The 144,179-nt window shown below is 34.7% G+C and overlaps 7 protein-coding genes and 2 pseudogenes across 11 annotated transcripts; 5 read left to right on the top strand and 4 right to left on the bottom strand.

The window, feature by feature from the left end:
• Positions 1-48,951: 48,951 nt before the first annotated feature.
• On the top strand, positions 48,952-53,541 carry LOC116105043 (regulator of nonsense transcripts 1 homolog). Its single transcript, XM_031391465.1, has 9 exons — positions 48,952-49,068; positions 49,385-49,912; positions 50,007-50,642; positions 50,769-50,812; positions 50,976-51,171; positions 51,305-51,632; positions 52,109-52,364; positions 52,456-52,663; positions 53,014-53,541. The coding sequence occupies exons 1-9, from the start codon at positions 48,952-48,954 to the stop codon at positions 53,032-53,034; spliced, it is 2,334 nt and encodes a 777-aa protein (XP_031247325.1). The 3' UTR covers positions 53,035-53,541.
• A 12,481-nt stretch (positions 53,542-66,022) lies between these two features.
• Positions 66,023-67,559, top strand: LOC116105028 (S-norcoclaurine synthase 2-like). The gene is made up of 2 exons (XM_031391452.1): positions 66,023-66,315; positions 67,154-67,559. The coding sequence occupies exons 1-2, from the start codon at positions 66,132-66,134 to the stop codon at positions 67,444-67,446; spliced, it is 477 nt and encodes a 158-aa protein (XP_031247312.1). The 5' UTR covers positions 66,023-66,131; the 3' UTR covers positions 67,447-67,559.
• Positions 67,560-69,417: 1,858 nt separating this feature from the next.
• On the top strand, positions 69,418-75,922 carry LOC116105042 (annotated as a pseudogene).
• A 2,808-nt stretch (positions 75,923-78,730) lies between these two features.
• Positions 78,731-83,633, bottom strand: LOC116105066 (THO complex subunit 7A-like). Of its 5 annotated transcripts, none has more exons than XM_031391490.1 (5): positions 83,551-83,616; positions 82,778-82,914; positions 81,568-82,187; positions 80,173-80,316; positions 78,731-79,100 (listed from the first exon to the last, which is right to left on the bottom strand). In XM_031391490.1, the coding sequence occupies exons 3-4, from the start codon at positions 82,159-82,161 to the stop codon at positions 80,188-80,190; spliced, it is 723 nt and encodes a 240-aa protein (XP_031247350.1). In that variant the 5' UTR covers positions 82,162-82,187; positions 82,778-82,914; positions 83,551-83,616; the 3' UTR covers positions 78,731-79,100; positions 80,173-80,187. The 5 variants fall into 5 exon arrangements, with proteins under 5 accessions (XP_031247350.1, XP_031247352.1, XP_031247348.1 ...); XM_031391492.1 differs by lacking the exon at positions 82,778-82,914 and adding an exon at positions 83,409-83,449 and having other exon boundaries at positions 80,178-80,316; positions 83,551-83,615; XM_031391488.1 differs by lacking the exon at positions 82,778-82,914 and adding an exon at positions 83,409-83,449 and having other exon boundaries at positions 83,551-83,614.
• A 7,128-nt stretch (positions 83,634-90,761) lies between these two features.
• On the top strand, positions 90,762-100,236 carry LOC116105013 (annotated as a pseudogene).
• An 11,759-nt stretch (positions 100,237-111,995) lies between these two features.
• On the top strand, positions 111,996-112,958 carry LOC116105041. Its single transcript, XM_031391464.1, has one exon. It carries the CDS (start codon positions 111,996-111,998, stop codon positions 112,956-112,958), a length of 963 nt encoding a protein of 320 aa, XP_031247324.1.
• Positions 112,959-122,799: 9,841 nt separating this feature from the next.
• LOC116105040 lies at positions 122,800-126,607 on the bottom strand. Its single transcript, XM_031391463.1, has 6 exons — positions 126,513-126,607; positions 125,297-125,413; positions 125,131-125,212; positions 124,913-124,959; positions 123,695-123,776; positions 122,800-122,996 (listed from the first exon to the last, which is right to left on the bottom strand). The coding sequence occupies exons 1-6, from the start codon at positions 126,605-126,607 to the stop codon at positions 122,913-122,915; spliced, it is 507 nt and encodes a 168-aa protein (XP_031247323.1). The 3' UTR covers positions 122,800-122,912.
• A 528-nt stretch (positions 126,608-127,135) lies between these two features.
• On the bottom strand, positions 127,136-133,469 carry LOC116105027. Its single transcript, XM_031391451.1, has 12 exons — positions 133,139-133,469; positions 132,968-133,057; positions 131,989-132,046; positions 131,669-131,749; positions 131,375-131,446; positions 131,041-131,285; positions 130,847-130,918; positions 129,633-129,749; positions 129,467-129,548; positions 129,249-129,295; positions 128,031-128,112; positions 127,136-127,332 (listed from the first exon to the last, which is right to left on the bottom strand). The coding sequence occupies exons 1-12, from the start codon at positions 133,339-133,341 to the stop codon at positions 127,249-127,251; spliced, it is 1,233 nt and encodes a 410-aa protein (XP_031247311.1). The 5' UTR covers positions 133,342-133,469; the 3' UTR covers positions 127,136-127,248.
• A 1,229-nt stretch (positions 133,470-134,698) lies between these two features.
• On the bottom strand, positions 134,699-139,471 carry LOC116105039. Its single transcript, XM_031391462.1, has 2 exons — positions 139,174-139,471; positions 134,699-135,396 (listed from the first exon to the last, which is right to left on the bottom strand). Exons 1-2 carry the CDS (start codon positions 139,469-139,471, stop codon positions 134,699-134,701), a joined length of 996 nt encoding a protein of 331 aa, XP_031247322.1.
• Between the last annotated feature and the right edge of the window lie 4,708 nt (positions 139,472-144,179).

The raw sequence follows: 144,179 nt of genomic DNA, 5'->3' as shown, positions 1-144,179 counted from the left end.
CATATGGAGTCTTATCTACAAACTTTGATGGCACACGGTTCAAAACATGAGTCATAGTCTCTAGGGCATAACCCTAGAATGATGCAGGTAGATCACTAAAACTCATCATAGACCTAACCATGTCAAGTAAGGTTCTATTCCTCCTTTCAGACACTCCATTGTGTTAGGGTGTATACGGAGGGGTGAGTTGTGATACTATCCCACATTCCTTCAGGTATCCAGAAAACCCTAAGCTTAAGTATTCACCTCTTCGATCTGACCAAAGAGCTTTAATACTTTTGCCCAAAATATTTTGTACTTCATTCCTGAATTCTTTGAACTTATCAAAGGCTTCAGATTTATGTCTCATAAGGTAGACATAACAATATCTACTGAGATCATCAGTAAATATGATGAAGTATGAATATCCACCTCTGGCTTCAACTGTTAGTGGACCACATACATCACTATGGATGATGCCTAACAGTTCAGTAGCCCTTTCACCTTGTCCTGTGAAAGGAGACTTGGTCATCTTACCTAACAGGCATGACTCGCACACCTCAAATGACTGAAAGTCAAAAGGGTCTAAAACTCCATCCCTTTGAAGTTTTGCAATGCGGGTCTTATTAACATGACCCAATCTACAATGCCAAAGATATGTCTAGTTTTGATCGCTATGTTGAGCTTTCTTGGTTTCAACATTGAGAATACCTTTATTGTTTAAATCAAGAACATATAACCGATTATATAACCTTGCAATTCGAAATAGAATACCATTCAAACTAATGGATAACAATCAATTAGATATCTCAAAATGGTACCCTATATTATCCAAAGTGGATACTGAAATAATATTTCTAGAAATAGAAGGTACGTAATAACAGTTATGTAGCCCGTAGGCAAAGATAAACAATAAGTCCCTACAGCTAATGCAGCCACATGTGCTCCATTTCTAACTCATAGGTCCACCTCTCCCTTGGTGAGCACTCTACTCTACCTTAGTCCCTACACATCAGTACAAATGTGAATACCACATCTTGTGTCAATGACCCAAGATGTTATGGGAGAGAAGTTAATTTCAATCATAAATTACCTAAAGTTGTAACATCTAACTTCTTTTTGCTTGTGAGGAAAGTCTTGCCGTGTTTCCTCCAATGGCCAGGCTTGCCACAATAGAAGCAGACTACTTTGCCCTTCCCTATACCATTCTTAGGCCCAAGAGTACCCTATCCTTTGGGCTTGGGCTTGGGTTTGGCCTTGGCCTTATCCTTGTCGTTACATTTTCCTTTACTAGCAGCAACCAGTAAAATAGGCTTGGACTTCTTCAAGTCCTACTTGCAGTCCTCAGCATGTTTAAAAGCTCCGACAGGGTTTTCACCATCGTGTTCATATTAAAGTTCATTATGAACGGTGCATAAGAGTCAGGAAAAAATTGCAGAATCAAATCCATTTGTAATTCTACATCCAACTAAAATCCCAAAGTCTCAAGCCTCTCTATGTGCTCGATTATCTTGAGTACATGAGGACCAACTTGGGCTCTCTCAGTCAGACGACTTCCAAACAGTGCTTTTGACACCTTGTACCTCTCATGTCGAGCATTCCCTTCGAAAAGCTCCTTATGGTGTAAAATAATGGCACCAGTGTCTATATTCTCATGCTGCTTTTGCAGCACTAGTGTCATCGATGCTAACATCAAGCATTGAACGCCATCAACATCATCAAGGAACTTTTGATAAGTGTCCTTTACTTCCTGAGTGTCATCAGGATTAGGATCAGGCTCAACCATGTATGGCTTTTCAAGGATATACAATTTCTTTTCGGACTTGAGTATAATCTGAAGATTACAATACCAGTCTGAGAAATTGGATCCATCCAACCTATTTTCTTTCTCGATTATCAGTCGCAGGTTCATAATGCTCATTTTGATGAATCTACAATTGCAAAAAAGATAAAGTCATTATAAAGTTCATTATTATTTAATATGGTCTTTTATTAAAAAAAAAAACACTCCCACTATTTTCCTCAAGTCAATAGCCTTCACTATTAACTCGAGAAAGCCCGTCGGCTCTCCTAGTGGACTGAGATCCCATCTGATCCATTTCAAACCTTCGCTTTGGTGACCAAGCCAAAATAAGTTGATTAGGTAGGCCAACAAACTTAATCCACACCAGTTGATAGCTCCTACTATCAACCTCAAATGTGAAGAAGCCAACAAGCCAATCACATAATCCAATGGCCCTAACCATTGTCCTCAAGTGTGATTCTCAGTATCAGTAAAGTGGACACTACAAGCCACCATGTACACACAATATGTGTACTTCTCTACTATGCCTATGACGCATTTATCGACCTCTGCTTTGGCGAACAAGCAAAACCGTCATTTTAAGTCGACCTATCACCATTAAGAAAAACTCCAATGAATTTTAAGCTCCCACTAGTAGAAGTGTACCCTTCGCTTTGGCGAACAAGGTTCCGACAAATAGTGGTTTGATTAAAATCATGGTGATAGAAGGCTTACGCGACTTAATATACTTTAATTGAGTCTCACCAGATTATTATCTTCGTTAGAATGACATTGTTTGGCATGTTATTGAACATTCAACCTTAGCATGCATTCTAAACAGAATATTAAAACCAGTACATGGCCCAACTAAAACCGATTTCCTGAAGCCTAGAGGAATCGGTAGGTCACCTAGGGGTCTTATGATAAAATCTTGAGTCTTCAAGTATGATCGTCTCTTCTTTGATCCGTCTTCAAGTACATCGCAAAAACATCATTCTAAATTTACAGTGAGAATAATTATACAAAATTCTTTACATCAATAAATTTAGAAACCTCGATTTACATTCGAGGGGAATGAGATGAGAAAAGAATGTACATTGAGAAGGAGAGAAAGGCAGGACATGCATGCCCTATTTAATAAATTACAACCATACATACCCAAAAATTTAAAACATTCACCATAGGTCTAAGGCTTATGTACCAGGCACCATGCAATATACAAACAAGTACATGGCATTCATTTAAAAAACAATCAATTTTTGAATTGGGTGGGTTAATTATTAATTAGCCCCTGACAATCTGCAGATCTATATTTTGTCCAAAAGTTTTGAAACTTTTCACTTTGACCCTTGTGCACTCGAAAGTGCGTTCGGTGTAGCGATGGATTAGATCACTGCAGGGTGCACTGATTTGCGTCGTGTACTGATTTGCGTCGTGTACATGCACCACGTGCGATCGTTGTGGTGATGGGTTATATCGCCACGGCAAGCGCTGATTTTCGTCATCGTGCACCTTAGACTGCGATTGTCGCGGCGATGAGTTATATCGCCGCGACGAGCGCTGATTTTGCAATCAGCGAGTACAGTAAACAACGCACATCGTGACGATGGTTTATATCGCCGCGATGAGCGTACACTGATATGTAGCATCAAATCAGTTCAACCAACCACCAAAAATACGCCAAACGAATTTCACAATCAATCTTAACTTCTGATTTCAACAAAAATCCATAACCCAATATACCAAAACTGCATATCATCAACAAATTAAATTAATCAATTTATTTATTTCTTAAAACATGCGTTCATGGTAGATTTTGTGCAGATTCATCAAGGCAACATGTTATCAATGAAATACATGTAATCAACCATTCACAAAAACTGTAAAATCTGGTACCCAAGGCTATGATACCACTGTTAGGAAACGATCAAGTCATGGCAGCAGAAACGAAAAAATAATTACGACATGGAACGTTCCTTAGAACCAAGATCAGGGCACAAATATACAGTTTATACATTAAATAAGAATCTGCAGAAAATTCAGTCTGGAGTTAAGAAATCATACGCACGTTTGGAGGCTCCTCCAACTTGTCTCTGAACGGATTTCGCTACTGACCCAAGAGTAGGATCGAACAAATGTAGTCCACACGAAGACAACCCCAAGGAACTAAAGAGGGATTTGCTAGATCCTCTTTAGCCTTAAGAACTAAGATGAAATCAAAAGAGATTTGATTCAAGCAAAAAGGCAATCTGGTGTGGGAAAGAAAAGGGCTGAGTTTTGCTTTATGAATGAAAATGAATTCCATTTTTTCATTTCACAAAGTGTTGCACTTATATAGTGCACACTATGCCCTATTCCATCATCGAATGGGATTAGGCACCAACCCAAACAACTCCTATGTCCAAACAACCCCATTTAGATATCTTAATAATAATTATTGTTATTTCAATTAAATTCAATTAATATATATATTTCATATATTAACATTTAACAATAACAATAATTCATTTAAATATATGTGAACACATATTTAAATATAATTTCACTTATTTAATTTTATTAACAAATTAAATAAAGGCTACGAACTGAGCAAATTTAATTGCACTGTGAAATTACCAAAATACCCTTTCGCCTAAAAAGATGAAAACGCCCTTCTTATAAACTAGCTCTTAAATTATCTTTTATGTGTGTGACCCATAGGCTCCTCATCATACCGGTAGTGTGTAGTATCGCGATTAACACCAATTAATCATCTCACTACACACAGACCAAGATTGGCCCCTAGCAAGGCATCATGGCCACCCGATAGATTCGGATTTAGTGTAGCGGCTACCTGTCAATGATATAGTTACCGTACAATCCAATACTTTCATCATCCGTTATCTCAACAAGACCGAGGCATAGAAATAGTGTCAACCTCGGTTACTCTTGATATGTATGTATTCAATTATTGGATCAATGACCGGAATTATAAACTGGATGGAGCAACAACTCAATCCCACTGTGGCCACAGTTTTAGTGTCATTGTCATTTACTGAATTGCGTCGTGAGATAACTTCTCCTATACCTGAGAGTGATGAATCCTCTGTCGATCCACCATAGTCTTGATACACTCCTTGATGTAGCCAATCACTACCTTATTGATAGCTCTGAATAGAACTGCATTGGGCTAGTGTCGAACTGCACCAATCGGTGCACAAGGCCCTCCAGTGATCTCAAGTCTAAGGATCACATACACCACCATTTGTTAGAGGATTTGTTCCATAAACACTAGGGTTACCATCCATATGGAATCCTCTAGTGGGTCAGTCTAGTGAACTTGCCTACAGCAAACACCCATGTGTTACACCAGGTTGTCACCAAACAACCTTGATAAGTGAGATCTGTCACTGCCTTTCAACAGGGTTGTTCAACACTATGATAGCCTTACCGTATTATATGTGCCCTTACTTCAGAATAATACTGGGGCTACGGACGTTTCTAGAATGGCCATCATATGTGCTCATAGGGTTCTCACTATCAAGATTTGAAAAACTTGATACCCTCGTCACAGTTCTACCATTCTAAGGACATGTATCAATACATATAATGATGATTTATGCGATGTAGAATAAAATGCCTTTTTATTGATCAATGAACATTATTACAAAGAGTCAATTCCACAATAATTGATTGGCTCTAGGGCACCTACTCTAACACTTCGGTGAGCGCATAGAGTCTTGGTTTTCACTGGAAATAGGGGAAGAGACAGGTTAGATGAATAGCTGGTTTCTTCCTTGTAGGACTCCTCTGGTGTCGCAGAATCAGACTCCCGTGGCATTTTCTCTTTCCTTGCCTTTTTCTTGCTAGATTTCTTCACATCTAGAAATCCTTTCTTGAGTGATCCTCCATGGCCTTTCTTTTCGGTTTCTCAATAGCTTTCTTTCTTGAATCCATGTGAGAAAACAAAGAAAAATCAGTGAAATTTTGAGAGAAAAAATCATGAAGAATAGAGAACATAGGCTGCGCAATAAGGTTTAGATTGTGAAGACTGATGCAAAAGGTTTTAGGGCTTGCATTTATGGTAAGATGTGGTTCTGATGCCCTAAAGAGAGTTATACCAAAAATAGAACTCTATCCTAAGTCAGTGTACATAGGCAATCATGTGAACACACAACATCCCAAAAGACTCGACTTTATTGAACAAATTCTAAAAACATAAAATTAAAATGATGAAACGCTTCACATGAATTTTTAAGGGTCAAGAAAGCCAATCTGTGCAAATCATCCTAATAGATCAAATTTTCAATCTTAAAAAGGCACAAAAACTCGTACGAAAGTTGTCAACATAATGCAATCAAAACAACACTTCCTCAATCACACACAAGTGAGATAAATTCCAAGAGCTTGTCTAAGTGTGTGATGTTGTCCTCAAGGGGATTAAATTACACATTGGTCAATTCAAAATTTTGTAAGAGAAACTCCCCCTTCCCTCATGCCCTACTATAATTTTTCATTTTTCATTTTCAGCATAGAAAATAAAGATTTTTCTTTTCATTTTGATCAAAAGGCAACTATCTCTCATAAACGTAACCAAAATGTAGCTTTCACACTTGCAAGAAGGTAGTCCTCTTAATGGTAGATTTTCCAAGATATAGGTGTCTCTACAAATCAGAAAATTACTCAAAACAATTTTCACACTTCATGCAAGGTAGCTCTTTCATAATGGTGATAAGAATGGACAATCAACTTATGATGAGATAAGGTCATCTTATAGAGAGAGTCTCAGTGGACGCAACATACCAAAGTTAGCACACAGATAAGAGAAAATAAATGACAATTAGAGTGCTAGCACAGATCATGGAACTTGACAAACAAAAATAGAAGTAGCATGTTCATGCTTTATTCATCAACATCAATGAAAAACTATTCAAGTTGAAGTAGTCCAATGGACTTCCTGAAGAAAACAAAAGTATCATAGTCAAGTGCCTTTGTAAAGAAATCAGCCGATTAGGATTTTGTGTTCACATGAGAAAGTGCAATGATGTTCTCCTCAACTAACTCTCTAATGAAATGATGTCTTATGTCAATATGCTTAGTCCTAGAATGTTGGAGTAGATTCTTAGAGATGTTAATGGCACTTGTGTTATCACAAACAATTGTCACGCAATCTTGATCAACACCATAATCATTCAACATTTGTTTTAACCATAAAATTTGAGTGCAACAACTCCCTACGGCAATATACTCAGTCTTGACAATGGATAAGGAGATTAGGTTTTACTTCTTGATGCACAATGTGACAAGATTGTTTCTAAGGTAGAAACATCCACCCAAAGTAATTTTTCTATCATCCAAACTTCCTGCCCAATCCGCATCACTATATCCAACCAAGCAATGGTTAGAATCAAATGAGCACCAAAGACAAAAATCATACATACCTGAAACATATTTCATGATTCTTCTCACTGCATTCAAGTGCAACTCAGATGTGTTAGTTTGAAACCTAGTACAAACACCAACACTAAAACAAATATCAAGTCGGCTTGCAGTTAAGTAAATAAGTCTTCCTATCATGCTTCGGTACATCTTATTTTCTACCTTTTTACCATGTTCATCTTTTGACAGCTTAAGGATAGCACTCATAGGGGTTCTAGCACGCTTTGCATTCTCTAGACAAAATCTTTTCAACATGTTTCTAGCATACTTTGATTGGGAAACAAACATGCCATTATCCATTTATTTAATTTGAAGTCCAAGAGACATATTCAACTCCCTATCATACTCATCTCAAACTCATTTTTCATCACACTAATGAATTCAAGTGCATGTGAATGAGATGTAGAACCAAACACAATATCATCAACGTAAATATGTGCACATAAGATTTCATGGTTAGCACGCTTGATAAAGAAGGTTTTGTCGGCACTACCTCGTTCCTAGTTATGCTCAAGAAGGAAAGTTGTCAACCTTTCATACCAAGCTCATGGGGCTTGTTTTAAACCATAAAGTGTTTTCTTCAATTTGAATACATTATCAGGTTTGTGGGGGTCCTGAAAGCCAATCGATTGTTCAACATACACTTCTGGTCAGCATCCCATTCAAAAAGGTGCTTTTGACATCCATTTGAAACAATTTGATCTTGAGACAGCAGGTAACAGAAAGCAGCAAGCGTATTGATTCAAGTCAAGCAACAGGGGCAAAATTTTCATCAAAGTCAATTTCCTCAACTTGAGTATATCCTTGAATTACAAGCCTGGCTTTGATCCTGACAACATTACCAAACTCATCAGTTTTATTCTTAAAAATCCATTTGGTACCTATTATGTTGATTCCCTCTGGTCTTGGCACAAGCATCCATACATCATTCCTTTCAAATTGTTCTAGTTCTTCCTACATGGCCTCAACCCAATTTTCATCTTCTAACGCTTGTTTGGCATTTTTCGATTCTGTAAGAGACACATAACAAAGATGGTTAATTTCATTTTGTCTTCTCCTTTTTATAACCATTACCTTATTTGGATCTTCTATAACGGTTGAACATAGATGAGCTTTTTGAACCCATGTTGGTGGATCTTTTCTTATTTGGTTTCTCCTTCAAATGCTTTCATTAGAAAGATCAACAATTAGCTCTATCCCTTCATGTTGAAATGAGGAATCAAAAGATGAATCATTGCATGGAGCAAATCCAGTTGTTGTAGCACCAGAAGTATGTGATACCACATTTGACAAAGGTTTGGGTTCAGGAGATTCATTAGTGTTCACACCATCTTGTGTGGGCACATGAGGAGCAGACATGTCTTGAATTTCACATTCTTGAGAAAATTCTGAAAAGACTTCTACATCACTAAACACAACATTAATAGATTCTAAAACTTTTTCAAAATGCATGTTATAGATCCTGAATGCATGATTATTGGAAGAATATCCAATGAAAACTCCTTCATCACTCCTAAAGTCAAACATACTTAAATTCTTTCTATCATTCAAAATATAGCATTTGCATCCAAACACATAAAAGAAAGAGAGATTAGTTTTTTTACCTTTCCACAACTCATAGCTAAGGAGTTTGAACAATACCTTTTCTAAAGTAAACTCTGTTGGAAATATGACATGTTGTGTTGATAGCTTCGGCCCAAAGTCTTGTAGGAAGCTTTTTGGCATTAAGCATCACCCTAGCCATCTCTTGAAGCATTCTGTTTTTCCTTTCCACAACACCATTTTGTTGAGGTGTTTTTGGAGCTGAAAATTCATGGAATATGCCCTGCAATTCACAAAAATTGGCAAAATCAACATTCTCAAATTCCTTTCCATGGTCACTCCTAATTCTCACAATCTTTGTAGCTTTAGAACTCTTCTCAACAAGCAACCTTTTAGCCAATTTCTGAAATGCATTGAAGGAATCAAATTTCTCATGCAAAAAATCAACCACCCAAGCACACCTTGAAAAATCATATACACAAACAAACACATACCTCTTACCTCCCAGACTCTCGGTTTGCATAAGACCAACTAGATCCATATGGACCAATTCTAAAACACATGAGGTATTGAGATTTGATAAAGCTTTATGAGATATTTTGGTTTGCTTACATTGTTGACATGGACAACACACATTACCTTTTAGAAGTTCAAGTTTTGATAGTCCTTTAACCACTTCCTTTTTTGGGAGTCTTACAAGTCCTTGAAGTTCATGTGACCAAGTTTCTCATGCCACAAGTTTGTGGAATCTGTTTTTTAATTGCAACATGACACACGGTTAGAAAGCAAGTAACAATTGTTATTTGACCTTTTCCCCTCAAGAAGAAAAACACCTTTACCATTCAAAATTTGACATTTGTCCTTTGAGAATTGAATCACAAAATCTTTGTCACAAATTTGACTAATACTAATCAAATTAGCTTTCAAACCATCAACAAGTAAGACATCTTTCAAAATAGGAAAATCAGGAAGCACAATTGACTTTTTGCCAAGAATTTTACCTCTCTTTCCATCACCATAAGTGACATGTCCACTATCAACTGATCCAAGTTTAGTCAAAAGAAATTTATTACCTATCATATGCCTTGAACAACTACAGTCCAGATACCGAAGATCATTTTGAAATGCAAGCAAAGAAGTATGAGACACAAAACAGTTCACATCAGCCTTAGGTTTCCAAACTCTTTTAGAAGAAAAACCATTGTTAGCATTATGATTTACACTAGCAAAAAAAACTATGGTTTTTAAGAACTTTCTTCAAATAAGCAATAAACTTGAAACATTTGTGTCTGATGTGACCTTTCCTGTTACAAAAATGGCAAATGGGAATAAATTTTGATACCTTCATAACCTGTCTCACATCAATACCTTCAGCAAGAGTTTTGGTGGCCTTTACAAACGTGCTTGCACCAGCTTTTGATATGCTAGCACCAGGACTGAAGCCCAAACTATACCGATCTCTAAAGGATTTTTCTTGACCAAGCACTTCATCAAACTTATGAGAACCTACATTCAACTTATCAATGATGGCCTTAGCCTTAGTTAATTCAGTAGTAAGAACAATAATCTTTTCGGACAAGGCTTTCTTTTGTTTTAGCAAAGTAGCATTCTCAATACCAAGAGACTGCAACTTTTTCACAACCTTTAGCCATTGGTCATACATTTTATGATATGCCTCTTGTTGTTTAGCATAGATATCAATAGTGTCATCAGAAACCTCACTTTTACCATCTTCTTGGTTCACAGTGAAGGAAAGAACATTTTCATCATCACCCGAATCATCATCATCACTCTCATCATGCTTACTTTCACTCAAAGTGGCAGCCATGGCCTTACCTTTCTTCCTTTTCAGTGTGTTAGCACACTCAGATTACATGGGCCCAAAGCCCTCACATTCAAAACACTTGATACCTCTATTTTTCTTTTTTGAAAATTTCTATTTAAAGGTACTAAGGGTTTGATGGTCATAAGACTTTTTCACAAAAGGTTTTCACCCATAACCGCTATTATGAGGCTTGTTCATATTTTTCTTAAGAAACTTTGCAAAATTCTTTATAAGTAAAGCACAAGTTTCATCATCTAATGAACTTAAATAATAATCTTCAAAAGGATCATGATCAACCTCATGTTTGAGAGCCAAACCTTTGCTTGGTTTCTGTTTATCCCAATGTTTCAAATTTAGTTCATATGTTTGGAGAGAGCTAATGAGTTCATCAATGTCAATAGCATCCACATCCTAACATTCTTTAATGATGGTGACCTTTAACATAAACCTCTGAGGCAAAGAGTAGAACACTTTCCTAACAAGTTCAGCATTAGTATATGTTCCCCAAGGAAAAACATTCATTAGAAATATCACAAACTCTACCATAAAAATTAGTTATAGTCTCATTCTCTTCCATGTTCAGATTTTCAAAATCAGTGGCCAGTCTTCTAAGCCTATTTCTTTTAACAGCACTAGTTCCCTCCTTCTTAACTTTAAGCCTATCCCAAGCATCTTTAGCAAGCCCACAATTAGCTATGAGTTTTATTTGGTTCACATTAACAGCATTAAAAAGGGTATGAATGGCTTTAGAGTTACAGTTTGCAAGTGTTAACTCATCAGCAGTCCAACTAGCAACTGGTTTTTGTCTAGACACTTCATTTTCAACAACAACCAGGGTTGTCCAACCACTCACAACCGTTGACTAGACTCTTTCATCTATAGACTTAAGAAAAGCATGCATCTTAGGTCTCCATGTATAATAGTTAGGTCCTTCTAACAAAGGTGGTCTATGAGCAGATCCTTCTTTAGTAAAGAAACTCATGATGCAAAAACAATTAGACAGATGTTAACATAGTAAATGACAGTCACACACAGACACACAGCATATCTAAATTGAAAACGCAACACATATAAGATTTCATCCAACAACCAGACCTCTCAGATGCATACAAAATAACCAAAATGGGTAAGGATCAATTGAAACAACTTATCAAGACATGCTCTGATACCACTTGTTAGGGAAAGAGTTGTAGATTTAACTCACTTTAGTGTATGGTTACCCATTTTAAGTGCGGTGGAATTATTACCAAGTAGATTGAGACATTTCCAATTAAACCCCATCAAACATAAGTGCGGAAAATAAAGAACACAGCCATATACATGGTTTGGCTAAATCTACTTTTAGCCTACATCCATGGGACCTTGTCCAAATCGAAGCAATCTACTAAGTTAAAAACACATTACAAGATATAGGTCAAAGTTGATCTAAGATATAGTAAAAAGAACTCCCTATTCAACTTTACACTTAGCACCACATTCTGAATCCTTAACATGTAGCAACTCTTTGGATCTTCTTCACATGGGGAATACACTCGAGAATAGCTTGTGAACCACCAAGCTTCAAGCATTAATGCCACGTACCAGCATCAGCAAAGGAACCACGTTCCAAGAGCCATCAAGTTTATGAGGTTTTGGCACACAATGGAAATGAACCTATGAACCTTAAGAGAAAGAATACTCTAAGAAATTTTAGAGTACAATGAAATAAAAGATGAAAAGGTTAGATTCATACATGCAAGAAATGGTATTATACAATGTAAGGCTTCTTGCTCAACACTATAGTGCCATGTCAGCCAACAAGGGGATGACCCATGTTTGTCCAAATAAGGAAAGTATTCCTTCTTTTGGTTTGGACTACAAAACAAATCAGGAAAAGAAACTTTATTCCTTAGGACCACTTAAGGATACTATGACACATGTAAAAAGGTCCTAAAAGGTAAGAGACAAAGATAAACAGTATCTTTTTCACTTTATGAGACATGGAACTGGTGCTGGGTTGCAAATGTCTGAAGCGAGAGTGTAAGCACAAACTGTTGTGCACAGATACTTTAAACGAAACAGGCCAAGACATAAGTCTGCAACTAGTGTGCACGCAGAACTAATGTGCACACACACAATAAAGGAAACAAGCAAAATCATTAGATTGGCAACAAGTTTGCACACATAACTGTTGTGCACACATAACTCATAATTTTGACAAATATGAGTTTTCCATAGGACTTCCTCATTGAAATTATCAAGAGGTATGGTTTTCCTCCTAAAATTGTTCTTTGGATTAAGGCTTGTATTAAATCTCTTATGTTCTCTATATCTATTAATGACGAGTTGGGCAGTTTCTTTAGGAGCTCTAAAAGGTTGAGACAAGGGGACCCTATTTCCTTAAACCTTTTTGTGATGGCCATGAAAGTGCTTTCTCAGATTCCTGGGAAAATGGCTAAAGACCGTAGGTTCAAATTCCATCCGAGGTTTAGGTTGGTAAACATCACTCACCTTTGTTTTGTAGATTATTTAATGATATTTAGTAATACGGATGTGGCTCAATTGGGTTCATTGAACAAGCTTTATGTACCTTCAAGAATTGGTCGGGGTTGAAGGCTAATCCTAGTAAAAGTAACTTCTTTTATTCTAGTATATCCAAGGAGGAAAAGGATGAAATTTTTTGGATTATCAAATTTAGAGAGGGAGAGTCTGGTTTGGTATTTGGGTGTCCCGTATATAACAAGTTAAAGTATGTTGATTATATTTCTCTTATTGATAACATCCTTGTTAGGGTCAAGTCATAGAGAAGTAAATTTTTGTCATATGCGAGTAGAGTTATCTTTATCAAAGTCATCTTGTGGAGCATCCAAGTCTATTGATCTTTTTTATTTATTCTTCCCTCGAAAGTGCACAATGAGATTGAGGCTTCCTTAAGGGCTTTCCTTTGGTCTGGGTTGGGAATGAAGAAGACTAAAGCTAAGGTTGCATTGGATGGTATGTGTGTTCTAAAAGATGAAGGGGTACTTGGCATTATGAGAACTAAGGAGTGGAACAAGGTGGCTATGATACGGCATCATGAGAACTAAGGAGTGGAACAAGGGGGTTGGACTTATTAGGTTAGATCGTATCTTCTTAAGAATAGAAACGTTTGGGAAATCCAAATCCCCCATGATTGCTCTTGGCCTTGGAGGAATATTCTTAAGCTTAGAGAAGAGGCTAGAATGAGAATCAAGTTTGAGGTTGGGAATGGGAGATACATTAGGTTTTGGCATGATTATTGGCATAATAGAGCCCTTATATCATTTATAACTCCAACTTACCCAATGATGCCAAGGTTAGTGAGATTTGTAATCTTGGTGAGTGGAAATGGCTGACAGCGAACTCTTGTGCCATATTGGAGATGAAAGGGTTTGTTAATTTCAACCCCACTATGGGGGAGGATAGAGTGGTTTGGGTCCCTTCTGAAGCTAAAGGGTTCTCGATTAACTCAGCTTGGAATGAAATTAGGGTGAGGAAGACTAAGGTTGATTTGTACCATCTTGTGTGGTTTGCAAAATCTATCCCTAGACATGTTTGATCCTTTGGATGACCATCAAGGGGAAGAAGCTCAACACCAAGGACAAACTGGGGAGGTATGGTATCTCTCAAAACTATTGGTGTTGTTTTTACAATTCGGCATGTGAATCAGTGGACCATCATTTCTTCTCATGTAACTTTACTAAGTCCATTTGGTGCCGAGTTCTTGATATAAACTCTATAGCAATAAGGGAGGGTCTTGGATTGACTTCATCAATGGCTTGTCCCTTAATAGGAAGAGGAATAACTTGAAGTATGCCTTAGGGAAGTTGTGTTTGGGTGCTTCTATCTATTGGATTTGGAAGGAAAGAAACAATAGAGTGTTTGGTGGGGAGTACAAGGATGCAACTTCAGTCATTGTTATGATTAAGTTAATTGTGAGGGATAGAGCTATGGATCTTAGGAAGATGAAGAGAACCATTAGTAATAGGAATCTTGCTCATGATTGAGGGTTACCAATGTGCATTTTTAAAGGGTGATTTTTTGTTGGTTGGCTTTGTTTTGGTGATGGCTATCTTGTGTATGTTTTGGAGATGGTCTTGTTTAGGCTTTTGTTTTTGTCTTAACCCTAGGCTTATCTTGTGGTACGATGTGCATTAGGAGATAGTGTTTTAAGTAACTCTTTTGTCTTGGTTAAACTTATGTTTTTGATCCTATCCTGGGGGTTTTTCTTGTGGTAGGCTAGCTGCCTTTTATAGGCCTCTTTGTACATTCTTTTTCTCTTTCTATTTAAATCTTAATTACCCAATATATATATATATATTTGAAAGACACTAACCTTGAATATTTGCTTTACTTGTTTATTGCACAAATCTTCTTTATTGAATGATCTTGTAATATGTATGCAATAGATAAAGACAGAGTAAGACAATTCAAGAATTCTACAATTCCTTTGTCATTGAAGCCTAGGAACAAAAATTGATAGAATACTTCGAGTAATGAAATAATTTATTTAAATAGAAAAAATTTATGCATACAACTATTAAGAAACAAAGTCATAACTAAACAAAATCTGAATATTTTACTTACCATATATTCATATTTTACATATAAATTTAAAGTTTGATATGATTCTAAATGAAAAACTTGATATGTTCATATATATATAAAATTGTAAACAAAATCTAGGAAAGTCAAAATATGCGCTTCTTTTAAAAATATAATAAACAATATCATAAGGCCTTAATGTGTTAGAACTAAAGCCCAAAGGAGAACTCAACCCAAAAGACCAGTCTGATAGGTCACCTTAATCTAGCCTATGGGTAGCCTTTTCTGCAATCCAACTCTCAATGAAAGTACCAATGTTAGAACTCAAGCCCAATACCCAAAAGACCGGCTTGATAGGTAGGAGAGCCCCTAGGCTTAAGTACCACATTTGGTGGGTGTGAGATCCCAATGTGGGATTCTAACGTCATGACGTCTGTCATTGATTATATTAATTACTTTGGTATATAAAATATAAACTTTATAATATCAATAGGATCATTATTTATATAACCTCTTAATTAGTTTATTAACATATTTAAGATTTTGAGTTGTTTAAATCAATAGATAATTGTGCATAAGAAATTGAGTACAAATTTGATTCTTGACCTATTAAACTTATTATAACTTGTGCAATTAGAAAGAATTACAATATTTGAGATCGTTTAACATAGATTTAAAGAGTATAAATAGTCAACAATGCATTTGAAACTTGTAACACATAAACATTAAAATTGAAATTCGAGGGATTTGATACCGTAGACGGTAAAATCTACCCGAAAGTCCTTTGGATTTAATCGTGTGAGAAATGAGCCACTAATAATCTCATAGACCTACAGAGACAAAGAAGAGTCAATACAAAGCACTTTGGGACACTGGTGTGGTGTCGGTTGTAGGTACTCCGATGCTCAAGTTAGCGTAGTTGTGGGATATTTAGTAAGGCTGAGAGTGGGAAAGAGTTTACCGGGAGTGTGAAGCTAAGGCACTACTTATCGGCATAAAGTGGTCAAAACTCAACTCTATGGCGATTACCGACATAGAGTGGTTAGAACTCGACTCTATGGCAGGGAAAGGTTATGGTTCTCGGTAGCAAGAACTTAGTGAGCTAGAGAGAGGGGTTATGATTGAATTAAAAATGAGAGGGCTAGCCTTTGTCTATATAGTAAGCCAAGGAAGCTTGACTCCTTATAGAACTAGGTGTTTTCAAATAGGAGTTTGAGTAAATAGGAAACTTGTAGTGCTAATCCATGAAGGAGCAGGGTTACTAGTTCATGTAAGACTAGGAGTCTTTGATAAATTAGGATATGTATGGAACTTAGTCCTATTGTGGGAGGACTGTAGACTGATGGGTTGGAGCCTAAGATAACTTATCCTATAGAAATGCCCAACTAGAAGAATGGCCAAAAATGTAGGTTGCCCAATTCATAGGGTGGCTTTGATTGTAGCGTGATCCAACTCGTAAAGTAGCCTAACTCGTGGAATAGGTTGACTTGTGATGTGGACCAGCTTGTAGAATAGGTCGACCCATAAAGTTATCTTCCTTATAGAATGGGTCATCTTGCTAGATAGTCCTCTTACAAGATGAGTTTTGATATGGGCCCAACTAGAGTCGGGATGTGGCACTGAGCCTTAAGCTTTCTGTAATACTCACCTTCAGAAATATGGTAGGAATTATTTTATAGTCATAGTAAATATATTTAACTAGTTTTATAGAGGAATTCCATAAAAGTTTCAATAGGGGCAAAATGGTCATTTTGCATAGAATCACGTGTTCAAGTGAAAAGTGAGTATGGTAAATATAATCTATTAATTGTGCTAGCCATGAGAATAGAGTGGTAGAAAGGTTATGGAAAATACACGTGATGTGATGCCAAGATAAATACGTGTTTGTAAAGTAATAGGAAGAAATTAAAGAATAAGGGTAAAATGGTCATTTCACTCATAATTAGAGTTTATGATACGAAGTGAAAATGACCAAGAACATGTATTAAATCCATTGAAAGTGAGGGTATATCGATAAATGCACGTATGGCATAATTGAAATTATTATAAAAGTGCAAGGGCAAAATGGGTACATACATACATACATACATATATATATATATATATATATATATATATATAAGACTTCAATTGACCAAACCCTAATCATTTGTGTAACGCCCACTTGAGGTACGTAGCTAATGTTTCTTCTTTTGCTTTTATTTGAGTCGGTTTATTAGTATTATTGTTTGGTTGGCCTTTGATTGAGTGGTATGTTGAATACTTGCCTTGAATTGGTTCAAAATAGAAGAAGTTTAGTGTTCCAGGCTTCGCTGGGGCGAAGAAGAATCTTCGCCGCGGCGAAGAGGTGTTGAAGCCCACAGGGAAGCTGCTGGACAGTTTCGCCGCGGCGACGTGCCGACCAAAATGTTTGTTAAGTTTTAGATATTTTCTTCCCTAGTGGCTATTTGTCCATCCTACCCCTAATTAGCAGGAAAAGTGGGGAGTAAATTGTAAGGAAATTTCATGGAGAATATGTTAGTATGGGGGGTATGATTGTAAGGAATCAAAGGATATGGATGAAATTTTCAAAAAAGAGTAAAGACACTATGGGAATCCTTGTGTATAAGTTGAGCTAAAAAGCGGTTAAGTGTAGAGAACCCTTCATTTCATCCATTTCCACCGCCTCTTCCATTCTTATTTTCTCTCAAATTTCTTTCAATCTTCCAAGGATTTCAAAGGACTTTTTTGGGTAGTTTTTAGTAGAGTTTTAATCTAAAGCATCTTAAGGTAAGGATTCTTGCTTTAGATGAGAGTTTTATTATGTTTTGGTTAAAGTCTTATGTTGTGGTTGTTATTTGAAGTTGTAGAGAGAAATCAAGCTCCCAAAGGAAAAGAGAAGTGTTAAAGAAACTATTTCCCCACAAGGTAAGTAAATTCAACCAAGTTGAGATTTGAATAAGTTTTTGAGTAGAAATTGAGTAGAGATATATGCATGTATGAGTATGTATTATGCTTGTTGAAAAACTTGAGTTGAGATGAGATTCTATTTTGTGGTGGTTGGATATACTTCATGTATGAGGAGTGTTTGAATGTGTATTGAGAATTGGAAATTGAGTTGAAGTTTGGGAGATGTTGTGTAAACCTATTTGGAAGTGTTTTCCTTGACAGGGTTTATGGTTGTTTGAGGGAGTTTTCTCCCAATTTGGATGGCTAGAGAATGTAGTAGAGTAGTAATTATAGTAGAGATTTTGTATGCACATGAATTGTTTGATGAAATGCCTAAGAGAAATGTGAGCATGAATTGTGAACCTTAATTCTTGTAACATTGCATATTGGCATTTCCTAAGTGCATCAATGAGCATAAACCACCCATGTGCATTAGTTGTGCATTGAGTAATAGCTTGAGAGAGAGTAGAGATTTTTGAGTATAAATTACACTATGAGTGTTAGTTTGAGAAAGAGTAGAGAATGTTGAGAATAAGCTTCTCTATTAGTAAAGAGAAAGAGAAATTTAGCACTAGAGAACAAAGAGAAAGTAGTGCTAATCAAGAGAATAGAGTAGGTTGTGCGATGGGGAACCTGTGAGTAAGGGTAGAGTATTCCCGCATGTACGCCGCATTGAGAGAGCGACATGAGTATAAGAGAGAGAAGTGGTATAGCCCGTGAGAGTGCATGCGGATAAGGGCTATACCCGAGAGTACCCGAGAGAGAGTTTATACACTCACATGGCCAAAGGTTCTGAATCCATGCATAACCAAGGCCGATCGTCTAGAATGAGTACAAGTCACGTAGAGTGGGAGTGAGTCCCAGCCGTGCCTCTAGTCAGATGGGGTCGTGACTTACTAAAGAGAGTTAGTAGAAAAGAGTTACGAGAAAGAGAAAACAGAGAGAGTAAATGATATCTGTAAGGAAAGAATTAGAAAGAGTTACGGGGATTTATGAGTAGAGGATTTACTTACTGAGCATTGTTTTGTGCTCACCCATTGTTCCCTATGTTTTTGCAAGATCTAGGTGAGGACACAGTCGGATGGACGTCATCAAGCGAAGAGAATTGGCTACACTGTACACCCTGTTTGATGTTTTTGTACATGATACTACTTTTTGTACAAAGATTATATATGTTTAATAAAAGAAAAATTTGGGCCCAACTTTTATGCTATTTTACATGTATTTTTACTATGCATTTTGTAAAAGAATATGAGTAGAATGGAGTTATTACATTTTTGGTATCAGAGCAGAGATTTTGGGATTTGACAGTATACCATTCTCGCCGCTACGATGTTCGAGAGCCGACTGTGTAAGTTAATTCTTTTCTTATGTTAAGTGTTCTCTTAAATTGATCAAGTGTGGTCGTTTTGTAGATGAGACGTAGTAACCGAAAGAAGGGTAAGAGTGTGATGAATGAGGGAGAACCCTCTAACCCACCAGAATCAACTCCCCTAACCTTTGATGTGACAATGATCCGAAATATTATTCAGCAGGTGTCAGTAGAGAGTCAGGGGAGAGTTGTATCGGAAAGAACTGAGACTCCTAGTAGAGGACAGCCCGCAAGACAAGAGCGGGAAGGGTCGGTACCTCAAACAGTCCAGGGTCAAGTTGATCTGATTCAGGGTGATCAGATATGCCAGTTTCCTATTTCGGGGAGATGACCGAATTTGGTGGGAACTAATGGAATAGACTCATGAATTGGCCCCGATGACTTGGGAAGAATTTAAGAGACTGTTTGAGGCCGAGTATCGAACTGAAAGATCGAGTGCATGAGAAAAGTCAAGAGTTTATTAATTTGAAACAGGGGACTGATACGGTGAAGGAATATTCAGTAAGGTTCAACTCCCTTGCTCGCTTTGCACTCGAAACTGTGTATACTCCGGTGTTAAGGAGAGATAAGTTTGTACAAGGGTTGAGATCAGATATTGCCCGAGATGTGATGACAGGAGCCGAGCCTCCTCATACCTACAGTGAGGCTTTGACAAGGGCTTTACAGGCAGAGATTTATGTAAATAAGCACATTGCTGAAGGGCTACCTTCACAGGTACCCAGTGAGCTATCTACTACCTCACAGAAAGAAAGAGGAGAGGTTACAAGGAACAGAGAAGCAAGGGCCAAGAAGAAGTTTCAACCTAAGAGGGACAGGAGAGACTAGCAAAGTAAACGGCCTAGGACAAAAAGGTTTCCCCCTTGTGCTAAATGCGGGGGGAACCATTCAGGAGAGTGTTTGAGAGATAGAAATGCGTGTTACAGGTGCCGACAGCCAGGGCATCTGAAGAGGGATTGTAAAGCTCCTCTTCCACCTACAACTCAGAGTTCAAGAGGTACCAATGCCAGAGTGTTCACAGTGGCGCAGGGTGAAGCTGAGGCCAGTCCATTAGCCGCAACTGGTCAGTTGTTATTCCATGCTGTTTTTTTATATGCTTTAATTGATTCTGGGGCTACCTATTCTTTTATATCACATGGGATGATAGAGAGGTTAGGTTTGAAACCTACTAAGGTAAGTCAACCCATCAAGATAGAGTTACCTGATGGGGTGAGTGTGCTGTCCCAGGAGATGTTGTTAGGAGAGTTCGTAGTGATCCATGGTCAAGAGTTAATAGTTGATCTAATAGTCTTTGATATGCCTGATTTTGATGTGATTTTGGGCATGGATTTCCTAGGGAGGTATGGAGTAAAAATCGATTGTCGGAAGAAGAAAGCGAGATTTAATCTCGATAGTGGAGATAAATTTAGTTTTGGAAAGGGTCATCAGTTGAATACATTGATTGGTAGTGTGAAGGCTAGAAAGATGTTGAGAAATGGGTGTTCTGGATATATTGTCCATGTAGTGCAGAGTGGTGATGTTACACAACCAGAGATTCAGAGGGTGCCGATAGTTCGAGAGTTCTTATATATATTTTCGAAAGATTTACCAGGTTTGCCACCAGAAAGAGAGGTTGAGTTTAGTATCGAACTAGCACTAGGAATAGCACCAATATCTAAAGCCCCTTATCGAATGGCCCTAGTAGAGCTTCAGGAATTGAAGAAGCAACTCTAAGAGCTTTTAGAGATAAAGGTTTTATCCAACCGAGTCATTCTCCCTGGGGAGCTCTAATTCTGTTTGTAAAGAAGAAGCATGGGTCACTACGGATGTGCATTGATTACAGAGAGTTAAATAAGGTGACAGTGAAGAATAAGTACCCACTACCTCGAATAGATGATTTGTTGATCAGTTGAAGAGAGCAGCAGTATTCTCCAAGATTGATTTGAGGTCAAGGTGCCATCAGGTAAGAGTGGTTGAGCAGGATATAGCTAAGACTGCCTTCCGTACCAGGTATGGGCATTACAAGTTTGTAGTGATGCCATTTGGCTTAACTAATGCCCCAGCAATTTTTATGGATTTGATGAACTCGGTATTCCATGAGTATTTGGATCAGTTTATAGTGGTTTTTATAGACGACGTCCTGGTTTATTCGTAGTCAAGAGAAAAGCATGAGGAACACTTGAGAATTGTGTTACAACGGTTGAGAGAAAGACAGTTGTATGCTAAGTTTTCCAAGTGTGAGTTTTGGCTCGATCAAGTAATATTTTTGGGTCATACGGTGTCTAAGGAAGGGATTTCCGTAGATCCGAGTAAAGTGCAGGCAATCCTTGAGTGGTAGAGGCCAAGGACAGTAAAAGAGGTCAGAAGCTTCTTAGGCCTGGCAGGTTACTACAGACGATTTGTTGAAGGGTTTGCCCAATTGGGTAAACTATTAACAGCTCTTACTAAACAGAAGACTCCTTTTGTATGGTCAGAAACCTGTGAGGAATGTTTCCAAGAATTAAAGAAGAGGTTAACGATAGCTCCTGTGTTAGTGTTACCTCAGGAGGGGGTAGATTTTGATATTTATACAGATGCCTCTTTACAAGGACTTGGTGCTATGCTAATGCAATTAGGTAGGGTGATAGCATATGCCTCTCGGAAATTAAAAGAGTATGAGACGAGGTACCCTACGCATGACTTAGAGTTGGCGGCTGTGGTCTTTGCATTAAAGATTTGGAGGCATTACCTTTATGGTGCAAAGAGTAACATTTACACTGACCATAAGAGTTTAAAGTATTTCTTTACACAGAAAGAGCTGAATATGAGACAGAGAAGATGGTTAGAGCTGGTTAAGGATTATGAATGTGAGATCAAGTACCAAACGGGAAAGGCCAATGTAGTAGCTGATGCCTTGAGTAGAAAAGCCTATTTAACCCGGCTCACTAAGCAGAAAGAACTAATAGAAGAGTTGTGTAGAGAGCAGATCGAAGTGATTCCGGGAAGGATTGCCAGGTTAGAGATTCAGTCTACGTTACTGCAGGAAGTGAAAGAAAAGCAAGTGGCCGATGAGTGGTGTCTGTAACGCCCCGCTTGAGGTACGTACTTAAGATTTGTTGTATTACTTAAAAGTTCATTGATTCAGTTTCAATTGAGTTTGTATGTTGTCATGGTTGGTTGGTGAGTCTTTAATTGAAATGGTATGTTGGGTTGGTTGAATGATTGCCTTGAGATTGGTTGAGTTTTGGTGAAGTTTAGAAATCCAATCTTCGCCGGGGCGAAGAAGAAGCTTCACCGCGGTGAGGAGGAGCTGCACCCATGGGTAGGTTCTACCNTAGTAATTATAGTAGAGATTTTGTATGCACATGAATTGTTTGATGAAATGCCTAAGAGAAATGTGAGCATGAATTGTGAGCCTTAATTTTGTAACATTGCATATTGGCATTTCCTAAGTGCATCAATGAGCATAAACCACCCATGTGCCTTAGTTGTGCATTGAGTAATAGCTTGAGAGAGAGTAGAGATTTTTGAGTATAAATTACACTATGAGTGTTAGTTTGAGAAAGAGTAGAGAATGTTGAGAATAAGCTTCTCTATTAGTAAAGAGAAAGAGAAATTGAGTACTAGAGAACAAAGAGAAAGTAGTGTTAATCAAGAGAATAGAGTAGGTTGTGCGATAGGGAACATGTGAGTAAGGGTAGAGTATTCCCGCATGTACACCGCATTGAGAGAGAGAAGTGGTGTAGCCCGTGAGAGTGCATGTGGATGAGGGCTATACCCGAGAGTACCCAAGAGAGAGTTTATACACTCACATGGCCAAAGGTTCCGAATCCATGCATAACCGAGGCCGATCGGCTAGAATGAGTACAAGTCACGTAGAGTGGGAGTAAGTCCCAGCCGTGCCTCCGATCAGATGGGGTCATGACTTACTAAAGAGAGTTAGTAGAAAAGAGTTACGAGAAAGAGAAAACAGAAAGAGTGAATGAGATTTGTAGGGAAAGAATTAGAAAGAGTTACAAGGATTTATGAGTAGAGGATTTACTTACTGAGCATTGTTTTGTGCTCACCCCATTGTTCCCTATGTTTTTGCAGGATCTAAGTGAGAACACAGTCGGATGGACGTCATCAAGTGAAGAGAACTGGCTACACTGTCTACCCTGTTTGATGTTTTTGTACATGATACTACTTTTTGTACAAAGAGTATATGTTTAATAAAAGAAAAATTTGGGCCCAACTTTTATGCTATTTTACATGTATTTTTACTATGCATTTTGTAAAAGAATATGAGTAGAATGGAGTCATTACAATTTGCACACCAAAAAGGCCAGCCACCTTCTTCCTCCATTTCTTCAAAGTCTTCCAAGAGAATTCCTTGAGAATTCATGCTTAAGTGAATATATGTTCATTTGATGGCTTTCTAAGGTAAGAATTTTAGCAAAAGTTTGTGATTTGTGTTTTATAAGTATGAGTTCTAATGAATTTATTTATTTTAGCATGAATCAATGGAGAAAGTGAGCAAAGGAAGCAAAGAAAAGGATTCTTGCAAGAAAAAGGTAAGTGAATCAAACTTAAGCCTAGTTTTGAGCCATAATTGTAATTTTTTATTATTTTATGGTTGTATATGATGTATGGCGAGAGTTGTTGGCCATTTAAATGTTTGAATGATGTGTAAAACTTCAGCCATGAAGAGTAGTTCATTTGTATGTGATGATTTGGCAAATTATAGATGAGATATGGATGAAGTATTGATGGAATGTTGGAATGATGATTTTGGCCAGATTAGGAGTTGAGTTTTTGGTGAGTTTTGTTCCAATTTTGAGGTATTTGGAGAGATGTGGAAGTGGGGCCAACCAAGTACTTGTATGTGCATTTAAATTGTTTGATGAAAATTCAAAAAGAAATGCATGCATAAATTTGTTGAATATTGTTGAAGATTTGTTTGAGAAAAGAAAGAATTGATGTTAAAAGGTTGTATTAGACTTGACCAAGTATAAGTTTAAGTGTTTAAGAGTGCATTTTTTATGCCAAAATTTAGAATAACACTTGGTTATGTTAGTTTAATGAAATGAGTGGCCTTTAGTGCATGGTTCAAGTTGCTTGAACTTTTATCATTAGTTTGAATGGCATATTGTATGTAGTCATTGAATTATGAGTTTTGAAACCTATGACTTTAGAAAAGCGATGGCAAGAATTGCATATTAAATGGTTGCAATAGTGTAGTATTGATGATAGTAAAAGATGGATGATTATATTATAATATTACAATATGCCACAATAAGTATGTCAAGCTTGTATGCTTAAAATTAGAAAGATCGTCCAAATAATGGCTTGGCCAAATGAGTATATTGTTGTTTCTTGTTTTGAGATTAGTTNCTTTAGATGTGAGTTTGCTTATAGTTATAGTGAAGTCTTATTTGGTTGTTATTGTTCTTGTTGTTGTTTTGAGTTGTAGAGAGGAGACAAGACAACAAAGGAAAGGAAAAGTGCTAGAGAAGTCACTTTTTCACAAGTTAAGTAAATCCAACCAAGTTGAGTTTTGAATAAGCTTTTGAGTAGAGATTTATTTTAACTATGTATGTATATGTTATACCTACTGAAAAATTGAGATGAGATGTGTGCTTAGTCCTAGTTGTTGGATATGATTAAATTATGAGAAGTGTTTTTAATGTGTGATGAGAGAGTGAAATTGAGTTGAAGTTGGAGGAGTTGTGTATGAATATTTTTGGGAGTTTTTTCTTTGGCAGGAATTATGATTGTATGAGTGAGTTTTCTTCCCATTTTGGATGATTAAAGAGATGAGTAGAGTTATAGATAAGTAGAGCTTTGGTATGCACATGAGTTGTTTGAGGAAATGCCTAGGTGAAATCTGCCCTGTCACAGCCGTGACTTTCTAAGTGAATTTTGGGCATCTTACGGATTGAACTGGGCTGAGACCAAAACATCAAAGTTGTAGCCCTGTTTTTAAGCTTTAAAACGAGACCCAAATCGTAGTAATCTGATGTATATAACGCAAGTTATGCCTTTTTTAGTGCAACCTGTGCAGAATGACTGTTTTGATGCAATATTGCATTTGGCATTTCATAAGTGCATTAGTGAGCATGAGTTGTCCATACACATTTTTCTTATGCACTTAAGAAGTAGCTTGAGACATAGCAAAGAATGTAAGTATAAGCTACTTTAAGAGTAAAGAGAGAGAAAGAGAGAATGAGCACTAGAGAAGGAAGAGAAAAAGAAATAGAGTAGGTTATGCGATGGGGAACCCGTGAGTAATGGGTAGAGTTTCCCGCATGTACGCCGCATTGAGAGAGCGGCATGAGTATGAGAGAGAGAAAAGTGGTGTAGCCCGTGAGAGTGCATGCGGATGAGGGCTATACCCGAGAGTACCCGAGAGAGAGATTATATACTCACATGGCCAAGGGTTCCGAATCCATGCATAACCGAGTCCGATCAGCTAGAATGAGTAGAAGTCACGTAGAGTGGGAGCGAGTCCCGGCCATGCCTCCGGTAAGATGAGGTCGTGACTACTAGAGAGAGAGTTAGAAAAAAAGAGTTATGAGAAAGAGAAAGTAGTGAGAAGTATAAAGAGAGAGTAAATAAGAATTGTAAGGAAAGAATTAGAGAGAGAGAGGTACAGGGATAGATGAGTAGAGGATTTACTTACTGAGCATTAGTTGTGCTCACCCCGTTGTTTTTCATGTTTTGTAGGATCTAGGTGAGAACACAGTCGGATGGGCGTCGGCAAGCGAAGGGAAATGGCTACATTGTCCACCTTGTTTTGATGTTTTGTACATGATACAACTTTTTGTATTTAAAGAATGTATATATTCAATAAAAGAAAAATTTGGGCCCAACCTTTTATACTACTTTATGTGTATTTTATTATGTACATGTTTTATGAGTATTTGAGTAGAAAGTGGCTATTACATTTTTGGTATCAGAGCCGAGATTTTGGGATTTGACAGTGTACCATTCTCGTCGCTACGATGTCTGAGAGTCGACTGTGTAAGTTAATTCTTTCCTTACGTTAAGTGTTTCTTTAAGTTGATCAAGTGTGGTTGTTTTGTAGATGAGGCGTAGTAACAGGAGAAAGGGTAAGAGTGTGTTGAACGAGGGAGAATCCTCTAACCCACCCGAACCAACTCCCCCTACCCTTGACGAGACGATGATTCGAACAATTGTACAGCAGGTATTAGCGGAGAGTCAAGGAGGAGTTGGTCAGGAGAGAACCGAGACCCTTGGTAGAGTACCGCCCACAAGACCAGAGCGAGAAGGGCCGATACCTCAGACAGTACAGACTCAGGTTGATCCGATTCAGGGGCTTGCAAACCAGCATCAGCCGCCAGCGTTTAGGGGTACTAGGGATCCGTTAGAAGCAAAAGAGTGGTTTAAGTCCGTAGAGCGGACGGCGGCACTGTTTCCCATGAATGATAAAGAGAGGATCAGATATGCCAGGTTTATATTTAAGGGAGATGCCCGAATTTGGTGGGAACTAATGGAGGAGACTCATGATATGGCCTCAATGACCTGGGAAGAATTTAGAAGATTGTTTGAGGCCGAGTACCGAACATGATACACTTTTTGTATTTAAAGAATGTATATATTTAATAAAAGAAAATTTGGGCCCAACCTTTTATAATACTTTATGGTATTTTATTATGTACATGTTTATAAGTATTTGAAGAAAGTGGCTATTACAGTGTCAGAGAACAGTTCAGCAAGTGCTCGAGGGCAAGACATCAGAGTTCTGTTATGAGGGATGGTGTCCTCTATTTTAGGAATCGATTGTGTATTCCTCCGAATGATGAGTTAAGACAGAGAATTCTTATGGGGCTCATGACACACAGTACACGGTTCATCCTAGAGCAACTAAATGTATCAAGATGTAAGAAAAGGCTACTGGTGGTCAGGTATGAAGAGAGATATTGCAGAGTTTATAGCTAAATGTCTGACTTGTCATCAGGGAAAGCAAAACACCAGCGGCCATCAGGGTTGCTTCAGCCACTGAGTATTCCAGAATGAAAATGGGAGAGCATTTCGATGGATTTCATCACAGGTCTCCCTAGGTTCAGAGAGGGATAATGCTATATGGGTGATTGTGGATAGGTTAACCAAATCAGCATATTTCCTTCCAGTAAGGAAAGCACCACTACAGATCAGTTGGCTCAGATCTACATTAAGGAGATAGTCAAGTTGCATGGTGTGCCCAAGACAATAGTGTCGTAGATAGAGACTCCATATTTGTTTCAGCTTTCTGGACGAGTTTGCTGAGGAATTTGGGTACTCGATTGGCATTCAGCACTGCCTATCATCGTTAGACGGATGGCCAAACAGAGAGAACGAATCAAGTGCTGGAAGATATGTTGAGAGTTTGTTGTATGGATATACTGATCCTGGCATGAAATGTTACCCTTGGTGGAGTTTGCCTACAATAATAGTTATCATCTACAATTAGAATGGCGTCTTACAGGCTTTGTAGGTAGACGTGTAGGTCTCCACTACATTGGGATGAGGTAGGTGAAAAAGATGAGTTGAGTACCGCTCTTGGGCCAGACGTGACTCAGAAACTGATAGAAGATGTAAGATTGATCAGAAACAGAATGAAGCAAGCCCGAGATCGACAGAAGAGTTATGCTGATTTGAAAAGAAAAGAAGTGGAATTTCAAGTGGGTGATAAAGTTTTTCTAAGAGTTTCCCCCTTCAAGCGAGTGTTGCGTTTTGGGAACAAGGGAAGTTAGCACCGAGATTCATAGGTCCATTGAGATTCTGCAACGAGTGGAAAGGTTGCCTACCGATTGGCACTACCGCCTAAATGGACAAGGTGCATGATGTTTTCCATGTCTCGATGCTACGTAAATATGTAAGTGACCCCTCCCATATCCTTAGTGTTGAGGACGTTGAGTTAACAGAGAACCTAGTATATGAGGAACATCCAGTATAGTTCTAGATCGAAGGATGAAAGAACTTCGGACAACGTATCCCGTAGTGAAGGTCTTTGAGGAATCACAAGGTAGAAGAGGCCACATGGGAAGTAGAACAAGACATGCAGAATCGCTTCCCAGAGTTGTTCGTGTTAATTTCGGGGACGAAATTCTATTAAGGGGGGAGAATTGTATGCCCCACTTGAGGTACGTAGCTAATATTTCTTCTCTTGCCCTTTTTGAGTCGGTTTATTAGTATTATTGTTTGGTTGGCCTTTGATTGAGTGGTATGTTGATACTTGCCTTGAAGGTTGAAAATAGAAGAAGTTTAGTGTTCCAAGCTTCGCCGGGCAAAGAAGAATCTTCGTCGCTGCGAAGAGGTGTTGAAGCCCACGAGGAGTGCTGGACAGTTTCGCCGTGGTGACAAAGCTTCTTCGCACGGTGACGTGCCGACCAAAATGTTTGTTAAGTTTTAGATATTTTTCCCTGGGGCTATTTGACCATCATACCCCTAATTAGCAGGAAAAGTAGGGAGTAAATTGTAAGGAAATTTCATGGAGATATGTTAGTATGGGGTGTTGATTGTAAGGAATCAAAGGATATGGGAGAAATTTTCAAGAAAGAGTAAAGACACTATGGGAATCGTTGTGTATAAGTTGAGCTAAAAAGGGGTTAAGTGTAGAGAACCCTTCATTTCATCCATTTCCACCGCCTCTTCCATTCTCTATTTTCTCTCAATTTCTTTCAATCTTCCAAGGATTCAAAGGACTTTTTTGGGTAGTTTTAGTAGAGTTTAATTCTAAGCATCATAAGGTAGGATTCTTGCTTTAGATGAGAGTTTTATTATGTTTTGGTTAAAGTCTTATGTTGTGGTTGTTATTTGAAGTTGTAGAGGAAATCAAGCTCTCAAGGAAACGAGAAGTGTTAAAGAAGCTATTTCCCTACAAGTAAGTAAATTCAACCAAGTGAGATTTGAATAAGTTTTTGAGTAGAAATTGAGTAGAGATATATGCATGTATGAGTATGTATTATGCTTGTTGAAAAATAGAGTTGAGATGAGATTCTATTTTGTGGTGGTTGGATATACTTCATGTATGAGAAGTGTTGAATGTGCATTGAGAAGTGGAAATTGAGTTGAAGTTTGGGAGATGTTGTGTAAACCTATTTGGAAGTGTTTTCCTTGACAGGGTTTATGGTGTTTGAGGAGTTTCTCCCAATTTGATGGCTAGAGAATGGAGATAGTAATTATAGTAGAGATTTGTATGCACATGAATTGTTTGATGAAATGCCTAAGAGAAATGTGAGCATGATTGTGAGCCTTAATTTTGTAACATTGCATATTGGCATTTCCTAAGTGCATCAATGAGCATAAACCACCCATGTGCCTTAGTTGTGCATTGAGTAATAGCTTGAGAGAGAGTAGAGGTTTTTGAGTATAAATTACACTATGAGTGTTAGTTTGAGAAAGAGTAGAGAATGTTGAGAATAAGCTTCTCTATTAGTAAGAGAAAGAGAAATTGAGTACTAGAGAACAAGAGAAAGTAGTGTTAATCAAGAGAATAGAGTAGGTGTGCGATAGGGAACATGTGAGTAAGGGTAGAGTATTCCCGCATGTACACCGCATTGAGAGAGAGAAGTGGTGTAGCCCGTGAGAGTGCATGTGGTGAGGGCTATACCGAGAGTACCCAAGAGAGAGTTTATACACTCACTGGCCAAGGTTCCGAATCCATGCATAACCGAGGCCGATCGGCTAGAATGAGTACAAGTCACGTAGAGTGGGAGTAAGTCCAGCCGTGCCTCCGATCAGATGGGGTCATGACTTACTAAAGGAGTTAGTAGAAAAGAGTTACGAGAAAGGAAACGAAAGAGTGAATGAGATTTGTGGGAAAGAATTAGAAGAGTTACAAGGATTTATGAGTAGAGGATTTACTTACTGAGCATGTTTTGTGCTCACCCATTGTTCCCTATGTTTTTGCAGGATCTAGTGAGAACACAGTCGGATGACGTCATCAAGTGAGAGAACTGGCTACACTGTCTACCCTGTTTGATGTTTTTGTACATGATACTACTTTTTGTACAAAGAGTATATGTTTAATAAAAGAAAAATTTGGGCCAACTTTATGCTATTACATGTATTTTTACTATGCATTTTGTAAAAGAATAGTGTAAATGGAGTCATTACAATTTGCACACCAAAAAGGCCAGCCACCTTCTTCCTCCATTTCTTCAAGTCTTCCAAGAGAATTCCTTGAGAATTCATGCTTAAGGAATATATGTTCATTTGATGGCTTTCTAAGGTAAGAATTTTAGCAAAAGTTTGTGATTTGTGTTTTATAAGTATGAGTTTCTCATGAATTTATTTGTTTTAGCATGAATCAATGGGAGAAAGTGGCAAAGGAAGCAAAGAAAGGATTCTTGCAAGAAAAAGGTAAGTGAATCAAACTTAAGCCTAGTTTTGAGCATAATTGTAATTTTTTATTATTTTATGGTTGTATATGATGTATGGCGAGAGTTGTTGGCCATTTAAATGTTTGAATGATGTGTAAAACTTCAGCCATGAAGAGTAGTTCATTTGTATGTGATGATTTGGCAAATTATAGATGAGATAGGATGAAGTATTGATGGAATGTTGGAATGATGATTTTGGCCAGATTAGGAGTTGAGTTTTTGGTGAGTTTTGTTCCAATTTTGAGGTATTTGGAGAGATGTGGAAGTGGGGCCAACCAAGTACTTGTATGTGCATTTAAATTGTTTGATGAAATTCAAAAAGAAATGCAGCATAAATTTGTTGAATATTGTTGAAGATTTGTTTGAGAAAGAAAGAATTGATGTTAAAGGTTGTATTAGACTTGACCAAGTAAAGTTTAAGTGTTTAGAGTGCATTTTTTATGCCAAAATTTAGAATAACACGGTATGTTAGTTTAATGAAATGAGTGGCCTTTAGTGCATGGTTCAAGTTGCTTGAACTTTTATCATTAGTTTGAATGGCATATTGTATGTAGTCATTGAATTATGAGTTTTGAAACCTATGATTTAGAAAAGCGATGGCAAGAATTGCATTTAAATGGTTGCAATAGTGTAGTATTGATGATAGTAAAAGATGGATGTTATATTATATATACAATATGCCACATAAGTATGTCAAGCTTGTATGCTTAAAATTAGAAAGATCGTCCAATAATGGCTTGGCCAAATGAGTATATGTTGTTTCTTGTTTTGAGATTAGTTACAACAACATAGTAATAAGTGATTTTATTGTATAAAGAATAGAAAAGCTTTCCCAAGTATAGATATCAAAAGAAACATCAAAGAAATAGAAGTTTGGTTTATGTATTAAATACATGACCATTTTAGAAATTTATTGGCATGAGTATAGTTTTCATGCCTTATTATATATTACAAGCTATAGAATTGTGCTAGAAGATCTTGAGAATATTTTGTATTGGCCAAAAGTTTAGTAAGAATGTTAGAAAGAAATTACAATTTAGCTAAAGTATATGTTGTGCCATATGTTAGATTGTATCTACAATAATTAATATGACAATATAGATTAATGTACAGAATGTAGCCAAAAGAAGAAAGAAGGGCATGTATAACAATGTTGATGGTCATGTTAAGAGAATGCAAATTTATGGCATTAAAATTTTTATTTAGAAAGTTGTACAAGGCATGTTTGTAATATTAGAAAATTAGAGAGTTTTAATGACATGGTTATGTGTATAACATAACATACATATATATATAATATATATATATATATATATAATATATATATATATATATATATATATTATATATAATATTATATATTATATAGCATAATTGGGCAAGTTAGTGGACTTAATACCTAAGTTGTGGCATAGATATTATAGAAGAAATTAGATTGCCCAAAATGTAGAATCATTCCCTCGTTGAATTGGTGCCGTTTTAATATCTCATTAATAGAATTATAGAAGAGTAGAATTTTTAGAGATAATGTAATTGTGTACATGTACATTGACATAGCATGATAGAATTGAAGAATTACAGAATTATGTAGAAATTATAGAATCGCGTACATACACACGATGCATAGAATTCTGAAATGAAGAATAAAATAGAAAATGTTTAAGTTAAGCATGTTATTAGATAGAATTTGGGCATTCAAGAAAAATATAGAAATAAAAGCCTTAGAATTAATAGAATACATGCCAGAGTCAAACACGTATTTGGGATCATGCATAGACAACATATAATATGTGACATAGCATAGCATGTATTTCAGAAATTTTAAATTATTGGAAAATGTCTAGCTATGTTATTTTTCATATTTACAAAGCATGTTTTCAGAGGACTGTTGCAATGGGAACTTGTGAGCATTTGCTGTATTAGCTTGTGGTGATAGAGATGCAAAAGCTTCCCACATGCACGCCACCATTAGCGAGCGGCCTTAGAATAGAAAACTGAATTATATAGTCCGCTAGAAGTGCATGTGGGTGAGGACTGTACCCAAAAAAATTTCAGAATTCGCTCACACAGCCAGGGTTCCAAATCCATGCCTCAACCTAGTCCAATCGGCAAACTAGAACATAATACAGAATGAAAATAGAATAAGAAATAAAAACAAAAATATTTCAGAAAGAAAGTAAAGAATTTCATAAAGAATTAGAAAAAATTTTAAGAAAGAATACAAACATGATCATTTGCATATGCATTAGACATTTTATGTGCATTGCATTTTATGCATTTATGCATAGGTTAAAGAGTTTATTTTATCATTGCATGTCTAACTAGCCAAGAAAAGAAAATAGAAGCCTATGAGAATGGAGAAGAAAAGAAAATAGAAGCCTATGAGAATAGAAAAGAAATTAGAGATATACGAGAAAGGAACAGAAATAAGAAACATGACAAATAGCAAGGAAACTTAGCGATTCATTGAGTAGAGAAGGAAATAGAAAGATGTAATCTAATAGAGAAGAGAAATAAAATGATAAAGAATGACACAACACTCGAAAGATTTAGAAAAATTTGAGAAAAAATAGAAGATTGCTAAGTTGTACACCTGAGAATAAAGAGAGAAAGCAAGCAAAAATTTAGAACTAGTACAGTGAAAACGGGGACAGTGGAGTAAGAGCACAATTATGTTTGACTTACTTACTGAGTATTTATAGTTCACCCCGTTGTTTTCTTTATTTTTGCAGGTATTAGCTTGTAGCAGTCGAGAGACGTCAAGCTGGAGAGAGGGTTGCACACACTATCTCAGTGAAGGAATCAATGTGGATTTATGTATGTATTTTTGGTACTAATAATATTTAGAAAACATCTTCACGCTTTCTGGTTCATTAGAAAATAATTCTTATTATTTTTATATATGTGAGAAATAGTCATTGTGTAATAATATTTTATAACTAGATTAAGGATAAAAATTTTGGATGAACACCCTTTTTAAGCTAGCAATTCTCTAGATTCTCTCTATAGGATACTCAGTGAATACTTGCATGGTGAGAGATTACACTTTCGGGCCAATTGGAGTTGGTGTGAGCCCACCAAAGTTAGGTTGTGGCATGAAGCCATTTGCTATTGCGCCAACCAGAGTCAAGGGTCCAATACAGATTTTTGCATCTATAGTTTGTCCCCCACTCTCTAAGTTAAGAGGCTTTTTAACTTTAAAGAGTTGTTGGAGTCGGGTGTAGGTGTTGAGCCAAGTGAAGCAGTACCTCTAAGAGGGTAAGTCATCTTGCCTCTTTCATGCTTTGTATGAAGAGGATGTCCATTTGATGCTAAGTCAGGTTTGAGTCGACTAAATATGGAGTAGTCAATTGAGAATGGAGTTATTGGCTCGACATGCTTTGTCGAGTGGAGTACATGACCCTTTTGAGTGAGGGATGTAGGCGCTCCATCTCAATGAATGTCATGTTGAATTAAATGCTGGAGTTACACTCAACATGTTTTGTTGAGTGGAGAATGAGGAGTTGTGATCTTGGCTCTGAAGCTTGTAGACCTCGTCTCGACACATCGTTTGTGTTAGGGTAGGTGCCCTAGAGCCAATCTAATGTAGTAATTGACTACTCGTAAAAACATGTTGATATTAATAAAAGGCAATTTTACTATATTATGTCTAACTATATTATGTAAATCGTATTTCAGATATGTTATAATACATGTCCTTAAAATGGTAGAATCATGACGAAGATATTGAGTGCTTTAAATCTTGATTGTAAAAACCCTATGATCACTTTAGATGGCCATTCTAGAAATCTTTGGCAGCCTTAGTATTATCTTGAAGTAAGGGCACATATAATACGGTAAGACTATCATAGCGTTGAACGACCCTATCGAAAGATAATGACAAATCTTGCATGTTAAAGTTGTTTGGTGACAACTTAGTGCAATGCATGAGTGCTTACAGTTGGCAAGTCCACTAAACATGACCAACTAGAGGATTCCATATAGATGGTAACCCCAATGTCTATGGAATATATCTTCTAACGGATGGTGATGTATGTGATTCTTAGACTTGAGATCAATAGAGTGTTGTGTGTAAATATCAGTGTAGTTTTATGCTGGCCTAACGTAGTTCTATTTAGGGTTATCATTATAGGAGTGATTGGCTACATTGAGAAGTACACTATGGATATATATTGTGGATCGACACAAGATTCATTACTCTTGGTTACAGGAGAATTTATCTCATTAAGTAATTCGGTAAATGACAACGACCGCAAAACTGTGTCCACAATGGAATTGAGTTGGTGCTTAAGTTCGATTAAGTCATTAGTTTGAATTATCTAATAAAAACATATCAAGGTTGCATATTTGAAGTTGACATTATTTTTGTACTTCAAACCTTGATGAGATAATAGATGATGACATGATTTGATTACACAGTAACCATACCATTGATAGGTAGTTGATACGCTGAATCTGAATCTGAATCTAACAGGTGGCCCTGATGCTTGGCTAGAGGCCAATTAGGGTTAGTGTGTAATGAGACAATTGATTGAGTGTCAATTGCGATATTACCCACTACCGATATGATAAGGAGCCTACGGGTCACACACTTAAAAGAGAAATCAAAGAAGATTTGGCATAAGGGCATTTTCATCATTTTAGGGTGAAAGGGTATTTTGGTAATTCTTATGGTGCAATTAAATTTGCTGAATGTTGTGCTTGGATGCTTGTTGTCTATGTCTGATTTTATTATTGGATTTTAATTTGTAAGATTGCATATTTATTCAAATATATATATCGGTGTATATATATTAAAAAAAAATAATAATTATTATTTAAATTAATATATTGGTGTATATGCATATTTTAAATAGTGAATTATTATTGTATGATTAAATCAATAATAATAAAATACCAAAACGACATTTTCTTAGGCACTAAGTAAAGTCTAATTATTTATTTATAAATAATGGATATTAGCAGGAATATTCTTTAGAATATGTCAAGGGAATATTAGGGTTAGGGTTTGCCTATTAAAAGGGACCTTAACCCTTATTTCCCAATTAGTTAATTCTTGCCTCCCAAGCTAAAAGTTCTAGAGAGAAAATTTCCTAGCAAATTTTCTTCCCTTTTTCTTCTTTGAATCTTCACTCTCAAACTGGCAAATTGATTGTATGGGTATTCTTGTCTTTGTGTGGATCACCGTTAATTCAGTTCTCCTCTTGAAGTGTAAGCATTTTTCTTCAATCAAAAATTGGTGGAGCCTCCAATCAAAGGTTTGATTATAAGATTCTTTAATCTTAATATATTTATATTATATATATATATATATATAATATATATATATATATATATATAATATATATATATATTATATATATATATATATATTGTTTTGAATGGGTTATTAACATCAATATATGATCTAGATAATGGGTTTCGAATAAATTTTTTGTTTATTATTCCGAACTTTATTCGATTAAATCCCTACAATTTGAAGGCCTTGACCTCACTCAAAATTGATTCAAGTGGAGTTGTTTTGCACCTAAGATGTAGCAGTTAAGTGTAGTCGTTTGATGTAGTGATGTCTGAGTTTGTCATACCAAGTAAAATATAGAGGTGTTTTGGCTTGCCATTGCATTGATCCGTGTGTTGTGGGCCGTTGTTGGGTCGAGTGGTATTTGAGGAGAAGGGTTTCTATTCTGTGTGCTGACTAAACATAAGGTCGAGTGGAGAGAAAAAAGAGTGTGTTTTAAGCCTTGGCTCATCATTAGGCCGAGTGTGGAGAGATTGAGTTTGTTGGCTCTGCATTAGGTCGAGCAAGAGGCACTTTCAAAAATCTCACTGACTTCACATTAAGTTATTCTTAGTCGAGCCGAATAATGTGGGGTCATCATCTAGACTTCGAAGATGAATTGACTCGTGTCACGTGGAGAGAATTAGACTCTTAAGGGGAGTGGTATAAAGGACGCTGGGGTTATTGTGGCATTGCCAGTAGACTATGTCAAGTGGAGCGTCGATGGGGCTACCGAAGAGGTCGAGTTGATTGACTTAGACCTTGATGAAGCTCAAGAGTTGAGGAGCTCGAGAGAGATGATAAGGCCCTCGATGTCACGAGCCATGTGTTGCTTCTTGGTCTTCATTCCAAAGGCTACTACCCAGGGGTAGAGCCGTACATTTAATAAAGAACCGGTCTTTGATGTCACGTCGACTAGAATAGAGGATGGGCAAGTATGTACCAACTCTAGCTTGTCCCTACAGAGTTGATGCCTAGTCGATCTTTGATAATTCTAGTACAATGTTACTCGATTTGGAGTAAAGCGAGCTGGAACTACATAAGCTGAGTCGACTAGAGCTGAGAGAACAAAGTCGACTTGAACAACGAAGGCTAAGTCGATTGGAGCGGAGATAGCAGAGTTTACTAGAGTTGAGAGAGCGGAGTAGATTGGAACTACGAAGGCTGAGTCAACTGGAGCTAAGAGAGCAAACTCTTCTAGAACTACAAAGGTGGAATTGACCATGACTGTGAGACTAGGGTCGACTGGAGTTGTGGAGATGAGCTAAGGGGGCTTTTAGTTTTCCAGTCATGACTCGAGGCATCTATACAGAGTAGGTTGTTGCTAACTGGGTGATTGTCAAAGCCCCACGATGGAGGCCAAATGTAGGCGATAAAATCTATGGTTGAATCAAGTGAGGTTGATCTTGTAAGGACCACTGACAATTGTGTAGACCTACAGAGACAAAGAAAGTGAACATTGAAGCTCGATAGACACCGATGTGGTGTCTTCCATAGGCACTCAGATGCTCAAGTCAATACAGTTGAAGACAATCTAGTAAAGGCTAAGAGTGGGAAAGAGTTTACCGAGAGTGTTTGGCTAGGGCAAGACTATCGTAAAGTGGCTGGAGCATGGCTTTACAGTGGCTACTGGGAGTAATGTTAGTCAGAACTAAGCTTTACAATAGGGAAAAATGGTGATTCTTGATGTTGATATTTTTGTCAAACTTATGTTGTGGTGGACAATGAATTTTTGAGCAAAGTTTTCTTTTGTGCAAGCATCTACTATTTGACACATTTTTCCATATAGCGTTTTCTCTTTGTTGTCTTGCCCATCAAGCTTATTTTGATTCATGATATTCTTGTGTGAGCTAATTTTACAGGTGTCACAATTTCCTTATGTGGTCCTTAAAGGTTGTAAGAATTTGTTTGTGGTCCTGCAAGAAAGAGAAAAATTATGTTTTATGGTCCTACAAAAAATTAGAATTCTTTTTGTCCTCCACATGTTCAGCTATGTCAAGCTTATGCCTTTTGCTTTTTCATTTCATGTGTGTGCACACTTTTCTATTTTGCTAACATCGCATGTCTGACTCACTTTGCACAAGTTACGTTTTTATCTTTATCAGTTGAGATATTTTTGTCTATCTATTGTGTTGTCATAAGGACCACCTACAGGTGTCCCAATATTCTCTTGTGGTCTAAGGAAATAAGTTTTTTCCCTTTTTAGTTGTGGTCCCAAAATATAGATGGAATCTTTTCCATTTTTGGACCAACATATGTCAACCCTTGTTTGTTGACTTGGCATAAATTGTTAAGCATGAAATTGGTCTATATCATCTTCATTCTTGCTCATTTGTAAAGCTAACCTTTGATATTTTATTTGCTTGTGCTATGAAACTTTCAGAGAGTTTTTCCTCAAAGGTTCAACTTATGTTTATGTGCTAAACCTTCACCATCTCTTATACTTGATAAATTGGTTGCTAGAACTTGGTTCCATTGTTGATGCTAGAGCATGGCTTTGGCGTGTGAAGCTTGGGTGGAGCTCAAGTGTTCTTCGGGTGTGTTCCCGACGTGAAGAGGTCCTTGGAGCAAAAAGGCGTTAGAGATTCAAAGGGTGGTGTTTAGTGTAACTAGAACAGGGAGTTTTCTTTGCTATAGCTAAAACCAACTTTGAACTATATCTTGTAATATTTGTTGTTTGGTGGATTTGCTTCCATCTGGACGAGGTCCTATGGATGTAGGCTAAAAGTGGTTTTAGTCGAACCATGTATATGCTGATGTGCTTTACTTTTATTGCTTATGTATGTTGATTCATGCTTGAGTTGATAACCATTAATTAACTTGGTAAAAACTTATGCTGCACTTTAAAAAATGGGTACCTAAATGCTATCTAGTGTTATGAAACTCCTAACACTTGAGAGCAAGGATTTAGGAGCTAAAGAAAGGATTTGTATGTGAATGAATCATGAAAGGCTTAACCATTATTTATATAGTGAGCCTAGGAGGCTTGAATCTTAGTAGAAGTAGAAACACTAGTTCATGTGAGATTATAAATCTTGGATGAACTAGGAAGTAACTAGGACTTCGATTCCTAATTTGGAATGAATATGGGCTAATGGGCTGGAGTCCAATCTAGCTTAACTTATAGAACTACCTAACTTATGGAGTGGCCCAAAGCATAAGTTGGCTCAATTCGTAGGGTGGCCATGATCGTAGAGTGATCCAACTCGTAAAGTAGCCCAACTCATGGAGAGGGCTGACTCGTGGTGTAATCCAGCTCGTAGAATGGGCCAACCCATAAATGAATCTTCTTACAAGATGGGCTATCCCATTGGATAGTCTTTTCCACAAGGTGGCTTAGAGCGTGGGCCCAACCGAAATTGGGCTAAGGCACTGGGCCGTATAATGTTTATTTCGCTAATGGGCTTGATAAGGTCCAGTACGATTTTTGGCTCATACAGATACAAATGATGCTATGTTTGAAATTGATAAGATTATACTTGAAACTTTTGTGTGAAATTGAAAATTAGGATAGTATATGTGAAATCTATAATCTAAAATATGAAACCAATGATATACTATATATAACTTGAAATTAATCTAAAGGACTTGAATCAAAAATATTTCTTTTCAAACTTATAACATTACACTTGAAACTCTTAACGTTAATTTAATACCTATAAATAGTACTTGAATTTCAAAATAATATACATGAAATTCATACTATAGAACTTGGTACTTAGATTATTGAGTTTGATGCTTACAATAACACAATTAAACCCTATAATTAGCATTTGAAACTTAAAATAGTATAATAGAACTTTGATGATAATAACATTACACTGGAAATTTTTAATATTAAGATTGAAATTAATAAAACTTTGATACTTTTGACATTTGAGTTGCATCTAATCAAATTTTTTTACTTTTATTTTCTGATCACTGATTATAATAATATAATTATTAATTTGAAAAGTCATATTTAATTTGACTGCCACATCGATCGCAACTCAAAATCTGAGATGTTTAGCCTTAGACAAAATTTGATTTTGCGTTAAAAAAGAAGATAAAATTAGAGTACTATAAATAGATGATGTATTGGGTCCTTTGTAAGTACTTTATAAGAGGTTGTGAGTAATTCCTAGGTAGAGAAAGTGAGAAATCAAGGATATTGTATTTGTCTCTTGTTCTAGTGAAGTAGATATTTGTTTACTCTCAAGAGAGATCCTTGATATTAATAACAGAGCAAATCCCTTATTTGCTGCTTTAGTTGTAACTAAGTTTTGAATCTTTTTGAATATTTCTTTATCTAACTTTGTATAAGTTGTTTTTGTTGTTACTTACAATCTAGGAGCTAGTTTTCTGATTTAGTTTATACGTTTAAACACTTTTGTATTTTATAAATACTCACTTACATCAATAGAACAAATATACCATTATTCCTCCCAATCTCCTTCTCTTATTATGGTGTCAGAGCTTAAGATTTTTTTTTTTTTTCCTTCTCTTTTAACCTGCTGCTATGACAACCAAGACTACCAACAACTCCTCTGCTACAACAATTTCCAAAACCAATGATCCACATAATACTCTGATCAGCATTAACATTGTAGCTCAAGCCCCTCTCAAACTCACCACTAAGAACTATATCTCCTAGAAATTACAATTTCAGACACTCTTCATCGGATATGACCTCCTTAGGTATGTTGACAGATCAAAAGCATGCCCGATTGCAACTATCACTCAGAATGAAGCTGTAATACCAAATCCAGCCCACATAATATGGATTTGGTAGGATCAACTCATACTCAATGCAATAGTTGGTTCCCTTTCTCCTACTCTTATTCCCTTTATTGCTCGAGCCAAAACTTCATGGCAAGCTTGGACTATATTAGCCAATACTTATGCCCAGCCTTCTCGTGGACGAATCAAGCAGGTTAAAAGTCAACTCAAAAATCTCACAAAGGGCTCACAAACTATAACTGAATTTCTACAGATAGTTAAAACCTGAGCTGATGAACTCGCAATCCTTGGAGCACCACTTGATGATGAAGATCTAACTGAGACAATACTTGATAAACTTGGTGATGATTACAAAGAACTTTTTTGTGCAATTCAAGCTACAGATAATCTGATTGGATTCGATGAACTACATGAAAAGCTACTGCATTTCGAAGCATCTCTACAAGGTACTAAATATGAACCATCTTATTTTCCTACCTCTACTAACCCAACAAGTCGAACCTATACTAGTTCTCTCTCACTAGGCAACAATGGCTAGAAACCACCACCAAACAATGGTATCAACAACACCACCTGGCACCCATCGCCCACCTATGGTGCTCACCCTCCCACTCCAAACACCATTGGAACCAATCCTGGTGCTTGCCCTCTTCCACGACCTTACCTTGGCTATTGTCAAATTTGCAGAATCCAAGGACACACTGCTAAGCGATGTCCTTCATTCTACTTAGTCATAGTTGAACGACTCAATAAAACAAATACAGTAGCAGTACCACCTTCACAATGGCAGTCAATAGCTTATTTTGCTTCCAACACTCCAGCATGGCTTCTGGACAATGGTGCTTCTCACCATGTCACTTCCGACTTGAGCAATCTTTCCCTTCGCTCTCCTTACACAAGTTCTGATGACATAATGATTGGAGATGGCACCGGTCTTCCTATTACTCATACTGATTTCACCTCTCTCAAAACTCCTACTGTTAAATTTTCCTTAAATAATGTTTTTTGTGTGTACCTAGCATGAAAAAAAACTTAATATCTATCTCCCAATTTTGCACTTCCAATAATTTTTCCATCGAATTCTTACCCACTTCTTTTTTGGTGAAGGAACTTCATAGGGAACAACACTTTTGAAAGGTCCAACTAAAGATGGTGTGCATGAGTGGCCGATCTCCTCCCCATTATTTGCATTTTCTAGTGTCAAGACCACTTCGTCCGAGTGGCATCACAGATTAGGACATCCAGCATTTCATTTTGAAGCAAATAAGTTCCGAATATCAATTGGATTTATCATCTTCTATTTCTTCTCATTTTTCATGTAATTCCGGCCATTGGAATAAATGTCATGAACTTTCTTTTTCTAACTCAACTCTTGTCTCTACTCAACCTCTTCAAATAATATTTTTTGATGTGTGGACTTCACCAATTCTTTCTCATGATGGCTTCAAATATTATGTGATTTTTGTTGATCATTTTACCAAATATATTTGCTTTTATCCACTCAAACAAAACTCTAAAGTAAAAGAGGTGTTTATTCAATTTAAATCCATTGTGGAAAAACATTTTAATCTAACCATTAAAACACTCTATTCCGATAATGGTGGTGAACATATAGCTCTTGATAGTTTTCTTGCTACTCATGGTATCTCTCATTTAACTACTCTCCCTTACACACCTGAGCATAATGGCTTTTCCAAGAGACGACATCTTCATATAGTTGAGACAGGACTTACCTTACTTTCTCTTGCATCCATTCCTTTAAGTTATTGGTCTCATGCTTTTGCTGCTGCAATATATTTCATTAATCGCATGCCAACTTTGACATTAAATTTTTCTTCTCCTTATGAAAAGATTTTTGGTGCCTCTCCAAATTATTTGAAACTCAAAGTATTTGGTTGTGTATGCTGTCCTTGGCTTAGACCATATACTTCTCATAAACTTAATTCACATTCTAAACCATGTGTATTTCTTGGGTATTCTCTAACTCAAAGTGCTTACTTTTGTTATGATCCTACAACTAGGGTTGTGCAAAAAAAATCGGTAACCGAACCGAACCGAACCTGATTTTGGGTAATTTTTATAAGATACCCGAATTTTTGGTTCGGGTATCGGTTATTTAATTTTAGAAAACCAGGTACCCGGTTTTATTAAATTAAAAAAAAAAAACGCAGACTTTCAATTTTCAAAGGCAAAACGCAAAACCGCAAAAGCCAAAAGCCCCAAATCTGAAATCCCTTATGCCCTAAAACTAAAACCCGTCACTACGTCAACTTCAAGTACTCAACTCAAGTCCTGCAGGACCTGCACATAGGCGCAAAGTCGCACTCAAACCCATCTCTCTCACTCCCAAATTCAGATTCTCGCCTTCTCTAGTCTATTATTATCTCTCTTCCATTATGTGTGTTGTTTGAAATAGAAATAGAAATAGAAATAGAAATAGGGTTGGTTAATGTGACCCATGCAATATGTCAGCTGATTTCACATTCTCCATTGCAGAGAGAAGCACACGCAAGTTATGTGAAACTTCACATGCTTTTGGAGAAGGTGATAGTGGAGGTTTCCCATGCTTTTTCTTTAAATTTTTCTACCAACTGCTGCTTTGCTTTTCTATTCAAATGCCTTCAATCAATTCATTCAATAACAGTGAAAGCATGAAAGAAAGAAAAAATCAAATTCTTGAATGAATGAATAGTATGAGTAAACAAAACTGCTTTTTTTCACAAATGAATTTCAAAGCTGGTGCAGTCTGCTGTGTAATTTTAAATTTTTAATCAAATTCGGGTCACAAATCGGATACCCAGTTTGTGACCCAAATTTTCAGGTACCCGTAAAACCGGGTATTCTAAAACCGGGTCGGTTAATGGGTACCTTTTTAGAGGTACCCGAATATTTGGGTACCCGGTTTTCGGTTAAAACCGGAGCGGGTACTCAGTTTTGCATAGCCTTACCTACAACATCAAAAATTTATGTTTCTAGACATGTAAAATTCATTGAGTCTATTTTTCCTTTTGCATCTTTATCCATTTCGTCTCCACGTCCAAAGTCCAATACCATCTCTACATGGGTTCCACCAATAATAAAAGTCAACACCAACACTTGCTCTTCACCACCACTCATGCAACCATCTGACATGGATATTCAAAGGCATTCCAATTGTGAGGCTCTGACACAAACCATCACCCTTGAAATCATATCATCTGACTCTACACCCTCTACAAATGACCTTTCAAACCAACCAACGCCATCAAATCAACCAACACTCAATCCACCACCAAGACAACCCTCCCGTATCCCTTCCCATCCAACGCACTCAATGATCACTCGAGCCAAAGACAATATTCACAAACCTGTCAAGAAGCTTAATCTTCATACCCAATTATTCAAATCCACCGATATTGAACCTACAACCGTAACCCAAACTCTCAAAGATCCAAAATGATGTTGGACCATGTCAGAAAAATATGATGCTCTAGTTTAAAATGGGACATAAGAATTAGTACCTACTAATCCTAGTCATAATATTGTTGGTTGTAAATGGATTTTTAGAATCAAACATAACTATGATGGCTCCATTGACAGGTTTAAGGCCTGTTTGGTTGCAAAAGATTTTCATCAACGCCCGGGAGTCGATTATCATGATATTTTCAGTCCCGTGGTTAAACCCACCATCATTCGCCTAGTTCTAAGCCTAGCTATGAGTCGCGACTGGCCTCTTCATCAACTTGATATCAATAATGCATTCTTGCAGGGTCACCTCTCTAAGACTGTTTACAGGGCTCAACCACAAGGCTTCATTGATCAAGATTATCCATCTCATGTTTGCAAACTCAGAAAAGCCATTTATGGTCTCAAGCAAGCTCTCCGAGCTTGGTATCAAGAACTTCGTACATTTCTCCTTAACTTTGGTTTTAAGAACTCTCATGTTGAGACATCTCTATTTGTACTTACCTCGAATGGTCATCGACTCTATCTACTTGTTCATGTTGATGACTTGAGTATAACGGGAGATAATAATTCTTTGGTGGAAAGGTTTGTTACTCTTTTAGCTGATCGTTTCTCTTTAAAGGATCTTGGTATGTTGACATATTTTCTTGGTATGGAGGTTGTCCCAAACAACCATGGTATTTTACTCTCTCAGCGTCGTTATCTAATGGATATTCAAGTAAGAACTCACATGACTGATGCTAAACCAGTGGCAACTCCTCTTCCAATGAGTTCCACTTCAAATGAGTTCCTCTTCTCTTACATTGCATTGTGGGTTTACTCTTTCTGATCCAACAGAGGTTCGGGCAATACTAGGAAGTATTCAATATCTTCTTCTTACTCGCCCTGATATTGCTTTTGCGGTTAATAAGCTTTCACAATTCATGTATAGACCTACAACTGAGCATTGTGCTCTTGTTAAACGACTACTTCATTATCTTTGTGGCACTATAAATGATGGCCTTTAGCTGTTTAAGGACTCTCCTTTTTCCTTACATGCCTTCTCTGATGCTGATTGGGCTGGCAATCCGGAAGACTTTTCCTCCACCAATGCCTATATTGTTTACCTTGGCTGAAATGCTATCTCTTAGAGTTCAAAGAAGCATAGGACGATAGCTCGTTCCTCCACCGAAGCTGAATATCGATCAGTTGCTACCACAACAACGAAACTTAATTGGGTTTCTTTTTTGTTACATGATCTACATGTTCATCTCTCTACCAGTCCTGTTGTGTATTGTGATAATGTTGGGGCTACTCAACTCTGCTCTAATCCCGTTTTCCACTCACGAATGAAACATGTAGCTATTGATTTTCATTTCATTCATGATCAAGTTCAAGGTGGTTCTCTTCGGATTGCACGTGTTTCCTCTGCTAATCAACTTGTTGATGCTCTAACCAAACCACTTCCCTGAGCCAGATTTCTTCTTCTCAAAGACAAGATTGGAGTCTACTCCCGAGCTCCATCTTAAGGGGGCATAACAGAGCAAATCTCTTATTTGCTGCTTTAGTTGTAACTGGGTTTTGAATCTTTTTTAATATTTCTTTATCTGACTTTGTATAAGTTGTTTCTGCTATTACCTACAATCTAGTTTGTTGATTTAGTTTATAGGTTTAAACATTTTGTATTCTATAAATACTCAGTTAAATCAATGGAATAGATATACCATTATTCCTCCCAATCTCCTTCTCTTATTGATTAATGATGATGTATTGGGCCTGTTTAATTTGTGATTTAAAAATAATTTTTAAAAACTAGAATACAATTCAAATTTTTTAGTTGTATTTTAATATTTTTAATATTTGGAAAAGTGTCTAATATAAAATTTAAAAATTGTTTTCAAATTAAAAACTGTAAAAATTGTGAATTCAGTTGTTTTCTAATTTTACACTAGTTTTTAGGATTGTATTTGAAAACTGTTTTAAAAAAATGGTTTTACTCATTTTTACCATACACATTTTCATAAGATTTGTTATATCCCTTGTTTTCAAAAACAAAAAACAGTATTTAAATTCTATACCAAACAGACTTTAAGATTTTCTTTTCGGAAATAAAAATAATAGTGGAGACAAGCAAGCTGGCCCGGAAACCCAGGTTACCAAAAAAAAAAAAAAAAAGAATAAGTGAAGATTATAAAATGGTTTTGTTTTGAAAAAAAAAAATTGAATAAAGGGGTATTAACATTCAAACAATGATACTTTTATTTTAAACTTGAAAAAAAAAGATATGCATTTTATTTGTATCAATAAATAAACACTTTTATCATTCAAATGACAATTCTATATCAATAAACGAAAATTTTTTGACACTTTTTAATTGGCCGATGACACTTATTCAAAACATGTTTTATAAAGGATTATTTTGAGTGATAAAAATGCAACTCGAGTGGGAACAAGAATTTAAAAAAAAAAAAAAGGTCTGAAAGAAGTGGTTCTTTTAGTTAAATTCTCAACTACTCTAATTTTATTCTTGGAGACCATTTATAAAACTATCTTAAATCTTTACAAAGAAAAAGAAAATAATTTCTTTAATTATTATATTCTTATAGATGATTTTTTTTTTTTTTTTGGTCATTTTTATATTATTTTCAGAATAATATTTATGTTTAAAACAGATTCAGAATGAAAACTTTTAGTTTCAATATTTAGTTGGGCTTTGAAAGAGAGACTGACAAACTAAATGTAAATGTTGAGATTTATAAAAAGAAGAGTGAGGTCTTTGTGAAATAATTTAAATAAAGAAAAAAGTAGGTAGCCACTTTTTAATGGATGCAGCTGACAGTCAGAATTGAGTGTCTTGATCAACTTCCCCTCTTTTGTAAGTTGTTCAATTTCCTTTTTATGATTTCTTATTCGTTAAAGAAGCCGACACCAGTGGTTCCTACCAAATTGGTTTATACTTTTTATTGGAGGGTGTGGTTGGTTAGGGTAATCATCTATTATTTCTTAATATCATCTCATATTACTATTATTATATGTTTGATTGTTAAGTAATAAAAGATTTTAGTAGTTTTTTCTATACTAATAATAATCATCGTAGATTATATAAGAATAATCTAAATATCTTTAATTTCTTAAATATTTCAAGATTACTTGATAATTTATTTTTTTAATAATTTTACTCCTAATATTATAATAAATAATAATAATATCATTACAAATATAAGTTGTTCATCACTCCCCTTCTTTTATAAGTTGTTCAATTTCCTTTTATAGTTTCTTATTCGTTAAGGAGCCGACACAAATTAGTTTTTATCTTTTATTTTTAGTTTATTTAGAGTTATCTACTAAAACTAAAAAATGATTGGTCTCTTGCTCAAAGCTTTGAATTGTCTCCCTCCCTTTCTTTTTACTTTTCTTTATCAACTTACTAATTTATCATTCATAAAATCAATGTTTAAGAAAGCTTTTTATATATTTATTTATTTATTCCGGATTGTGCTGATCTTTTGTAGGGATAAATAATAGTAAGAAAATTACTATTTCTTTTTTTTTTTTTTTGTGTTTGTAAATTCCGTTGAAAGTTTAATTTATTTTTACTTTAATTTAACAAAAGCATGTGATGAAAGACCTTTGTCTTTCAATAACACATCATTAAGCTTGGTTCACAAGTTATAATTTTTTACATTTTTTTTTTTAAATATGATAATTATTATCTTTTTCTCCTAAGTTCACAATCTTATAACTTACTGATTTTCCAAATTTGATATTTAAGCTTCCTTCACAAATTACTGATTTTTAGAAATTTTTTAATCCAAATTTAATATTTCAAATTATTGAATTCGAAATTAATTTTAATGAATTATTTAACAATTATTTAACTCAAAAGCTTAAAACTATTAGGAAATAATATAGATATTTAATCTAATACGTGGAATAATGTGAAACAACTATTAGATAAATAAGATATTATGTGAGATAATTATTTTGTTTGTGATGTTTAACTCTATATCATATTAGGTAACTACTTGTAATGAGTCTAATGACCAAATATTAATATTTAGCATGAACAAAGCAGTGTCTTTTATTTTAAATAATATTTTTTATATAAATAAAGAGCATCTTCATTAATTTTTAATTATAAAGAACAAAATTTATATTCAAATTTAATGGACTCTATAAATTTTTAAGAAAAATACTTAATAAGAGAGAGAATTAATAAGTAAAAGGTATGGAAATAGAGAGTGATATTTGACTTTCTAAATGTAAAAAGCCAAATTTACTCTTTAATTTATATTTAAATAATAAAGAATCTGTTGAATTCTTGTTTATATGAATAAACTCTTTTTAATAAATAATTTGTGTCACATAAAGAGTCTTTCGGAGATGTTATAAGGTTTAAAGGTTAGATTTTAGGTATGAAAAATGGATGGATCAAAACATAAATAATTTTTGTTTGGAAAACTTATTTAAAATTAAAATATTTCCCCTAGGGTAATATTGTTTTGTATCTTAGTGAAATAAATAAAATATAAAAAAAGAAGAAAATGAGAAGACCAAGACTTTTGGTAAATCAACTTGGCCTTTACAAAGTTTTCCAAGGTTTGTGTTTGTCGTATGAAAGAAACAAAGCTGACTGAGCTTTCGCTTTCGATGCTTTTATGTTTATAGAGATTCCTTCGTTTCCTTCGTTGCATGGATTCAGTTGCTTACTAAACAAGCAATACCTTCATTTTTTTCCATTTCTAACAAACAGAGAAATTATTTTTAACACTCTGATCAAATTGTTATTTGATAATACAGTGAGGTAGAACTCCGTGATCGATGGAAAGCAGAAGTCGTAGCAAGAGAAGACCAGTTTTCAGTGACTATGGCTTCACTGATAAAGTTCTTTCTTGGACTCTTGACGACATTCTTAATCCAAATCGTTTCAAGGACCATGTAAGTTTTCCTCTGCTTCTTCGTTTACAAATTGCAGTTTTTTTTTTTTTTTTGGTGGCCCAATGAATCTTTGTTGAAGCATCACTCACATTAATAAATTAGTTGTTGATTGTGTTCTTAGTTATGTGATTTTATCATTCATTAATGTAATTTACATTAGATATATAAAATGTTTGATGCCATTTTCTGGTTATAAGAAAAAGAAAAATGTATAATCCACTTTGTGCTAAATGCCTGAATCAAATTCATACTGACTGCCAAATAGTATATTTTGAAATTCTGTTTTGAATTATTTCTGATATTTTATTCCTTTTAGGTGGAAAAAATTCCAAAATCATTTCAATCTAGGAATCAGTATTTTCGGTCATATGATTTTCCTCTACTGGAAGAAACGCGAGCTCAACTGCATTCAGGCATGAACATTATCTCAAGAACACCTTTTGCCAAACTTGTCTCTTTAAAGAAATCCAAGCCTTATGAAAAAAAGTTGTATGAACTTAAGATTGATTACTGGCGGAACAGCACGAACCGCGGAAAGGAGGCTTATAAAACATTGCCGGGGGATGTTTTAGTTCTAGCAGATGCTAAGCCTGTAACTGCTTCTGATTTGCAAGGGGTCGGAAGGATGTGGACTTTTGTATCCGTCACAAAAATATCTGGCAGTGGTAGTACTATTTCTTTAAAAATCCAAGCCTCGAAAGACATTGAAGTAGAAGATGAGAAGACTAAATCATTGTTTATAATTTTCTTGACGAACATAACTCCGAACAAAAGAATATGGAGCTCATTGCATATGTCTCAGAATTCAAAGATTATCGACAAAGTTTTATGTCGTCAAACAATAGTAAGTTCTTGAAGACATAAAATTTATATATATTTTTCATTTTTGTAGATTTTATACCACGGTGCTAACCATTACATTTCCAATGAAATAACAGGTTGAGGAAAATTGTGAACTATGCTCTCAGCACAATGGAGGTGTCTGTGCTCAGAAATTCGGTTCTAATTTATCATCTACCTTGAATGATTCTCAAGTAAAGGCTGTCTTTGCTTGTCTTCGTAGGATCAATTGTAACCACAAGGCCAGCATTGAGCTTATATGGGGACCCCCAGGGACGGGAAAAACTAAAACTGTTAGTATGCTGCTTTTTAGGCTCTTAAGAATGAAATGCAGAACCCTTGTTTGCGCTCCAACAAATATTGCAATTACAGAAGTGGCGTCGCGTGTTGTGAAGTTGGTGAAAGAATCATCTGAAGCAGATACTGGAAGAGCAACTCTGTTTCGTCCTTTGGGAGATATGCTCTTATTTGGGAATAAGAAGAGACTTAATGTTGGTGCAGAAATTGAAGAGATATACTTGGACTACCGTATTGAAAGGCTTGTCGAGTGCTTGGGACTGGTAACAGGTTGGAGACGTTGCTTCACTTCCATGACAGAATTTTTAGAAGGTTGTGTTTCTCAGTATCAAACTTTTCTGGAAAATGAAAATAAAAAAAAGGGGAAAAAATGCAAGAAAAAAACTGAAGGCAGCAAGAAGTGCAAGTCATTTCTTCGTTTGTCAGAGACAGATTTAGTGATTTGATTTCACTTAAAAATTGCATTAGAACCTTCTGCACACATATACCCATTTCGGAAAAAATTTTCCAAAAAATTTTAGGCCTTACTAGTTTACTGATTCTTTGAAACTTTGCTGTTTCAGGCAATTTGGTTTGAAGAACTGAAGGAGCTTTTTTCACATCACTGGTAGTCGAAGTTGAAGATTTGTCTGGGTCAATTGTGGATGCAAAGTCCTTGTTGCCACCAGAAGTAAATGTCATTGCTTTGAAACTCTTTGGGTTTCCCTTAATGAACTTGGCTCACCAAAAGCTGTAAACAAAAAATCTTAAACGATTTCTGTTTCAAAAAGGCTCTTTGATTTTTTGCACTGCTTCAAGTTCACATTTGCTGCACTACATGGTAAAGGAACCGCTGAGCTTTCTGGTATTGATGAAGCGGCGCAGTTGAAAGAAAGTGAGTCAATTATGCCTATGCAACTCCCTGGTATAAAGCATGCTGTTCTAATCGGCGACGAACAGCAATTACCTGCAACAGTCGAAAGCAATGTGTAAATGGTATTTTTTTTTTTTTTTTTTTTTTTTTTTTTTACATTTCCCTCTTCCTTTGCTTGGTTTCCATATCACTTCTTCTCATTCTCTTTAACTTGAGTTTGTGTATGTTGATTTTCATTTTCTTTAGGTTTCTGACGAAGCTGGTTTTGGTATAAGTTTATTTGAAAGGTTGAGCTCATTAGGACACCCAAAACACCTGCTCAATACACAATACAGAATGCATCCATCAATTAGCTCTTTTGCAAATTCGTATTTCTATCAAAATCAAATCTTAAATGGTCCAAATGTTAAAAGAAAAGTCTACAAGAAACAGTATTTACCAGGGAAAATGTTTGGTTCCTATTCATTCATTAATGTAGTTGGGGGAAGAGAAGAGTTCGACGACATTGGCCATAGCCGTAGAAATATGGTTGAGGTATCTGTAGTGCTGGAAATACTGCAGAAATTGTACAAAGGTATGTTTTCTTGAGTCTCATGCACTTGTTACCATCTCGAGGTTTTTTTTTTTTTTTTTTTTAAATTACACTAACAGTTGACCTTTTGGCTTGTTAATTTTTTAACATTTTATATTGATCTTTGAGATACAAGATATGTGCTGTTCAGCTCCTCTTACGCAAAACATGATGTTTAATTTTGGTTATTTTCGATCGATTTTGATTTTATTAGATGGCAGATTTAATTGCTAGCTCTGAGAAGAATCACATACAGAGGCTTCAATAGTTTATGTATATATTTACCACTAAGTTTGATCATTAATAGAATGGTAGAACTACATATTTGATGGAGTAAAAAGAGACTTATTCAATTATTCTATGAAACATGGAAGGGTCAGTGCTTTCTGTAATGGAAAAAGCCCATTAATGTTAGGTGTTTCCTTTTTTTCCATGTGCTTATATTTCCTTTTTGATGGCTTGGTAATATTTCTTTGCAGCTTGGGCTCGCTCAAAACTGAAGCTTAGCATTGGTATCGTGTCTCCCTATAATGCTCAAGTATTTGCTATTCAAGAAAAACTTGGACGTAATTATGAGAACAGAGATGGATTTTGTGTAAAAGTGAAGTCAATTGATGGGTTCCAGGGTGGGGAGGAGGACATTATAATAATATCCACTGTAAGATCGAACAGTGGCGGATCGATTGGGTTCATGTCCAAGCCACAGAGGACTAATGTTGCGGTTACAAGGGCGAGGTAAAACTTATGCAAAAACTTTATCATAAATGGGTTTTGGATCATTCTTGGTAACTATACTAATAACTACTATTCCTTTGATGATTTATAGGCACTGTCTTTGGATTTTGGGGAATGAAACAACCTTGACTAGAAGCGAATCTGTTTGGGAATCCTTAGTCCTTGATGCTAAGCATCGTAAGTGTTTCTTTCATGCTGATGAAGATAAAGATTTGGCTAAGGCAATATTAGAGTTCAAGAACGAATCTGATGAATTGCTTAACGTGGGAAATATACTTACCAGAAATCAGAGGTGGAAGGTATGAAGATTTATGAGTTATAATAATCCAGACATGGGATAATATATATATTTTTTGTAAGGATTTAGCATCGTTACTAGTATTTTTGTGAGTTCGATCTTGACAAATCGTAGTTATTTTGACTTTCTTATTTAAGTTGGATATAGGTTTCTTCAATTTTAATGGGTAGGTGGAGTTTTTCAAAAGATTCATTCATTTCTCTTTGACTGGGTTAAGCACTGGAAAAATACTAAATTACATTGAGCAATTATAATTGTGAATTTATACTAATGCAGGCCTAAGAGTTTTTACTAGATATGTTGGTTATTGCTGAAAATTGTCAATAATTTTTTATCTCCTTATCTACTCAGGTTATTGCTGACAGGAGATGATTTTGCTGAGCTTGAAAGATTGAAAAGGGTCCTTACCCCTGAATGTGAGATCAAAGACTTGGGTACACTGAAGTACTTCCTTGGTATGGAATTTGCTAGGTCTAAGTTAGGGATATTTATTTCTCAACAGAAATATGTGCTTGACTTGCCGGGAGAAACAAATTTGCTAGGTTGTAAAGTGGCTGAGACACCCATAGAATCCAACGTGAAAATGCAACCTGCCAAGCCTGAATAAGTAATTGACAAAGAAAAGTTTCAATGGCTGGTTAGTAGACTGATTTACCTTTTACGCACTCGTCCTTATATAGATTTTGCAGGTGGCGTGGTAAGTCAGTTTATGCACTCACCCGGAAAGGAACACTTTGATGTTGTTTATAGAATGCTGACATACCTAAAAGGAATTCCAGGAAAAGGTCTTCTATTTGAAAATTGTGGGCATCTTCAAGTTGAAGCTTACATAGATGCAGATTGGGCTGGGAGTAAAATAGATAGACGATAACTTCTGTGTACAGATTCATCGCCAACTCACTGATGATGTCAAAGAGTGAAAGTGGGTTGAATCTGGTTGCTGAAATGAACACCAAGTCGTCCTGGACCTGGTTTATAGGAATCTGTTTATAGTGTAGCAGATCACTGCTATTAGGGGCAGTTTGTTTTTTCTTGGAAGTTGTCTTTATTCACTATAAATGTAAGTTTCAAGGTCAAGTCTTTAATATAATAAAATCATACCAAGCACTTGCTTCTGCTTTCTGTAACAAATATTCTGGTTTTGTTTTGCTACAATTTGGTATCAAAGCCAGGTTGTTGAGGTGTTATTCCTACTGTTTACAATTAGTTTGGTCAAAGCTTACTCACCATCTGTGGAGTCTGCAAATTCAGTCAATGGAGTTGAAAAATTAATTCACAATTGTTGATACGAATTTCTACACCGACTAAAAAATCGGGACGAAGACACGCGTCAACCAGAGATACTCAATTGACTCCAGAGAGAACCGAGCAAGATGGGTGCGTGATTCCTAGGAACCAACAAAGAAGACTTGACCCACACGCGGAGTTGGCCAAGGTGGTGATGCACCTCCTGTAGAATGGTGTGAAGACTGGACTTTTCTAAAGTGGTTCGACTAGGAAACGAATAAGGCCTATGTCCATGTCGAGCTGATCGTCACAGACACAAAATTAAATAATCCTAAATACCATAGTTAGAAGTAAAAATGGTCAAATCCATAGGGAAGAAGACTATCAATCTAATATATATTTGAGTTAACGAAAGGGAAATTGACAATTTGATTAATAAACAACTAAGGAAACTAATTAATAACAAGTAACTAAAAAGGCTAATTAAAACTCTATAATAAAGGCATTGCCCTTATGGATTTGGTTCGATTCAAGACCAAATCTTACAATTCCTCTCCTCGCTCTTCAATTTCCTAAACCTACAAGGCTAGGCAAATCAATAAAAACATCTCCCCGCAATCTAGGTATAATATATTTTGTCTCCCTACTAATTTAATCATAGATTAATTGGTTAAAGATTATATCTAAATATAATCTATCTTGTCTCTCCATTTACTCAACCAAAGTTCGATTGGTTAAAAACTATCATCGGCAAACTGAAAAATGCTAACCATTAAACACCACTAGTTGGTACAATGCTAACAAGTACAACCTATCAACTTTGTATCATCCAATCAATCAATTACACAACGAATGCATTCCTAGTAAAAATGATATTAAACGCTAATACAACTTGATTGCAATCAGCATCGAAGCAATTTAAAGCCATAATCAACATTCAATAAACTCAAACCAACATTCAATTGTGCAAAAAGTTCTATATCAACAAACGTTCTCAATGGACATAATCAATTCAACATGTCAAGCATCAGAATAATATTAAAGTATCTCAAACAAACTCAAACGAAGTAAATATAATCTTAATACAAGAAACTTAACCAAATGTCCAATGTTTGGGCTCAATCCAACTAGTCAAGAACTACCAAGAAGAACCATAAGCGTCGATCCTAGTCTGGCCTACACCATAACGGGCAACTGGGAGTTCAACCACTCATGGTGGTGTCAATGATGGCTGAAGAATAGAGAATAGAGATGGTCATGGTGAAGAGGAAGTGACCGACAGTAGGATGATGTGACGAAGGGATGAAAATGACTAAGAGAACACCCTAAAGTCAAACAGTTGCAACTCGTCGGAATCTGGAGACGGCTCATGACGAAATGAAGATTCAAGCACACTAGAAGATAGATCAGGACCTGGGGAAGCTAGACCGATTGGTTGGAAGGTGAAAACCCATTGGAAAGTGCATGAAGACATGCCTAGAAGCTGAAACATCGCCAATGGTTAAATGTGAAACATCACGGCATTTCTCGACGAGAAACGGTGGATCAAAGCTATGTGAAGTTGATATGAGCTCTAGAAGGTGAAACAATGACCAGATGAGCTGAAGAGTCATTGAAAAACACAGAATGAGCTGTGGAAGCCGAACGGTCGCCGACAAACGCACAAAACATAAATGAGAGATGATGATGATTGGTGCAAGAGGAAGCTGGAGAGTTGCCTGAAATGGAAACAGAAGAGCCGGCGGTAGAGCTAGGGTTTGGGGTGAGCGGCACTACCTTTTCACGACTCTTCACTTTCCTTTTATAGAAATTGTGGTAAATTTCTTTAGTCCCTGCACATTTGAAAAGTGACAAAATCAACCCCTTGGAAACATGATAGTTTACCCCCTAATAAACATAAATGAAATAAAATCAACACTAGTCCATAAACTACAACCTAATATCAACTCACACCATTTCCAAAATCATTCCAAACATGCAAAATTTGTAAGAAAATATTAGAATGTGATTTTTCATAAATAAATTCATAAATTGTTTCAATATATATTCAATTAAATAATAACAAAGGGTATTAAATCACTTTAATGGAGTCATTCTCATGACTGTAACATGCGCCTCTTGGAGAATGGTGTGAAAACTAGACGTTTTTAAAGTGGTTCGGCCACAAAACGAATAAGGCATAATGGCATATGTCCACTGATTTTTTATTTGATTATGTGATGTCGGCATACAAGAGAAGGGTCTCCCCCAATAAAATTTTTTTTTTTTTTTTGGAAGGGGGCAGGGGTGGGATATTTCCATTTGGTTTCTCTGCTTTAGACCTGATGCTTGGACTAGAAAGGCTTTTTCTCTATCCTCACTCCCGTCTGTCATCTCTTATCCCTTCTCTCTCCTTCCCTAGTCTCCTCCTTCTCCTCTAACAGTAGGTGTCTTTACAGGTCTCCCCTTGGATAAGCTGCATGGAGAGCACGTGGAGTTTGCACTGTTGTGTGCCGCTGATTAAGGTGTGTGGCATATATGTGGTAAGATTATCTACCCGATCAGGAAGATATTTTCATATGACAGACCACTTTTTTTATCTTGTCACATGTTGCGCCTACATACATAGGCTGGTTGCTCACGCCTTTCATCGAGCCTCTTTGCTCTTACCCTAATGTTTAGTCTGTGTAAAGGCGTGTCTCGGGCTCTTTTATCGAGCCCAGGTTGTGGATTTTTATCGTACAACATTTGCCCCTATTTTTCTAAAGTCAAGGCAAGCTTGGAAAACTAAGTCTTTTATGGTCTAGTCCCATAAGTGATGTCATGTCTAATCTTGTCACTTATTGTAGACTTTTCATCTACCTGCAGCTTTATGGTAATCGACGGGATTTCAAGTGTCGTCTGACATTGCATTTAATGGGATGTGACTGTTTTTTCATCCCGTACCCCGAAGTGTTAAGGGTTGCAGCTGTTTTGGGGATATCAAAGTGACGCTATAGCGCTTTTGCCCTTCTATAAATGCAAGTGTTTTTGGGTTGGATGTTCATCCTTCATCATTCTTGCTTTGTTTTGAACCCATCAAGCGGTTTATAGCCTTTTAGGGTTTCCTTTCTTTTTGTTACTTTTCTTCCCTACTCTAAAGATTTCATTGAGCAATGGTCGCTTTTGCAAAAATGTTGGTTTCCCAAATAATGAGGTCCCTGCAATGTCATCGCTATCGTCGGGAGAGGTTCGGACTAGTCCATTCCGTAACGGCCTTCTTCATGATGACAACGTCAACCCTTCACATGCATGCTAGAGGCGAGGAGGTCCCAGGCTAGTTTAGCCTCCCTATCATATGTGCTGATATTTTTTGTCAAACTTATGTTATGGTGGACAATGAATTGTTGAGCAAATATGTGCACACATCGTTCTTGCGTGCAAGCATCTACTATCTGACACATTTTGCCAAGTGGCATTTTCTCTTTGTTGTCTTGCCCATCAAGCTAATTTTAATTCATGATATATTTGTTTGAGCTAACTTTACAGGTGTCACAATTTCTTTATATGGTCCTAAAAGGTTGTAAGACTTTTTCTATGGTCCCGCAAGAAAGAGAAAATATATGTTTGTGATCCAACGAAAAGTTGGAATTCTTTTTGTCCTACACGTGTTCAACTATGTCAGGCTTATGCCTTTTACATTTTCCTTTCATGTGTGTTCACAGTGGATGTGTGCTTGCACACTTATGTTAGACATATGCATGTTGCATTTCATTTTGCATTTTACTTCGTGTGTGCGCACACTTTTCTACTATACTAACATCGCATGCTGACTCACTTTTTCACAAGTTGCGTTTTTTTCTTTATCAGTTGAGATATTTTTTTTCATCTGTTGTGATGTCATGAGGACCACCAACAACTGTCCCAATATCCTCTTGTGGTCTAGGGAAATAAGCTTTTTCCCTTTTTGGTTGTGGTCCCAAAAGATTGGTGGAATCTTTTCCATTTTTTGACCAACATATGTCAGCCCTTGTTTGCTGAATTGGCAAGATTTGGGGGGGCATGAAATTGGTCTATATCATCTTCATTCTTGCTCATTTGTAAAGCTAACCTTTGATATTTTTATTTCCTTGTGCTCTGAAACATTCAAAGAGTTTTCTTCCTCAAAGGTTCACCATATGTTATTGTGCCAAACACTTATCATCCTTCATCTTTGTTGAGCTCAAAGGATGTTCATCTTCTTCCTTGGTTGTTTTTTCTTTTTGAACCTGAATATCTATTTCGTTGGTACTCTGAACTTTTCAGAGAGTTGTTCTTGGTTAGGTTCTTTTATATGGGTTTGTGCTAGAAACTTTCTTGTTTATCTTCATTGTTGAATGGCGGTTGGAACATGGTTCCTTTGCTAATGTTGGAGTGTGTCTTCAGTGACTAAAGCTTGGGTGGAACTCAAGCATTTTCTAGGAGTAAACCTAGTGTGAAGAGATCCGTGGAGCAACAAGATATTAGAGATTCAAAGAGTGGTGTTTAGTGTAACTAGAATAGGGAGTTCTCTTTGCTGTAGCTAAAATCAACTTTGTACTATATCTTATAATGTTTGTTGATTAGTGGATTTGCTTCGATCTGGTTGAGGTCCCATGGATGAAGGCTAAAAGTGGATTTAGCCAAACCTTGTATATGCTGGTGTGCTTTACATTTACAACTTATTATTATTGACTTGTTGTAAACCTAACCGTGTTAACACAACTTGGTAAGTCATTACACTGCACTTAAAAATATGTAACCTAACATCAAAGTGAGTTAAACAACTCTAACAATATCTTTTGAACCCTCGGGAGATGTAGGCAACGATGTTGGTGGTCAGAGGGGGGTTTCATCTTCTTCTCATGAGGAGGAAGCGGATGGCTACCTATACACTAGGTGATCACCCCATCCTTGTCACTGGGTGGCTGAGCCTTGAGAAGGCTAAGAAGATATTCCTACGAATGCATGGTCGGTGGTGAACGAGGAGGGAGACTGAGAGAGACTAGTTATTGATGTCGTTGCATGAGAACTTGGTGAACTTCCAAAGAATCTATGGGTCCTAGTGCTTGCCCTCCACGAGTCCACCACAGAGACTAGTTAGGAAGAAACGAGGGGGCACAAACTGATACCCCTTTTGCAAAAGGCAATCATAGACATGCTCAAGTTTGAACTTGCTTCTTCACAATCTTCATCCATCTTTTTATTTGTCGTGCTTACTTGGTTTCATGTTTGTCGTGCAGCTCCTCTCTCCGTTGACTATGCTCTTCCAACAGGTCTACCCGAGGCTGCTAAGTTCGAAGACTGCCCGTGAATATCTTCGAGAGTCAAAAGAGCATTATGTGAAGCTGAGAAAGGCCTTGGCTTCGGCTTATGATAGCCACATTGAGGAAAACGTTACGTTATACCGAGGTATGGGGTCGAGGGATGAGTGCATCGCCACTCTTCAGAGAGATAACGATGAGCTATGCGCACAAACATAGTGAATGGCAAAGACCCTCAGCATTCTTGAGAATGAGAGCGGCTCTAGCATCGTATTGCATTGCTCTAGGATGTGGGTTCTAAAGGCTCATCCTCTTCGGATGAGGATTAGGCTTCTATCGGTTTTTTTTTTTTTTTTTGGTATGTAACTCCTCCTGGATATTAATTCAATAATAAATAAAAGATCTTTACCTTTTTCTTTTACTTGTTCACATTCACTTTAGAGGTATTCTTTTGTGTTTTGTCCCACTTTAAAAAACCTTGTGCTTGGTTTTTGGTGAAACCACTTTGCCATGCTGGGGATTATCCTGGCAGGCTTCCCTACTCGTGAACGGTAATGTTTCTTTCGACTTGTACAAGTTTCATCTTAATTTTCTCCTCAACTCCTTGATTTCTACATCTCTTAATTCTCTCTGATTGGCATGAGCTTCATATTCTGATTTTGGACAACGACCTCTTACTTGGCTAGCGTTTCTTCCATGACCACAGACATTGCTTGATTCTACCATTTTTAAAACTCAATTTCTAAATCCTTGAAACAAGAGCAAAAGAAGCTTGTTCTAATCAAAAAAATTTCCTAGAATTAGAACCTGGCTCTGATACCAAACTAATACAGATAAATAGGGGTTAATCATTCCTACTAAGAGTGGTACAATCAACGGAAGTGAAAGACGGCTCTAAAAGGAAAAGACGCCTACATAGGACGACGTAAGCCCACACAAGACTCACTAAGAAACTCCTGCTAAGGACAGTGAACCCACACAAGATTCTAAAATTAGCCATAAAGGTTACTTCAAATTTTTGTATATTCCTCCCAAAAAGCGGTGGTTACATTGTGAATAGTGCCCTTGTATAGGTACACAAAACCCTAAAAGATCCTAGCATAATTCTTACACTTTTCCTAATCTTAACAACCCTAATGACAAGTGTCCTTACTTTAATTCCTCTACGTACATGTGTCTTTTTCTAGAACATCAAGTCAGAAGTGAAATATTTACATTTATTCTCTAAGTCCTTCATAGCTTGGTCTGTAACTCCTTGCTAGTCAAAACACACAACCTCTCCTCATTCAAGCTCACTCCACATTCTTTACCGACTCTCTTTGCTCGCAAGTCATTGTCGACGACCTATCGCAATGCCCATGCATCACATACACACACTCAAAGAATTCTTTGTGAGATGAAACGAACTCTTGATTTGGAATCAAGTCTTAGATAACATGTGATCTTTTCCTTGAGTTATTCTTGATGAAATCTTTTAGGCAATCATTGTGGAATTGAAATCGAAGTAGACCTTGTTTTTTATTTTTGTTTCTACTTAGGGCAAACCTTAAGTTTGGGGGATTTGATGAGCTTCAAATATATGTATATTTCTAACCTCGTCTAGGTTTGTTTAGCATTATTTTATTTTAGTTTTTCATGCTTTATGCTTATTTTTTTTTTATTTTAGTTTTTAAAACAAATAACAATAAAAAAGGAAAATTTCAAAGTAAAAGAAGGAGAGTGACGTAAATTCTTAAAATCTTGGAGGCCAAGCAAGTTTTCTTTTCCCTATTTATCATAACATCTTTCAGTATTTCGAGGATAACTTGGGTTACAGATATCAAAATCATGTGATTCTTGCGACGTTGGAAAACTAATCAAGAAGAAAATAATGACACAAGTTGATGGTCTTGCAGTATCAAGATCCACAAAACAAATGAGAGATTGGTGAAGGAATTCGCGGAGCAGCCATCTTGTTGCCTTTCCTTCCCATTTATTTATTCAATTTTTGCCAATTTGAAATTATTCTTTTGCTTTGTTCAAGTATAAATAATTTCCTTTTTCTAGGATTTCAAGGTAGCTCTCCATGACTATTTGAATCCTTAATTTATGTTATTGAAGTTTTTATCTAATCATTGTACAATATTAAGAGAATGCAAAATGTCAATTTACCCCCCTTAATGTCTAGTCTTTTAACTTATTTGTTGCCTAAATGTACTCATTATATTCTATTGATTAGGATGCAAATGGAGGCGTTAAATGCAAAACGGAACTAATTAGGTGAATTCAGACAGTTTCGACATCGCTTCGTAATCTGGGCATAACTCTCTTATGCTACGTCAGGAACTATTAAGTTCTAAGAAGAACATTTGACTGAATTAAATACAACCGCTTGTGTTTGTGTGTCAGTTCATCGATCTCTAGGGCTTAAGGCTACCATAGATTAAATCTTTAGCGCTTGTCTAGGGTTGTTTACTAGTAAGATTAATTAGATCGCTGTTTCCTAATTAATTACAACTAAGGAGAGTAGGAAAATAGTCCAATGGTGAATACTCAAAGTAAAAATGATTTATTTTTGCATCAATGATCAGTTGTAAGATTCCGATGGGGGATGTTGACTTAGACCAAGGTTGTTATTTTGATTGATTTCGATAGTTTAATTTGAATTGTTTTTCCTGGAATTGATTCGTTTTAACTCAAACAACACACCCCCCCCCCCCCCCCCCCCCCAAAGCCTTGTTCACATAACATAAAATTCTGTTAGACACTCTCCGCGGGAACGACGTTACTCATACTACTACATGTGTTTTTAGGTTAACCTTGGTTGCCTATGATAGCACACACAAGTATGCTCATTGTACTTAATGCTTTTAATAACCCAATCGTAGCCCTGAGCCTTCTATCGATCCACGACCATAACCACCACGAGTCCCAAACGTATGAGTTCTAATACTGGAAAAATACTTCTGATATGTGGGATCACTTTACTATAAATCTTGTGAGAATATGGATGATAGGACATCAAAATGTAATTATTGTGGGAATATGCTTGCATGTCCAAGAAAAAATGGTAATAGTTGTCTATGAAATCACTTAAGTCGATGTAAAAAAATACCCTTTGAATGTGATGGATAAGAAACAAAGGATCTTAGTTTTTCAACAGTCACAATTACATGACCAATCAAGTGGTACTGCTGCCACCTCACACACATCTTCACTTACAACTTGGAAATTGAATCTAAATAGGCTTAGACAGTCTATAGCTAGAATGGTCATTATTGATGAGTTGCCTTTAGGCATATGGAGTGGGAGGGGTTCCGTGAAATGATGAGAGAGGACAACTCTATTTCAAGTTCCCTCTCATGTTATTGTGGCTAAGATTGCTTTAAAATTATGTTGAGGAGAGACAGAAGTTGAAGGCCTTTTTTAGTAAGTTTAGTCAGAAAGTAAGTCTTACTACAGATACATGGACATCTTACTAGAACTTTAACTATATGTGTTTGATGGCTCACTTCATTGATGATGATTGGAAACTTCACAAAGGATCTTAAACTTTGTCCAATTGCTAGTCACAAATGTTTATGATTGGTAAGGAAAATGAGAGAGTGTTTGCTTGATTGGGGTATTTCTAAGAATTTCACTTGTTACCATGGACAATGCAAGTACAATGATGGGACTAAGATATCTCCAAAATTGGTTAGAAAGTTGGAAGGGAAGTATTTGAATGTGACTTTTTGCACATGAGATGTTGTGCACATATATTGAGTCTCACTATAAAAGAGAGGAGGTTAAAGACATGGAGGTTCTATTTTAGAATTCACTCTGCATTGAGATATGTGAGGTCTCTCTAGCAATGTTACAAAGGTTTAAGGATAAGGAGTGTGTAGAGCAAGAAAAGATTGAACAAAAAAATCTTTTGGTCCTGATGTAGAAACAAGGTGGAACTCTACGTTAATGTTGGATGTGGCTTCAAAATTTCAAAAAGCATTTGAGTTGCTGGAAATCCAAGACATTAAGTATAAAGAGAACTTACTAGAGGGGAAAAGTCAAAGGGTTTTCTACACCAGTGATTGGGAGTATGCCCGTTACTTGTTACCTTTTTAAAAAGTTTCTTATGATGATTCTCTATGTGTGTCAGGCTCACTTTTTGTACTAGAATACATACATGTGTGAGATTTGGCATTGGAATGAAGATTTCAACATGGTGTAGAAGTAATGATGTTGGCTTAAGTACTATGGCTAGGAGAATGAAGGGAAAAATGATAAACTATTGGTCAAATATTGATAACATCAACTTAATGTTATTCATTGCAGTGGTGTTGGATCAGATTCAAGTTAGAATATGTGAAATGATGTATGTTAATGCTGAAATTTTGAAGACAAAAGTGCAATAACTTTGTACTCTTATTTTACCAGCACAAGCTCATTTATGTTTTCCTAGTGGCCAATCTAGTCAACAATCTGAATAAGCAAGTCAGATTGATGTTGAAGATGTAAATGTTGATCCTGAAGAATTAATGTATTGTATGTACGATGAGGCAAGAGTTGGACAACAAGTTTTGGAAACCAAATTTGAGATGGATAAATATTAGAGGATGAATGTGAGCAGCGTAACAAGGACAAGATGTTTGATATCTTGAATTGGTGGAAGATTAATTCAAATAGATATCCAGTTCTCTCTTCGATAGCACGAGAGGTATTGGTTATGTTGGTTTCTACTATTGCATCTAAGTCAACGTTTAGCACTGCAGGTTGTGTATTAGATCCATTTCGTAGTTCCCTCACTTCTAAGACAGTGGAGGCTTTATTTGTACACAAGATTGGATTTGGGGGACACGTGAACCTTTCATGATTAAGGAGAGCTTGGATGAGATACACAGCTTGAGAAGGTAAATTTTTTACGTTAGTTTCAATTATTAGTATTATTGTCTTTGTTAAATTAGTGACTGTATTTTGAATTTAACCATTATTATATGACTTACTTTTGTAGAATTTGGTCTTTGGCTACAGGAAATACTACTCGTGTTGTCTAGATGATTGAAGGTTTTGCAACATTTAATTGAGGTATGTCTTTAACTGTTTTGTTATTGTAGGCAATGAAAAAAAAAAATTAGATAATTTTATCAACTTCTAACATTTAATTTTATTTGGACAGAAATTGAGAGAGCTACTCGTATTGAATTAATATTGGTTTCTATTTTCCACTTGTGGAGTTGTATTTGCATAATTGCTTTGTTGTTTTTCATTGGGACTTATTTTGTTGTTTATTATGAATTTTCAATTTCATTACGGACTTTATTTGTATCAAATTTTAATGCATTGTTGGTTATGGTCAATGGTTATGTATGAATATTCAAGTTATTGGATTGCAAAAATGAATATTACAATTATGCACTTTTACAATTTAAATCTGGGAAAAAAATTAATAAGTTTAAGGGAAAACCGGTTCAAAACCGATTTTCTCCTAAACCAGTTCGGGTTTCAGTTCGAGAAAATTTCTAACCGCAAAAATCGTTCAATTCATTAAAAATGGTTAACCGGTTTTGTACACCCCTAATTTAATAATACACAATAATTAGAATGATGGATATGTTAATAGAAGAATAATGCTACATCATTTTGTGTGAAATATTTTATATACACACTTTATATTATAATATTATTCTATTCATTTTATAGGTTACTCTGCCTTGGAGTGAAAATGAATCCTACCAAAGCTAATTATATCTCCACAACAAAAAGGATGATGACATATTTGCAAATTTTCTACCCGGTTTTTTTTTTTTTTTTTGCCTACGTGGCTCTCTGTTGACACATCATCTCTATCTTTGCTATCATCTTTTAAACTCTTGGGAATCTCCTTCTTTCTATCTGATTTTGGGCCTCTTTCACTCTGCCAAATTTCTTCTTTAGCCGGGTTTAGGCCCATATGTTCTAAATCTACATATCTCAAACCTGAATTCCTACAATATTTTAAAATGGTTTATTTCTTACACCCCCATGAGATCATGGTTTAATCTTAACACACCCAAAAGTTTTGGTTGATTTCATAATATTATTGAAATGTGTTTAATATCTTAGATTATGAAATTGTAACGACGATGAAGCACCTCTGAGTCTCTGACCAAGGAGTAGATGGCATCTGAGAAAGGGAAGAAGACAAATAAGAGTGAAAGGCCTGCAGATTAGGTGCTTGTTTATTTTTTAGACCTTTGTCTTACTGTATTTAAATTTAAAATATTAGGTTATTGTTTATTAAAAAAAAACTTATGAATATGTCCAAATAATAAAATGAAAAATAGCTTTTTATCTTAATCTAAATAAGTTTATCAAACACTTAGCAATGAAGTATTACACATGGCACCATTTCTTAATCTCTATCCAAGCCATTTAATGATCTCATTATGCGTATGGTTTAGATTTTGGATTAGTGTCACTTGTCTTATTTGGTGTGTAACTTAAGTTGAAAAGCCAATGGATTTAAGCCACCCACCAAACTCCATGGTGCGTTAGGCCCCCGTATCCTTTTCTTGTAACAAATAGAATAATACCCCAAAAAGCTCCGGTTTAATATAAAGAGTTATAATAGGAGGTTTTGTTTAGTCCCATATCTCTCAAATCTTTCACATTAACCCATCTCTCTTTTCTTTTATTAACTCAACCCTCTACTGTACTATTATTATACTTGATTCAAGTATGACAGTTATTGTTTTATTCGCCATCACAACTTTTCGCATTAGAAGATATTTCATAAATGCATTTAGATCTGAACTTTGGGCCTACATATTGAATAGACAAATATTTCTTGTTTGTATCCAAAGAGAACAATGAATTCCTGGGCACAGAAAGATTCCACTTAATTATTGATTGATGTGAAGCCACTAAAAATATCGATCATAAATTTATTATTTGGATGATTGGATCTTTGTGCCTATCATTATACTTTTATCTGATTCCTTTTTAAATGCTCCACTGATATAAATGGTTTGAGGAACCCACTAAGCAAAGTAAGAAGAAAACAAAATGAAGGGTCAACTCTCGGCGGAAACGACGGTAGGTGTGGCGGCGAGTGCAGTGTGGGAGGTCTACAAGGGGCTGGAGCTGGGAAGACTTGTGGATAAATTACTACCTGATGTTCTTGGAAAGGTCGAAGTTACTGAAGGCGATGGCGGTGTTGGTACCATTGTTAAGCTTACATTTCCCCCAGGTATTATATCTTTCTTTCTAATTAAATACTTTTTATTCTAAAGTTCTCAGCTCAGATCTCTATAATTTATGGAAGTTATTATGATCTTAAAATATATATAATTAAATGTTTGGGTAAAATATTTCTATAAGAATTCTTAAATATTATATCCGAGGTTTAAATTATTTCTGTTTTTGAACATATAAACATTATTTTTTTCTGTAATATAAAATGTATCACTGTTTAGGATGCTAGCTAGGTTTGACGATGATAAAGGCCATGTCTTTTTTTTTTTTTTTTTTCGTGCTTATTTATGGTTTATATACAACCTAGAGAAATGTGTTAATAGACATATGGTAACTTTCATTATGATCTGAAAACAGTTAATTTTAATTTATATATAAAATAGGATATATATATATATGTATATAATAATATTCTAGTTAAGATGTTCTAATATTGTTTTTATGAGAGTTATGTTTAATCACGGTTAGATTTATCTCACATTAGATTTATATGATCTTTTAAATCTCAAATTCAATATTGTTTTCATATTCATGGTCTTGACTAGAGAATAACTATATATGTATATATTATAAGAAAGTATGATTAATATAGCTACAACCAAACTTCTTATATTATTTTCAAGTTTTAAAGTAATTAAAACTGTTTTTGAAAATACAATCATATTTCTTTGTTTTTAATATTTTTTATATATGTTCTAACAAGAAGAATAAAATTGTTTCTAAACTCAAGTATATGATATGTAACCAAATGCTAGCTAGGTTTGAAGAGGTTAATTTCAATAAGTAATGATATATTTTTTTTTTTTTTTTTTTGTTTGGGGTGGTTTATAAAGGAACTCCTGGAGCTGGTTATATGAAGGAAATATTCAAAAGGATTGATGAAGAGAAGCGAGTGAAGGAAACAGAAATGATTGAAGGAGGGTTTAAAGCACTTGGATTTGAATCATATATAATTCGGTTGGAAATTATTGAGAAAGGTGGTGAATCAAGTATTATTAAATCTTCAATTGAGTATGAGGTTGATGATAAATTAGCCAATCTTGCTTCTGAAGTGACCACTAAGCCTCTGGAAACAATGGCAGAAGCCATTGGGAAGTACCTTAGCGATCAGAAAGCCTGTGCCTAGAATGTTTGACATCAATTCTAGCATTGTTATAACATCTAGTAACATATAATAAATTGTAATAGTGCAGACACAGTTATGTTTTTATATCAATTGCATTCTCAGATTTTCATTAATAATTGAGTTATATTTTTATTCATATTGATAACATATAAATTGCTCTCACCCTTTGAAAATTCCTTGATATACAAAAAACTTGGGCTTTTCGAACAATACATCTTGTGGGGGAATTTTCAACCTAGCCCAAGTTGAAAAAGCCCAATGAGAAAATCGATAATACGCGGGCCCTAGAATATATAAACAAGAATTAAAAATGAATCAAGTACTGAAAATAGGCCTATGATAAGTTAATTATAATCTAAGTTTGACCACATGACGAAAATGGACCAGACCGAAAGTTCGGGTTGCTTAAGGCCCAAACCAGAGAAGTCTACCCAGATGGCAGGAGACCCAAAACCCGTCAATACAAAGAAGACGCCTGGCATGACACGTGGCATAGGGGGGTGGATAATGTCTCTTACTTACCTTGTCAACTTGCCTTTCACTTCACTACTTTAGCTTCCACTGCTTACAAAGTAGGAGATTAACACATTCCTTTCTAGGCAGCACAATGCCACCAAACAACCCAAGAAACCCTCCACATGATCAAGAGATTGAGGCTATATGTATAAATCCCCCAAAGAGCGTCGGCTAAGACTTTGTTCTAAGAATCATTCAATTTCTCTCCATTTTTTCCTTATATAACTTGGGCATTGAAGAGACAACGCCAAAAAGAACCAGTTGATAATAGCTAATCTTCTATTGATAGACTTCTAAGGTAGCAAGTTTGCCCAGGTCATTTTGTCGCACAAACAACACTGAAATAACTCTACACCATTCTTATATAAGTTACCTACTTTCAACTAAAGTCTAAAACTAACAAGGGTGTAAAACAAAAACTTGAAGAACAAAAACAGAACTGTGCTTACCTTGATGAATTTTATGGCCTTCTTTATGGCTGTTAGATTTCCTTTATTTGCTTTATCATATGTAACATGATTTTCTTAATTTCCCTATTTTATTTTCCTTATGTTAAAGGAGTGTAATTTTTAGTAGGAATTGTTTCTCTATAATAATTAGTTTTCCTATGGTTTTTAGTCTTGGTAATTAGATGAATAAAAGTTTTGCTAGCCTAAAGTAGTCATTCTATTGTTTTATTCTCTCATTATTATCAACAATGTTGTTAGTTTATTTTCAAGAATACTTTATTGATTAAAAAAAAAAATTAATCATATTCTCCATCATGACATTAAGATTTTGAAAGACTATAGTGAGAGATTGTTTGGCAGCATAGAGTTTAGAATTTGAGTTTAGGGTTGTATAAAATAATTTCTCTTAGAAATAAAAATAAAAATAAAGAAAGAATCACGCAAATGATGCCTAAAATCTTGAAGGTAATTAATAAAATATTTAATTAAGTAGATCACTTATACAAATAACTATATATTATACACATGTTTCATGTTAATACTTGCTGTAACATCTCTTTATTATTAACACATTCCATAAGGAAAGGGATTTGATATATATATATATATGCCAGGAGATTGGAGCAAATAGATTGCAAAATCTTTAAGAAAACCGATGGTAATGACATGAGACAATTCATAAATAATATATACAATTGATGAAAATTCGATCTATAGAGTCTGTTTAGCGACCAAATAAAAAATAAATTTTATGGTCAAGGCCTTTACAATAATTGATGAAGTTAACTGATAAGTCGTGCAACAATAAATAAAACTCTTAGTCAGTAGACGTATTGTTGGTCAAGAAAAATTATTGAAACAATTAATAAATTAATTATAGGATATTATTGAATATCATTTCTTGTAACTTTTCCTCACCGGAACTTGTTAGTTCTGGCTCTATAAATTTGCAAGATAGAATACAAAGAGTAAGCAGCCATTGAAGTAGCTGGAGCTAAAGAGAAAAATGGCTGGAAATGTGGAGTTTGATGATGATGATATAAAGCATGGCCATAACACAAACCAAATCCAAACTTTTGCTACGCCAAAGTACCATATTGTATTAATTACACTTCTATTTTAGTTCTGGCTAGTTTGTTTTTATGTGGGTTTAATTGATTGTTGAATTTTTTTTTTTTTTTTGGCTTCAAATATTAATTCGCAGGTCAGAGCAAGTGTCGATTGTGGAGGACAAAGAGAAGAAGCAATATCCCTCTACATGGAATAAGTTGTTGGGGTTGGAAGAGGTTGTCTCTTTTAACGTATGTACGTTAATATGATTTTTCATGCAGTTCAATTTTGCTAAGGCAACTCTAATTATTAAGAACTAAATAACAATTTGATGTGGCTCAACAATTTAGTGGCGGCCTCAGAAATATTTTAAGAGAAGACATAATTCATTTAATATATAAATGCTGTAAAAAATTAATTATCTATATAAAATCTAAACAATAGAAACGCTAACAAGAATTTCATATAAAGTGATATCAATTATTACTTTTCATCGACAATTCTTCAAATTTATTTTTTATAGAATCAATTGAGATGCCACTTAATTTACTCTAAGGAGATTACAATTAAAAAAGAAATAAAATTTAATGATGAATTCTCTAAAGTTTATTGAATACATTCTATGTAGAATTAGAAAACTTAGAGAAAAATTATTATAAAAATACCCTCATATAAGATTTTAATATGCGAAGAAAGGGTAAAAATTTGTAGAAGCACAAGAAAATCAATAGAAATTAAGTTATTATTTATCTCGTTATTGTTAAAACTTCATGATCATCACCACCAGGTGTGGAGAGCATCACTTGCAGAACTCATAGGAACAGCGGTGCTGGTTTTTTCCCTTGACGGAATCGTCATTTCCTCCATTCAAACTAAAACAAACACACCAAATCTCATAATAGCATAATAGCTCTAATGGCCGCAATAATAGTATCAATTCTCCTTATCGCCACCTTTCCCATATCCGGGGGTCACATCAATCCAATAATCTCCTTCTCAGCCGCGCTCACCGGCGTCTGTTCCATCACGCGCGCTGCCGTATACATTTTCATGTAATGCATTGGCGGCATTCTGGGCGCCCTAGCTCTAGAAGCCGTTGTAAACAGAACCATTGAAGACACATTTTCACTTGGTGGCTGCATTGTGAGTGTTGTTACAAAAGGAGAAAATGGAGTATCGATTGTGGTTGGGTTGGGGATAAGCGAGGCCCCTTGGCTTGAGATGTTTTGCTCATTTGTGTTTCTTTTTTCCACAATCTGGATGGCGTTTGATCATTGACAAGCCAGAGCTCTGGGGCATGTTCTTGTGTTGATTATCGTGGGAATAGTGTTGGGGCTGCTTGTGTTTGTTTCAACAACTCCTACGGCTCAGAAGGGTTAAACAATCCAAAGAAAAAAGAAAAAAGACGAGGTTAGGGTTTCATTGATACTGCACAATGTAATTGAATACAAAAAGAATAATTTGACCTAAATACAAAGAGACTATATATAGGCTAGACAAAGGAAACTGAAAAGACTACTCTACCCTTAATAAACAATAAAACAAAATAACCCTGTATTTCTTAAAATCTCCCCTCAAACTAACGATGCGGTGGCTACAAGCATCAAGAGTTTGCCAACTAGAAAACAAAAAGGGGAAATAGAATGCGGTAAAGAAATCTGCAATCTACAAAGAAGAAGAAACAAAGGGCAAGGTAATGGTGCTATGCTTGAGATGATGACGAGTAAGGTGACAATCGATCTCAATATGCTTAGTTCATTCATGAAAAACCGAGTTGTGAGCAATCTGAATAAAACTCTGGTTGTCACAATACATAAGAGTGAGATGAGAAAGAGAAACTCTCATATCTACAAGTAACCAACGTAACCAAACAATCTCCTTGGTAGTAGATGTCATAGCACGATATTCTGCTTCGGTTGAAGATTGAGAAACAATAGATTGTTTCTTGCTCTTCCAATAAATAAGATAATAACCCAAAAAGATACAGAAACCAGTAACAGACTTGCGATCTATGGGATCACTGCCATGATCAGCATCAGAGTATGCACGCAGCTCCAAGGAAGAGGTGGATGGAAGTAAAAGACTCTGAAAGATTGTACCCCGAAGATACCACAAAATATGAAGAACATCTGCCCAATGAACTATAGTAGGAGAAACAACAAACTGACTAAAAATATGAACAACATATGCAATATCTGGACGAGTAATAGTGAGATATACCAAGCTCCCAACAATAGTACGATATAAAGTAGGATCTGAAAAAGGGAAACCATTAGAAGAATAATACTTTGCGTTAACCTCAATCGGAGTATCTACAGTCTTATTATCAGTATGCGTAGCCCGCTCAAGAATATCTGCAACATATTTCGATTGAGAAAGAAGATAACCTCTAGGTGAATAGGCTACCTCAATACCCAAGAAATATCGTAGAGAACCCAAATCCTTCATTTCAAACTGTCTAGCTAACTCTGTCTTCAAAACTGAAATACCATCAATATTATCACCCATAATAATCATGTCATCAATATATAAACACAAAATGATACGACCTGCATCAATGCACTTAACAAAAAGAGCAGAATCATGACTACTAGAAGCAAATCCAAGGGAAGAGATCACAACAGAAAATTTCTCAAACCAAGCACAAGATGCTTGTTTAAGACCATATAACATTTTCTTGAGCTTGCAAACATACCCAGAATCATGTGAAACATTAGGAGGGGGCTCCATATAAACTTCTTTTTGAAGATCTCCATTCAAGAAGGCCTTTTTAACATCAAGTTGAAAGATATGCCACTAACGAACCAAAGCTACTACAATAAGAGTACGAATAGTAGTCATTTTTGCAACAAGAGCAAATGTCTTCTCATAATCCATACCATACTATTAAAAGTACCCTTTTGCAACCAACCTAGCTTTGTACCGCTCAATAGATCCATCAGAATGAGTCTTGATCTTATACACCCAACAACAACCAACAACACTCTTACCAGGAGGTAGAGGAATCAAATCCCAAGTAGTCTTATGCAAAGCAGAAAGTTCCTCATCCATAGCTTGCTGCCAAAGAGGATCAAGAATTGTCTCTTTATAGGAAGAGGGCTAAGAGAGACAATGAATAGAAGCTAAAAAGGAAGTAAAAGATGAAGAATAACAAGAATAAGCAAAATCTGGTAACTTTGTGGACTTACGAATGCATAAAGATTGACGTAGAGGTGGATCCACAATCTCAGACGGAGCTTGAGGGAGTTTCGGGTGTGCCAGAGAGTAAAGTGTCAGTACCTGCAGAATGATCAGTATGAATTGGTTGAGTATAATGTAAAGGTAACGGGGTAAGAACATGAGAAATGGGTATTTGAAGTACTAGGAACCTGAGATGACAAACTATCAAAATCCTCAGAAAAAGGATCTATACGAATAAGATCAGATCTAGTCAAGGTATGAGTAGTGGATGGAATAGAAAAGAAAGGTATATGCTCAAGAAAAACAACATGATGAGACACATAAAGTTTCTGAGTTATTGGATCAAAACAACGATACCCCTTTTTACCTTCACCATAACCAAGAAAGACACAAATAGCAGATCGAGAGGACAACTTGCTGCGTTCTACATGAGGACGAAGAACAAAACAAGTACAACCAAAAACTTTAAAGGAAGAATAATCAGGGGCATACCCATACAACTTTTCGAAAGGAGAAAAACCTGAAATATGAGAAGATGGAATTGTATTAATCAAACCTACAGCAGTAAGAACAGCTTCACCCCAAAACACACTAGGAACAGAGGAAGACAATAAGAGAGAACGAGCAGTTTCAACAATGTGCCTATGTTTTCTTTCAGCCACACCATTTTGCTCAGGAGTATCTGTACACGAGGTTTGGTGAACAGTTCCATCTAATGCAAGCAACTCACAAAATTTATTAGAAGCGTATTCCCTACCCAAATCACACCTAAAACATTTGATAATAGCAGAATGTTAAGTTTTGACAAGAGCTCGAAAGGCTCTATATATCTCAAAGAATTCAGAACGATGTTTCATTAAATAAACCTAACAATAACGAGTATGATCATCGATAAAAGAAACATAATAGCGAGACCCTTCTTTTTTGGCAATAGGAGAAGGGCCCCATACATCAGAATGAATCAAATCAAATGGAGAAGAAGAAACAGAAATACTTCGATTAAAAGGTAAAGCTGAAATTTTTGACAATTTACATCCACTACAATAAAAAATATCACAAGTTTGCAAATTTCCTAAAGCCCCTGTGGATACCGAAAATCTCAAACGAGAAGACGAAACATGATCTAAACGATAATGCCATAATCTAAACGATAATGCCATAAATAAAAACTACAAGAAGAAGGACTCAAACGAAAACAAGACAAATCAACACTAGTAGCAGCAGCAGCATCAACACTAGTAGCAGCAGCAGCATCAACACTAGTAGTAGCAGCAACTTGCACTTTTAACTCATCCAAAATACATAGTCCCCCCTTCCTACGGCCTATCCCAATCAGCTTCCGAGACTGCAGATCCTGCACATAACAAGAAGAAGAGGAAAAGGTGACTAAATTACCAAAATCACATGACTGACCAACAGAAGCAAGATTTAATGTAAGTTTCGGAATATGATAAACAATAGAGAGAGACAAGTGAGGTGTGACAACAGAACCAACACCTGCTAAAGGCATAGGAGTGCCATCAGCAGTCATGACAGGAATAGAAGATGAAAGAGACACAGAAGCAAAAGATGAAGAATCTGGAGACAGATGATGTGAAGCGCCAGAATCCAAGACCCATACAGAATTTGTCATACCTGAAGAACTATGAGGAAACTGACCTACAGAAGAAGAAGTAAACATAGCTTGTGGCTGTAAGAAGAGAAACTTTTGAAATTGCTTGGCTAGAGTACTAGGATCGGTGAAAGGACCTAATGAAACTATTGTTGCGGTATTAGACTTTAGTGGTTTGTAACCCTGATATGGTCTATGAGCATTAGATTATGACTGGTTGCCAGGCTTCCAAGCCTGAGATTGCTGCTACGATTGATTCTACTGTCTCAACCTAAGATACTGAGCCTTCCAATGACCTTTTTGCTTATAGAAACTGCACTCGTCGAAGGCAGCCCTTGTGTAAGGCTTATTTTGATTATTAAAGAGTGGCTTAGAAGGTACTGCTAACACAGAAGGATTAGAAGTATAAAGAATTCCCTTTTTAGAATAAGACTTAAGACGTATTTCTTCAGCCAATAACTCACTGACAACTAAGTCAATAGAAGGAAGTGGAGAACAATGCAAAATTGAACCTCTAATTCCTTCAAAATCACTGCAAAGTACCGTTAAAAACTGTACCAACCGTTACTACTCTCTATGAGCAATATAGGCACCACATGCCTTTAATTCTGCAGATTCTGTAAGAGCCAATTGATCGATCCCAAAGATCTGTCATAGCAAAATAAAACTCCTGAATACTCATATTCTTCTGCTGAAGAGCTTGTATGTCATTCTCCAATTGATACTGCCTTGCAAAATTTGATTGAGTAAATAATCTTTGTAGATGATCCCAAACCTCCTTTGTTGTCTCATACTCCGCCAACTGTGTACCTATGGAATGCTCAACATAATTGTTAATCCAAGTAATAATTTTTGCATTGTTTGCTTCCCAAGCATCTATCAAAGCAGCATAACTCTCATCAGTATTCCTAGGTTTCACAGAAGTTCCACTAACATATCCCCACATCTTTTTACCCTTGAGAAAATTTCTCATCACATAACTCCAATACGAATAATTATTTCCATCTAACCTCACACTCACAAACTGAAGCGAATCATCTCTTTCAGTAGCCATAATCAAAAAAATAAAGAAAACCATAATGCAAAAGAAAGGAAAACGAAATACCAGACTACAGAAACTAAACAAATACCCTCTCGAAATTGTACGATCACTCCAAAAAAAAAAAAAAAAATTGGGACTCCACCTAGAACTCCGATAGGGGCATGCTGCCGCCTTTATACCCCTAGCCAACTCACCACAAAGTTGGATCCGCATAAGCTGTGTTTAAGATTAAGCCTCGTCCCATGAAACTTGGCTTTGATACCATGTTAAACAATCTAAAGAAATAAGAAAAAAGAGGAGACTAGGGTTTCATTGATACTGCATAATGCAATCGAATACAAAAAGAATAATTTAACCTAAATACAAAGAGACTATATATAGGCTAAACAAAAGAAACTGAAAAGACTATTCTACCCGTAATAAACAATAAAACAAAATAACCCTATACTTCTTAACAATTCCGGTGCAGGGCTCAATCCTGCAAGGTGTTTTGGTCCGACAATTGTGAGAGAGGGGCATCTGTGGGATGGCCACTGGGTCCTCTGGGTGGGTCCTGCTATTGCTTGCATGGCATTTGCGTTGTATACTAAGATTATACCACGCCAGCATTTCCACACCTACGCATAAATAAATGCATGTAAGAGTAATATTATACATCTCAAGAAATTTCTTAAAATTCATCTTATTTGGCATTGCTATATCGTTCACAAAATCACCATTTCATTTAGGATGAGAATTTTAAGATAATTTTTGGGATGTATAGTGTAATAAAACGTACACGTTTTTAGTATACTGGTGGTGGGTGCTATTAATTCATTTGTTGTTATTTTTGGAGGTCTACTGTATGTGTTTCCATTATTTGGAAAATGTTAGTCTTAGCTTATTAGGATTGAGAAACAAAGTATACGTGATTATTTTATTTATCTTAGGTGACGTTCGGTAACTTATAAGATAATTATATATTGTTGACAACTTAATGATACTAAATTAATAAGACTAGAGAAAATTTTATAATATATTTGTTTGTAATTTTTTTAACATCTTATTATAAAGAAAATTTTATGATATGTTTGTTTGTAAATTTTTAATATCTAATTATAATATTAAGTATTTGTTTTTACAAATTTTAAATATCTGAAAACAAGTATTTTTACATAAATATCCTTGTTAATATCAAAACTTTGCAAATATTTTATTTAATTTTTTTTAATTGTTTGTATCCTCTATGTAAATTGAAAAGGTTGATAGAGATTAAGGTTTCAAGGGGTATGATTGAAATTTAAAAATTACAGTAGGGATATTTTTGGAGAAGTCATTTAAAACAAGCAAGTAAGTCTTTAGTCTTTAGTTAAAAGCCAAAAAATTTAGTTTTTTCCGTTAAGAATATGACTTATTCTCGATCTTAAGTGATCAAACCAAATAACCTTTAAATATCTTAATGTAAAAGATACACTATTTCTGGTTTTCAGAAGTGAAAAAAAAAAAAAAAACAGGCCCTTATGAAGTGTTGTTTGAGAGAAATTTGTAGTTGTCTAAAATAAGATAGTTGAATTTATTTCCCTTTAATCGCAAAAAAGTACAAGACTATGAATCAATGGAGTATTTGTGAAAAATAGAGACGATGACAGTTATTGATGCTCTTAATGTAGGATTTCTCTCGTGTCCTCACCTCATAGGGCCATTGGTTATGGGCATTAACTTTGCTTCATACTCTTAAGGACTATGAAACATTTTAATTGTAGTGCCTCCTGTCCTTCTTAGGGAGGTGGGTTTTATCTAATTAAATAGTTGACTGTTGTGCGTATGATTTAGAATTGAGTAATGCTACAGTCACCAAAGTAGTGCACCGAATGACGTGATAAAATCTTAATCATTGATTAATTTTAATTTAAAATTAATCAATGGTCAAGATTTTATCACGTCATTCGGTGCACTACCTTTGATGACTGTATCCTTTCCGTTTAGAATTAAAGGACCTTCGATGATTGTACCCTTTCCGTTTAGAATTAAAGGATCATTAGACTAGTGCCATTTTTGTTGTTTAGGTGTATGGCATAGATTAAAAAGCCATTAGATTTCGGCCACATACTATGCTAGCTCTTTTGGCATGGAATGTGCTACAAAAGCCCACCAATCTTACTTTGTAACAAGCATCACTTGAGTTTCATATCTCTCATTTTAACCCATCTTTCTTTTCTTTTGCTAACTCAACCTTCTACTGCGTTATATTATACCTCAAAATTTTGATTATTCCAATAATCTCATAAAAGTAACTTTTTCTATTTTTCACAAATAATTCATACAGTATTAGTGAGAAAACAACGTTAAATTTGAGTTGACTCTTGAGTATCAATCAATATAAATTTGTATTTTTCTTTTAGTTCCTCCTATATGAATATAATAAATAAATAAGTAAATACATTATACATGTATATATACTATAATATATTGGCAACTAGTTAGTCATAATTTAATTTTGGAATTTCATTTGGGTTCAATTTCTTAGATGACCTTATTTTAAGAATCAAACCAAGAAACAAGCCATCTCTAATTGTTTTAATTGCTTTGAAAAATATTTCGGACAATCTTACCACTCTCCTTCAATTCACTTTTTTCTTTCCTTTCCTTTTCTTATCATGTCTTCTTCTCACACACCAAAAATTACTTTCACATTCAATCAGCTTTATTCAAATATTTGAAGCACATCATTGAGAGGTGAATCGGATTCTCAAGCTCATTCTCTTTGATTTTTTGAATTATTTGTAAATGCATCAGTTTGTATTGATTTTGATATAATTCCAAAATTATTTATCACCTTTCTTTTAAGTATTACTAACTAGTGACCACTTCTTTGTTGAGAGATTGCTGATAATTGAGTAAAATATTTAAGATATGTTAGCAATATTCATAGGGGAAGTTAACAATAATTTCCAAATTACATGGGATGTCTTTAAAATTGCATTAAAGATTAGGTGAGATCGACAAAATTAATCCTAATTTTTAACCAAAGTTATTGATTGTTTGAGAGCAAGGTAGTACTTTCATTTTGATTTAACAGAAAAAAAAAAAAAAATTAATCTTACTAAAAAATAGTTGGGTCTTGTTGATATTTTGGTTATATAACATTAATCAAAACTATTGTGACTACGGTTTAATTACAAATGATATGGTAACATTTGCAAAATAGCAATGAGTATTTTGGATTCTTGATAATAAAACATTTTTTTATTAAATAACGTCATAAATACATCTAAGAAAAGTTTCAAATATTTTTTTACCAAAAGTTTGTAAAATTGCAAACTGGATATAACATGTCAACAAATTGAGTTATTGTAAGTTATAACCCAACATCAGAAATTGAGTCTCATTTCTTTCCTTAATTTACTCAAGAAAATCATGAGTGCTAATGCAACCATTCATTAACATAGCTCGGTAAATCCAACTAAAAACAACCTATTTTTCCTTTACAATTTACATGCTCACACCAGGTTTGAGACGTAACAAGTGATTCCTGCATAATCATATCCAGAATTGACTATCTACTTAAGGAAGAGGTGACTACTAAGTACTAATGCTTCTATCGTCAGAATTCCACTGGTAGACAGAAGAAATCTCCAAAATTATCTCATCAAGAAGCTTTAAGCTAATTATTCAATTTCTGTTTACAGCAAAGTTTCTTAAATCTAGTTCCAGCTAAGGGAAATGTCAATTCAGGAAGAATGGACCATTCGAGCATTACCTCATTCTCATCCAATAATCCCCGTGTTTATCAAGGTCTTCAGTTTAAGTCAGTACTAGTACAATCCTGCAAGGCAAAAAACTTCTTCATATTACACTTCTCCTGTCAGAAAATACAACAGCACAATTTACGCACTTGGGAACACCTAAAGAGTGAACACAAATCACACTTGAGAAGGAAAATGTAATTCTGCTGAAACCCAGTTCTGGCAACACAAGACAAGGAAAATGAATTTGCTTTCAATAAAATCAAAGTAAAGAATGCCACCCTCATGTACTCAAGTCAATCTTTTAGTAAGACCTAGTTTTGTACATGGTGAATGATCATGTAACAGGATTCAATCCTTTATTAAACCCTCTAATAACATTTGAGGTACTTTATGTAGAACACAACTCGCAATTCATTGGTCCAAAACCCAGTACAGGAGTCTGTAAATCCTTCAGAGGATATATCTAATCAATAAGTTTCTAAGTATAGTGAACATTCATCAAAACTCAAATAAATAAACAAATCCTCTGTTCCTGAGTCTCAAGAAAGGACCAGTACATTCAGTTATTCTCAATTAGCATGTTTTCAGAAAACAACAACTGAGTTCAACTTATTTTAATAAATATTTCCAATCCAACAAATATCTTTTATAAGCAGGCAAGAAAATATCACCCCCAATTTTAGAAAACTTCCTCATTTGAGAGTTATGATCCACACTCGTGTGCCTAATGGGGAAAAGGAAGAAAAACGAATAACATCACAGATTCAGTTGAACATTCACCAAGATGAGGGTGGCATTTAAATCTCATTAAAATGTCTTTTACATAAGGAGATTTCTAAAGTTTCAAGAAGAAAAAACTAATTTTTGATTCAATTTGCCTAAAAAATTAATAAGAACATTCCGACCATTAAGTTTTGCATTCAATGCAGTATACAAAAATAAACTTCAGCTGCATCCATGTTTATCTTGCTAATAAGTTACAAACTCTTTTTCTCAATTCCAAAAACTTGGTATCTAAGTATGGAAGAACTGATGTTAGACTGTCATATTCCGAAATCTTTATAATATTTCACAACATTAGACAAAATTCTAAAGACCAAAATAAACCTGCACTTTAAAAAAATTAAAAAGTTTCAACAGATTGACAACCTTACAACTGATAAACTAGTCAATGGCCATCGCTTCTGAGCCCCCAAAAGCGTCCTCTAACCCACTCTTCTGCTCTTCAGCCATTCTCATCTCCTCTATCAAGTTCTTCTGTTCTTCCACTATGGTATTCTGCAACTCATCCACCTGCAGAAAAGTTTAAAAAATGCAAGTAAAAATTGTGAGCACCAATTATACAGGTCAACCTATCATATCAACCAGGTCGGCAACTGAAGATCCAGCATACTATAACTTCAGTCATGTTGATACAAACACGGGGTGAATGCTTATTACTTAGAAGAAATGCAACAAAAAGGGATGTAAAACTTCAATCCCATTTATTTTTTTATTTTTCCTATCTGGATTAAAAACAAAAAGAAATTTTATAAAGAATAGCAAGATGAAGAGTTAAAAATTAAGGTGAACTAGCAGTGCACCAAACCTGAAAAAATGTCTAAAGAAATAAGAACCAAGATTTAAATAGAAATCAATTAAAAGCTGCCCTATACAGATAGAAATTAGTGAAGAAAAATGGAAATCTTGAAGTTCACCAGAAACCGAAGCTCATAAAAATACCTAAAAACAAACTATATTTCAAATATTTGTTTAATTTCCAGAATGAATTTCAAGATCCTCCTATTTGTTTCCAACCAAATAACCCAAATGGTTACCATCAGAATACAAATCAAAGATACAATAGATTTTTCCTTCTTCCTCCAGAAGCACATATCTTTCAATATGAAATGAAACACAAGAGACATGAATCACCCATTCAAAAAAACTAATGTAAAAGATTTAATGAAGAAAAACATGATCAACTTTCATCTTCATTTTATAATATAACAGACAAATGAAAAAGAAAACAAACATTAGCTTTCCTTTTTGAAGTCAATCATAAGTGTAGATCCTTCCATAAGCGATGGTGAATGCAAGAACTTTTACTATGCTAGGTAATTTAGGGTGGAGATACAGTAAACAACAAATTTACAGAGAAAGAATACACAGGAAGAAATGGGAGAAGAAAGAAGAAATGGGAGAGGTTGAGAGGAGAAAACTTAGGGAGGACAAAACTCAACATCTCACTATCAACTCATACTCAAGGCTTACTTTCAAAACAGAATAAAGTGACACATATAGTCGCCAACATATGAAACCCTAATGCCACAACAAAGGACAATAAAATAACCCTTCAGTAAAATAAGTGCAACCACAAAAGAAAATAGAAATAAACATTAGGGGAAATAGGAAAATAACCCTAAACATGACAATCATCAAGGAGGTCTGAAGTATGGAATGAAAAGAGTGAGACCAAGAAAGAGATAAAAAAATATAATTTAAAAAATAATGTAGTAGAGAAATATGTAAGATACAAATTCATATCTGAAATAAAGCACATACCACTTGCAATAAAAGAGCAAACTGTTTCTTGCGAAGCTCCAGCAACCTGGAACCTGCTGTATTCTCTGCCTCTAATGCTGCAATCTCTTTCTCCAGGTCTGTAATTATCTTCTGTGTCTCTGATCTTGGTTGCTGCAAAGCAATCAATTTCCTAATTGCTTCGCACTCCTCCTTGTGCTGTCTTTCAATCTTACTCTCTTCAAGTTGCTTCTTCAGATCTTCTATGTCAGCCTGCGCCTGTGATATCTGCCTATTTATCTCTTCTTTCAATTCATTGAAGTTCTCTTTTTCTCTTATGTTTGCATCAATAACAGCTTTGCTTTTGAGAAGAGGAATCTCAAAAGTGGACAACTCCTGTAAGAAAGTTTTGGAAAGTTTTGCACTGTCATTAAAGTTATCTTCATCCTTCTCAATCTCAAGAACAAATGAGGTGAACTTCTTCTGAAGTTTCTTCAATGGGGGTTCACCCCTTGTGGTGGTTGTGCGGGTCAGAAGTCTGTGCTTTATGATTATGTCATCCTCGTGTGGACCAAAAGCATAGTTCACTGGCACTGCTTCTCCCCTGCCAGTAGTCTTCCTTCCTTTTGCTAACATCTAAGCTGGTTATTGTTGTTTTAATCCTGCAAAATATATGCACAGCAAATTTTCATATGTCACACATCTAAAATAGCTGGCTATATAAGCAAGTGATTATCCTTGACCAACAGAATCCATATCGATTAATCAACAAACTTTGCATTGGAATTCCAAGTGGCTCTAGAATATTCAAATGGCTTATCTAGCAGCAGAACAAAGTCAACATAACAATTATTCAAACACTCTTTCCTATTATCAGAAGTTAAATATTTGAATGTTTTTCCTTTCAATAATTCAGTAATGCACTGGACTGATTGTTCAACTTTAAAACGGTTCATTCATAAAAGATTCCATCATATTAGATAAAACAAGTAATATATACACAAAACAGAAAAATAAAGTTCACACATAATAAACCTCATTTAGGCCAAGGATAAAATCATGTCAAACATAAAAAATGAAGATGGCAATTATTCAGTTCGACAGATCTCGCTCCCTCTGGTAGTTTTGATGCATTTGATAACAGTTCAAATCACCAGCAACAATATTAAATCATTTTTCAAGGTAGAGAAAAAAATTAATGGATTCTCAAATCTTAATTAATTATATTTCACAAGTCAAAATCTACACTTACTAGTCTTTCTTCACCGAAAATTTCATGTCAATCAGAGTCACTCATCAGCAACAACTTAATTACCAACACCTTATAGTTCGTGATACAATTCCCGAGGATTTAGCCGCCATTTGGATGAAACCCACAAATAGCAAAAACTTCAAAACCAATATAGCTACATTAAGATACTAAGCACTACCTCACACTCTGCTTTCCCAAGAACATGAGAAATAAATAAATAAATAAAAAGATTCGAACTTTATAATTCATGCACTTGTTATTGCTTTTGCTAAAGGTGAAAGCTCAATCATTTCCACACTTCAGCTTCTTTACTTTACCCACGTTCAACAAATAAAAAAAAAAAAAAAAAAATTATTACCTAAATTGACAATTAACCCTCCATATACACAATGAAGCATGAAAGCATCAAATAAGAACAATAAGACTTCAAAATAGCTTGAAGATGAACTAGAACTTGATGAAAGCTGAAGCTCTAACACTGATTATTCAAATTTGACCTCAAATTGAAGCATAGAGTTCAAGCCATGAACAAATTTTAGATAATTACAGCCAAACCCTAACCTAAATGTTGTTCATTCCGCACAAATCTGAACCAAAAAATTGGAAGCTAAGAAATGAAACGGAAACAGACCTTAAAATAGTAGAGAAGAACAGACCTACAAAATTCGAAGCCTAATCAGGCGAAAATAATGACATTAATAAATAAACAAAAATAAGGGAAAAAATAAAGAAATAATAAAAGAAGAAACAGAACGAAAGCAAAGTAAATATACCCAATTGGTGATTCGTAAAGAATTGAGTGAGCGGAGAGAAAGAGCGCTTTGCTGTGTGGGTTTAACTCTTTTTTATTTCATTTGCCTCTTTATTTTAGTATTGAAACGTCGTTAATAGTTTTAGGGTGCCCTTGTCAGTTTCTCAAACTTGTGGGTGTTAATGATCAAAAACTTGGGGCTGTAAAATTTTTGGAGCCCTAAAAGTAATTTGGAGCCAAATGGTTTTGGAAAATAGTAAAACCCCCACTAGGTTGAGAGAATTTAGGCTCCGTTTGGTTCATATTTTTGCGTTTTTGGGAAAATTTTTTGAAAAAAGTTAAAAAAAAGTTGAATTGGGCGGGTATTATGATGTAGGATTTACAAATTAATAAAATACCCTCTATGTTTGTTTATTTACAAAACACCCCTATAATAAAACATTAAAAGTTAACAAAAATACCCCTAACCCACCCTCAAATACGGACAGCAGGCCACCACTGTTGGAGGGTGGCCGGAGTCGCCATATCGGTGCATGACCGGCTGGATCTTGCTTGTCGTGCACCGTTATTGCCTTTTCCGGCCAGATCCATGATGGATCTAGCCGACAAAGGCCAGATCTACGGCTAGATCTAAGCTCTAAAATTAAACTGACCTATTTGTTTATAATTTTTTTGAGCTTATAAGTTGAGCTTATAAGCTAAAAAAAATAAGTTGGGGGGAGGTACTTTTTTTTTTTTTTGGCTTATAAGCACTTTGCTTATAAGCTAGTTTGACCAAGTATATTACCACATTATCCTTATTTAATTTTACAATTCCATAGTATGCACTTGTTTAATGTAGTACATTTTTTAGTAATTTTATAATAAAATGTACTTATAAGCCACATTTTACCAAACATGTCAATTATTTATCAGTCACTTATAAGTACTTTAACCAAACACGTAATTGTTTAAAATTTCAAATGCTTAAAATTTTAAATGCTTATAAGTTAATTTTAGCTTATAAGTAATTGTTACTTATAAGCTAATTTTCATAAGCTTAGACAAACGTCCCCTTAATATTGTTCCTTTGCAGCAAGTCTTTCACATTAATTTTCTTTGCAGCTCATGTTCCTTGTGTTATGCTAAGTCAGATGATTAAAGGGCCATCTTTCATCTTCTTCATTTTCAGTAATGCAAGTTCTAATTCTTTTTCTCTTTTTCAATTCCTTTTCTCTATAAGTAATGTTATATTTACTCACAATCTTACTAATCATCTTACAATCCTGAAAAATATAACGATATAGTATAGATACTATATATATAATACCTATACTATGTCATTATATTTATCAAAATAGTAAAATAGTTAATAAAATTGTGAGTAAGCATAGTTTTGTTGTTTCTCTATACTTTTTATGCGCTCTTTGCAATTGCCTTTGGTTTGCTTATTTCAAATGTGGGGCCAAAGCATGAGTCAGACACAGAACGGGGCAAGGTTCCCCGAAAAAAATCGAGGACGGGAACCAGGAAATTCCCCGCCACAGGCCCACACATCCATTAAATTAATTACAAATTAAATTAGTTTTGAAATTTTTGGGGGGGGGGGGGGGGGGGGGAATTTTTTATGAATTGATAGACAAGATGTATTTTATCACCCTAATAAAAAAGAAATTATATATTTTGACATCTACAATTTTTTATTATTATTATTATTATTTTTTTGCTTTAGTGATATATGAAGCAAAACTTATAAATGGGTTCTTTAATTATAAGATCAATTAATTGTGAAATAACATTACATAATTTTAGGTAAATTAAGGGTGAAAATATGTCAAATTAAAATTTTAAAATAAACTTTTATGAAGTTGTATAAAGTTGTTGAGTTTTGAGGACATTAAATATTTACTTTTTAAATTTACTTATTTAGTGTTTACTGTGGGAGATTAAATGAAATGAATTATTAGGGAATTTTAACACATTTTTAATTAGAAAATTTTCTATGAAAATATCTCAACTCTATAATTATTATATAATAAAATAAAATCCGAAATGACCATCCAAACCTTGGATATAGAATTTAAATATACATTTTTGTTTTTGAAAAAAGGGTTTATAAAAAATCCTTATGAAAATGTATTTGATAATATTAGTTGAAATGTTTATAAACACTAATGTAAAAACAACTAAAAGAATATATAAAAAAATTCGCTTTTCAATATCAATTGTTAATCAATATGGATAAACAAAATTCATATTTCTAAAAATAGATAATATATCGAGAAAGTAGTATAGCCAGATATAAGATAACTGATAATTTATTATCACATTAAAAGATGTGTGTGTGTGTTTGTATAAGCTATGTGATTGAATTTTCTCTTATTATTATTTATTAGTGATAATTAATTCTTGCATGCATGTTTTTCTTTGATAATATGTTTGCCGCATAGAAGCATCATAATTATCCATTCATAAAAAAATTAAAAAAAAAAAAAGAATTTCAAATTGTTAAATAGTTGAGGGGCCTAATTCCCACTACGTGGGCTATATCCTTTGGGCTTAAGATCCAACCTACCGTAAAGAAAGCCCATCTCTTGACGAGGTCTCTAGATTTATCAAATATGCAAATATTATCGAAGACTTAATTAAGAAAATGTTGTGTAAAGGAATATAATCAAAAATATTCTTTAGGGGGATGACTTAAATTACATAATTTACAAATAAATTAGAAACCCAAATTTTAATCTTATCCTGATGACAACATTCAATGGTTAAACTGAGGTTAATGTTACCCAATATAAGTCAATATCAATGTTTTAATAATGAGTAATACTACACATACATCATTTTTATACAACATTTCCCATACAACATTATGTGGCAAGATATGATTGGCTAATTTAAAGTTAAAATTAAAATTTCATTCAATCACATCTTGCCACATAATGTTGTATGAGAAATGTTGTATAGAAATTATGTATGTGTAGCATTATTCTTTAATAATCAACCCGAGGCTAAACCCAATAAAGTGGTCAGGTATTGGGTTGACTAGTTTAACTGATTTGATTAGTGGGTTAAACTGATGACGTATCACATAAAACAAATTCAAAATTTTTATATCGACGCATGTTAGCATGGTGGCTGTTTCTGACGCACATTAGCACGTGTCGACGTAGCCTTTTTTCCCTTGCTCCAACTGTTTTCTCACCCAAAATCACCCCTATTAACACCACTGAAACCCCCACTGTCTTCTCTTCAAAACCATACCCTTTATCCCTTCTCATCACTTGCCGATTATCGGCCACAACAACGACGTCAATTGACTTTCATTTGTCGGTTTCTGGCCGTTTTAAGTGACGACAACTCCAACCACCACCACTACCTTTAGACTCACCGACTACTCCCCTACAAAACCTCCAAAGTTCCCAAACCATTCCAGCCACCAATCGTTGGTAATTAGAAGCAAGGGTTTCGCCGTTTCTTGGCCAAATTCCAGTGATTCCGGCAACTAAACTTAATTGGACACCACCTTCTGACTCACCGTGATCCACCCTTCAAAAGCCCTTAACACTGATTCATGTTTGCCCGCCAAACCTAGCTGAAAGTCGCTATGATCTGAATTTTGATTCACCCGGTTTTCCCCTAAAATCGGTTAGACTAGTGGTTTACTACAATGACCCCGACCCAATTGCAAGTCATACTAGGTAAATTCACACCCCCGATTTTAAGGTCAGGCTAGCCCGACTCAGTGCCATTGCTGGATCGAACCAGTTAAACCGGTCGGGTTTTAAAACATTGGTTAATATGATTTATATACGATGTATAAACTTGATGATGTGGCAAATCAGGAAGCACTAGATGATTGTAGTGGAAGACGTAAACTTGGGGTGATTGATTCTAGGTACCCTGTATTTTTTTAATGAACTAGAATCAGACCCAAAATCGGCTGGTTCCTAAGATTTAAATCCAGAATTGGAAGAGGCCAATTTTGATTCCTAGATACTTGGAACCAGAACCTAAAACATAGGTTTCGGTTTTGGTTCCGAGTACTTGGGTAAATTTTATATTGCCCCCACTTTTTGAAAAATGACAAATATACCCCTAAAAATTACAAATACACCCCCAACAGTTTACAAAAATTATATTTTAGTCACAATTCCTACTTGGGTACCTGGACCTAGGTTCTGATTCCGTTTCCCAATTCCAGTATTGTAGGAACTTGAACCAGACCCGAGAACACTCGATTCCAATTTTCTAGAACTGAAATTAGACCCTAATGGGGTCAATTCCGATTCCAATTCTACCTTTTACCCATGCTCACCCCTAGCATAAACATTCACACGAGACACTAAAAAGCAAAGTGAACAAAGCAATTAACAACAGAAAAAGAGGAAACAAAAATAAAATAGAAACGAGTAGAGTGAGAAGAGATGACTCTTGGTCTAATCAGTGTGAACCCAATTGTCCATGCTAGAAAGGAGAGGATCCCCTGCAACGAAGAACATCACAGCGATGACTTCATTTATCTTCTTGAAATATATGATATCCTTTATATATATTATTATTATTATTATTATTTTTTAATTTTATCTTCTTTTATTTATTTAAAATTTGATGATTAGAACAAAAATGGTGATCTTTAATTCACAATATTAAATTTTGTGAGAGATATAAGAGATTCGGACTTCCGGAGCATCCGTATGTAGGGAATGATGGGGAAAAATCCCCATACCCCTGGGCAGAGACAGGGATTGGGATCGGTGGCCCCACCTCGTCTTGCACTCATCTCTAAGTCAGCCGTCAGCCTAACACTTAACTATGCAATTAAGCTAAAATTGCATTTCTCTTTCATATATACTATTAGGGTGTATTTAGTTCAGGGAATATTAGATTACTGAGAATGTTGGATTACTAGAATCTTATATTACCTTAAAGAATATTGAGAATCTTTAGGAAAATGTGTTTGGTTAGTTTGAATAAATGGGTGGGTATGTTATATTAATATGTTTAGTTAGGAGGAATAAATTAGTGAGTATGTTATTTAAATTACTAAATTGCTCTCTTTTTAAATATTAATATAATATTATTTTTATTAGCTAAACACCATTGCTTATATAAAACTTTAATTTATAACAAAATCACCCCCATCACCCTTTCGCCACCACAAACCACTGTCGAAAGTCGCCGAAAGTCAACTAGAGTTGCTGTGAGTAGCCCACCGTGATCGGAAGGCCTCGATATGGCTGTTTCTGGCTATATTGATGACTAAAAATGGCCATATCAAATTAGATCTGGTTGGAATAGAACTGGCCATTAATAGCCATATCTCATTCAGATATGGCTGATAAAGGCCAAGGGTTTGACTGTTAATTGCCAGACCCATCAATCTAGTCGGAAATGGCCAGAATAGATCTGGCTATTTTCGGCCAGATCTGCTCCTGATATGGCCTTTTCGGCCATCAATATGGCTAGAAACGGCCATATCGGAGCCTCATGATGATGGTGGGCTACTCCCGGCGACTCTAGGTGACATCCTACAGCGGCCAGTGGTGGTTTGGTTGACAGCAGGCTGCAGTAGGTGGGTCGGGGTGGCGGCTTGGGTAAGCTGAAATTTGTTTTGATTTTAAGGGTAATTTTGTCCAAAAAATTAATAAATTGGGATGAAATGGTAAAAGCAAGACTCATGTAAATAAATTTAAAAATAAGAGCATTATTGTCTTAAAATTTTATTAATAAGGGGTAGAATTGTAACAAAAAAAAATTACCCTGATAATCTTATAATACCTAAGAAAACGGAAGTAATACTATTGGTATTTGAAGATTACTGGAATCTTATATTACTTGATAACTAAACGTGGTAATCAAGTAATATAAGAAGATATAACCTTAATAATCTCACATAACCCCAAACCAAACACCCCCTTAATATTTTCTTGAAAAGTAAAAATTATCAAAAATATTTTCTTAATATATAGCAGCCTTCTACAACTTCAAATGGACACCACAACAATTTGTGGACATAAAAATTTCTCATGTAACGTAATGATCTGTAACATCCATATGAACATGCATTCTTCAAATCCAATTTTAATTTGACTTCAATTTTTTGCTTTTGATGGTAGATAAATTATAAAATATCTCCATTAATAGTCCTCATAATCAACAGTCTAATTAAGGCAATAATATAATAATTCTCCATCGCAATATCTCTAATGAGAAATCTATTATCTTATAATTATGTAACATGATCTATATATTTTAGCTTTTTCATCTAAATAAGAAAAACCCTATAAGGAAAAACTATTGCGTTCTTGATAAACTATCAAAATTCAAAATACGATTCAATTATTTATTAAAATATGATCTAAAGACGTCTCTAAAGTAACGTTACCCACCAAATATTGTATCCGGTATGACTATACAGTATTACACTCTTCACATCAACTTTTGATGTACTTTTGACTCCTTTGATGGCAAAACACTTTGCACCTTACTCTCCAGTTGGAAAAGCAGCTACCCATTAAATGCTTTCTTTTCTTCATCTTTCATTTTCTTTATCCGTATTATGACTTTTTCTTTTTTTAATTGATGTTCACATGGTGGTTTCCACCATTAATACATTCAATTTCATGTTTGATTCTCGAAGCTTCTAGCCTCTAATCACCTTAATTAAGCATAATTCAAAAGAATATATAAGCAAGAATCTTCCTTTTTAACACGTGCTATTATGTATTCCTTATAAATTATTATTAGTTGAAGTTAATTAATGACTTATATATGAAGTTGACTTCCTTAATTAGAATTAAAGTATGTATAATCATTTATAAAAAGGGTAAGACAGTTAAAAAGGTCAAATATAAATATTTAAAAAATAAATCAAATATTAATATGTTAAAGAAGGATACCTTGTGATCATGAAGAATAACTTAGCTGTCATAGTACGCAAGCACAAACGCAAGGTACCATAGCATTTCCAATATGGCAAATATTTGTTTTTACATTTTTGTCCCTCTGTTTTTTTCTCAATTTTGAAAAGAAAAAAAAGAATAAATCCACTTTCTAAAAAAGGGGAATAAATTGAGACATAAAAATCTATCAGATTCTCTCTCCTAATGAAAAAATAAAATCTATTTGAAAATTTAAATTATCCACAAGGGTAAAATAGTCATTAAGTTTAAAAATCTTTTACGTAGGTCCGGATAATCTTAATGATTACTACTACTGATAATGGATAGAAGCCACGAGCCAGATGAATAGATGATAAATTTACAAACCACCAACCTTTCACATTTCACATCTGTGAACAAACGCCTCAAGAATGGCGCAGTATGTCGGTACAGACGAGATAGAGTCAGTGAGAATCAGTCTAACTGAGCTCGGAAGAAGCTTAAAGTCTTCTCTGAGGCGTAAGACATCTTCAAGTCAAAGAGGCACCGGGAAGGATGACGATGATACTCTTGTTTCTGATGTTGAAATTGCTCAGCAATGGGCTGCCATTGAGAGACTGCCGACTTTTGACCGGCTCAAGTCTTCTTTGTTCGACAAGGAGGAAGAAGGGAAGGTTGTGGATGGTGAGAGGAAGAGGGTGGTTGATGTCACGAAGCTTGGTCCGGTTGAGAGGCGTGGGTTTATTGAGAAGCTTATTAAGCATATTGAGCATGATAATCTGAAGTTGTTGAAGAAGATCAGAGAAAGAATTGAGCTGTAAGTGTTTGTATGTCTTCGGATTTGGAATTTTATGATCTGGGTTTTTGCCAAGTTTGAGTCTTTGTTAATGTGCTTGTTTAAAGTTTTGTTTTTTACGGTGGTTTTATGAGGTTTCAGCTCAACATTAGTTAGGAATGTGGTCCACTTAGAAGGAATCTGCTTATGAAGTACTCTGTTATAATTGTTTTGGTTGCAAGCAAGTCTGTAACTTACTTAATGTGCTTATTGAAAGTTCATTTTTTTACTGTGATCTTCTGAAATTAATTTCAACACGCTGTTAACAAATCCACCATTTACTTGGAAGAAATCTACTTAACTGAAGTATTTATAGCTAATTGAAGTATTCATGTTGAATTATTTTGGTTGCAAGTTTGTAACTTACTAATATGCTACTGGAAGCTCAATTTTTGATATATTGAGTTGGTTTGCCTTATGAGATTTAAACTCAGCCTTTAGTTGAGCAAATGTAGTTTTCTTAACACAAGGCTACTGAATTGAGAAGTACTTATAAGCTGTGTCAATTTGCCCTGTGCATTTGGTTTTACTTTATTTGAATGCTAAGATTGTTAATTCATATTTTCCCTCTTTCTCAGTGCGTATTGTAGTCAGTTGTTGTCTGCAATTGTTTACAACTAACGGCTTATCTTGTTTTAATTTTGTAGAGTTGGTGTGGAATTGCCAACTGTAGAGGTGAGATATAAGAATTTCAGTGTGGAAGCTGATTGTGAGATTGTTCATGGAAAGCCCCTTCCAACTCTATGGAATTCTCTTAAACATTCGCTTTTGGTAGTATTTCATTTTGCTTGAGCTACATTGAATCCATAATGTCTATCTGATTATAATGATTGTAAAATTAAAACGAGAGCATTAATTAGTTCCTGCCTTAGTTCTTTCATTGTTAAAAGTTCTTTAGATGCAGCTTACCTTGCAGTTTTGGATGATTTTATTGGTTAGTTGAAATTGACGTTGTTTTACAGTTCCTCCCCAAGCTTATAGGTTCAAAGTCAAATCAAGCTAAGATAACCATCATTAATGATCAGTGGCATTGTTAAGCCTGGAAGTAATATTAAATTTATTGGTATGTAATATTAAGATTTATGTTGTCAATTAACTCATTTATGAATTGACATGATCCCTTCGTGTCAACCATACGATTTGCCAATATTATATCTGAATTGTCTTTTTGGAGTTCCAATGCTTGTTCTAAATTTGATGTTACCTTTGACTTATAATGGATCTTGATATTTCTAATTCTATTTGATGCTTCTTCACTTCTGAAGATCCTTTGCAGTGAACTTATTTGTAAGAATTTAATTTCTTATCTAAGGACTAATCATATATTTAAGCATAGGTAAAACTCAATTTTTATAGCATTCTCTTTTATTAGAACCAGTATGTGTGGAGCACTGTCATGTAATAAAGGTGTTTAAACATTTACACTTTTTAGTAATTCTACTCTCTCTGTATTGGCATGTGCCATGCTTTTAACCATGGTTTCAAATCCTAATGGTGGAATCTAAATAGAATTTAATGAAAACGCCTTAGATCATAGATGCTTAGTGCTTAGCAATTTTATTTGTTAAGCAAATTTGTGGTGTTCTGCTCACCCAATTTATGTATACTTGTCGATTTTTGTTGCACTTGATGTTTTTACTAAAGTTGATAGAAAACTAGGAAGTTTCACTCTGATGCCCTATCAAGAACAGACTAAATTCTGATTGACACCAAAGTGATGAAGAAAGCCTCTTTCTGTAGAATTTTTTGGAGGAAAATTTAAAAGGTGTTGGGGATATAAAACCAAAGTGTACTTAAGTTTGCTTGAGTTATTGCAGATGACCCTTCTGCTGGCCCCCCAGTTGCGGGAAGACCACCTTGTTAAAGGCTCTCTCAGCAATCTTGACAAATCTCTAAAGGTTTCGAATTTCTTTGCAACTCACCATCATTTTAAATACATGTGGAATGTTACTGTCTAAGAATCAGTCATATGCATGAATCTATAACTAAGCTCTAACCTGTAGAAGCATGTAGAAATCATAAAGAAAGCCGGGGCATCACATTGACATTTTTAATAGGTTTTTTAATATTGTAGTATTTGATTATACCTTACTCTTGTACTGTACGGTTGTATTCTGCTCACAACAAAGTTCATCGCCTTTATATCACAAAGAGAATCTAACCTACTTTTTTTTTTACCCTGTCAGTTTTTAAAAAGGATCAGTCTATTCCTAGCCATATGTTTATGTACATTTAGCTTGATGCAAGAGAAAAAGTAAATAATATTTTCAGCTAATTTATTTATCCATTGTGTGCTATCTTAGTTTGATGTCCTAATGTACTCATTTTCTTCTGTTTTCTTCAAAGGTGGCTGGGGAAGTTTCCTACAATGGTTACGTTTGGACGAATTTGTTCCCCAGAAAACGTCAGCTTATATAAGCCAAGAGATCTGCATATAGCAGAAATCTGTGAGGGAAACACTTATTTTTCTGCCCGATGTTGGTGTTGGAAACCGAGGAGGTAGGCTTCCTTAAAGTTATTTAATGGAGTTTTAGTCATAGCCACCTTATCACTTCCTACAAGTATTAATGGGTCGAGTATTTTTTCTGCCTGTGCAGATATGATGATGGAGGTCAGTAAAAGAGAGAAGAGGCAGGAATTGTTCCGATCACGATGTAGATACTTACATAAGTATTTGTCTAGTTTAAGCTGATGTTTTGTTCTATTTGCTGTTGGTACAGTAGAAATTTTTCATGACAATGGTGTTTTAACAGCACATTTCGCCAAAGGAACAAAAACTACCCTTCAAACAGATCATGTTCTAAAGGTATTGTCTTATTGAACTGTAACCATACTTATATGGTTGATTTGTATCTGTGAAAATGTTTAAGTTTATATGTTACTGTCTTTGTGGCTTGCAGGTCCTTGACTCGATATCTGTGCTGACACAATGGTGGGAGATGAGATGAGAAGAGGCATCTCTGGAGGTCAAAAAAGAGACTAACTACAGGTAATTTTTGTAGATTTATTTTTAGCATTTTGTACAATGCATTGCTCCATGTCTCACTTGGTAGTAATGTTTATGAAATAACTGAATTAAAGATTAGATGCATTTGATGAAAACCTAGAAGACATTTTTTCATTAAATTATGCAGGGGAGATGGTTGTTGGTCCCACAAAAGCCCTATTTATGGATGAATATCAAATGGTTTAGACAGTTCAACGCATATCAGATTGTTGCTTGTCTGCAGCAGTTGTGCATATTACAGATGCTACCGTATTGATTTCACTTCTTCAGCCAGCTCCAGAAACCTTTGAACTCTTTGATGACATCATTTTGATGGCAGAGGAGGTTGTGTATCAAGACCACGTGATCAAGTTGTAGAGTTTTGAGGACTGTGGATTCAGGTGTCCTCAAAGAAAGGTGTAGCTGACTTTCTTCAGGAGAAGTACATTACAACTTACAATCATTTCTTTTCCATCTAAGTAGTGGTTCAACTTTTATCTTAATTCTTTTTTTCTGGCAGGTAATATCTAGAAAAGATCAAGCACAATACTGGTACCGCACTGAAGATCCTTACCAGTATGTTTCAGTAGATTGTTCTGTCAAAATTCAAGGAATCTCTACTTGGCAAGAAGCTTGATGAGGATCTCTCAGTGCCGTATGATAAATCCAAAAGCCACAAGGATGCTCTTTCCTTCAATGTGTATTCTCTTTCAGGACTATTTAGAGCTTGCATTCAGGGAGTATCTTTCTTGAAGAGATTCTTTTATCTATGTGTTCAAACACAACCCAGGTTCTTCTAAACATTCTATAATTTTCCTTCCTTTTTTTTTTTTTTTTTTTTTTTTTTTTGTTCAGTGATTTTTTTTTTTTCAATATGTTGTATTCTTAAATTACTTGTGCAAAGGCTTGAAAATTTGAAACAGTAAGGAACTTCTGTACAGATTGTTATCATTGCAACTATTCCATGACTGTATTTTGCGACTAGATGGTATATTGATGTTCTTCATGCAACTTACTACATGGTGCCCTGTTCTTTGGACTCTGATACTTCTCGTTGATGGTATCCAGAGTTGTCTCTGCCTACAGCAACTTCCAGTGTTCTTTAAACAGAAAAGTGTGCTTTTACCCAGCTTGGGCTTATGCAATTCCAGCCACTATTTTGAATTCCTCTTCAGTAATTGATCTGTGACATGGACATGCCTTACTTACTATGTCATTGGGTACAGCCCTGAGGCCGAGAGGTGAGTTTCAATTCCAAAGGCATGTTTATTAGTGCATTGTATCCTTTCGTACAGAAGATATGATTTTTTCTGTTTCTTTTATCTTTTTATCGATTTTTTACATTACATCACCTATTTTCGATCATCAACAGTGCCTCAATATCTAAAGCTTTCATCAAGCATTCCCAATGACAGCATACTGATTCTTAGGATTAGCTTTGTTAATCTGTGTAGCAAAGTAAAAGAAAATTTACTACCAGGATATAAATTCCAACAATATGCTGAAATTAACTCTTCAAATTATTTAAAAGGGTGGCTGCAAAAGCTTCTTATTTTGGTGGCTGAGTTTCTGATATTAATTGTTGCTGTATTTTAGGTTTCTTCCGTCAGCTCATTCTACTTTTTGGTGTGCACCTTACCCTATATCATGTTTCGCTTTTTGGCATCAGTTTGCCAGACTTTGGATGCTGCTATGACAGCCGGGGTTTTGCAGTATTAGTAGTCCTTATTTTTAGTGGTTTCGTTATCACACATCGTAAGGCATTTGGACTTCTCCAATTTGATTTTAGAATCATCATCCAAAAGTATAACTATGCTTTTGTTATTGGTTGCAGCCTCCATGCCTGGGTGGTTGAAGTGGGGTTTTTGGGTTTCCCCTCTTTCATATGGAGAGATAGGCCTTTCTGTAAATGAATTTCTTGCTCCTCGGTGGCAAAAGGTGAGCTCTCAGGAACACTTTTTGGTTCCTTAATCAAGAAAACTGTGCAACAATCTTGTAAGCTAATGAACTATTAGTTCTTTAAACTATTTCTTATGTTGATAGCTAGATGGTACTTTTATCTATGTTAAACTAGAGAAAGTAACTCATTTCTTGTGTGCTTCTTAATGTTATTGTAGAAGCTGCCCACAAACACTACCATAGGGACACAAATACTTGAAAGCCGTGGATTAAACTTTGATGAATATTATTTCTGGATGCACTGGGCGCCTTGTTTGGCTTCACTTTACTTTTCAACATTGGCTTTATCTTGGCCTTAAGTTTCTTAAAGCGTAAGTTCATCTGGTTACATATATTAACTTAAGAAAATAAATGCCACTCTGGTTTGTTCACCCAGCTAAATACAAATGCAGCTCCTGGATTATCTCGTGCGATGATTTCACAAGAAAAGTTGGCCAAGATTCAAGGAGTCAAATTCCAATGATGGTAAACTTTGGAAGAAAAGTCTAAGAATTCTCGTACGAAAGGTGATTATTTTCTTACTTTCAGTTCGATTATTGTGCATTTTTTGTTCCAGTTTATTTTGTTTCACTTTAATGTTTGACAATATTTTCTGTACTGTCTATCTTATTAACAGGCGGGATGGTCTTACCTTTTGAACCCCTATCAGTAGCATTTCAGGATGTGAATACTATGTTGACATCCCTGGGGTATTCCTTACCAATCTGCATTCACAATTATTTGCATTGATGATATTTAAAGGCATAGATATCACACACTCATTTCTGCATTTTTTTGTCTTTAACTTTCCTTTACTTCCCTTTGGTTTTAGGAGAAGAAGAAACTCCAACTACTTTCTCGATGTTACCGGTGCATTAAGGCCTGGTGTTCTCACAGCATTAATGGGTGTTAGTGGAGCTGGAAAATCCACCTTCTAGATGTTTCTGGCAGGAAGAAAAACTACTGGCTATATTGAGGGGGAATAAAAATTGGTGGTTATCCTAAGTTCAAGAAACATTTTCAAGAGTTTCAGGTTATTGTGAGCAAACCGACGTACATTCTCCTCAATCACTGTAGAAGTCTCTGATTTTTTCTGCTTGGCTACCGTTTGTCTCCTGAGATTAACACAAAAACTAAGACAGTAAGAAGACTATTAATGTTGTTTTCATTAATTGGTCTGAGGTAACATATAATTAAGTGGCTGACATGTTTTAACGGAATTTGTGAATCAAGTCCTTGAGTCATTAGCTTGATGAAATTAAGGATGCCTTAGTTGGCTACCAGGTGTTAGTGTCTATCTACTGAGCAACGTACGGCTCACCATAGCTGTCGAACTTGTTGCCAACCCCTCTATAATCTTTATGGATGAACCTACGAGTGGTTTAGATGCACGAGCGCAGCAATTGTCATGCGAGCTGTGAAAAATGTGGTTGAGACAGGAAGGACAATTGTTTGCACTATTCACCAACCAAGCATTGCAATATTTGAAGCATTTGATGAGGTAAATCAAATTTCCAATTACTTAAGAAATGTAAAATTAGAATTTGTCTGTGAATTATAATTTGAGTACTTTAGAAATTTAATAGCTGAATAATATGATGCTTCAAACATTTTCTAGATAATTTTAAGATTTTTCTTGCTTCAGTTCATAATGTTAAATGCTTTATTGATGCATAACCTTTGTATTTTAAATGCGTTGATCCTTTTGAAAAGGGGTGGACGCTCAGCTATGCTGGACCATTGGGAAAGAATTCATGTAGGCTTATAGAGTATTTTGAGGTTAGTTTCCATCAATATAGTTGTACTATAATATGCCGAGTAATAATACTCTTCCCAAATAAAATCCCAAATTTCCCATCCGAAATGATTTGTCATCTCATGTGACGTTGACATATCATTTAACACCTGAACTTCCTCATTTACACATCAAAGCCCCTAAGGTAACATCACTTGGGATGAAAAATTGGGATATCATTTGGGAAGATAGTATTCATAATATGCTCTTCCACCTACCTGCTTCTTGTGGCTAGTCTTTCATAAATTTTTGACTAAACAACTTTAACTGATAGGCAATCCCTGGGGTGCCGAAGATCAGAGATAACTATAATCCAGCGACATGGATTTAGAGCTCACACTCCATCTTCAGAAGTTGAACTTGGTGTAGATTTGGCACAAATATACACAATTCTGCTTTATATGAGTAAGTTCAATACAAAGCTTCTGTTTTGATGAATAAATGTTAGAATGTGAGTTATGTGCTAAGTTTAATACCTCGTCACTGCCTCAAATTTAATCATAAGTGAAGGCTGTTCTGTGATTTTATTTTCATGCTCACTCAATGTGACATGAACATTTGAACTGCTGGTTGAGTCTATCTTTCTTGAAGAGAATGGGAAAGGATCCTGCATATATTTGATTTACATTCCAAAATTATATTTGATAAAAATCGACTATTGATTTAGTTTTTTGGATATTAATTTCACTGTTTATAGGCACACGAAAGCTCTTGTGAGGGAGTTGAGTACTCCACCTCCTGGTTCAAAAGATTTGCACTTTCCAACCCGCTTTGCACAAAGTGGTTGGGTGCAATACACATCTTGTCTATGGAAACAGAACTTGTCTTATTGGAGAAGTCCTTCATACAACTTATTCCGACTCGTGCACGCAGTTATAGCATCTTTGCTTTTTGGTGTACTGTTTTGGGACCATGGAAAGGACATGTAAGTTTGTTTGTTAGCTATGATAAACATTTATCATCAATTTTATTATATATGAATCCCTGATTGTGGCTGAGCACCGAGCAACTAGTTTGGTGAATTGGCCTAAAACTTATCCTTGAATTAAATTAGTGATCACAAAAAGTTTTCTGGTTCCATTTCTTTCTCTTTAGATGTGCTGACTATCCCTAATAAGACACAATTCAGTATTGCCCTTGGCTATAGTTTGCAAGTATCTTACTTTGATTTCTTCATTTTCAATTTAATCTGGCAGAGATACCCAGCAGAGCTTATTCAATATATTTGGTGCATTTTATGTTTCGGTGATATTCATGGGCATCAATAACTGCTCAACCGCTATACCCTGTATTGCAACAGAGCGCAATGTCATGTACCGAGAAAAATTTGCAGGAATGTACTCTCCCTGGGCCTATTCATTTGCACAGGTACAATAATGTTGAAACTTCTTAAAAGTTGAGCTCAACATTATGAACTCTGCTTAGTTTATTTTCCATATCGTTTTATGTATTTGCAAAAACACTAGTAAAATTGATCACATTACTTTGATTATATTGTCTTATTATGTTTGTATGCTTGATTTTTCAGGTGACTGTTGAGCTTCCTTATTTATGTCTTCAAGCAATTATTTATGTGATCATCACCTATCCGATGATTGGATTTTATTGGTCGGTGTATAAGGTTTTCTGGGTGTTCTACGCGATGTTCATTAATATGATGTACTACAATTATCTTGCAATGCTACTCGTGGCATTGACACCGACTCACATGGTTGCTTCTATTGTATCCTCTGTTTTTTACACCTTATTCAATCTGTTTTCTGGATTCCTCATTCCTGAACCGGTGAGCTACTAAAATCTACCAAGAAAAGTACATGAACCATATCCATTCTAAATTTATACATCTATACATCTAAGTTGACTCGAAAATGTTTATTTTCTTTGCAGCAAATTCCAAAATGGTGGGTTTGGTTGTATTATATAATTCCTACTTCTTGGACACTAAACGGTTTGATCACATCACAATATGGAGATATCGACAAGAAAATTAGCGTGTATGGAGAAATAAAAAGCGTATCAACCTTCTTAAAAGATTACTTCGGTTTTCATCATGATCGCTTGCCTATTACAGGTGTTGTTCTTCTCATCTTTCCTCTTGTTCTTGCATCTCTTTTCGCGATTTGTATAGGACGGTTGAACTTCCAAAAAAGGTGAGACATCGAAGATGTGAATGTTTGTACAAAGCCTTATAGGCAATACTTATTGAATTTATGTTCTTTCATATTGTTGTTGTAAATTATTGAACTATATTAATACTGTAAGTTGTGTTCTCTTTCTTTTCGGTTTTATTCCCATTTGTCCCAAATGTATTAATTAGAAATGTCTTTTGTTCATTGTTTTAAAGCCCGGACTGGAGGGCAACCCGTTTCGCTGTCCAGGTCACGGGTCAACTGGTCCAACCGGTTGGATTGCTGACTTCAGTGACAATTTTATTTTTAAAAAATTACTATTAATCCCTCAAATTTTAATATGTTACAAAAATTCTCTTAAAAAAGTTTAGATTAGTTTCTAAAAATTTTTATTTATTTCAAAAATACTTCAAAAAATTTACCAATCAATTCCTAAGCGTTTGACATATCTCCAAAATACCCCTATAAAATTACAATTAACCCTTATAATTTTGAAATATTAGAAAACTCCCTTAAGACCTGAACTGGATCGGAGAAGCTGTCGGGTCTCAGTGGGACTGGTTTGGTTTTTAAAACAGAGCTTTGTTGTGAACGATAGACTCGTAAATTTATTTATATATGCTCACATGTGATTTTTCATGTGGTCAATTTTCTTTTCGTTCTTATTTGTCTTTGTATATGAGTGATTATTTATTTTTATTTCCTTTATTTTACATAATCTAGACCTTCTCTCTTGATCTAATTCTTATCGAAGTTGTGAATCTTATGATGAGTGGTTAATTAAAAAGATAAGAAAAAGAAAAATTTCAATTACATATTATCATTAATATATGTCTATAAGGGGCCATTTTGTTAGCAGTAATAGAAGATTACATCAGTGATCTATCTCAAAAAGGGGATATTACCATGTTTGGTATTTAGGTAATCAAAGATTCTGATAATCTTTTAATGCTAATTGTGTTTACTATAAGCTATTGTTGAAACCCCACATCGATTAGGCATGTTCAAGCCTGTTGGTTTATAAGAGGAGGTAATTCTCCCATTTAACAAGGTTTTATTTGCTAAGGAGTCAGGTCCACTTCAAATTCTATCATGGTATCAAAGCTAGACCTAGTTGAGATGAGTACTTGACTAGCGGTGAAGAGTTAGAGCGAATAACTATCTCCATCAACAGGTATGACCTAACATATGAATTTGACTATGAGGAGGAGTGTTGGAGTCTCGTACCGACTAGGCTTACTCAAGTAGGTATAACTCAACATATGAGTTTAATCGTGAGGGAAAGTATTAGAGTCTCACACTGACTAGGCACACTTAAGTGTACTGGTTTATAAGAGGGGGTAATCCTCTCAATCAACAAGGTCGTATTAGGTAAGGAGTTAGACCCATCTTAAATTCTATTAGCTATATTGGGGTAATCCAATTACCAAGTGAAAAGGTGTTATTTTGAGATTGCAGGATTAATCCAATTTTTGTTTACATTTTACCCTTAGTTAATTAACATTTCGAACACAAATGTCCGTATGTCTATCAAATAACAATTAATCAAACTATGCAAAATGCTTTTAACCACCTACGTTTGAGAATTGAGCTAAAATATCCAACTATCAATAGATTCTTAAAAAGAAGTAGTCGATTCAATTGATGACCTTGAACTAACACCACAAATGGCGAAATGAGTAGCACCCATAGCGTAAGATAAAGACCAATAAACAAAGCAAGCAATAGGAGCAAGGGTTAGTGCCTAAGTGGATCTAGCACCCTGACGTTTCTCTACCAATCGCAAATTGAGTTCCATTGCCAGCATAATACCTTCTAGCAGCGCTAGTTTCTAATGGAAATAGCAGTAGGACCAATAACTAAGGCTAAGAGACATCAAAGCTAGCAATTTCTTTAGCATCATCAAGGGCAGGGGTTCCAATCAAAGTTTGATTCTCTGATAGTGTTGGTTTGACCCAGTCCATTGGCTATGGATCTGTATCTTCATATGTTTCTCCATCTCGATCTTGAACTATGACGAGAAGGAACTCAATGAACACAAATAGCTTAGTATAAAATGGTAAAATGCTTTCATTCACTTGGTAAACTGCTGTGTAGAGATGAGTTGTTAAAGGAGAGAACTAAGTAGTTTACAGAGTGCCTGTTGGATTGATTGACAAGCCTAGATACGACAACGGTTACTTGGAGAGGAGACCCTGTAGCCTACTGCCTTAAGGTCAATTCGATTGATCATCATATGTTTTTTTATTAGTAAACTTTTCCTGATTTTTACCCATGATCGATCACTGCTACAGTCCCCTTCCTTCTCATCTTGCTTTGAAAGGGAAGCAAACTCATTTGCAAGAGCGAGGAGCACTCTTAGGCTCGAGAGGTCTATTGGTGCTTGAAACAAATGAGATCCTTGTTTTGGACTCTATATAGAAAAAGTAGACACTTTTGAACCTAGAATGAATGTTCAAATAAGTTAGCTTGAACAAACAACACAACCCTTCTCGAATAGCACGTTTCATTCATGTTCAAAGCAAACTTTCTTTATGCTCAATTAGTAGCAAGTTGACTTCATCCCTGGGGATCGGTCCAGTAAAGGATCCTTTGGGCGAACACTACTATTTGATCTTGCATTCCTTATTTGCATTAGAGACACACAAGCTTGATTATTGGAAAAAGAACTCTAGGAGTGCAAATGGTGTTCTCTCATCTCTGTTAGATATTTTGAAATCAAGAATCATGAGACTCGAAAATATATGAAAAGCGTGGCATTAGAAACCAAGAACAGACAAAAAAGGGGCTAAAAAAAAGGTTGATTCCTTATGTGCCTTGCATAATGGGCAGCTCTCAAAGCGGTATAAAATAAGGATTGCACTATCTTCAGAATCAGATATAATCAACTTTATTTGTTGGAAGTGGGATAAGCCTCTAAGCTAATATGATGGCATAAATGAGTCGCAAAAGACCTTGAATCAACGCCCCACTAAGTCAGATCGGGATAGAAGGGCTTACATCAATGAAAGTCGATGGTTTTGCACTTAGAATGAAAAAAAATAGAATAGTATGTCTGATGCTAGATGAAATGAACAGAGAGCTCGATAAAGTAGACAATCGAGAGGGACTTTTGGCTTATTAGTAGACTAAAGCGAATGAACAACCTACATTCCCCTTGCAGGAGGAGCTACTATAAAGAGATGGCTAGATCTAATCTATTCTTTGATCTATCCTAGCTGGTTAGAAAAAGAGAGTCTTCTTCACAACAAGGACCAAGTCTCATGTATTTTATTCACGAATCAACCATGTGAAATCCGTACTCCCAAAAGAAAGAAGAGGAGCTACAAGAAAATCTACTAGAAAGTGTCTTTAGAAATTTGAAACCTTGCTCGCTTTCCTTACTAATATATACCATAATGTGACTCCTTAGGGTGATAATAACCGTAAATATATTCTGACTCTAGGGATATCACATATATTGTGACTTTTCAAGGGGAAAGACCTATTGACATCATGAGTGATATCATATTTTATATATTTAAAGAAAGATAATGCTTTCTTTATTGTATATATAATGGACTCCTATACAAATTTCCCAATATAGTTTTACCTCTCATAGTAAGGTGTAGTATTTTATATATTTAACACCATTAAAAAAAAAAAAAAACTAGATTATAGAGGCAAGGATTGAAAACCTTATCTTTTGTAACTTCAAATGGTTAGGCAATAGGTCCTAGGGTATGACAATAGGAGGTCCTAGCGATAGGTCCTAAGGTATGGCAATATAGCTTGGTAATACGTACACACCCTGATACGTACATACACCGATACGTACATGCCCTAATACGTACATACACCGATACGTACAACTTATAGAAAGTGAAAGGTCGGGACACTAAAGAAGGAAGAAGGAGCCTGAAAGCTACAGTAACCAGTAGGAAATCGGCCATAGAGCTGGCCCCCTGATATCTTAGAAAGCTAGGAGATCTGTTGCTTACTACTATACATAAATTAATTAATTATGAAAATTCTTCCTCTTTTAAAGCCCCTCGTTGCTTTAAAAATGTGGCCTATTCCTTGGAAATGTAGCTTTGTGAGTCTAATTGAAATTAGTCGCGATACTAGATCTAATATTGTACCCTTGAGCTATAATATATTCTCATACATAGATTGTTCACCTTTGGTACTGGAGAGGACCCATCATTGACTTTGTTCTAGGATGATTTCTACAGAATGCTCCTAGTGGTTCAAAATGATTGTATAAAAAGGGGCGAAGCTCATGATCAATATCATGAAGTTGTTTTTCAGTTGTTGATGGAGAGTAAATAAAGAAAACTTAATAATTATGATAATGATAATGATAATAATGATGAATTGTTACAATTGTAGTTTAATATCGAGGAGCTCACAATGTGTTTTGAAGAAAATAATATCTTTAAGAGGTCTATGACATTAATTAAAAAAAAAAAAAATAATAATAATAGATGAGAAAAATTTTTTAGCTAGGGATTATCTTAGATAGGCGAAGTGTGTCCTATCCCATGAAGATTTATTTTATCTATTAGGCCTTGGTTCTTATATAATTGAGGCTATAATTATTCATGTACTAGCATCTCTCTTCAACTACGTACGAGAGTCACCAGCTATTAGGCTATCCACATTGCTTGAACATCTTGATAATGCTATACGAATTCAAGCTAAAATCTTGAGTAGTCATACGTCGGGAGTCGTACTTGATTATATGAATACCAAAATAACTAACAATGATCATACAATCGGTTCAAGCTTGGTAAGGTTATTGACGGAACGAGATCTGATAGAATTGTGCACAATGGTGTCTACTGATGAAGTCCTAAATACATATGATTTGGCCGAATTAAGGTAATTCAACCGAATTAAGGTGATGAGGTTGAATGGTGGTGGTGAGGCCAAATAAAGCTGAGCACCAGTGATCACATGAGGTCGAATGGACATGGTTTGTCCGAATGAATGTGATTTAGCCGAATAGAGGTGTTTTGGCCCAATGAAGGCGATTCAACTGAATGGAGGTTATGAGGCTGAATGAAAACATAAGGCCAACTGGAGCTAAGGCTGAGTGATCACATGAGGTCGAATGGAGGTGATAAGACCGAAAGAAGGTGATGAGGCCAAATGAATGTGATTTGGCTAAATGGAGGTGATGAGTTCGACTAAATGTGATTTGGCTGAATGAAGGTGATTCAACCGAATGGAGGTGATGACAGCAAATGAAAACGTAAGGTTGAATGGAGCTAAGATCAAGTGCGCACATGAGGGCGAATGGAGGTGATGAGATCGAATGACGGTGATGTTAGGTAGACACCCTAAAGCCAATCAAATTGTAGTACTTGACTACTTGTAAAAACATGTTGATATTAATAAAAAGCAATTTGACCATATTACATAAATTGTATTTTAGATATGTTATAATATATGTCCTTAGAATGGTTGAATCGCGATGAGGGTATCAAATGCTTTAAATCTTAATTGTAAGAATCCTAGGATCACATTAGATGGTCATTCTAGAAATCATTCGTAGCCCTAATATTATCCTAAAATAAGAGCACAGATAATACGGTAAGACCATCATAGTATTGAATAATCCTATCAAAAGATAGTAATAGATCTTACATGTTAAAGTTGTTTTGTGACAACTTGGTACAATGCATAGATGCTTGCAGTTGGCAAATTCACTAGACACGATCAACTAGAGAATTCCATATAGATGGTAACTCCAATGTCTATGGAATATATCCTCTAACGAATGGTGGTGCATGTGATCCTTAGACTTGAGATCACTAGAGCGTCGTGTATAAATATCGGTGTAGTTTGACGTTGGCCTAACATAGTCCTATTTAAGGTTATCAGTACAAATGTGATTGGTTACATTGAAAAGTACACTATGATTATGGTGGATCAACACATGATTCATCACTCTTGGGTACATCAGAATTTATCTTGCTAAATAATTCATAAAATGACAATTATTGCAAAACTATGACCACAGTGGAATTGAGTTGATGCTCAAGTTCAATTAAGTTGTTAGTTTGAATTACCGAATACGAACATATTAAGGTAGCATATTTGAAGTTGACATTATTTCTGTACTTCAAACCTTGATGAGATAATAGATGATGAAAGAATTTCATTACACAGTAATCATACCATTGACAGGTAGCTAATATGCTAAATCTGATCTTCCTGATTCCTGGCTAGAGGCCAATTTGGGTCGTGTAATGAGACAATTGATTGAGTGTCAATTGTGATATTACCCACTATCGATACAACAAGGAGCTTACAGGTCACACACTTAAAAGACAAATGAAAGAAAATTTGGAGTAAGGACCATTTTCATCATTTCAAGGCAAAGGGTAATTTGGTAATTCTTATGATGCAATTAAATTTCTGAAGGTTGTTGCCTATGTCTGATTTTAATATTGGATTTTAATTTGTAAGATTACTTATTTATTCAAATATATATATTGGTGTATGTATATTAAAAGAATAAATAATCATTATTTAAATTAATATATTGGTGTATATGCATTTTAAATAGTGAAATATTATTGTATGAATAAACCAATAATAATAAAATACCAAAAACAACTTTTTCTTGGGCACTAAGTGAAGTATAATTATTTATTTATAAATAATGGATATTAATGGAAATTAGTGGGAACATTCCTTAGCATATGCCAAGGGAATATTAGGGTTAGAGCTTGCCTATAAAAAAGGCATACCCTTATTTCCTAGTTAGCTCATTCTTGCCTCCCAAGCTAAAAGTTGTAGCAAATTGATTATACCTTAGCCTCGATGAGATAACGTATGATAAAATGATTTGATTGCACGGTAATCATATCGTTGATTTTTAGTTATTTTGCTAAATTCAAATCTATCAGGTGATCATGATGCCTTACTAGGGACCAATCTTGGTCTGTGTGTAGTGAGACGATTAATTGGTGTTAATCATGATTTTGTTCACTGCCGATAAGATAAAAAACCTATAGGTCACACACTTAGAAGATAATTTAAGAATAAGTTTGTGAAAGGGGAATTTTCATCTTTTAGGATGAAATGATATTTTGGTAATCTCACAGTGCAATTAATTTTGCTGATTAAAATTAAAATTAGTGAGATTATATTTAAATATGTGTTCACATATATTTAAATGAATTATTATTAATTAAATGTTAATATATATTTTAATATATATATTAATTGATTTTAATTATAATAATAATTATAAAAACTAAAATACCATAAAAGGGTGTTTGGTTACAAGGATGGATTAATATGTGAATACATGGCTATTCCCAATGGGATTAGGGTTTTAATTAAGTGACACTATATAAGTGAAACTTAATTAAAACAAATGTGAAGATTTTTTATTCATTGATTGAATTAAAAAAAAAAAAAAAAACACCAGCCACCCTCGCTCTCCTTTTACAGTTTTGGTAGATTGAATCAGAGAATCATTCTTTGATTTTTACTTGATTCTTGAAACCTACAAATTGTTCTAGCAAAATAATTGTTGGTTCTCCAAATTGTCTTTGTGTGAATCAACGTTCGTGTGATTCTATATTAAATTGGAAGCGAAATCAAATCAGAGACATTTGAAAGAGCCTCTAAACGTACGTAAGTTTTCTAATCCTTGAACGGATTAATATTGTTTTATATAGGATTATTTTTAGCATGAAAAATATTGTATTCAATACTTGGATCTTGGTGCAAAAGTAATTGATTTTTTCGGTTTATTATTAATTTTTTGGCTACGTACGGTAGATCAATTACTTACAATGGTAAAATCTACAGTTGATTCAAAAAGGATAGATCTTGTGAAAAGAGAGCCACTTACAATCGGATGGACCTATATAGAGAAAGTGCAGGCTCGGGGGACTGGTGTGGTGTCTGTCGTAGGCACTTTGACGCAAAGTTAGCACAGTTGAAGGTATTTTAGTGAGGCTCAGAGCGGGAAAGGGTTTACCATAGGTGTGGCTAGCGCAAGACTATAACAAATTGGCTAGAGCACAACTTTGTGGTTGTTGAAGGTGGTAAAATTAGTCAAAACTAAGCTTTACGGTACGGAAAGACGGTGATTCTTAAGATCAAGAATTTAATAGCTAGAGCTATGGGTTATTTATGAATGAATAATGAGAGGCTTGAACTCTGTTTAAATAGTGAACCACAAGGGTTAGAGTTCTAGTAGGACTCTAAGTCTTACTTGGTACAGGAGTCCGAATTAGGAATGAACTCTTATTCCTTGCCTTTGTTGGTTCAAGAGTATTAATTCATGTAAGATATTGGCTTTTGAATGAATTAGGCAGGTGATAGAATTTTGATTCTTATTTTGAAAAGAAACTGGACTAATGGGCTGAAACTCAATTTAGCTTGACTTGTAGAAAGGCTCAACTCATAGAGTGGCCCAAAGCACAAGTTAGCTCAGCTTGTAAGGTGGCTCAATTCATAAAGTAACCCAGCTCATGGAGAAGGTTGACCCATGTGTGATCCATCTCGTAGAACAGGCCTGCCCATAGAATGTTCCTTCATACAAAATGGGCCATCCCATAAGATGGTCAATCCACAAGATGGATTTAAGCATAAGCCCAACTAAAATTAGGCTAAAGCACTGAGCCGTGATATATTTATTTTGTTATTGGGCCTCGTCAGACCTAATACGATTTTTGGCACATACACCCACGAAAATATTAAAATAAATAAATTAATAAAAAGATTTTAGTCAAGATGGGTTTGACTTCAATTTCAAGGAATTGTTACCTTATCCCTCAATTTATAAGCAAATATTATGTTTGGAGGATCAAAGGGCAAATTTCAACAAATTAGATAGGCCAAAGTACTATATCATATGGCGTAATAAGATATGTCACTCCTACCCATAAACTCACATTAAGAGTATAGAAGTTATAATAATTTGTACATATATCCAACTTCATTCAAGTTCATCACAGTATTGCCCTTATTACAATAATACTGGCTACTTTTCTTCCATACAGATATTCAAACTTTCTAAAAGACCTCTCTCCATGTATACCATGAAAAAAATTAATAAACCAAAATTTAATGGTTTTTAGTATGGGTGAGTGGTTCTGGGTATCCACCAGAATTGCTAGGAGCTAAACCAGGATCGGAACCGACCGGTTTTGATTCTTCAGTTCTTAGAACCAGAACTTGAAATGCAGATTCTAGTTCCTTTTCCAAGTATCCTGTAAAATTTAATTGACCTCTTATTAATTTAAAAAAAAAAATGAAAAATATACCCTAAAATTTTTACAAATACACTACTGGCAGTTCACATGATACACTACTATTAGTTTTAACCAAACATGAGATAATGTCTTTTTGCTTTTAACCAACCAACACCTGGCATGAACAAGGTATATTTGATATTGTATTTCAAATGTTTCTGGAAATATTATACCTATCGTACACACACACATCAAGTATAGCTGGTGAATTAATTTTGGGAAAATGAAGTTTTTGAGCTTGCCCGTAGTTACAATAACATTAATTGTAACAGAAGAATCAAATTAAATACTAATATTAATATGATTTATAAATCTTTAATTAAATAATTAATACTAAGTTTGTTTTTTGTCATTAATTTAAGGTTGATTACAAACCACTTACATTTCTTAATATACCCTAAGTTGTGATACTTTAATATTAATTAATTAATATTTAATAATTTATTCATTAATGTTTATCAATTCATCATTTATAATTACTATAGATATGCTTAGAATGATATTGAAGTAAATATATTCAATCAAAAATATTATTTTATAAAAATAATTCTTTTAATAACATTAATACACTTTTAATTGGATCCAAATTCCAATTATACACTTATTAATCAATAATTCATGACTAATACATTTCGATTCCTTAGTCATCACATGCCCTCAAACTTTAACATTATAAATCTTTTTTTTTTAATATATATAAATATTTAATGCTTTTACAGTAGATCAATTTTAAATAATATCTAAAATTTTTCGATAAAATAACTTTATCAATAATAATTGAATAACGTATACAAACTTTGGATTATATTTACCAATTATACTTTAATATAATTAATATATAAAAAATATATTTCCAAAAACATTTGACATACAGTATCAACTATATGGTATATGATAAATAACTTTATCACACACGATGTAAGACTATACAAACTTTGGATTATATTTTCTAACTATGCTTCGTGTGTGTGTGTATATATATTATACACACATCTTTAGGTCATTTTCGTGATGTCATAGGTTAGAATTTGTCAATTGACAACTTCTTTCATTCATATATTAATATAGACACACAAAAAAAAAAATTTTAGGTCACTTCGTGATGTCATAAGTTGGAATTTGTCATATTGACAACTTCGTTTTTATATATATATATATATTATATTTATAATATATATATATATATAGTCTTTTCGTGATGTCATAGGGGGTTTTTTTTTTGGGGGGGAATATATATACACACACACTCTTTAGGTTACTTTCGTGATGTCATAAGTTGGAATCTGTGAAATTGACAACTTCTTTCATATATATATATATATATATATACACACACACTCTTTAGGTCACTTTCGTGATGTCATAAGTTGGAATCTGTTAGATTGACAACTTCTTATATATATATATAATATCTTTTCTTTTCATGTAAATTATGAAAAAAAAAATTGAAAGAAAATTGTCAATATGACATATTCCAACCTATGACATCATGTATATATATATATATACCTATGACATCACTAAAATGACTTGAAGATAGTGGCTCAATATAATTTACTAAGGAAGTGGGGCCTCCACCCACTTCATCACATGTATCTTTAACCTTAAGATAAACTAAATTGAAATGAGTGATACACATACCTAAAACTGATAAAATAAAAAATAGAGCTAATGTGACACATTCAATAATAAAAGCTTCGATAATTCCAGTCTTCAAAAGTATTAAAAGTGAATAGAATGAGAAAGAGAATAAGAGAGTAAAGAATTTTAAAGATAAAATCATAAAAAGCTTGTGGAGCCTGGAGAGAGTTTTAAACTTTTAATATGATATAACCCTGGAATATATATATTAATAGTAAGTTTTTTGTGGGTTTGGATATATGTATAATAGTTCTCATTTTTTAAAAATCTAAGGGTAAACCTGGATATATATATTCATAACAATTTTTTGTAGCCTATATAAACAATTTTTTTTTTTTTTTTTTTATATAAAATGTGAGGGTAAGCCTAGGCCTACGTTCAAATTGGTTGGGTCTACCCTCGCTTGCACATACAAGAATTGAAACCAGACCCGCACAGTATTGATTCCAATTATTTGGAGCTGGAATCAATGTTGTAAGGGCCGATTTTGGGTAGTTGTCAATTTCGATTTTGGTTCTACCCACTAGTTCCAATTCAACCCACTACCCATACTCAACCCTAGTTTTTAGACAGATGTATTTTGGACTTTGGTTTATGATGATAAGAAGATGTAATTATTTACTAATTACTGTATGCAAAACAATTTGTATTTAGGATATTTTAAGGATTAATTTAGTTGAATCCTTCTAAATTACTGTAACTACGGACAACGAAGTCCCACACAGAGACTCCTGGGGGAGAAGAATCCTATGGTTATATAATTAAATTAATAAAAGAAGTTCCACTGGTGGAGAAATTAATGAAGGAGTAAACATTAGCTTCTACAAATTAATATTAATAAAAACTTGTGATGGCAACATTTTTCCTCTGAAATTTCCGTCCTAGAAATTGATGTTGAAATAGACTAATTCTAAGCATATTATAGTCCCAACTTTGCATATAAATATGTCCTAAATTACACAATCACAAAAAGAAAATATCAAGCAAATCAATCCCAATTTCTTTGCAAATATCATGGAAGCTTTCATGGTCTTAGGTTTTGAAGGAATTATCAGAGAGGCCCTCAAGATCTTCTTCAAAAATAAAATACTCATGGCTTGCCTCACTTTGCTAATCCTCTCATTCAACTCAGTCTTTTTCTTGTACAATTGCCACTCCATCAAACCATTCGAGTCCGACTTATTTTTGAAGCTAGGTCTCTTACCTTACACAAAGCCCAAAACTTCTGAATATTTCTCCCTTCTCACGGCTCTTAAAGAAGATATTCGCGCCTACGTCGTCCTCGAATGGATATTTATTCTCATCAGTATTGTCCCCTCTTTGTTTTTATCAACTGCCACAGTCATTGCACCAGCCTTTATTCATGGAAGAAATTTTTTATCCTTTAGAGAAATGTTGTGGTCAACATTATCATCACTCAAAAGGCCTTCCTTTACTTACTTTTATGAAACCCTTTTGAGTTTCGGTTACATTTTTCTGGTGTTGGCAAATCTTGTTCCCTTTCTTCTTCTTGTTCGAGATCCAATAGCCTTAACAGTTTTAGTCCTTATGATTGTAATTCTAGCTTCAGTTGTGTATATTTACTTGGAAGTAACTTGGAGTTTAGGGTTTATTGTTTCAGTTTTGGAAGAGAAAAGTGGAAGTGAGGCGATCGGAAAGGCGGCGAAGATCGTTAAGGGAAGGCGGCTGCATGGTTTTCTTTTGAATCTTGTGTTTAGAATTTTAAGTTTGGTAATTTACGTTGGTGCTATGTTGGTGAACCAAATAAAAGCAGGTACTGTAAACCCAGTGATTATTGGGTTGTTTGTGACGATTGTTGTGTCTCTGGTGGACATGTTAAGGTTGATGGCGTACACGATTTTGTACTACCAGTGCAAGAAGAACCATGGAGAAGAGGTTGAGTTGCCGTGGAGAAAAGGGTATAGCAAAGTGGGTTCATCACTTCCACTTGTTAATATCGAAAATAATGGACCATGATGAAGGAGATTTCTGTGATGTGATCTGATATTTACGATGTTGTGCTGTGAAAGTGAATAATATGCAGTTCTAATAATGGGTCGCTTTGAATTTAATGTAATATATGTAATCTTAGGAGGACATGACAAAGGCAAGTATATTGAGAAGAGGTTGGGTTGCCATGGAGAAAAGGGTATAGCAAAGTGGGTTCATCATTTCCACTTGTTAATATCGAAAATAATGGACCATGATGAAGGAGATTTCTGTGATGTGATCTGATATTTATGATGTTGTGCTGTGAAAGTGAATAATATGCAGTTCTAATAATGGGTCGCTTTGAATTTAATGTAATATATGTAATCTTAGGAGGACATGACAAAGGCAAGTGGATTTGAATGAAAGAAAAAGAGTTATTTTACATTAATCTTTGAGATATGATAAATTAACAGAAATCCCCTGAAGTACTAGAAATAACATAATTTTCTTCCTGTTCAGTTTGGTGTTAAAAAATAGTGAAAGACTTCTGGTAATATTTATAATTTATAATCATGTAAATTTTTAACGGTTCACTACAGTTTATTATGCAGTATGATTTTTGTATTTCAAAAATTTATGAAATTTTTGTATTATAATATCTGGGGTCTATGTCTTTACATAAAGAAAATGAATTGATATTTGAAAATTCATGTGTGATTTAACCTTTTAGAAGGGTTCTTTACAAATTGCACTTTTTTTTCCCTGATGCAAGACACCACTAACCCCTGCCCTGCCTAATTGCTATGAAAATATTTATCACGTTTTGTCTTTTAGTTTTGAGCTAAAACTTTTAGATATGCTCTGTTGTAAGACTTGATGCGTGGCCTTTTTATAAGGAATGAAGGAATGAAGAAAGAAAATCTACAGTCATTGGAATATGCTCTTCCCTGGCGACGCTCTGACCCGATAATCATGGTCAAGAATTCGTTCAATAATATATAGGGTATCTTTAAAATGACAAATATACCTAAAAATTACAACACACCCTGGGCAGTTCACATAACACCTACAAATTAGTTTTAACCAAACATGAGATAATGTCCTTTCCTTTTAACCAACCAACATGTGGCATGAACAGGGTTATTTGATATTATATTTCAAATGTTTTTGGAATATATATATATATCACAGGCCCATATTAGAGTCTGTATAATCTTTGAACCACGGAATACCTTACAAGGACAATGAATCAAGGTAATTACGCAAATATGATAGGTAATCTTTAAGACTTGAATACAAGATCTCCAAGTATAACTACACTAGTAGTGAAAGTGCCGGCGTGGTACTTATGGGACTATTGGATGATCTTTTGATACTGTTAAGAGACTTACATTTCACCATTAATTATCATTACGCGAAGGGAATAGAGCAACGGATTTCACGAGACGGGCAAGGAGGGTAATAATATATTTTGGATTTTAATTCTTGCCTCATAAGTTGAAAGGCATTCTTCGGTTGGAAGGCGGGTTTGCCTCAGTTTAGATGGTAACTGGACTTTTGGGTTTCTTTGGTTAGGCTTTTTGTTTTGTTTTTTTTCTTTATAATTTTGATTATGGATGGTTTTTATTGAATTTCTGTAAATCCAGGATCCTACTTGTTACCACAGTTTTTGCTCCGCCACAGTGAGGCCTTAATAAAATTGGGAGGAATCACTCATGGATAGGTGACTCGTTGTTTTCTTTTAAAAAAAAAAAAAAAAAAAAATTAAACAATAACTACACCTAGCAGTTAAAAGGTTTTCATCTGGCCATAGGGAGAGAGATAAATATATTTTATATATATAAATTTTACATCAAAGTATAGTTGTAAAATTAATTTTGGGAATTGAATTTTAGTAAAAGGATGCTCCACCCCAACTAGGATTCTAGATGCTATTATATTTTATTAATTTCTTAATAGAGAAATAAAATATAATTACTAATAATTAAATTATTTCAAAAACAGTTACACGATTAGTAGTTGGTTCTAATTTTTGTATTTTAATAAATTAATGACTAATAACTTATCTTTGATAGTCGTTGAACTTCGATTCATATTTATGAATAAATACAAATAATTTATATAATATTATACCCACTAGAGTGAAAATGAAGTTTTTGAACTTGCCCATAAGTTAAATTAACATTAATTGTGACAAAAGGATCCAATTAAATATTAATATTAATTTAATTTATAAATCTTTAATTAAATTATTATTATGACTCTAAGTTTGTTATATATCAATTAATTTAAGTTTGATATAAAACACGTACCCTTCTTAATACACCATGAGTTGTTATATTATAATATTATAATTAATTAAATATCTAATCATTTAATTAAATAATGTTTATCTATTTATCGTATATAATTATTATAGATATGCTTAGAACTTCATAATTGAAGCAAATATTATTTGATCAAAAATTTACTATTTTATTCAAATATAATTCTTTTAATAATATTAAAACACTTTTAATTGGATCCTAATTCTAATTAAACACTTAATTAACCAAATAATTAGTGAATCTAATATATTAATATATTTTGATTCTCTTAATCACGTGCCCTCAAAACTTTAACATTATAATTTTTTAAAAATATATAATATTTAATAGCTTTTACAATAAGATCAATTTTATAAATAGCATCTAAAACTATATGATAAAATAACTTTATTAAGAAGGATGTAATGACATATACAAACTTTGGATTAGATTTACCAACTATACTTTGATGTAAAATTTATATATAAAATATATTTCCAAAAACATTCGAAATACAATATCAAATTAAAAACAATTGTAAAGATTAAAATCTTTAGAAATAAATTCCATGTAAATTATGAAAAAAATAAAATTAAGAAATGAAAGAAGTGGTCAATCAGGCAGATTGCAACCCGTGAAGTCACGAAAATGACCTAAAGATAGTGATTGAGTATAATGTATTGAGCAAGTGGAGGCCTCCACCCACTTTGCCACGTGTATCTTCATTCTATTTTGATACGCAAAATTACATTAATAGACCCTCCATTCTTTAATGACATTATTTCCAGTCTCGGTTTTAAGACAAGCTCCACCTTGGGTACCTGACCTCGGTTCCTATTCTAGGTTTTGGGTCCAGTTTTGTTTTTGCACATGCAGGAACCGGAAACAGACCCATACAATGTCGGTTCCAATTATTGGGAATCAAAATCGACCCTGTGAAGGCCGATTCCGAGTAGCCACCGGTTTGGTTCCTATTCTATCTATCGGTTCTGGTTCTATCCACTACCTATGCTAACCTCTAGTTGTAAATAAAATTATACTATAATTTATTAATTTAAAATTTGGGGTGGCTATGGCCACCTTTCAAATAAGATGATGAGCTATAAAGAGCAGAAAAGTTCTCTATTGTGGCAGTTGTTTTGCCTAGGGTTTCAATGGTTTCGATTTGTGTTATAATTCCAATTTTCCTGGCTTTGGCTTTGGTAATTAAAAGATTTGGTAGTGGAGTTGAGGCTTTTGAGACTGCTGAAATGCAAGAAAACCAGTATGTGTAGTGCAAAATTAAGTCTTTGGGGTTTTTTATGTTACTGGTCTGATAACGTATGTGATCATAGAGACAAGTACCTACGTTTGATCGATACAGGAGAATTTGTAAAGTGATATTAACAGAGACACCGAAATTCCCTCTTACCACACAAAATCTGTGTCAGGATAGTTCAATTTTCCAGTGGTGACAAGAAGTTTTAACTATCAATCATTATGTGTACATATTGCAATTTCTATCTTAAAATGAAATTCAAAGATTCGTTTTTAGAACTGCAAAATTGACAGTTTCACAAATCACAACACAACATCATCAGGATCAAATTAATCAATCGCACATCACAGAGCTCTCCTTGATCATGCGGTTCATTTTCATTAAGAAATGGAAGTGTAGGTACTTTACTATACCCTTCGCTCCATGGTAACTCAACCTCTTCTCCATGGTTTTTCTTGCACCGGTAGTACAAAATTGTGTATGCCATAACCACAACATATTCACCAGGCAAAGAACAATCGTCACAAACAATCCAACAATTACTGGTTTCTTTGTGGACATAAAAAAATCACCAATATAGATCACCAAAGTTATTATTGTAAACACAAGATTCAAAATAAAACCATGCAGCCGCCTGCCCTTAACAATTTTCGCTGCCTTTCCGAGCATCCTGCTTCCACTTTGTCTTCCAATACTGAAACCACAAACCCTAAAGTCCAAGTGATATTCAAGTAAATATGGAGAACCGAAGCTATCTAAAAGTATCTAGATTCCTTTTTGTTAACTTTTTAACTGTAGTATTCTAGATTTTTTCTTCTAGTAAATTAGACTTTAAAATATCTTAATATAATCTTATTAATTTCTTAAAATTTAATAAATTATTTTTTTTGGGTAACCAAGGTGTCCGAGCTCTTTTGCATGCACTTCAATTAATCTCCGGGATTCATTAAATACCTTAGAAGTCCAATGAACTAGGTAAGCCAACATATATCTATCTAAAAACCATTAAAATTTTGATTTATTTATTTTTTGGTGGTGTGTACAGGGAGAGAGGTATTTTAGAAAATATATGTAGAGCTATCAAACAAGTTGGCAACTCGTGGCTTGTCTCGTCTAAAGCTCGTTTATGACTCGGCTTGTAGTTAGTCAAGTCAACTTAGCTCGAGTTCGCTATATAAAACGAACTGAGTTCGAACATGGGTAGGCTCGAATCGATAGGTTCGCGAGCTTGAGGTGGCTCACATAAGTAGGGCTTTTTTTGACAGTTTTATAAACTATTGGAATTGAAGGTTACTTTTAATTTTAAATTTGTAAAAACGACATTCAACCCCCAATGTAATTAGTTCTAAAACACAAAATTAAACCCCCCAAATTACATTCCCCAAATTGACAAACCCTAACCCCTAAATTTGTTCTAGCAAATATTCATAATTAGAAATCAAAATCAAAATCAAAATAATGATTGTGTTGAGGACAAAGATGAAGATGAAGACGAAGATAAAGATGATGGAGATAAAGAAGTAGATGATGAAGATAAAGTTGAGTCAGCTTGAGTTTGAGTCTCTTTTCTCTGACTCGACAAGCTGAAACTCGATCTTGTAGCAAACGAGCCGAGCTTGACAAGTCGAAAACTCGACTCGGTTTGACTCATTTACAACCCTAAGTATATGGGAAAAAAGTAGCCAGTATTATTGTAATTAGGGTTAATACTTGAATGAACTTGGATATATGCACAAATTATTAAAAAGAAAAAAAAAATTAATTAATGTGGTTTCATCCGGTTAGCTAGAGTTAGGACCTTAATGTCAAATTTGAATAGTAATTTGTTCATGCTTTTTTTTTTTTTTTTTCCTTAATAGTTTTTACAAGGATGCTCTTGAGTTTGACATCTTGAATAGTCAATTGCAACTTGCTCTCAACAAAGTGTTTTAGATTAAAGATTTTGTTGCCTTGGTCTTAACGAGTTGAAAACTACTAGATGCTTAGATGAATTCGACTGAAAATTTATAATAAGATAACAACAAAATGACAAGATTTTCCAAAAAATAATAAAATATGTACATGTTATACCATAAAATAAATTGACCTACAAATGAGACCTAGGCAAGTGACATGAAAGGTCTGCGTCAAGATAAGTAAAGTAATGAATTGAGATTAAACAAATCCATTAGCAAGGTTTGAGTTAAGTTATAGATACATTCAAAGGATTTCAGAAGTGATAAAAATTCACCCAATATTTTCTTAGAAAACTAAAATACAGTTATCATTTTAATCTTCATTATCATGCTAACCTCCAAAGTGATACTAGATTTTATTTAGAAAAATTTGTAAATATATATATATATATAATAAATTCAAATAAGAAACTTAAAAGTGACAATTTAGGGTATTTTAGACTTTTAGGTATAAAAAAAGGGAGATAAATTTGTCATTTCCAGAAATCTTTTAAGTGTATTTAATTATTTATTACTTAACTCAAACCTGGCGGTTGAATTTGTTTTAATCTCCTTCAAAATGCATTAGGATAAATAAGTGGCTCTTTACTTCTTTACAAATTGTATTACGAATACATCACTAATTGCTATGAAAATATGGTATCCTTAAATATGAGAATTTTTTATTTAAATCTTTGAATTTAAATTCTCATTCATTTATTCATCTTAATTTAATTGTTCAAACTAAAATTTAAAAATAAAATGACATTCATTGTAACATTGACAACTCATCAATCTTTTGCACTATTGAATTCAGGTAGTAAACAGTTAAAAATTTAAGTTCAAAACTAATATTAAAAATTCTCATCTTATTTAAAAATATAAGTGAAATTATATTAAATAGTCCTATTTTACGGCTTAACCCAAAAAATAGCTCAAATTGAAAAAGAGTTATCATCAGGCATTTATCAATTTGTGACTGATAGGTGATTGATACGTGCTCGATAGGGAGGTAACGGACACTATGCATTATGGGAGGCCAATAGAACTAGGCCAAACGACTTGCGCATACCCAAGGTTTGCCGTAACGACAAGTTGGTACTCAAAAGATTTTGAAACGACAAATATGTACCTTCCGTCATGTGCTGTTAGTGATTTCTGTTTGTTAACAGTGAAAAGACTAAAATGCCCTTGAAAGTTTGATATTTTAGTTTTTTATAAATTTCTAAAAAACCCCCTAGATTTGCTAATTTAACTAAACACCCCCATATATAAAAAGTTTGTTAAATGACAAAAATACCTCCACCACCTGCAGTACCAGATTTCGGCCACCACCACCGGAATCTGGCCGAAAATTGCGTTACGACATAGACCCCGTCGGATCTGTGTCGTAACGCGTCGATCTGGCCTTTTTCGGCCAGATCCGTAGCTGATCTGGCTGGAAAAGGCCAGATCTACTGCCAGATCTAGCCGTCGACGCCGCAGATGAAGTTTTGCGGCCATGACGGCCTGATCTAGCCGTAGATCTGGCCTTTTCCGGCTAGATCAACCATGGATCTAGCCGAAAAATGCCAGATTTGGCCGTTGAGGCCGCAAAACTCCATCTGCTACCTTGACGACCAGATCTGGCCGGAAAATGCCAAATCGACACGTTACGACACAGATCTGACGGGTCTGTGTCGTAATGCAATTTCCCGGCTAGTTTCCGACGGTGTTTGCCAGAATCTGGCACTGCAGGTGATGGGGGTGTTTTTGTCATTTAACAAACTTTTTATATATGGGGGTGTTTAGTTAAATTAGCAAACCTAGGGGGTTTTTTATAAATTTATAAATTTATAAAAAACTAAAATATCAAATTTTCAAAAACATTTTAGTCTTTTCACTATGAACAAACAGAAATCACTAACAGCACATGACGAAAGGTACCTGTTTGTCGTTTCAAAACCTTTTAAGTACCAACTTGTCGTTTCGACAAACCTTGGGTATGCGTAAGTCGTTCGGCCATAGAACTATTAGTGTTTTTCAAGTAGTTTAGCGAAAATGAATATTTTATGTTCTTCTCTTTTCCATTTGATGTCATATTTAGAAAAAAAAACAAGATGAAATTTAAGGATTCAAAATTTTTTTTACTTTCACCAGATTTATTCACTTCATCACAAACAATAAAAAAAATTCCGATATCTTCATGATATGCCCACTAGACACCGATGAAATGGTGCCGGATCAACCAATCAACCATCCATTGCAACCGTTATCGTTAATCAACCATCAACCCATTCAAAATCAAATCTCCTACTAAATCACAAGCCACATCCTCCAACAGAAAAAGCTTCGATTTTTGGTGAATGATGATGAAGAAAACCCCATAATCACTTGCGCTTATGTCTTTTATTTTAGATTTGCTTGAATAGGATGAAGTTAAAGGTTTCGTTTCATTGCAAATGAAATGGGGTTTATAGGGTTGTGACTTTGCTTTATGAAAGGGCAGTTGTGTCCATAAAAATTGTAAGAGGGTTATTGCTTGCATGAGCTCGGTTAGATTTTAATTCAGACCCTGAAATAGGGCTAAAAAATAATAATAATAATGGAAAAGGCTTAGATGTTTAGCTAAAAATAAAGTAAGGCTCAAATAACACAGTCTAACTACTATTAGACAAGCACAATCTTGCACGGTTACCTAATCCGAAGCTATCCTTTATAAAACTAAAATGTCCTCCAATAATAATATTTTCTCTTCTCTTTGAAAATTGCATCAATGGCTCATTCAATTTTTCCCAAAGAATTCTCTAACTTTTCTTGGGAAAGTTTTTGCAGGTGGGCTTTCTACATAGCCTTATTCACCACATGTTGTGCTTTTGGTGCTCTAGACTTAAGCATTATCACAATGTTCTCAAGTAAGATGATGAGTTATAAAGAGCAGAGAGAGTTCTCTCTTGTGGCAGCGGTTTTGGCTTGGATTTCAATGGTTTGGATTTGTGTTATAATTCCAGTTTTCTTGGCTTTGGCTTTTGTAATTGAAAAATTTCAGAGTAGAGTTGAGGCTTTTGAGACAGCTGAAATGCATGAAAATGAGTATGTGTAGTCTTAGAATTTAAGTTATCTGGGATTCTTTTATGTTACTCACATCGACAATAAATTTAGCTTTAAATGAAAATTATGTATATTTAATTCCAGATTTCTTGGTTTATTTTTTTATATTTGAGCTTCGGTCTTTGAATGAAGTGTATGTTTGATTTCTTTGAGTTACCGACTTTTCCCTACCCAAATAATGATTTAATAACACTTTCCCACCTACGGACTTTTAAAATACCACTTTACTACATAAAGTTATATTTCGATGACGAACAGAGAGCAAACTCGGTACAAGCTGTGAGAGTTTTTGAAGAGAGGAGACTGATGAGTCTTTTGGTGGTGGAAGGTTGTATTTTGGTGACAAGAATTGATCAAAATTTGACTTGGAAGGGGCGGTTAAGCAAACCCTAATCGCTTGATAGTCAACGATTGGTGAGGTCGATGAGAGTAGGATTTGAATGATTTTGGTGAGTGATGATCGGAAAAGAGAATGATGATCGTGTAAGATCACAATGATGTCGGAATCAAAAACGAAATATAAATTTGGATAGTAAACAAGTGTTACAAAAATCTATAGGTAAAAAGTGTTATTAAGCTATTATTTGGGTGGAGAAAAATCGTTTCCTCAATTTCTTTTATCAAAATAGTCTTCCCCTTACAAATACCGGTGTTCATGTTCCGGTTTTGCCAAATCCAAGTCCACCGCCCAACCCAACCCTTATTTATTAGAAACTCAAACCACATCCGTTTAAATCACATTACCTTCTTTTCTTTTTAACAATTTTTATAATGTATAGTAAATCCTTAAAATAAAAAGTTATGTTTATTAAAAAAAAAAAATAAATTCATCAAATTTTGATTAAAAATTCTAATAATATAATTTGTTGACTAAAACAATTACATAATAAAATTCCTAAATATTACATATCATTTAGGAATTTTATTAAGGTCGATTTTGTATTTTAATATCTTAAAACCCAAACCAAATCTCTCAGGTCCGCCAATCCCCCCATCCCCTCCCCTTTTTTTAATCCTGCAACACCCCTACTTACATAGATTTAATACTCTTTACAAAGCAACCGTAATATAAACAATAGCCCACTATTGCAACAAAGTAAAAGATAACCAAGAGAGTCAAGAGGTCAAGGTCTGAGATTCAATATCTGCGAGTCGATTCATCCAAACTCCACAAGTTTAGTTTCACCATATGAAATAATTTAATGTGAAGATCGATAACTTCATTCATTAGTTTTCCTTTGTAATTTATTAAGTGGGACAATTAAGCAATAGAAAGAAGGTAGATTATGCCATCAATATGATTCTAAGGTCTTTTCGTACTGTCAGCTATTTCACATAACATGCTACTTGCTAACTCCAACTCCAAAATTTTCTATTCACAGACTATAATATGTCCTCAGTCCTTGGAATCTCAAATAACAGAATTAGTTATAAATCGATGATTGATTACTGCTTCTGCAATCGGTCGTTTTCGGAAGTCAGGATTCAGCATTGCCTGCAGTAGAAATAATAATAATACAAGTCACACAAAGATAAAGAAAAATTAGATTTTAACAATACCAGAAGACCTGTGATCAAGTTAGTAGCAACGAGATGGCTACAAATTGAGTCCACTAAAACATGAATTAATGGATAATTAAGAAACTTGACACATTGGAGACACCAAAGTTGGAACACAAGCTTTTAGGTTTTTGAATATCAGAAAATGGAGATGGAGAGTACTTATTAGCTACAAGGATAACCAGATTTCAGAAATACTACCAGAATAATCACCAATAGGGTAATAATTCATCTTGCCACTCAAGAACTAAAATATAGAGGAAGATTTCGACAGATCCCATACGAAAGGTTTCCATCAAACATAAATCCCGTATGAAAATAAAGTAATCTGATATGGTCACTCTGGATAATCAAAAAGGAAGTGCAGTTTCGATATTCTCTCATAGCCAGTAGAACGACTCAGGTTAAGACAACCAAGTTTATTTAAGCATTCTAGTCATTAAAAGTTCAAACAGGATAAAGAAATAGCAGGATGTTAGGCCAAGTTTGGGATCAAGATAGTAGATATACATTTTTTCTGTGATTTTCTTCCAATATTTATTTATAGATAGAGATAAATAGACTGATAGATTAAGATGAAATTATAGGGAAGAAAATTGCACTCATCCCATAAGCTCCAAACAAAAATTCAACCTGAAGTAACTCCCAACCAGCACCATCACCGAGATCCAAAAACTTGACAGCTTCTAACAAGCGGTCATCTGCTAAACAATACCTGCTCAATTTAGAAGAAAAATAAGAGCCCAACAAAGTATCAGCATACAACCAGAACTCATAAGATTAAACAAGGAGCCTTAGAGCAAGCTCAAGTAACTGTGCAACAATTGGGATCAGTAGGATCGCCATGGTAGCCTAATATGCAAGAAGAAGTACTAAAATTCAGAATAATGTCTCAAAGGTGTTTAAATACAAGTACAGTTGTGGAAAAAAAACATATATATTACAGAGGTAACCTATGATTTATGGTATTATGTTAAAGATTAGTAAATGGATAAGAAGAAGTTTGAAGTTAATCAGGTCCACATGTAAAGTAACCCAACATTGACACTTATACCAAAGCGGAATGAAGACGTCTGCCCATGGAGGTTATGTTTGGGTATTGAACCTATAAAATCTGGTTTCAAAATTTTTCCAAGCTCTAATTACTGAGCAAAAATGGATCATCCTCTCTAACTATATTACTAATATTAGAAACACATACATATGAAGATAAATAAATTAATTTTCCACATATAGAAGATTCATGATCGTTACTTCAACCTTTTTAATATGATTTATTAATATATTGTAGTCATCGAACTTAATTTATATGTATATGTACATATCATATAAAATTAATTGTTCACTAACCACGTTAAAGTTGTATACACTGCATTTGAGAGTTCAACTAGTTTAAGTAAAATAATAAATCATTTGGTGAATTTTTGCAGGGACTGGCAGCAGAGCCAAGGGCAAACGAATAGCATGTTTGAGCTGGGAAGGACCAAAAATGGAGCACATAGATTTTATAGTCTATACAGAAAACATAAAGTTTTCAGCTAAAATTTGAGTGTTGTTGCAATAGTCAATAGAATAAAAAATAATTTGATGGACTCAACTCAACAACATCATACATAGAGCCTTAAACTTCTTAAATATACAGAACAAAGCATAATGCCATAGATGAAAAAGTTATCTTCCTAGAAAATAAAAAAGAAATTGAAAGAAGTTATCTCAACAAATGAAGTCTTGATCCCATTTGCAAAGTGTTAGTGCTACGACAAACTTGTATTCATCATTTATAAACTGACTACTGGAACAATATGTACTCATGATAAGCATAATGATTTGTAAATATAAGGAGCATCTTACTCTCTTGTAGCTTGAAGATCAAGTTTAAAGGTGCTTTCCAAGAGCCTCTGCAAGTTCATGGATAAAATTTTTATATCATCTTTTCTTTCGGCATTTTCTTTTGCTTGGATTTTCTTATATCATATAAAAGAAAATAACAGTTTAGAAATTTTGTAGTATATAAGAATGAGGGAAAATGAAAAAACTAAAATAAAAGATAGGTGTAGTGTGAAGCTTACTTGCAAAGAAAGACTATCCATAATGTTTGCTTCACAAAATGTAACAAAAGCTAAGTATGCCAAAAGAAGTCCTGCTTCATATCTGGTGGGGACAAAAAGATTTGTTAATAAAATAGAAACCAAACAGACCCAGCTAATGATACAAAATCAAAATTTAACTAGTTACATGTCATCAGCAATGCCAAAGGTCCTTTTCTCAATAGGTGTATAGGCACCAGCAGAAACTGCTCTTCTCCATAGTCCTTCCGAGAATGTTCCGGGACCTTCTTCTAAATTTTCAATCCTGATAAGCCATGTCATTGAATTTAATATTATTTGCAGGGTTATCAAACCTGCTACATCTTTAATCACTATTATGCAACATTGTTTTGAAAAGAAAATAATATTCCTAGTAATGGCAGACAATTCTGATGCCTGAAAAGGAACTCAAATTAACATTCCCTGATTCTCTACAAGCTAAGAGACAGCAGGAATACTAATATCTTTCACACTGTTAGTCTTCCCATGCCCTAATTTTCATGAATTTAAGTATTTATCTTCTTCAAATTTAACATTCAGTACATAGTTAACATATTTTGTGATAGTGTGGCTTTTTATTATGTCAATATATATGAAGGCTAGAGAACTTGTCATAGATCTAAATTTTTCTTTATATTCACATTGTGGTATGATTTAGGTGACATTAAGGATAATTACACAATTTTTTTTTTTACAAAATTAGGAGCCTGTTCTTTCTTAAATAAACAGCAACAGACAATCATTCTTTGAGAGGATGATGAATTTTTTATTAGTCTTCTATTAATGGTGCTCATTGCTCTGTGAAAGGATTTATAAGAAAAGAAAGATGATAATAAAATCTCTCTTTCCAGAACCCAAACTACTGCAACCGTTCTAATATATTCACTAGTCTCAAAATTGGGGACTACAATTTAAGTTCTAAACATGGTCGGGAAATTGAAGGATATAATAACAGGTAGTATGAAAACAATATGGGGAGTTGAGTAGCTAACTTCTTAGTTGAAACTTCCAAATAAAATTGGAAAAGAGACACCCCATTTGTCTATTGCACATTTTTATTCACTTTCTTTAGATCGTCACCTCTCTATCTAAAAAATTAAGGTAAAAAGAGTCATTGATAATTCCAAAATAACCACATACTTTAAAGAATTAGAACACTGGATCAGAGGGATTGATTGAATCCATATGATGGTTATTTTTGGGATGTGGCCAAATACTGAAAGTCCTTACAACAAAAAGAATATAGACCATCAACTTCACCCAGTTTTGCAAGTGATACACACAGACTTTTTTTTTTTTTAATTTACGTTCAACAATATGCACCTAAATCAAACACATCAAGAAGAAAAGAAAACTAACAGTACCTAATATCCACAGAAAAGGCTAGATCCCGAAGTCGTGGAACTAAGTAAGCAGCCTCCCTCTCCGCAATTGTACTGCCATTAATCAAGTTTTGCATTAAAAAAATCATATAAAATGAAGAATATATTCCAAAAGTTATACTTAGGAAAAGAAAAGAAAAAATTTTGATTAAAAATTCTAATAATATAATTTGTTGACTAAAACAATTACATAATAAAATTCCTAAATATTACATATCATTTAGGAATTTTATTAAGGTCGATTTTGTATTTTAATATCTTAAAACCCAAACCAAATCTCTCAGGTCCGCCAATCCCCCCATCCCCTCCCCTTTTTTTAATCCTGCAACACCCCTACTTACATAGATTTAATACTCTTTACAAAGCAACCGTAATATAAACAATAGCCCACTATTGCAACAAAGTAAAAGATAACCAAGAGAGTCAAGAGGTCAAGGTCTGAGATTCAATATCTGCGAGTCGATTCATCCAAACTCCACAAGTTTAGTTTCACCATATGAAATAATTTAATGTGAAGATCGATAACTTCATTCATTAGTTTTCCTTTGTAATTTATTAAGTGGGACAATTAAGCAATAGAAAGAAGGTAGATTATGCCATCAATATGATTCTAAGGTCTTTTCGTACTGTCAGCTATTTCACATAACATGCTACTTGCTAACTCCAACTCCAAAATTTTCTATTCACAGACTATAATATGTCCTCAGTCCTTGGAATCTCAAATAACAGAATTAGTTATAAATCGATGATTGATTACTGCTTCTGCAATCGGTCGTTTTCGGAAGTCAGGATTCAGCATTGCCTGCAGTAGAAATAATAATAATACAAGTCACACAAAGATAAAGAAAAATTAGATTTTAACAATACCAGAAGACCTGTGATCAAGTTAGTAGCAACGAGATGGCTACAAATTGAGTCCACTAAAACATGAATTAATGGATAATTAAGAAACTTGACACATTGGAGACACCAAAGTTGGAACACAAGCTTTTAGGTTTTTGAATATCAGAAAATGGAGATGGAGAGTACTTATTAGCTACAAGGATAACCAGATTTCAGAAATACTACCAGAATAATCACCAATAGGGTAATAATTCATCTTGCCACTCAAGAACTAAAATATAGAGGAAGATTTCGACAGATCCCATACGAAAGGTTTCCATCAAACATAAATCCCGTATGAAAATAAAGTAATCTGATATGGTCACTCTGGATAATCAAAAAGGAAGTGCAGTTTCGATATTCTCTCATAGCCAGTAGAACGACTCAGGTTAAGACAACCAAGTTTATTTAAGCATTCTAGTCATTAAAAGTTCAAACAGGATAAAGAAATAGCAGGATGTTAGGCCAAGTTTGGGATCAAGATAGTAGATATACATTTTTTCTGTGATTTTCTTCCAATATTTATTTATAGATAGAGATAAATAGACTGATAGATTAAGATGAAATTATAGGGAAGAAAATTGCACTCATCCCATAAGCTCCAAACAAAAATTCAACCTGAAGTAACTCCCAACCAGCACCATCACCGAGATCCAAAAACTTGACAGCTTCTAACAAGCGGTCATCTGCTAAACAATACCTGCTCAATTTAGAAGAAAAATAAGAGCCCAACAAAGTATCAGCATACAACCAGAACTCATAAGATTAAACAAGGAGCCTTAGAGCAAGCTCAAGTAACTGTGCAACAATTGGGATCAGTAGGATCGCCATGGTAGCCTAATATGCAAGAAGAAGTACTAAAATTCAGAATAATGTCTCAAAGGTGTTTAAATACAAGTACAGTTGTGGAAAAAAAACATATATATTACAGAGGTAACCTATGATTTATGGTATTATGTTAAAGATTAGTAAATGGATAAGAAGAAGTTTGAAGTTAATCAGGTCCACATGTAAAGTAACCCAACATTGACACTTATACCAAAGCGGAATGAAGACGTCTGCCCATGGAGGTTATGTTTGGGTATTGAACCTATAAAATCTGGTTTCAAAATTTTTCCAAGCTCTAATTACTGAGCAAAAATGGATCATCCTCTCTAACTATATTACTAATATTAGAAACACATACATATGAAGATAAATAAATTAATTTTCCACATATAGAAGATTCATGATCGTTACTTCAACCTTTTTAATATGATTTATTAATATATTGTAGTCATCGAACTTAATTTATATGTATATGTACATATCATATAAAATTAATTGTTCACTAACCACGTTAAAGTTGTATACACTGCATTTGAGAGTTCAACTAGTTTAAGTAAAATAATAAATCATTTGGTGAATTTTTGCAGGGACTGGCAGCAGAGCCAAGGGCAAACGAATAGCATGTTTGAGCTGGGAAGGACCAAAAATGGAGCACATAGATTTTATAGTCTATACAGAAAACATAAAGTTTTCAGCTAAAATTTGAGTGTTGTTGCAATAGTCAATAGAATAAAAAATAATTTGATGGACTCAACTCAACAACATCATACATAGAGCCTTAAACTTCTTAAATATACAGAACAAAGCATAATGCCATAGATGAAAAAGTTATCTTCCTAGAAAATAAAAAAGAAATTGAAAGAAGTTATCTCAACAAATGAAGTCTTGATCCCATTTGCAAAGTGTTAGTGCTACGACAAACTTGTATTCATCATTTATAAACTGACTACTGGAACAATATGTACTCATGATAAGCATAATGATTTGTAAATATAAGGAGCATCTTACTCTCTTGTAGCTTGAAGATCAAGTTTAAAGGTGCTTTCCAAGAGCCTCTGCAAGTTCATGGATAAAATTTTTATATCATCTTTTCTTTCGGCATTTTCTTTTGCTTGGATTTTCTTATATCATATAAAAGAAAATAACAGTTTAGAAATTTTGTAGTATATAAGAATGAGGGAAAATGAAAAAACTAAAATAAAAGATAGGTGTAGTGTGAAGCTTACTTGCAAAGAAAGACTATCCATAATGTTTGCTTCACAAAATGTAACAAAAGCTAAGTATGCCAAAAGAAGTCCTGCTTCATATCTGGTGGGGACAAAAAGATTTGTTAATAAAATAGAAACCAAACAGACCCAGCTAATGATACAAAATCAAAATTTAACTAGTTACATGTCATCAGCAATGCCAAAGGTCCTTTTCTCAATAGGTGTATAGGCACCAGCAGAAACTGCTCTTCTCCATAGTCCTTCCGAGAATGTTCCGGGACCTTCTTCTAAATTTTCAATCCTGATAAGCCATGTCATTGAATTTAATATTATTTGCAGGGTTATCAAACCTGCTACATCTTTAATCACTATTATGCAACATTGTTTTGAAAAGAAAATAATATTCCTAGTAATGGCAGACAATTCTGATGCCTGAAAAGGAACTCAAATTAACATTCCCTGATTCTCTACAAGCTAAGAGACAGCAGGAATACTAATATCTTTCACACTGTTAGTCTTCCCATGCCCTAATTTTCATGAATTTAAGTATTTATCTTCTTCAAATTTAACATTCAGTACATAGTTAACATATTTTGTGATAGTGTGGCTTTTTATTATGTCAATATATATGAAGGCTAGAGAACTTGTCATAGATCTAAATTTTTCTTTATATTCACATTGTGGTATGATTTAGGTGACATTAAGGATAATTACACAATTTTTTTTTTTACAAAATTAGGAGCCTGTTCTTTCTTAAATAAACAGCAACAGACAATCATTCTTTGAGAGGATGATGAATTTTTTATTAGTCTTCTATTAATGGTGCTCATTGCTCTGTGAAAGGATTTATAAGAAAAGAAAGATGATAATAAAATCTCTCTTTCCAGAACCCAAACTACTGCAACCGTTCTAATATATTCACTAGTCTCAAAATTGGGGACTACAATTTAAGTTCTAAACATGGTCGGGAAATTGAAGGATATAATAACAGGTAGTATGAAAACAATATGGGGAGTTGAGTAGCTAACTTCTTAGTTGAAACTTCCAAATAAAATTGGAAAAGAGACACCCCATTTGTCTATTGCACATTTTTATTCACTTTCTTTAGATCGTCACCTCTCTATCTAAAAAATTAAGGTAAAAAGAGTCATTGATAATTCCAAAATAACCACATACTTTAAAGAATTAGAACACTGGATCAGAGGGATTGATTGAATCCATATGATGGTTATTTTTGGGATGTGGCCAAATACTGAAAGTCCTTACAACAAAAAGAATATAGACCATCAACTTCACCCAGTTTTGCAAGTGATACACACAGACTTTTTTTTTTTAATTTACGTTCAACAAAGGGCACCTAAATCAAACACATCAAGAAGAAAAGAAAACTAACAGTACCTAATATCCACAGAAAAGGCTAGATCCCGAAGTCGTGGAACTAAGTAAGCAGCCTCCCTCTCCGCAATTGTACTGCCATTAATCAAGTTTTGCATTAAAAAAATCATATAAAATGAAGAATATATTCCAAAAGTTATACTTAGGAAAAGAAAAGAAAGAATATCTGAGTCAAAAGAAATGTTCCAGCAACATACTTGAGAACAACAGAAGCTGGTCCAAGACTCTGGTGTAATCTACCATGGTCATGCATGTAGGCTAAACCATTCATAGCACCCTGAAATAATTTAACAACAAAATTTCTTCGACGTTTAATTGTTTGCTCTTGTTCAAATCGATTCCAAGATTCTTTGCTTGCAGAACTGGTTTTTGATATTTTTTCACTCGTTAGTTTTGCATAGTCTGCTGCACTATACTTCCCATCATTACGAAAAGCAAGCCACTGTATAGAAAAACTCATTTAATTTACAGTGATCAAAGAAGAGCCAAGACACTCTACCGTTAAACAGTTGACAGATGATATTGACAGACCTGCTCTCCAGTTTTAGTCTCAAATCCACCAAGAAGTATCACAAGATTCTGAATAAATCCTTTCGAACTGCTCTGCAAAACAGGCGCATCAAAGAGATCAATGTCTTTTTTTTTTTTTTTGGATTGTTTAAAACTATTCCATGATCTAATGCTATACTCCATATCTACAGGAAGAAGAGTTGCTATTAGATCCATATTTCATTGGCAAATTAATTGGATCAATCAATGTAATGCCTCAGCCCCTTAAACTAGAAAGTTTCTAAAAGTTAAAGGAATATACTCATTTGATTTTACCTGGAGGAAAGCATGAGCATTGAGTTCATTTGCAGCCATCATATCAGCTTCAATTCCACCAGCTCTTTGTCCAGGATAAACCTTCATGGCTAACAATGTTATATTTCATGAAAAATAGGGCTCTAAAAGAATTGACATTGTAACCAGAATATTTTGTATCACTAGCTTTAAAAATTCAAATACAAGCTTATAACATAATGCCAACAAATTGAAAGTTGGTAAAAGCTTCTTGCACAAGAAACAAGTTAATTAACAAGCTTTCTTAAAAATTCTTATTCCAATCAAATGATTTATGCAAATAAATAAGCACATAAAAGCACCTTAAATATGACTGGAGTCCCTCTTCGTGGACCTTGAGCTATTCTTCCTTCATAAAGCCTGCAAACAAGCTGCCAAGGACAGTATCAGTGACAAGAAGGATAATATCCTTAAAGTCATTAATCCAGGTAAATCTCATCAGTTCCAAAATTCGTTGGAAAAACTCTTAAAAATCCCTAAAATCATCATAAGTCTCCACTATTAGTTAGATCCCTCTTCCACAGCTTCATAAGCTTAACACGAGGGGAATTCAAACACAGATTCAGAACCTCCAATTTTGCTCCAATACTATGCTAAATAACAATTTAAAAGCTTAAAACTTGGAGGAGTATCACAAACTCCTCATATAAATTAATTCATAGAAACTGATGTAACTCGAGTGCACGATTACCGTATCAACTTTAATTTTTTTAATCTATTTTTAGTTTTGAGGAATGCTACCTTACAAAGATGCATACAAAGATAAATCCTACCCTTGAAAGAAGGGAAAAAGAGAAAGATCGAAAGACAATCATGAAGATTAAGGGTAGGATTTGTCTTTGTATGCCCCGCTTTGTATGCATCTTTGTAAGGCTAGCATTTATCTTTAGTTTTTAATCCTCCAATCATATCATGCCACATTAATCTGTACAAGTTTGTTTGTGCAACACTATTTTGTAAGGGATTATTTTACCAAAACAAAACTAAGCATATCAATAAAATCACCCCCTAACAGATACTCACAAAAGAAGAAGAAGAAGAAGAAGAAAAAGTAAATGCANCCCGCTTTGTATGCATCTTTGTAAGGCTAGCATTTATCTTTAGTTTTTAATCCTCCAATCATATCATGCCACATTAATCTGTACAAGTTTGTTTGTGCAACACTATTTTGTAAGGGATTATTTTACCAAAACAAAACTAAGCATATCAATAAAATCACCCCCTAACAGATAATCACAAAAGAAGAAGAAGAAGAAGAAGAAGAAGAAAAAGTAAATGCACCTGATCTTAACACTACCCTCACCAACATCTTGAACTCTCAATCGCCCCAAATCTCCAGACGAATATTCAACATCTTGAAACCCCGAATAGCTGAAATATATAATAACATATATCATATATCAAATTAAAATCAACCCATAAAACAAAATCCACTAACAAAATAAAACAAACCTTGTGACGTTCATGAAGCCATAGCTACCGATGAGTCGGCCAACCTCGAAAGAGTCGGCGCTAGTTATGAGACTGGCTTTACACACTCGGTTTCGACTCAGTGAGTTGAGCCGCAACCCTCTAGTGGTGGTGGGTTTCAGGCGGGCAATGGAAAAGAGCATAGAAGAAGAGAAGAAGCAAGAATCGGGTGCCGAAAGAAGCATGGTTAACTGTAAATTTGTTGGTCGTTTTCTGTTATCTGTTGGCAAAGGAAATGGCGCCAAGGATTCGATCAAAGGATAAGGTTTCTTTTCTGATTTTTATTTTTTGAGAAGATGATTAATGCAATGTTAAAGATTAATTTCATAACTTCCCCTAACTTTTGGTGTTATTACCTAACACCCCTTCTATTATTACACAACTTCCTCTCCCACTTTTTTTGTTTTTTGTTTTTTGTTTTTTGTTTTTTTTTTTTTTTTGATAAAACTGGAAATTTTATAAAAGAAAGAATCAAAGAAACAACTGGGAGAAAAAGGACCCTATCAAACTAAGCGAGCAACTTGGACATCCCCAAGAGCTCAACAAAGAAAAAACCCAGCAACGCCAGGCTAGAAACCTAAACAGCCCAGGCCTAGAACAAAAAAACAGGCCTTTGCCCTTGGACAGCCCCAAGAGATATGTACAGATAATACAAAAAATGTGTTTCCTGGCTGTACAAAAAAAGTAGTATACCAGCACCAGAGGAGCATCTTACAACCACCAAAGGAATGCCCAGGACATCCTAAGAAGGAGCACAACACCCAGTCATTCAGAATGGGAATGGAGGTGCAGTCTGAAGCACACTGAACCCAGAGAAACCATCACCAAACCTTCTTGAGATTGGGAGGATTGTTAGTTAGACTTCCTTGCAATATGGTTAAAATTTTATCTACAGAAGAGGACACATGTAAATTACAAAGTCCATCCAACGTGTCCATCATTCTCCATTTTAAGCTTCCTACTTCATTAGCGTAGAGCATTACGAGATGCTGAATCTTTTGGAAGGACTTCATAAACAATATCCACCTGATCCAAAAACCCAACATCCAACTTTTCATAACGCCGCATTGCTCAATAGAAGTGATGATACATTGTGAAATTATGCGGCAAAGGAAATTAAGGACACCACTATTAAGAGTCATCATAAATTTAACAAAAAGATTCCTGTCATTCACGAATACAAGTCTGGGGGATGCTCCAGATCTTGACCACTTCTCTAACTCTTGCCGTGTCTCTAAAGGTAAGACTATGCAACCTCATACGAACTTCATTCAAAATCTCAAGCTGAATGCATTCTCTACTTCTTCTTTTGCCTTTAAACAGCTGAAATTTCCTCTCCAGCCAAAGAAAATAAACTGCTACTCCAAGCAATAATCGTCGAATGACAGTCCAGATTGATTTTCCCTTAAATATTTCAGAGCAAAAGGACACGATGTTATTCCAGCCAACTATCAAAGTCTTGAATTTTCCCTTCTCCTGAACAAACCTCCATATCAAATTTGTGAATGGGCAGCTAAAGAAAAGGTGGTCATGTGAGTCAGCCTAACCATCATAGAAGGCACATCTTAAATCTTCGGATCTAGTCCAGGCCTGCATCCTGTCTTGGGTAACGAGTTTGCCTTTAATGGCTAACCACAGGATGAAGGAATGTTTCGGGATACAGGTTCCGGTCCAAACAATGGAACTCCAAGGAGCCATGTTACCAGTCGGGCCTAAGTCATGCCAAGAATGGCGTGAAGAGTAGTTCAAAAGTTTACCATCTGAGGATCTCCACATGACTACATCATGGGGAGGGTTACTGGAGGCAGGAGAGCCTTGAGAGATAATCTGGAGGTAAGCCTCTCGAGGGCAGTCGGGCCATGTCCATTGGCCATTAACAAGCACATCACTAACTCTAGCTTGTTGGTCTAATTCTGAATCATAAAAGAAATTAGTAGGAACGATTTCATCTAGAGCTCCCAATGGGTGCCAAGAGTCATACCATAGAAAAGTGGAGCGTCCATCTCCTAGCTTGACCACAAAATGTTTTCTTAGCATCTCCCTCATTCTAAGAAGTTTACGCCAGCTCCAACTCGAGTCCCATGGAATTTTCACGCTCCAAAAACTACGGCCCTTGAGACGGTAAGTGTGAATCCATTTCACCCACAAGGAATCTCTTCCTGAGAGAATACTACAAACATGATAAGCCATAAGGGCTATGTTCCACTGTTCTAAGGGTCTAATTCCAAGTCCCCCACTACCTTAATTCAACATTGAGAAGATGAAAGATAAATAAAGCAAATTTGAAACGATAATTAACCACGATGTCACAAAACACAACATTGTATGGGTTTACATTTCCTACCCCAATAAATTCAGTCATATTATTCTGAAAGGGCTTTGAAGCCCCACGTGGTTATGCTTCAGTCCTTCTCTATTCTGTTTATTCCGATCACACTTGGCCTAATTTCAGTGTAAACAGATCATCACTCATAAAATTTTCAAATGATAATCTCATCTGCTTATCAACCATAGTTTAGGGTTTTAACTAGGGGTGTAGAAATCCGATTAACCAAACGGGATTGTCCTTTGAACCAAATTGATTTTTCTGTTCAAAGGGGTGATCGATCAGATTTTCTCTTGAACCGGTTACTAACCAAACCGAATTAGAGGTTCGGTTACCGATTAATCGGTTCATGAACCTATTTTTAAATAAAAAATTTTAATTTAAAAACACAATCTGCAGCTTTCTAGTTTTCTTTATTAATTTCATCCAACAAAACCACTGAAATTTTTGGATCTCTAGTGAAATTTAACAACTAAAATTCATGTACAATTTTTTTTTTTATCACAAACCCATACAACACAGCATCCAACAAACCCAAAATACCCGTTTCTTAAAAAAAGAAAAAAAAAATTCTTAAATCCTCTAGCTACCGAAAATCTAAAAAAATAAATAAATAAATAAATCCATAATCACAAATCCAGAGAAGAAAAAATGTGCAGGAAGAAAGAGAGGCTGCCATCTTTTCTTTTCCCTTATCCCTCTCTCTCTCTCCCTTCTTTCTGTTCTTTGTTTCCTCTCTCTTTTCCCTCTTTCTTTCTCAACTCATCTTCTCAACAATTTTGACTTAGTAAATTATGGTGGGATCTGAAGGGGTGATTATAGCCATCATTGTATTTGAACAATTTCAGCCAGTAGGCCACCATGGAGATGGCAAAGAAAAGAAAAGAAAATGAGAAGGGAAAAGAAAAGAGAAAAAGAAGGAAAGAAAGAGAAATAGAAAGGAAGGAAAAGAAAAGGGAAGAGAAGGAGATGTTTTGCCATAGATTTGGGTTATAGGATTCAATCAACCAAATATAAAAAGAAAAAGAAAAAGAAACAAATAAAAGAGAGAATGGGAGATATGCAACTGGGTTTTAGATTTAGGGTCCGCTTTTGGAGTTTTTTTTTTTTTTCGTTGGTTTTAGAGGGTTTTTAATTAGATTAATTTTGAAGTATTTAAAAATTATTATTTGTTAGATTTTTTTATGGGTTGGTTTTGATTGGTTTAAAAATCCCCTAAAATTAGTGTAGTGTATTTTTGAAGGGTTTATAAAATATCCTAAATCGAGGTGTTTTGGCTGATTTAAAAATTTTATCCCAAAAAAACCCCTCTCCACTATTATTCATATACAATAATCTCTTTGCTAGTTTAAAAATTTCTTCAAACCTCATTCAATCTTCAACTTTTAGATGATTGTTACAATGTTTTTGAATCTTTTATCTTAGGCATCCTTCATTAGAGATATGAAGGTTTTTCTTTCTTTTTTCTTCATTTTCCCCTTTAACTTTTTGTTCTTTTAATTTGGTAAACTCCTATACAATTTAATTGCATTTCTTTACTAGTTGTTTTACAAAATTAGGTGGTTTTTCCTCTATTTGATTATTTTTATTTGCACTTAGGTGATTGATTGAATCATTGTCAGTTTGTTAAATAAAGATTGTTTTTTATGGCTTTGCTTCACTTACTGAAGAAAAGAACAAAAAACTGTTTTTTAGAAATGCTTTGCGGCTGTTATATTGATAATTTGCGAAGTCCAACACTATAGTAGCATATTTATTCTCTTAAAATGATAGTTTTCCAATGATTGTGTGATGAATTAAATAATCTACAATGAAAGAACTTACAAATAAATTAAACTTGGAAGGAACTTTGATATTAAGTATTGGTAATTGAAAAAAAAAACTCCCAAATACTGGTTGAAGTTCGGGTATTTTTATGGGCATATATGTAAATTTATCATTTTAAAAAACTGTCAGTACCGCTGGAAAATAAACTCCCAAACATATGTTGGGTGTTTTAAAAACCGCTACTAAAAACCTCTCAAAACCGTTACGGTGGTTTACCCTCAAAACTACTACCATAAAACTCCCAAGCAGGCCCTTAGGATTTTTTCAAGGCAAAATCGGTTTCGGTTAACTGGTTTGAAATTACCCTTAAACCGTTAACCGAACCAGTTTTCCGATTTGGTTTATTTTGAAAACCGAAACCGAACAGATTACTCTAGAAAACAAGTATTTTGAACCGGTTTCAATCCGATTTTTAGGTTCGGTTTGGTTTTCGGGTTTTTTTCGCAATCGTACTTTTAACAAAGTATCTTTGACCTTCCCAATTATTGCATAGGAAGTCTCAGTTACCATCTAAAACTTTCTCAGTTGGGTTTTTTCATGCCTCCTTCTTTTTCTTGTATGAGCAATTTGATGCAATTCCCATGATAATAGTGATAAATCCCAACAAACTTTGGCAATGCAACATACAGTCCACTGGTAGTTGATGTCAAATTTAAAGCAACTTTGCAAAAGATATCAATGTTAATTCACTATTTTGTTACATCAACATATACATTTCCTCTTAAAAATTGGTTAATATATGCCCTTAATTTATGCAATATTGCACAAAAAGAGACATACTCTTATATTCATGTATGGCCCAAGTGAGTAATCTATAGAGATGAAATTAATAAGGGCATCATCACAAAATCAAATCCCTTTAAAAGCCAACTAATAAGATGAGTTAATTTGCAATAGTCATCCTATAAGATTCTGAACTAATTAAATTTATAGTAATGATATAATTTAACTTCTTAGTTTTTCTTACTTTATTTCGAAATTAAATCATTTTCATCGTAATATAAGATATATACACCTGTGAATATAACTTTAATGAAACACTAATTGGTATTTAGTGAACTATATAATAAGAGTATAGGCAAATTAATATGTTATCCTTAGTTGTTATGAAATCTTCCTAATCTTTAACACACAATCAAGATACAAATCACACAACAACAAACCACAACAATACACACAGATTTACCGCGGTTCACCTATCCAAGATTGGGTAGGCTACGNGTAAGGAAAGAATTAGAGAGAGAGAGTTACGGGGATAGATGAGTAGAGGATTTACTTACTGAGCATTATTTTAGTGCTCACCCCGTTGTTTTCCTATGTTTTGCAGGATCTAGGTGAGGACACGGTCGGATGGACGTCGGCGCTCGAGGAGAAGCGGTTACACTGTCTAATATGTTTTTGTTGACTTTTGTACACATTATAATTTTGTGTAAAAATATATAGGTTTGTAAAGAATATATGTATATTTAATAAAAAGAAAATTTTGGGCCCAATTTCTTTATATGTATTTTATTATGAGTATTTGAGTAGAAAGTGGCTATTACATTTCCTTTGCTAGATTGACTAGTTTCACATTTACTCTTTACAAATAGATTGCTTCCATTCCTTCTTTGGGTTTTTAGTTCAAGTTCCCTAGCTTTTAAGCTTGCTACGATTAAATCTATACTTGGTACAGTCCCTGAGTATTGTAGTGCATTCTTTACAACCAAATAATCATCAGTTATAGAATTTAGTAAAATCATGGCAAGGCTGATATCTCCTAGTTCCTGATCAATCCCCTTAAGTATTAAGGTCAGTTTTAGAAACTAATCTAGGTTGTCTTCTATAGACTTAGAACTATCCATCTTATATGAAAACAGTTCACCTTTTAAAAATGCAAGATTAGGTGCAGGTTGTAAAGTGTAAAGTGATTCGAGTTTACCCCACAAGACTAAGGGAGTCTCAAGGCCATCTACCTTCCGTAGGACATTGTCCGCCAAGTTCATGATGATTAGGTTGTACGCCTCTTCATCGATTTCTGACTTTTTCTTCAGCTTATCCTTAGGCCACTTCTCGATGTTCTTCTCTAGAGCCAAAGCCACCTTCTTGTGGGAGAGTAGTGCCTTCATCTTTTTCTTCCAACTACTGAAGTCGATTTTCCCATCATATTGGGTAATCTCCATTCTAGTAGTTGTAGACATTGTGTGTGTATTAAAGAAACTTCAAGATTCACTCTAATTAGACCCTAAAGGTTTAATTATGATTTTTGACTCAATATCCCCAATGAAACCCTAGACTTCCAAGAACAGATCAAATCAACGAATTTCACCTTCGATTTTACGATTTGGGAACCTTGGAGTGCTAAGGAGACGCCTAGACACAAAAGCCCCAAATTGTTCACAAACCCTAGGTTTCCCTAAACTAACAAATTTAGAAATCAAATAAGATCCTATCTCTAATGCTCTGATACCACTGTTATGAAATCTTCCTAATCTTTAACACACAATCAAGACAAAAATCACACAATAACAAACCACAACAATACACACAGATTAATCGTGGTTCACCTATCTAAGATTGGGTAGGCTACGTCTACGTTGAGCTCCGGAATCGGAGGAGCTCGTTGCACTAATCAATTAGAATCAANCCCTAGACTTCCAAGAACAAATCAAATCAACGAATTTCACCTTCGATTTTACGATTTGGGAACCCTGGAGTGCTAAGGAGACGCCTAGACACAAAAGCCCCAAATTGTTCACAAACCCTAGGTTTCCCTAAACTAACAAATTTAGAAATCAAATAAGATCCTATCTCCAATGCTCTGATACCACTGTTATGAAATCTTCCTAATCTTTAACACACAATCAAGACAAAAATCACACAATAACAAACCACAACAATACACACAGATTAATCGTGGTTCACCTATCCAAGATTGGGTAGGCTACGTCTACGTTGAGCTCCGGAATCAGAGGAGCTCGTTGCACTAATCAATTAGAATCAAGAGTTTACAACAAAGATCCAAAGATCTCACACTCACAAACAATCAAATCTCTCTCGTAACCTAACCTAGAGAACTCTCCCTTGAATCTCTAAGATCTTGAGAGCAAAACCCCTCTCACTTGAATGACTAACTCTCTAATCACTCACTCACACTAGGTTACACAGATTGATTGTAAAAGAAAAACATAAACATATTTGCTCTATCAAACACGAAGAACACCTATAGATTTTACACTATTTTCTCTTTTATATACCATTGGCCAAGAGTTGTTTTTCAGCCAATGGATCTGAAATTAATCAATGACCAGGATTCACTTCAACAACTCCCAAAACGACTTCACACAACTTATGGCCAAAACTGCACCTTTCCATGTCTTTAACTCAACATTATTTATAGACCAACATATTCCATGTCATAACGCTATTGAAACATTTTTTTTGTTGTTTCTTGTATACAAAGCACATATTTACTTACCAACAACATTTGAATGATATAAAACCTCTATGGCCATTTGATTTGTGTCTACCTCGTAAACCCGTGTGGAGCAGCAATCTCACCATATTACTAAATTCTATAGAGAAATTTTATGCACACGATCTAATTGGCTTACCTGTCACTATATCTAATTCAACTTGAATCTTCCCCTGTTTCTCCACAATCTTCTCTGTGGTTTACTCCCTGCATGTAAAGTTTTTGTTAATTTGCATAACTCAATGATTACAAAAGAGCTATTGTTTTCAAATTTTTAGGATTCACAACTTTTCTTATAAAAGGTAACACATTAGGTCACGATGCATCAATCATACCTAAAGCCTCCTATGAGTCAAGCCAATCCTCAAGTGCCTTGGTTTCAAAACTGTCTTCAACCACCACATTCTTCCCCTTAGATGCCTTCTTTTTTCTAGGGGTTATCTGTATAAAAATAAAGAACATTTGAGTTACATATACAACTAATGAACATCACAACAAATAATACTTTAATATTTAAGAACGATGAACTTATAAATTAACAATCTTGCATACAAAAAACAGTTAATACATAATATAAAATCCATTTAATTGAGATAAAGTGTAAGAAGACATCCGAGACAAACTCAAGTGAAAATAGCCAGGAAAGGTTGTCAAGTTCAGTACAAATGGAACAAGAATTTGTGGGTGGAAAACTCTCTACGAGGGGAAAAATATAAAGGAAAGTGACCAATGCATTTGTCAATGAGTAATGCTACAGTTACCGATGGGTGTGCACCTAATTTGTGCACCGAATGACGTGGCTAAATCCTAACCGTTGATTTATTATCAGTTAATATTAATCAACGGTAAGGATTTTGCCACGTCATTCGGTGCACAAATTCGGTGTAAACTTTTTGGTAACTCTATCATTTTCCTTTGTCAATTGTGGGGTAGAGCTATTAACAGAGGTGCGAACTTTCCAAGATTGTTAGTGACAGGGCCAACACTAGCCCAAGGTGGGCCAATGCCTTATTTGAAATTAAAAAAAAAAAAATCCATAAAGTTGTAAAAAATTGCAATTATACCCTAATCAATTTCTATAATTTCTAAATTTTGAATCCAATATTCAAACAAAAAACAAGATAAATTCTATACTTAGGTTATAACTAAATAAGGCTGATATTATAAAAATTTAATTAAATATGTTATGGGTGCATTTGGTTCAGGGTAATTTTCATTTATTTTGCAAGATTCCGTTGTTTGATTAGCAAGTAATAAAATGTTATGGGTATCTTTTATTGCAAATAGTGTTTACTTTTGGTAATTGTATGGGCCAAAAATCATGTTGGGCCTGACAAGATCCAACAAAATAAACATACCACAGCCAAGCCAATCCCGATTGGGCCTACGCTTGAATTCACCTTGTAAAATGCCCACTCTACGAGTTGGGTTATCCAACAAGTAAAGCTAAATAGGGCTCTAGCCATCAACCCACAACAGTCCATATTAGGAATCAGAATCCTATTCTATTTCCACTTCTGTCAAGATCCCAGACTGAAAGTCTAAAGCCTAATCTAATAAAGGCAAGATATTATATTCTCTTCCTAATTAGAACTCATCAACTAAGTAGGACTTAGAGTCCTACTAGGATTCTAATCCCTAGGGTTCAATATATAAACAGGGGCAAACCCTCTCAAAGGGTCATTTAGAAATGACCCGTAGCACCTTGCTCTCAAAGTTTTTGCTCTCAAGAACAATCGCATTATTCTGGTAATCTTTCTTGTCCTCAGCCCTCACTAAATACCTCCAACCTCACTAATTTGAGTATCAGAGTGTCTACGGTAGACACCACACTAGTGGTTATCTAGCATTCACGTTCTTTTTTCTTCTTTGTTCAGATACATTAGGTTTTAAGTGGCTCTATTCTCATAGGATCTGTCCCTTTCGAATTGAAAGTAGATTTTACTGTTTACAGTAATGTAGGGGGTAATCAAATACCCTGTCTAGGAGGTGTTATTAAAAGATTATCGAGGTAATATGATTTTTATACCTATTTTGCCCTTAATTAAATACCAATTTGGACACAATTGCCGTCAAATGTCTACCAAATAACCATTAGCCTAGCCCCCCTACATTTGAGAAATTGGCTAAAACACCACAGCCACAAAAAGTTTGAAAGTTAACAAAATACCCACAACCACCCAAGACCACTGGCGACAATTGTCGTAATGGCGTACGACTTTCAGGGTCTGGTCAGTCATGTGCCGATAGGGCCATTGATGGCCATGGATCTGTAGATCATTGTCGGCCATTGGCGACAGTCGCTGTAATGGCGCACAATCGGCGGGATCTGGTCAATCATGTGTCGGCAAGGCCGTTGATGGCCATGGATCACAGATGCATGGCCTAAAACAGGTTATATCTAGCTGTTTCTACGACCTTTTCACGACCAGATCTATGCGAAAAACAGCCAAATCCATGGTCGGAAATAGCCTTACCAGCGCACGACTGGCCAAATCCCGCTAGTCGTGCGCCATTACGGCAACTGCCAATGGTGGTGGTTTGGGGTAAGTAGGGGTGATTTTGCTACAAATTAAAGTATTATATGGTTAGGGTGCTTTGGCAAAATTTCAAATGTAGGGGTTAAAAAAATGATTCAAAAAATAATGATAAAAATAATATTTAAAAATGAGGGCAATTTAGTAATCTATATAACATACTCGCCCATTTATCGTCCCAATCAAACATATTAATATAATATATTCACCAATTTATTCTAACAAACCAAACACATTTCCCAGTGATTTTCAAGGAAATCTATATTTCCATTAATATAACATCCTTATAATAAAACATTCCCTAAACCAAATGCACCCAATCAGATAAAATCAAAAAGTAAAAAAACTTGGCTTTTATCCGAATACTAGATTCTAGAATATCTAAATTAATAACATCTTAATTTGTCAATTATATCCCTGTTGAATTTATATAATTTCATTTTTATCAAAACCTTTACATTATATATTTTTGTCTTCTTTATTTATCATAGCCGTAGAAATCAAAATCAACCATCAAATGCAATCAACTCTCTTGGGACAATTGATCAAATGGTCATCCAACAATTGCAAGACCAAATTGAAAATTAACTCTTTCAGTGATTTAATTAATGTAGTTTTTAATTTTTTTTGTTATAATAAATTTTCACTTACTGTATAAACACAATGTAATAACAGAGTTATTATTAATTTTTATATCTTTATTTAATTTTAATTTTCATAATGTGTAATAATATAGTTATAATGTATGTCAAAATATAAAATTAATTTCACAAAGACATATATGTCAATACACTAATAAAAACAAACAATCTAACCCTTGTAATCAAACAATGAAAAAGAAAAATCAAACATATTGCTCAAACTTGTACATTCAGACAT

Source organism: Pistacia vera, unplaced genomic scaffold (assembly GCF_008641045.1).
Source record: "Pistacia vera cultivar Batoury unplaced genomic scaffold, PisVer_v2 Contig491, whole genome shotgun sequence".
Classification (NCBI taxonomy): Eukaryota; Viridiplantae; Streptophyta; class Magnoliopsida; order Sapindales; family Anacardiaceae; genus Pistacia; species Pistacia vera.
Note: the sequence above shows the minus strand (reverse complement) of the source record. Positions and strands in the feature narration are given on the sequence as shown.

Coding starts and splice junctions, on each gene's coding strand:
- LOC116105039 (XM_031391462.1), bottom strand. CDS start 139,471: ATGGAGATTACCCAATATGATGGGAAAATCGACTTCAGTAGTTGGAAG. Junction 135,397..139,173: donor TAATCTTGCATTTTTAAAAG/GTGAACTGTTTT, acceptor TGTTGAATTAAG/GTAGTGGGGGACTTGGAATT.
- LOC116105041 (XM_031391464.1), top strand. CDS start 111,996: ATGGAAGCTTTCATGGTCTTAGGTTTTGAAGGAATTATCAGAGAGGCC.
- LOC116105028 (XM_031391452.1), top strand. CDS start 66,132: ATGAAGGGTCAACTCTCGGCGGAAACGACGGTAGGTGTGGCGGCGAGT. Junction 66,316..67,153: donor TAAGCTTACATTTCCCCCAG/GTATTATATCTT, acceptor TGGTTTATAAAG/GAACTCCTGGAGCTGGTTAT.
- LOC116105027 (XM_031391451.1), bottom strand. CDS start 133,341: ATGCTTCTTTCGGCACCCGATTCTTGCTTCTTCTCTTCTTCTATGCTC. Junction 130,919..131,040: donor CCAGCTTCTGTTGTTCTCAA/GTATGTTGCTGG, acceptor GATTAATGGCAG/TACAATTGCGGAGAGGGAGG. Junction 127,333..128,030: donor CTGGTTGGGAGTTACTTCAG/GTTGAATTTTTG, acceptor TTTCTACTGCAG/GCAATGCTGAATCCTGACTT.
- LOC116105043 (XM_031391465.1), top strand. CDS start 48,952: ATGGAAAGCAGAAGTCGTAGCAAGAGAAGACCAGTTTTCAGTGACTAT. Junction 49,913..50,006: donor TTTTATGTCGTCAAACAATA/GTAAGTTCTTGA, acceptor ATGAAATAACAG/GTTGAGGAAAATTGTGAACT. Junction 51,172..51,304: donor CTGCAACAGTCGAAAGCAAT/GTGTAAATGGTA, acceptor CATTTTCTTTAG/GTTTCTGACGAAGCTGGTTT.
- LOC116105040 (XM_031391463.1), bottom strand. CDS start 126,607: ATGCAAAACTTGATTAATGGCAGTACAATTGCGGAGAGGGAGGCTGCT. Junction 124,960..125,130: donor TGGATAGTCTTTCTTTGCAA/GTAAGCTTCACA, acceptor ATGAACTTGCAG/AGGCTCTTGGAAAGCACCTT. Junction 123,777..124,912: donor GATCTTCAAGCTACAAGAGA/GTAAGATGCTCC, acceptor TAAATTGAGCAG/GTATTGTTTAGCAGATGACC.
- LOC116105066 (XM_031391489.1), bottom strand. CDS start 82,161: ATGTTAGCAAAAGGAAGGAAGACTACTGGCAGGGGAGAAGCAGTGCCA. Junction 80,317..81,567: donor TTGCTCTTTTATTGCAAGTG/GTATGTGCTTTA, acceptor ACTTTTCTGCAG/GTGGATGAGTTGCAGAATAC.